The following is a 140,783-nucleotide window of genomic DNA, read 5'->3' on the forward strand; positions in this document are numbered from 1 at the left end:
CAGTTTTAGAGTTGTAAAGAACGGACACTAACAAAAAAAAAACTGATCTGTGTGACACATTTAGAGTCTTGATCTCGAAAGAGTAAATCTGAGAACAGGTTTATCTGAACATTACTTCACCCCGCTCGATGTAAACAGTAATTGTCTTGTTTTTTTTAATGTGTTTTTCTGTCATATTAGAGAGCAATAACTAAATTGATAAATCTTTTGAAGTGGCCCTCATAGATTCAACCGTTTGTTTTGGAAGAGCTGTGATTGAACATTTACTGATCAGCAGGGAAATGAGCTCATTTTATGTGTGACTGAAGCATTTTCCACCGTGCAATATAAACGGAAAGGGTTAATCATTTTATGGTGATCTATAGTGTGAATACTGTGCTTTCCTGCTAGATGTGTATTTGTATCTAAAGTATTTGAATGAGGAATCTCAAATTAAAGCTTACCGATCGATCTAAAAGTAAAGCTATTTTACATAATTTCTGGAAAAATATATACTTTCAGCCTATATAAGATTTTCCACTGACGGTAGCAGCACGTTCACTTCCATCTTGTCAGAAGGCACAGGCGCAGACCACAGCCACCACCACTATGTTGCCAATGGTTGCCAGCACAGCGATCCACAGCCAAATGGTGTCACTGGACACTTTGCCATCATCCTCCGCTTCCGAGGGTCGAGCGTAGCCGGCGTTGAGGTTGGAGGTTGACGTCTGCAAGGACGTGTTGCCGTTGTAGGGGGAATCCATGAAGGCTCCACTCACGGCCGGGAAATGCTGTCAAGAGAGAAGAAGAGGGCTTATTTTTGTTGTAGAAAGTTTGGAGAAACTTTAAGATCATTCCCGCATCAGGTAAACCCCACAGCTGTGCCCAATCGCAAGGCAGCTGTACAGTACAATGAGGAAGAATCGGGATCTCAATGGGATTAAATGTCAGATGGATTAGGAACATCTGACAAATCCATCACATGTACTGAAAGAATGAAGCATACGCTTATAAAGTACGGAAGAGAAGGACAAAACAAGTAAATGAGATAGTGAATCTGTATTTCTATCTCAGCTGGACATGCTGTGTCCCTGGGGGGCTTCCGTAGCGCCCAGTGGAACACAGGAAGGAGATTCACTGATCCAGAATTATAATTACCTAGAATATCTGTAGGAGAAACAAACAACCGCCTTCATTTCTTTTCTGTCGCAAACAAACACACACTTTTACACACCTCAATTAGCTCTACTTTTAGGTGCTTGTTCTGCTGCCTGCCCAGAGGTGTGATGCTCATGTGTGCAGATGGTAAAGTCAGAATGCACTTAATCCACTGTAACTATTCACACACACATACAAACACACAGCAATAAAAAAGCAAGAACACAAGCAGGAAGCGCAAAAGTTGTCTCAGACTGACGTACAAACTATTGCCTTGACATGCTGATGGGAACAGGCAGCTCAGTGACCAGGAATAATTGCAGCTTTCACTTTAACAGATTAAAGTCTGACTTCACTGCTCGAGGCAGTTCGAGCATGTAAAAGCCTTATTCTGCTTCTCACCTGACCGTGCTGGAAAAGTTTTGTCTGGTTGTTTAACTTTTTCTGGTGCGAACAAAGTATTTTTTGCATGGTTTTTTTTTGCATTTAGTGGAACGTTTGAAAAAAAATATCCATTTATTCATGTGGGTGGGGAATAAACCAAAATAAATATAAGTCTGTTATTCCTCAGCCACATTAATAGTTCCATTAAGTTTGTACTAGAAGAAAGCTGTCATAGATGTCAGCATGTCAGACTTAACAATAGTTATTGATATATATTGATTTATGTATAAGAATGACGTCACAGAGACCTAGAACATACCTGAAAAAGATGGAAATATGTATTGAAGACTATGAATCATAACGAAGCGGATGACTAAATGTTTGTGTGTCTGTGATGATAAATAGGTTTGGCCTCTGCCGTGACTCCGCGATGCTTCTCTCCTATCCTCATCCATCCGTCTTACAAGTTGTGAGTGACTTCAGGGTAATTTTTCCAAGAGAAAACCCATCGTACTGAGGGGGATGGGGAAAAAAAACAAATGCTTTTCTTTTTCCTGTCACTGACTATTACAAGGGAAACCCATTACAATGCATCGTGTGCAAAAGCTCAGTAAGTGCGTATTGCTGTCATTAGATACTAACGTCTTCAGAGATGGGATGGAGGTCTAAAATAGTTTCCTTCTTGCAATATGAACAATGTGAGTAGAGCGTTGAGTGATGCCTTTGCTAGCGCTCAATCACCCAGTTTAAGGAGGGTCAACGTGGGATCAGAGGGAGCATCTGACTCTGTTTTCTCTGGGATTAGGTGTGTGTCATATACCGCTGGCATTGTGAAGTGTTTCAAATCTAAATGGACAAGATTAGATGTCGCTTTTCCAGAATCCCACAACAACACACAGCTCTACGCAATTCCTGCGCATTGTAAGAGCAACAGAAGCTTGAATAAAAGAGATTAAAACAGATACAAATAAATGTTCTCATGACATTTCCCAACCTCCTTGCATGGCATGCACTGAATCTGATGGAGAGGATGATCATCTTCCCGTACAGCATGCATCATTATTCATGCACCGCTGTCTCATCTCATCACTGTAACGCAGACAGCTGTTATCTGCTCGTGTGTGTCCAGCCCTCGGAAAGGAAAACAGCACCTAAATGTGGCAGCATAATTTATGAGTAAAACTGTCAGAACGTTTGCATCGTCAACTTAATTTATATTTTATTAAAACGTCTTCTCGTAGGGAATTGTTCACATTTCTCTTGTGTGTTTCAGGACAATTAAAAGCATCCAACTGTCCTGCAACAGACTATGAAATCCTCAAACACAATACGTTGCAACGGGAGCACTTAATTTGTCACCTCTCCAACTGAACATGGGTGTTCAAGCAAACGCGTTGTAATTTCATCTTTTATTTACGTTTTGTTAACAAGCCAAGTTCACTTCTTTCATGTGTGAGATTTTCTTTTTTCTTTTGGTGGATTATTTTTTAAATAATCCCAATATAGATTTTCGGGGACTAACACATCTGTTTACGCATAATAAATAAAACTTATTTCTTATGAATCTCCTCATAGTGCCCGTAGAATTCACTTTATTATTCATCTCAACTGTAATTTGTAATTTGTGTCTGAAAGAGATGTCACAACAGTTCAGCAATGAATGAATGGCTCATAAAGGACTAAATCTAACTGGTTCTGATGAATTAATACTATATTTAGATGTTACACAGCCTGCAAATCTAGACATTAACTTTCTATGTATTCCATCACAGAGATGTATACCCCAAAAAGAAAAACCAAATCAAAATGTGAAGTAAGGTGATGCCTGTGCACTGTCAAATGCAATAAATAAGTGTTAACACATGTTACTCCTGTGGCTCTGAGACTATTGTGTGTGCAAACAGGATGCAGCATGACAACAATTCACGTTAAAAGAGAAAGCTAAGAGAGCACGTGATGACAAAAGAACAACTTCTGGGAACAAAACCAGTTTAAAAAAATTCAAATCCAGTCTCAAATAGCACAACTTTACCCCAAAAAATAAATAGTTATGTTGTATTTGCAAGAATTTGTCTTGAAGTTGTCAGGAGGAACCGGTTCTGAAACACAAGACATTCAGATCTTTCTAAATGAATTCATTCTACTGTTGAAACTAAGAAAGCTGCCTCTAAAACACGCCGTATAAAAGCTGGCATTATTCCTGATTGTTTCAGTTCTGATAATGATGATGAATATATTTATTCGATAGAATGTTAGAATACAAGTACAGTCAAACAGTAGCATGTATTACAGTACAAGTACAGTCAAACATCCTGTCTAAGAGGTGCATTTCAAAAAAGCCCTTGCGGTCTTGTTTCCGTTGAAAGTCCTTAGTACATAAATCATCGACATTTAACAATACCAATAAAACTAATATTAAATTACTCACTTGATGCAAAATAACAATAGAATAAAAACAAATCACACCAGAGATGCAAAATAACAATAAATGGTTCTCTGCTTCTTCACGTTGTTATAATCTACACTCAGATCAACAGAAGCGTCCACCGTGAGAAAGACTTGTACCTGCTGCCGGCTGTGTGTGCAGAAAGGGATCAGTGATAGAGTTCCTGCCGGTCCCGTCCCAAGCTCAGACTTGCACTGAGAGCTTCCACGGAATGAGAGAATAAACTCAATATGGGAGACACAGAGTGAGAGAGAGAGAGAGAGAGAGAGAGAGAGGGAGAGAAATCCCTCCCAGTGAAAAATAGAGCTGGATGCACACTGTGAGAGCTTGTGTGTGTGTGTGCGTGTGTGTGTGTGTGTGAGACAGATTACACATCCCATTGTGATCACTGTTGTGTAAAGAATTGCTTGTAATATAGACAAAGAGAAAGAGAACGCAGCATAATTTGTTTTGTGTGTATTGTGTGTATTGTGTGTTAGAGTCACAGAGAAGAGTTTTCACCCATAAATCAGCTGACCGGGGCGTTTGTAGCCTCGAGCCGGCGTGCATCTCACTGCTGGGATAATGCTGGAGCATTAAAGCAGCCAAACCAGCCAAACTCAGAACAATACAGAACCACACGTCTTTGTTAATTAAAGAGAAATGTGAACATTTCTGCACGCCACATCGCAGGAGGCAGAAAGCACGGCGCCTACATTCATGGAGAAATGTAACACAAACCCTACTGCACATCAGATCTGTATCAAAACAGCATGTGAGACAGAAATGAGGATTCCTCTGTGTATTTGTGTGTTTTACACGCATGGAGACTTGTACATATGGCATGCACCTGCGTTTATGTGTGTGTGCGTTACCACAGTAACAGTATGGCTATGTGTGCATGGGTTGATGCATGTGCACAGGTTAGAAAACGTGCCTTTGTATTTCATGTTCTGTGCGCATCAATGCAAAAAACATTTAACTCCGGATTTATTTTAAGTCCAGAATTCATGCAATGGGTGCAAGAACATCGCTGACATGCATTGCGTCACATTTTCTATTTCAGAAACTCATCATTTAGAACATTTCCCAATGGGGCAAATGGTTTGAATTCTGTTATGGGGAAAAAATAAAAAGTCCTTCAGCTGTGTTTCCCCTTTTAATTCCAAGAGTAAAGTGTCCTCGCTGCCACTGTTATCTGCCCTATCGCTACCTTGCATCTCCCTTTGTCATCATAAATTCATTGTTTTGCTCGTGCACTCTCTTTCCTCACCTCTGCTGATCTTCATCACACATCTCACCTCCCTCCCAACCCTGTCAGCCTCCAAATCGTTGCATGGCGTAGAACTCACAGCTGGAATATACATTACGATTTAGACTTTAAAAAACCTTACATATATATATATTTCCAGGGCCAGAATTTTGGTTCTCCATCTGTGACCGCATCAAAAATAAAAAAAATAAGGATGAAAGAAAAGAGTGAGAGGACAGAAGATGAAGAAGGGGTGAATAAACAGCCCCATAGCAGCCAGCTGTTCCTCTTCTTTATGAAACATCTGTCAAAGAGAAAGACAGAAAGAGATCAAGTGAAGACTGAAAGAAATTACTGAGGAGGTGAATAGAAGCAGAGGACAGGGCCAGAAAGGATGAAGAGATTTGTGTTTGTATTCGGCACACATGCATCTTCCTGCTCACGTATGTATCTTCTAGGGTATAATATACATAAAAATGTCCTAAGTGTCCAGAGTCACGACAGCAGTTCTGTGAAGAACATTCCTCTCTCTCTCACTTGAGAGAGAGAAATGTGGAATTGGAGAGAGAGGGAGAGAGAGAGAGAGAGGTCTATTTCTCATGGCTGGTTGAATCTGTGCTAAATTTTCCTGGAGGGCTTCAGAGCCTGACAGACGAGCAAAGAGCAGCATTCACTGACATCATTAAGTGACCTTATTCAGCTTTCATAAGACCCTTCACGCTTCAAACACACACACACACACACAGTCATTGATATCCGTGCGCATTCACAATTAGATGACCATAAAATTACTTTTGGAATTCTAACACCCAAGTACTAAAGCAATCAGTCAATATTTCCCATTTACAACCTTGTTCAGTGATTACTATTGTAACCATGGTGATAAACATCTTTATAGTAGAACACAATCTGCACTGTTCCGTTCTGGATCATCATCGTTCGAGCCGCTACGGGCCTCCGTCTACACATTCATGTAGGATTAATGATGCACCGTCCAGAACAACGAGGTGAATCTGCAACCACGTCACACCAAAGCAAACGAGCACACAACGTGCACACAAAGGCACTACACATCCCATATGTACTGTCTCACTCTACAGAAATAGATGCCAGCTCTGTTTTATTATCACTGTGTGTTTCCTGAACAGACACAAGAGCCTCTTCATGCACTGGGATGTTGAGTTTACTAAGTGCATGTCGTAAAAGCAGGCAAACTTGTTCAAGAACTAAGTCCTGTCAAAGCCGTCACAAGAATTCAGGCAGGAGACTGAGAGGAGTAACATGTTGCCGTGTTCAGCCTATTTAAGACGACGCTTCCTGGTTGGGGTTCTCCTCGTGGGTTTCTCCTGGGTGCTCTGATCGCCTCGCTGACCCCAAAAAACACGGAGTTTAAATAAAAACAGCCCTGAGACCTGGATGGATGAGAATCTACGCTGACTCGTCCCCTCCAGAGTTTCTCATGAACTGTGGGGTCAAAGTTGACCTCAGTGTGAACACTCCCCACAGACAGCAGACTGTTGTCTCTGGGCCCCCCTCCACACCTGAACCCTGTCCAGCTGAGGTGGGGCTTGATGGAAAGCCTCATCTGAGAGCCATCTGTTCTAGGAGAGTGAATCGGGTGTGCGTGATTTGTGGTCCTTAATCACGCCATGCTGTCTCTAAACGCTGAAGTCAACTCGTCCATGCGCTTGTAAACAAAATCATGACACGACAACCAGGTACTGCAAAAGGTTTGTTGTTTGTCTGCCTGTTTGCTCGTTTTACCGAGCTCTCTAAATCACTGAAATGCATCATGGGGTTAACAGTTAGTGGTTCAAAGAGATAAATCTGGTCAACTTTAATGTTTTGAAGCCATTTGCTATAATTCTACTTCAGGTCGATCATCATGCGTCCTGCTTGCATCCTGTTTGAACTGATGCTGCTTTTTTTTTTTTTGCTCATTGTGTCCTTGAACACAACACGTGGCTCAGGTAGGGACCAGATCGGGTGTTGGTGACTGGATCGCAGTCCCTGTGTGTGACAAACCAACCCTGCAGTGAAGGCTAATTATTAATCTTAATTGAGTCACATCAATCAGAGTATGTGCCTCATGAAGAGTTAGGTCAGCTTGCCATCTGATCAAAGGTTTATCAGATACTTCACGCAGCGTCATCCTCATCCATCCGAAATAGAAACACATCCAAGAGGTATGGAAACCTCACGTGGAACAAAAAAAAAAAAGCAGTAGAAATCCACTTGCCTTCTGTTCCAGCCCATAGAATAATTTTTTTTTCTGCCTTTGCTTCGGTGAATCTGAAGATTTGCTGATGTAAGTTGGGCAGATGGTTATCATGGGAGGCTTTCCATCACATTGTCACAGAAAGGTCGGGTCCACTGCAGGAGATTAACTCAGCTGCACAGGCAGATTGCTGCACACGTCGTGAAATAAAACACCATCTAAGTTTGTGTTTGTTAAAAGTCGATGTCTTATTCATGTGTTGAAGTTGTGACTGTTGTTTTAATGCTCCGATATATTAAATACAATTGCAAGAGAAAATGCATCTCATGCACAAACGCATTGAACATTTTCTTTATTAAATCTTAATTTGATGCACGTAAACTCCTCACTATGCTTTCAGCAAAAACAATTCTGATAAAGGAAAAAGTATTTTCTTTCCTCCTGTGAACTGAGCAGCAACGTTGCATCAACTCAATGTAGTGAAAATGGGCTGTCTGTGTACTTGCACTTGAAAAGCACATCACAATGCATGCTTTCAAAATCCACCCACGGGCTGCTTAGGTCTACACATCATAAATGGACCTTTATTGTGCCGCCGTGGTCTTTCCTCAGGCTACTCTTAGCTCTACATCGTAATTCAGAGAAGACAGAGAGAGAGAGAAAGAGCAGAAACCTTACACACCAGAAAAGCACAAAACAAAGTCATTTTTTTTTTTTTTTTTTTTTTGCTCCTTTGTATAAAATTAACAATTCTTGGAAACAAATTTCCCAAATTTTTTAAAGCCTTAGCCCTGAAACTTAAACCCAAGTAAGCTAAAAACAGAAGAGGAAATTTCTGATACATTCTTTTACAAAAGTGCTTCCATTTATTTGCTTTTGTTACACTTCTTTGATTGACTGGTTGGTATCTTTGTTTAATATTGAAAACTGGAACAGAGTTTTTTCTCAGCTCAATGCAGCAGCTCTTTGTGTGTTTATCGATCGTGGACGCTCCACTCATTTTAAAGTTTCAAATTCCCAGTAAGATTGCAAGAAAGCTCCATATGGTGACTCAGCTGTTTAAATGAAATGCGAGTATTTTGGTGTTCAATACATTATTTTTGATTTGACATGATTTCCAGATGATTGTGGGTTATAAACACTGACAGTAGGCAGCAAAAAATATTACAACTTAATATATATTTAAATCAAAAACAAACACGAAAATAAAATAAAATCACAAATTATATTAAAGAGCTTTGCCAATTGGATCTACAGTATTTGCTCTACTTACATTGGTAAGAGAAGTTTGTCACAGTAAAGGTGTCTCCCAAAAAGTAACCAGCAGAATAAGACATTACATTATTCTTAAGGGGGGGGGGGTTAACAAAAATATTTTTTATTGCCTGAGAATCTTTAATGTACGGTAATAACTAAAATTCAGTTTAGTTCTGTTCCCTTACCTGTGCTGCCATCATCGGAAAATCCATTATCCCTTGATCCATGGTTGGGCGTGTGAGGAAAAATAGATTATTGGGAAAATGAGAAAAATAAGAAAGTTGAGAGCAAAGAAATGACCAGAAATATTTACATCAGAAATGTTACGAGGAAGGTCTGTAAAACTGATGAGCGCAGGTGCAGATGAGCTAGACAAAGCTTTCATGCCTGATGGGAGAGTTTTACTCCAGCTCTCTCTCTCTCTCTCTTGCTCTCTCTCTTTCCCTCTCTCTCTCATAATCCCAAAGATATACTCTCTCTCTCTCTCTCTCTCTCTCTCTTATACCCCTCTCATCTCATAAAGTTTTTTTAAAAAAAGAGGCAGTGAATCAATGAACGAAATGTTTCTACTCTCATGAAGCTTTATGTTGAAAGTTTATCCGGACAAATGATCCTCGCTCGGCTGTGGGGTCCTGCACTTGAATCCAAGTTTTAATGTTAAAGACGCAGACCAGGCTGATATATTTAAATTCACTAGCTCAATTTGCACAATGTGAAAAAATTCACAAGCAGGTGGTAGAAAATGCACTTTTATAGTGCAGGGTTTAAACCACACTGAAGCTGTTTCACGTCATTGTTGTGAAACCCATGTGAGAAGAAACACACACACACACACACAGATACTGCTTGCCCTTGTCTTTGAATTGGACTTTGTTGAATTTAATTGCCAAAGACAGTTTCACCCGGAGCCACTTTCATGTCTTAAAGGTCACAGCACACCAAGCTGTTAGCTGTAGACCTCCATTGTAGTGTGTGACCTTTGGAGCAGTGGTGATGACATAAAATGCCTTAAAATAGTCTCATCTTCTGGCTTTTGTGTTTGTGTTACAAGCAAAATGACTGCATGTGTACGTGTGTGCTCCACATGTGACTATGGGGGTGTATGCGTGCGAGGAGAGAAGATCGGGGGAAAATTCCAAGTCTTTCCGAGCAGCACCATTTGGATTTACATGTGGCTCCAAAGTTACAAAAGAATACGGGAGGTGAAGAGTTCTCCGCAGAACCTTTCACTACAGTTTTCTGCTTCTCCTCAATCCATCTAAAATTATGAAGACAGTAATGATTCTGGATCTGTTTACATTATCCAGTTTACATTTGTGTGTGTGTGTGGCAGTTTTAACTGTAATATGTGGATGTAACAACAAACTATGTTCACAGACAGGAGCTATTGGAACTGTTCCAATTCCAAGCAGTGACGACAGAATCGCATCTTTTAAAAATGCAGCTCCATCTGCGGCAGAAAGTAAAATGTCAACTTACATATATACAAAGCAGAATATGGAATGTAGTTCAAAAAGAGACAATAAAACAATATAACATACTTTAAAAATGATTGAATATATGTCTGTAAATCCACATTAATCAGCCTTTGCCTCACAGAATATCTAAATTACAGCAACCTTTGTGATATACTGTCAAATCAGTGAATTACTCATCCTTAATCAGTTGTTTTTCATGAACTGTCACCCTAAGAGTTTTGTGGTTTTAATCGACCACAATGGACCCTTTCATACAGTAGGGGGCAGTGTTTGCCTAGTTTGAGCACCATTACAACTAAAGAAGAAGAGAAAGCACCGGTTCACTTCCGTGTAAAATGTATGAACGATCTCACGCAGTGTATCTTGCTAGCAAGTCGTAGCTACGTCTCAGTAGAGTTAATGAACTGACGGCTGCTGCAGACAACAAATGGATTACACCGCAAAACAAGGTGGTTTCCGGCAGCGTAAGTTACGTACGTAGTTTCTAATCAATCAACAAGGTGTTTCAGTCGCCGACTCGCATTAGCTTGCTAGCTCCCCGAGGCTAGCAACTAGCTTCAAACAACCCAACTTCTAAAAACACACACCGAAACTGTTAGAATTATTTAGGTCTTAAATTCTGACGGATTTGGGTACCAGCGTCGCTTTATTAGAGCGGTACGTTTGTCCACGACGTAATAATAAACGCCAATTGTTAGGAAAATAATGCTAACTTGTGTAACGTTGCATAAAGACCGTTATACAATAGCATCTAACAAATGTCTGCGTATCATCCAAGTGTACGGAAACTGGTGAGAACGACACCCAATGGATTATAAAAAAAAAAAACAAGGATTAAAATCCAGCGTCAGTATTTTATTATATATTATGCTGCAGTCACTAGAGGAAACCCTCAAGAAAAATAAAGTACTGTTGGTTAAAGATTGGTTGAAGTTTATCTGCATTTCTGGAGCAACAATGGAACGCACACACACACACACACACTGCAATGACATGCTTTACTCGTTTTAATGCTTGCTTTAAACTACCTGAGATTAGAAGTGATTTCTCAGGTTGGTATCGATCCCTTTCTTGACGTATCGATCCATCCCTTTCCTGCAGATCCTAACATGCGTCTCAGGAATGCCTCTCCGGATAATCCAGGAGGCAGCCGGCTGTTCGAGGATACGAGCGCTGCAGCTGCTGGATCTCATTCAGGGCACAGGTGAGGGATATAAAGCTATTAGCCAATCACACGATTGCTCCTGCAGTTTGTATTTCTAGAATTGGCGTGTTCTGAATATATCTTCAGATATACACTAAACAAAACTAAAAACAATGAGTGTCTGTGCGTCGCGTTGGCAGCAACCGACCGGGGCCTCCAGCAGCAGGATACCCTCAGCAGCCCGCCCTGTCGGGCCCCGTGTCCGACCTGGCCATGGCGTACGGCAGCTCCTTGGCTTCCCAGGGAAGAGAGATCATGGACAAGAATGTAAGCGTCTACATTCTAAGGCTGGCCAGTGCATGAAGTGAAGGCCACAGACTCCCATTTTCAGATAATCCTGTTCATCCACGTTCCAGCTGGACCGGTTCATTCCCATTTCCAAGCTGAAGTACTACTTTGCAGTGGACACGCTGTACGTGGGGAAGAAGCTGGGGCTGCTCGTCTTCCCTTACATGCACGAGGTAAGCCCATTCCTCACCCACGGAATCTAAACGAATCCGAGCTTCCTGCTGCGTTTGAAGCTCTTCGTCTTCGTCTTCCTCGCTGGCTGAGTTGTTTGAGTCGGGGCAGACGTTGCTGTAAACTGAATCTTAACTGAATTGATGGAAGCAGGAACGCGGCGCTCTGTAATTCTCATGCGACGATGTAAAGAGGCTGATGACGTTTTCAGGACTTATCGGCTGCGTATTCTCAGCCCGGTCATGAATAACTCCCTAAAATGTCTGCCGGTCGTAGAGCTGGGAGGTGAACTACCAGCAGGACACGCCTGTGGCGCCGCGCTTCGATGTAAACGCTCCCGACCTCTACATCCCCGCCATGGGCTTCATCACGTACATCCTGGTGGCCGGACTGGCCCTCGGCACACAAAACAGGTGCCGCGCTTTTATTATAGTGGAATTTGCCATAACCTCTGGTTAAAGAGTGAAGTCTAGCGTCCCTCAGCTTGGTTACAGACGGGACGTCACGCCGATTGGCCACGCTTTAGTGTTCACGGCGTCCTTTCCTGCAGGTTTTCCCCAGAGCTGCTGGGAGTTCAGGCCAGCTCGGCGTTTGTTTGGCTGATCATGGAAGTCCTGGCGGTCCTGCTCTCGCTCTACCTCGTGACGGTGAAGACGGACCTCACCACCGTGGACCTGCTGGCCTTCTCTGGCTACAAATACGTCGGGTGCGTCTCCAGCGGGAGGAAGCGCAGAGCATTTCTCAGATTTGGCTTTTGTGTGAAGTTCTGCTAATGTTTTTGCCTTTCCCTCTCTCGACTCTGTTTGTTCAGGATGATCATCGGGGTGGTCGCCGGCCTGCTGTTTGGGAGGCTGGCTTACTATCTGTCTCTTCTGTGGTGCTGCGTCGCCATCTTTGTCTTTACTGTGAGTAGTAACCAACAGACGTTCTGTTTTACGGTGCCACAAAAGCAGTGCGTTGGGTCTGTCGCCTCTGGGGGACTGATCCCTCCTGTTTCCATGGAAACCCGTTCGGCCTCAAACGTTACAAAATTCCTGCTTCTGTCCTTTTTTTCCTTCCATACGCCTCTCACTCTTTATTCATTAACTTTGGTTGTACTCGTTTACAAACATGTCAGGGAGGTCTGACTTCGCATCTAAAACACATTTAAAACAGATTTTGGTATTGAATTTAGTTACGTATTTAGTTAAAGTAGTGCCTTCGCGCCGTCTCTCCCCCAGATCCGCACGCTTCGTCTGAAGCTGTTATCCGAGTCGGCGGCGGCGGGGAGGCTGGTGAGGGGAACCAGAAACCAGCTGAGGATGTACCTCACCATGTCCATAGCGGCGGCGCAGCCCGTCTTCATGTACTGGTTCACCTACCAGCTGGTCAGATAGAACCCGGACACGGTGCCAATGCAGCGTCGCTCCCGGGAAACACGTCACGGATATGAAGACAGAACTACATTTCCCAGGACTCGCTGCTTTTATAGCCGGAGCAAAACTAGCTGCAGGACGAGTGGAAATGTGAGGCGTTGCTTTTTTTGGCCTTTATGTCGTGTCCTCAAAACGTCACGTTGCAAGAAAGAGGATCTTTGAGTCGTTTTTCTGCGCGGTGCAAGTATTTGGTTTGTAATTGTTTTTTTTAGGAATATTTAAGCAAGTTTGTTTCGCTAACAGTATTATTGCGTTTGTCTTGTATCTCATGTTTTGTCTGAGCCAACAGAAAGGAACGTTTGGAAGCTGTCTCAAAAGATTCGGGTTTAAAATCAATGAAAGGGCTTCAACTTCCAAGCTTGTTAAATTTTCCCTGAAGCCGTTCTGTCAGGTTGTCTAGCTGGTGTGTGTGGGTGTAGCGCCGCCTCCGTTTAGTCTATTTGACCTTTTTCTATGAACTTTGATAGATGGATGAAAGTCACTGCGGGACAACTTTTGAATTCAAGCCCTTTTAAAGCCGTTCACCTCCAGATGACCACTTCAGTAGCCTTTTTTAAAAAAACACAGTAATTTATTTTCTGCTTTTCATATTGAAAGTGGGATGAAATGAAGAAAGGGGTGGGATGAGACGATCTATGACAAATAGTTTTTGTGATACTAGAAATGTTTAAATGTCTGATGCTTAAACGTCAGCACGACCTGCGTCGTCTCTGCTTTCTGCGTAAACCTTCGTTAGCGCGAAGCAGAACGGGCCTCGCATGAACCGAGATTCATTCAGCTCCGTTTGTCCTCATCTGGATTCCACGGATAAATGCTGAAACTGAAGTGCCAATAAAAATAAATTAAAAAAACCTTCTGGCTTCCAGCTGCTCATTAATAGAATCCTGAAGTTGTGAACTTCTTTGTAGCAGGTTAATTTAAACCTGCTTGTTGTAATAATTAATCAGACACTAACCCCGACTATAATGTGAAGCAGAACTATTGGAATGTCGTGGAGAAATAAAATTAAGTCTGATGGAGTTGATGTGCTCAAACCTGTCCGAAGGTGAAGCTCCATCCTCCTACTGATAGTCCCTGTCCCTCCTCTGGACATGTCCAAACTATCTAAGTGTCCTCTCTGACTTTGTCTCCAAAACGTCTAACCTTCACGGTCCCTCTTATTGCCTCATCTCTGATCCTGTCCCACCTGGTCACTCCCAAGGAGAACCTCAGCATCTTCAAAAAGGTGAGAAATGTTATTTTTGAACTACATTTTATTAAAGTGAAAGGTTATATAACATGAACCAAAAACAAAAGCGTGTCATCTCTCTGCGGTCGCCGGTCGTGTCCCGTCCACGTGACCTGGAGACACGCCATCAGTGCTCCTCCGGTGTTCCTGCTGCGTTTCATCACAAACGTAATGCTCTTGATTATATGGTAATAATTGTGGACCTATTGGTCCTAATGCAATGTAAATATCTAGATGCTAGGTTACACTGCATCAACACAAGATTATAGTTGTCAATCAAAAATCATCAAGACTACCGAACATCGATGCAGTTGACATTAACATGTCCTACATGTGATTGATTAATAGAGAGACAAAACAGCTCAAACCCAACAGGAGTGTTTCTGCAGAAGCCTTCTTATTGTCTGCCTCTGATATCATCTCTCCAAAAGCCTCCTTTGTTATTAATAGCTTTAAGAAGCCTGTTCTTCATCGTCCTCTTCGCTGGGTATCTCAGGTACATGGGCAGCAGCAACAGAAAATAGCAGGTGAAGCATTCAGGCAAGTGCTGCTCGGTGGCCAAAGGCAAGACGTCGATCGTCATCTGGATGATCTTCATACCCTGGATGGGTACGCGGTCGCAGCCTGTGAGGAACACTGACGACGAAGACGAAGACGAGGTAGAGATAAGAGCACAAAGGAAGATCTGTCATTCAGGACCTCCATCAATGGTTGAGTTTAGCACTTTTTCCTACATAAATAGGGTTGACCGATTTGGCCCGTCACCACCATACCGTCCCTGTATTTGTAGACATGTAATGACGCAGACTTGCCGCCAGGGGGAGACAAAGCCTTCACATTCCACACAATTGAAATGTAAAATGATTTTACTTACAGAAGAATTTTCTCTTTTCCTCTTCCGTCAGAGCCTCAAACACCTCCCAAAACGTCTCGATGGTTGGATGCTCGGCATGGTACTCTCCATTATAGCATGTGTTCTGATTGGAAAATTATACAAGTGGAAATGTACACATCTAATGGGTATTCCAAAGCTTTATTTTTTTGTCATTTACTGCAAAACTACACACAGTATATTTAATTACATAATGTATCTAAGCGTGACTTTGTTATTAACTGAAGTTCATAGATATGTAATATATCAAAATAGAATGTTTCTCCATTTTATTTAATTTGGATTTTGTATGCTTTCGTCTCCAGTAAAGTATTTTCAGAATGTTCTATTTGACTATTTTGTTTTGCACAAATACTCCAGCATAAATTGTTTAACCTTCCAGCCGTGTGTGTTAAACTGAAATTCGTTTTACTGTGTATATTCTTTACATAGAATATATGTAGAGTATGCATTAAATATTTCAGATTCAAGGCTTTTCCTTAAGCAGACCTGCTTAAAGAGCTCCCAGTCGAAGTCCTGCTGTCCCACCATCACTGCTTGTAGCTCCTCCGGCTGGAAGAAGTTCACGACGTCCACGTCACACACCTTGAAGAAGCCTCTCTTGAACTCCTCAAACACGGCTTCCACCGATTTATTAAAGGCAAAGTCGACGAAGGCGTCCACAAACTCTTTCCTGTCGAAGCAAAAATGGTAAAAGCGACACCCTTACCGCCACAATTCTCTTTCAAAGATGCATCGATGTAAAAATGGAAATCTGAACAAAATAAGGACGATTTCGAGCACAGGCTCGCCACGCTGCCGCGCAGATTGTCCGACGCAGTCATCAAAGCATAAACGTACTTGTTGGACGCCGTCACAGCTTTTCCCTTTTCCGCTGGATCAAGCTCGACCGTTTCGCCAGCCCAGGTCGCCTGTAACGAACGATTCCCGAGAGTCAGACCGGAGTCAAAGCAAGAAATAAAACCGTCAGTCAGCGCGTAAACCCACAGTGAAGGTGAGCTCCAGACTTTCCACGTCTTCTGGGCTGTAGTCCTCCAGCATGCTCTTCCAACACCTGGCGACAAAAAAAGGTGAATGTCATTGATCATTTATCATCTGCCAGAGATAGGACAGCATGTCGGAAGCTCACTCTGCCAGCACAGGTTCAAACTCCTTCATGTCATCCAGGGAGGGTTTGAGTCCCAGCAGCTTCTTGAAGAGAACCAGCGGCAGCGGCATGTAGACGATGTTGTGGTTGTAGAGAGCCATGCCGCACAGCACACCAAACAGGAAGTAGGTCTTCTGCCCCATTTTTGGCTGTTTGGTTGAAGACAAACCCGGAATATCGAGACACCTTAATGTTTTTACAGGCATTGTGAAGACAGATCATCATGTCGACATCCACTTTCCGGCTTTTAGGAGGATACAGACGCGTCTTTAATCTCAGATGATTTCTCTTTGATTATCTGCTCTTACTTTTGGAGGGAACCAGGCCAGCGTTTCGCTCTTGTTGAAGACGATCATCTCAGACTCAGGAGCCATCAACTCCTCGAACACATGCAGGAAGAGGTCCCTTATGTTGACATGTGTCATGTCCCTGTCATCCACAAATTGTACCTAGGAAGGATAGAACAATGCCTCATTGTCCTTCATGGAACTGCTGCGCTGAATCGCCAGGTGAGCGATCACGACACCAAACGAGTCGCATTCACCCGAAGGTCCCTCTTGAAGTAGTCGTGATCAGCGGCGGCGAGCTGCCTGAAGGCGTCCTCCACCAGGTGAGTTCGTCTCAGAGTCAGCGTGAAGACCAGATCCAGCGGAGGGACTGGATGTTCCTTCCTGTACTTAGCCAGCTGTTCCACACTCAATCTATCACATAAAGGCTCCACCTTCTGGTGAAGCAACGTTTTAACAGAATTACACGTTACATTAAAGAAATGAAAGGAAATTAATTTTGTGAAATGATCCACTTTTAGGAAATACCGTACCTGCATTACTGCAAAGACGTTAAAGATTCCTATCTTGCAAATCAGTGGGTACAGGAATGGATAGTGGCAAAAGGTGACGGGTGAGTCGGCGTCATTCTTAAGAAAAAAAAAAGAAAAAAACATCACATGACACATCTTTATATCGAGAGAGAAAAAAACCCCAAAAGAAAGTTGTGGTTGAAACCATTGATTGCAAATGTTCATGTGGATGCTGGTGAAATGCTGCAGCGCCGCATCCTGTATCGGAACATCCTTACCTTTGCCTCCCCTTTCATATATTCCCACCAAATAGCCACGTCCATTATCGGATGCACGTTGCCCATTTCCTTGACGTAAAAGGTGTTTAGTGGGACTTTGTAAGACTTTCCAGCTTTGTTTGCCTGTCAAAAAATAGAGCCGTACTCAAGATTAAAAAAAGTTTAAAAAGTATTTCATCACGTCAGGATTAAGGTCCCATCAGCGAGACGTCTTTCTGTCCTACGGTTGAGCTTCCTCTTATCATACCTTGAATTCACAATCTAATAACTCAAAATGAAATGGAGCCCAGCACTGACTTTGTAGAGCAGCTTGAGGGCCTGCAGCAGGTATTTCACTCCTGGCTGGTGGGTTTCCAGGAGGCCAGCTTTCAGCATGAAGCCCAGGGCCTTTCTGAACACCAATATGTGCTTCAGCAATATGGCGGGTGAGACGGCCGTCCACCATTCTCCTGCAGAACAAACAAACAGCAAAGATCAGTGACAATAAAGACGGCACAAAGGAAAGCGTTTTCTGTAGTTGTGTACTTAGAGTTTTCAGGCTCCTCTCATTTAGATCTGCAATAACTATGGCCAGGGGCAACACGGTCGTCATGACGCCAACGTCTTCTTGGAAAACGGGGCACGTCAGGAGGAGCAGGAGGATCTCTGGAGATTTCAGGACTTTTCGTGACGCCCCAAGCAACTCCATCAGATTTTCAAGGTTTATCTGGACAGAGAAAAGATCTACGAGGTGACAATCGTCGACGCACATCTAGTCGTGAATCTTCGTGAATCGTGTCGGTAAAGAATGTATCAACCGTTTCCTTGATCCACGGCGTCGCCAGCAGCCGGTCGAACGCTTGGCTCGCAGCCTCCAGGTCCACAGTCATCGCTCCTGCGTCCAACGGCGGCCCGCTGGTGCCAAATGGAAAGCGTTTAAAGACTAGCAGCTCGCTAAATGCCATCAGAAGCAGATCTTTTCCGTCTGCGCTGTGAAGGACTCACGGCGTCTTGGTGAAACTTCCAACCAGACTTGAACTCGTCAGAAACATCGCAACTATTTCTCTGTCGGATAGAGAAACGGAGATGGCCGTTAGAGACATGGGGATGTCCCACCGGACCCGTAACGCAGGCGTTACCGTTTCGCCTCGCCGTCGCCTTGACGCATCGCCTGCCATTTCTTTAGTTTCGCCTCATCCAGCCGCCCAGCGATTTGCCCTCGGTCCAAGCCCTTAGAAGACAAATATTTCACGAGGAAATGGTCTTCTCGTCTTTTAAACTGTACTGAATACAAATATGAGCGCTTATACTGTTCTCCAATGGCGTTTACCTGCACAGGCGAGGTGTACGCGAAGCTTGCATTCCACCCAGCCAGTATTTTTAAGTCTGCATAAAATAAACAAATACATAAAAGCACTTTTTTTTACCCTGCAAGTCTCAGAGCGCTGATATTCATTTGATTTTATCTCATCAACTCAAAACTTTATTCAACAGGATTTTACTGTTCTCTCGTTGGATAATCAACACTTCCCATGCTCACATGCGAGAGCTTTTGGTTTGGCTGCGGCGCCGGCGCCCCTCGGAAGCTGAACCGGAGCAGGAACCAGACTGTCCTCTGGTTGTCCGGTCCCGGTTTGGCCCTTTGCCCCATTTCCAAAAGCCCAGAGTTGGCCAGAGGAGCCCAAAACCAGAGTGTGACTCCTGAGAAAAAAAGATTGAAGCGAGATCTTATGATTCCGTCACCCCCCGTTCTGAAGTTAAAACTAAGCGGACGCGTTCACCGAGCTTGTACCTGCCACATGAAATCTGCGAGGCCGCCCCGCCCAGGCCTTCGACCAATCTGGGTCTCAGCTGGTCGGCTGTAGAGCCGTGGCCGAGCTGGCCGTGGCGACCCGCTCCGAAAGTGAAAACCTCGCCATCCTAGAAATCACAAGTCATTCATGTCCGATTCCGCGACTCAAAGCGTGCAGCAGGAAACCGGGCCGGCAGCTGTGCGAGGTTTCGTACCTTCGTTAACGCAGCAGAGTGCGCCTCCCCGCAGCTTAAGGAGGAGACCCCCAGAGGTCTGAGGGCAGGAACCACACAGACGTTGAACCTGCCTGTCAGCGAGGAAATAAGCTGCTCATTAAACGCTGCCGTGGCAACCGTGACTTCTGAAACCAACCAAGTCAAGTTAAAGTCAGTCGTCTGTACCGTTCTCATCCACCCTGTTGAGCCCCAGCTGGCCGGATCCGTTGGCCCCGCAGCAGTACACCAGGCCGGGGAGCGTCAGGAACAGAGAGTGGGCCCCCCCGGCTGAAATCTGAGTCACCGCCACCCCGCTCAGAGCGCACAGCAACAAAGGCATGGACTGCTTTAACGCCTTCTTGCCCAGGCCGAGCTGGCCGTGACTGTTCAGACCCCACGAGAGGACGTCTCCTCCTAATAAAGACACAACATGCAGACTGACAATGACTTTCTTGAACATCAAGATGGGGCGTTTTTTAACACAGTGGCCCCCAACCACCGGGCCGCGGCCCGGTACCGGTCTGTGAGGCATTTGTTACTGGGCCGCACAGAAATAACTAATTTATAACATTTCTGTTGTATCGATTATTAGCGTCTAAAAGGTTTTCCCCAACGTAACATTCGCCTGTGAATTTTCTTGGTCACGTGATACGTTACTAAAAGCCGTAAACTAGTAAAAGTTAATAAAAACAAACAAACAAACAAAACGTCTTTGGAGAACTTCTTTGCGAAGAGGAAAAGTCGAACTGCGGAGGAAGAAGAAAAGAAAGCTTCTTTTAACAGACAAACCGGGAGTCAGACTTAAAACCCGGGTTTATCTACAACAGCTGATTAGCTTCGTTAACGAGGTAATGAAGGGGTCAAAACGGCTTCGGCACAAAGACCAGAACCCTGAAGGAAAAGACAAGAATGTGGAATTTATGAAACAAAAAACGTGACCATGAAGGACAGAAGCAATTATTGAGACCACAACTAATGGAGAGTAGATATTGGTGTAATACTTGCTTAATAGATATTGAAAGTGCGTAATATAAAGTTTATTGGTAAGATTATATTCCTCTTTTTTTTTTTATTACCCCCCCGGTCGGCGAAAAACTTGCCCGGCATGAAACCGGTCCGTGGCAGGAAAACGGTTGGAGACCGCTGTTTTAACATGCAGAGCCCTCGATGAAAAATCAGCCATGATTACGAACGTAATACTTTATTACACTCGTATTGTCGTTTCTTGACTCATTTATGAATTTCTTTTTTTTTATTTTTTATGTCCCCTTTTAATTGTCGTGTACCTTTAGTCAGAATCAGCGAGTGGGAGTTTCCACAAGCAACCTGGATCACTTTGAGCGGCAGCGGAATGGGAACCTGCCTGCAAGTCGATGCGGAGAGAACGAGTCAGAGCGTAGAAGCAGACTTCTTATAGCAAACATTTATACTGAAGACTGGCCGGGATCTTGCCTCTGATGTGGCGGCCTGCCAAGCTGTCCGTCTTCGCTCGCCCCCCAGGAGAAAACCTTCCCGCTGCCACACAGAGCCAGGCTGTGGTCCTGACCGCAAGCCAGCCGCACCACATCGCTGACTCCAGTCACACGACCTTACAGAGAATCACAAAAAACACACTCAGGTGTGAGGAGTCATGGAAAGTTACCTTTAGTAATACGGGGGCGATGGTGGCGCAGGTGGTTGAGAGGTTGGTGGTTCGATTCCCGGCTCAGGCACATGTGTACGCTGTCGTTGTGTCCTTAGGCAAGACACTTCACACCCAATTGCCTGCCCTCCGAGGGACAAAATCAATAAATAGTATTTAGTATTAATAATCAATCAGGATAACATCTTATATCTTCCTTCCCCCCCCCCCCCCCCCCCTTGTAAAATATGCATTCAATTCACTCACCAAAAGTCATAAATCAAAATCCCATAAAGGGGTCTGATATGAACCATCACGCAAAATGTCTTCTGAATCTGATCCAGAAAGAGGTCAGAAAAAATATTAGATTTTAACATTGAAAACTCCATTTATGGATTCAAAAGTTAGTTAAAAATACTGATTCACAAAACCATACACACATAGATATAAATAAATGTTAAAATGAGGGTTGTTGTTTTGGTTTTTACTGTAAATTGTGCCACAAACTGAAGAGGCACATTTTAAAATGTCTCTAGATAGAATAACTTTAGCTTTACCGGGTTGCTTTTAAATTAACATGATACCTAAACTAAGCATAACTTAATCCATCAATCAACAAAGCCGATCAAATCAGACTCGCATGAATAACTATTGATTATATCACTATCTGATCAGCACGCTCCATCTGCGGCTGCGCTTTGGCTGCGTGAACTCTTTACAAGGAAATGAAACTGAAACTCAAGTTGATTTTCAGACAAAATAAATGTCGGCCAGATCGGCATTAAATTAGACTCAAGAGACAAAATAAAATCTGTCATCTAATCTCAGCCTAAAAAAAGAATAAACTTTAGTATCAGAATTAAGTAACACAAATATTGAATATTTTTTTTATATTATCTTCCTTATTGTGCGCCTATTTACATACACATGATTTTTTAATTACCTGTCGTCTTTTCGTCTATTCGTCCCAGTTGCCCCAGCGCGTTGCCCCCGCACGATAAAACGCTCCCACCCTCCGTGAGGAATAAAACGTGCTGGTCTCCGCAGCAGACGTCGGTGACGACCCCCGGGAGAGTCCACGGAACCGGACTGAGGGCTGTCTGTGGACCGGCGGGTCCACCGGAGATGTCCCCCCAGCAGTGTATCTGTGACATTTCCCACACCTGTCCCGGACAGGACTGTTGATGATGATGATGACGACGATGATCTCTCGCCTCCGGCCGTCGATATGTAGGCACTGGTGCTGCCTTCAAGTGTCGTCGGACGTATTGCCACTCCCCTCGCAGACATGTCCTTGAACCTCTCATTTGACGAGTAAAGAGTCTCACCAACAAGTTGTTGTTTTAATGAAACAAAAACAAAAACAAGGACAGTCACTCTCTTCCAGTGGCAATAAAGCATTTATGTATTCATATCTCGATAGATACAGTATATATATATATATATTCACATATACATTCAACATTCTCTCTTAAAAGAACCGGAATTTCCATCACTACAGACACCTCCATCTGGGTGGGTGGGTTGGGGGCTCGGCTTGCCCCATATCGATGTCCTATCAGCGCCTGCAGCGCCGCCACGTGGACACAGAAGGAACCGCAGCTCAGGAGGTTTTTGGTCCCAGCGTGCACTGACGAGTACTGTATTTCAACGATGTCGCGACTTTATGACGCCTCGGAAGCAAAATCCTGTTTTTTCTTTTAAAAATGATGTCCAGCAAGCTGATAGAGATCTTAGAGGCTTTTATTTAATTTATCCATTTTGTCTTGTATGGCTTTGTATATAGGATTTAAACAACCTTGCATGAGATCAATAATTAATTTATAGTGAGGCTGCATCCAAAAAAAACCAGTATTGGTCCCATTTTGAGGAAAAAAAATAATGAAACAGGTAGGTGTCTGTTATTTTGTTTACTACTACTACTACTACTACTACAATACGACTTACTCCTACTACTACTTACCCTCTGGATTGGACACAAAGGACAATCCGTGGGTGGACTCAGGAGGCCAATCCATTTGTTTTCCCACTGATCACTGATTAGTAATTGTTAAAACAAGGGTTTGGAACCATAAAGCTTTTAGCATGAGCAAATTCAACCCTAACCCTCAACAAAAAATTAAAAGCAGAGAAATAAAGGAATGAGACAAGCAAATTTTCAAAACTTTTTTTTATTAATTAACATTTGTACACAATAAATACAAACGTAGTTTTTTTTTGTACAGCGAATAATAACATGCAGAACGACTTTGCACCTGTTCTCATTACCGACGCCGTCGCAGACCGAAGAGACCGAAGAAGCTTTGTTGTTCCACCTCCGCATTGAAAATAGCAGCAGCTCCAGATCGAAGGATGAAAAATTAAATTATTGTAATTTATATATATTTATAAAAAGTCCCTTTTCAATTAATTAAACACTGTGGGGGGCTGGGGGTCATGGTCAAAGTGGCAACAGAAGCCATATTTGACCAATATTCATGGTGTGACTGCTGTAACTGTTATAAATAAGAGGCGAGGCTGCTGCCGTCTCTCAACATGAGCCCGTAAACACAACACAAAATGTGACAAACTAAAAAGGATTTCTTCGTGCCGGATTCATTTCTCGCATCACAATATTAAGCGGAATCCAAACTGCTTGAGTCCAGACCAGGACTTGTGCCCAACCCCCATACTACATATTAATACTATATACTATGTGCTCAATAGTTCTCTTAATACTCTGCTTACATACAGGAAATGAATATACTGTTGTGAAAGAAAGCGGCACAGATTGAGTGCTTTATTCATGGATCTGTCACAGATGGTTTGAATTGTTTCCTGCATGTGTTGCATTTCAAACACCCAACTCAAATCAAGATGATTTAGAATCCGCTGTAACCTTTTCTTTCTTACTTTGAAATGTATTCAGACTGGACATGACAAAATAAAAGCCTACTTGAAATAAAACAGGTAGGAATGAATTGGGACACAACTTCAGAGTCTCTCTTCTCAAGTCACACTCATAAACAGCCAGACCCATCCCATGACCAAACATACTTTCTCTCCAAGTCTTCACTCAAAACATTACTTTCAATAATTCTGTTTTTGTTGAATATGTTAAGGAAAAAACACCAAATTACATTGTCTACAATTTTCTCCGCCCATCTCTTTGGAAGAGTGGAGAATAATAATAATAAAATGAAAATGAAAAAAAATCAGTCACACTGAAATTAAATAGGATCCACCACCGAACCAGAATGAAAAGGTTCTCGATCCATCCCGATTCAGTGTTAAGGTTCTGCTACTTTTCAGGGAACATACAAATAAATAAAAGTGCTACGCTGCCCTTAGGCGAGAAGTTTTCCAAGGCTTGAAGGGTATTAGACGGGGATGATTTATTTACTTTGAGTTTAAAAAAATAATAATAATTGTACTTAGCTCCATTAGAATGTTGTTCTGTCCATTTAGCAAGGTTTCTTAGATAGAACATAGGACGCAAGGAAAACAAAAACGATTATGTCCAACTGGAAACGTGAAGGGTTCATTTGTTTGTGAATGTTTTCCCTTTGCACTCATGGAGTAAAAGTGGAACGCACACCCACCAAATGTGCTGCACGTTGAATTAGCCACGCCGTAATTCTAAAATCAACACGAGAAGTTATGATCTGTAAGAATAAAGTGTGATTCATGAAAACCCCCGACCCCCCGGATATGACCAGTGTCGACTTCATTTCAAAGATAAACATACAACACTTCCAGGTGCCTCTGAAAGCACCACCAGCCTCCTCCTGAATACAAACGCACAGCATGATTGACGAGTGTAATGTGTGTGTGTGTGTGTGTGTGTGTGTGCCACTGACTGCCAATGGACAGAGCAGACATTAGAGAAAAGAGGGCGAGAAAGAAAGGAACGATTGAAGAGAGATGGAGAAAAGGGGATCCAGCCTCCTTTCTCTCTCTTATTCTTTCATCCCCCTCCTTCCCTCTCCTCTTTGATCTCTCCTTCATACGGTATTTACAATGCCCTTTCAGAATAAGATGCAGATAAAACTTCCACTACATATTAGACAGCTGAGTTAGTCTATATGAAACGCTGTGCATAACATTCCTATGAAAACAGTAATGTACTGTACTATTACACATTGAATACATATGATATAAGCACTATATAAGGTGAGGGAAGGGCTGGTGAGCGGACACTGTGTCCACACTACCAACCAAATTATCCGCCCATTTGCTCAACCCCAACACAAATTGTAATTATGACATGTTTGGCGAGTAAACTTACATTTCGCTGGGCCAAGACACAGAAATCCAAACTAAACTCTTTCAATGGCTCGTTTTAGTTTTAGTTTGACTCATTTATTCAGATCTCTCACCACGTGATGAGCTAGCCTAACTGAAACCTAATGGCGGCTAAAGACACTTAGCATTGTTTGTCTAGGCCAGGGGTGGGCAAACCTTTTGACTTGCGGGCCAACAACGGGTTCTAAAATTTGCCAGAGGGTTTTATTATACTAAGATTTAATGTAATGATATAATTTGGACAAATTCGGCGGGCCGGATTAAAAAGCCCAACGGGCCGTAGTTTGCCCATGCCTGGTCTCGGCTAACTCAGCACCCTGCTGTTCCACTGGTTCAAACGTAAGCAATTTTCCTGATTGTTTTGTTAGCATAAGGAACACCGGACAATCGAGTCTGAGTAGCAAATGTTGCATGGAGGGTGTAAATAAATGAGAACATTTATTTTTCCTCCCAATTTAAATATGTCTATCTCTATTATTAGGTATGTATATTCAATCGTATTTTTTTTTTAATCTGGTTTTACAACCACTAACTAAATTATTTTCCAACTTCTAACATCTTCTTTAGATTTTTTAGCAAGTGAAAAAAAAAGGTGAATTTATTAGATTATCTTTCTACAGAATCTGTAACTTAGCTCAACAAGACGCAAGAAAATTTGCCAAGCACGTCATTAATTTGACCTCATGCTTCACCTTTAATGAACCTTCTTCCTCTTCTTTCTGTGCTTGGGTTCGCTCCCGATTGAAGTTTTAAGGCAAGAATGGAAGGACGGATGCGGTCAGAGAGGGACGTGGGGGTGGCTACTGCTGCACTTCACCAGGACGCTAATACAGATTATTTCATTATGTATTCTACTTTTGTCCTCCTCCTGAACATGAAGATGGGGAGGGGGGAGGTGGGGGGGTGGGGTCCCAGTTCAGCTCCCCAACCCAGATGATAAGTTTGTCTGTCATCCTTTTTAATGTCCGTCTGTCACACCAACGTTATCTCCACCTCCTCTGTCTTGTCGTTCTTCTCCTGCTGTCGGCGTGGATGCTGTTTGGGTGGGGGAGGAGCAGCTCGTACCTACGAGAAAACATAATAAATAGACTAAATGAATGATGAAGACTCTGATAAAGGTGATAACCGAGACACTCCACCTTTCCTCATCATATTTATTTCCAGCGTCACAGACATAAATAATTTATCTAAAAAAATAAAGCGTATTTATTCTCTAGTTTCAGAGCTGTTCAAATAAACAAAGAGAAAGTAGAGGGCAGTAGACAAGATCCAACAGTCTATAAAAGAAAAGAAAATTGAGACAAATGGCTGCTACAATCTCTTAAAGCCCACATAAAGCACGGGTTAGGAGGGTTATGGTTGAAAACAGAAGCACACAAAATACTCTTCTAAAATAACTTTCATACTAACAGGTCTTAGTTTGCCTGGTCCTCCTCCTTCGGGGGTGAATCTCAGCGTCTGAGGAAACCCTGGAGACACGGGACTCCTGCCAGAGCTTTGATCTACGCAGAGACACACGGAGACATCGGTGAGGCTACAGGAAAAAAAAAGCCACAGAGGGATGTTCTCTCTGTGTGTGTGTGTGTGTGTGTGCGTGCATGACTTACTGTGGGTGGGTAGCGATCCCTTGTGAGACGATGTGGGCGGTAGAGACTTGTGCTCCCCGTTGAGTGCGCTGGAGGGGGAGCGTGGGAGGGGAGGTGGGGTGGAGGTCTCCGGACTGGTGAAAGGGCTGATGGGAGGTTGGTCGTAGAGCGGAAGAGGAGGCAGGGAGGGCGGTAACTTTAGAGATGGAGAAATCTAGGGGAAGGAATACAAATAGACAAATTGGTCAATCTGCTGCGCCCCCCCATGATGCTGGTGTAAGAACTCCTCAAGTCTTTATTGCATCGCAGAATTTATGGAATGGATAATGTTGATGAGAGCATCAGCTCACTGAAATGTTCAATAAATAATAGAGAAACAAAAGTCTCAGGAGAACCTGAAAACCTTGATCCATAAAGACTCTGTTATTGGCCAACTGGGGGCAGTACTCGAGTTATAAACCCATAATAGTCACATTCTGATATTAAATAGGGATTGGAGCAGGTTCGGGATTTAGAAATTGATGCATGGAATACCCTGGATTCACCAGGCATGCAGTAGTTCCAGTCCTCACCATACATACTTCTAAAGACTTCGGTTATTATATCTGCAGGGTCCTAGGAAGGGAGCGGCTCTATCCTTCCTCTGTGCCACCCCATTAGAGGAAGACATCTTTCTGTGATTGCAGTGCTGGGTTATTATCAGAGGACTGTGGGATCTGTCAGTCCTGATCCACTGTTTGTGAACTCTGCCCTGCTGTTAGAACCCCTGGAAGACAGCCAAGAAGCGAGCGGAAAGGGGCGGGGAGTGGCTTACCCACTCTCCTCAGGAACAACTGATAAGACGTAATTCCCAGCTCCTCAAGATTGAAGTACCGAATGTCCGTGTGTTAAATTGGAGCATGTTTCCTTTTAAATCTGCTGTCGGACATTTTGCTGAGTCTGCATTACCTGTATCTCACCCAACCCTCCTCCGCTGGTCTCGCCATTCTCAGTCAAGTCTTCTACCAGCACAGAGGGGAAGACGCCCACCCGTCCGTTGAGCTCCCCCTCCCAGAAGCCGTCGTCCGTCTGAGTGTCGCGGCTCAACAGGCGGATCACCGCTCCCTCGGGAAAGGAGAGCTCCTCGTCCGCCTGGCCCTCGTAATCATAAAGCGCGCGGACGTACGTCACTGCAGACAGATGGGAGGACAAAAAGAAAGAGAAACCAATAAGAGACACAACAGTAAACATGCGATAAACCCAATATTATTCTTTGCTCCCTTTGGTTCTGATCCTCTGAGGCAAGTTAGGGACAAACGTTTGTCTTTAGATGAGAGGACGAATGTTTACAGGTGGATTCTGAGCATCTCCAGTAGCGCAGTAAAGGTGCCACATAATAATCTCACCGTGTTAAGAAGACTCCTTTATTTATGCTGGTACGAATGGAAATAGCTTGCTCAACTCAAGCGCCGGGGGTGCAGCGTCATTCCTTCCGGCTACTTACTGTTCACGTCTCCGTTGATGCAGTTGGAGTGCAGCTCCGGCTCGGTGGAATTGGACGAGCTGTGCGATCGAGCATCGAGTGTGGCCAGAGACTGGAGCATGCTCAAGAGGCTGTTGGAGGTGGGAAATTGCAGGTATTTCTCGGGGACATAGCCCACCTTGCCTGTCTTATTGCGAGCCTTAAAAGAGAAAAACACACACATACCGGTATGTACGTAGAAGAGCAATTACTATGGCAACCTGAAAAAAGGAATGATGATCAAACATCCACAGGACAGAACACACACAGAGCCCATGATGTGTATCTGTGCACCTTGACCCAGTCCTCCATGTCTCCATCCTCAATGACCTCCAACATCTCCTGCTCATCAATAGTTAACTCATCCGGCTGAGAAGCCTGCAGGACAGACATGCCAGGGGAGTTAAACCAGGAGGAGAGAAACAGTGAGAGCATGCGTGTGTGTGATTGTGTAATATTGCATGCTGTTGCAGACATGTGAAATCAGCTTCTGTTGGTGCATACCTTGTACGAGTAGAGGACTTTGCAGGTCAGAGGGTAATTACGGAGGGTTCCCGACGGACTGGAGCTGCTGTCGTCGAAAACTTCCATATTCTCTTCGCTCTCTTCTCCCTCCTCACGCTCCAAGTCCACTGTGCCCTTTAACACATGAACATCAAAGTCAAAATCTCCGATAACACAAGGTCAGGGGAGAAACTCCCCTCTGCGACAAAACAAACACTCCAGATGTCCAGATCAAACAAGCAAAAACTCGTACAAATACAAAAACCATTGATACCGTCAATGGGAATGAATATTTAATATATAAACCAAGGACAGACAGAATACTATCTGTGAAGCGGGCCTCGATACATCCACCGACCTCACCATGTGCCTTCCACATGCTTTGTTCTTACCCCAAACTATACTTCCACGACCTCAATCACAGGACAACGCTCTCGCCACATAACAAGCACACACCTTTTATCGTCACCATTTCCTCCTCCTCCCGTATTTTACACTGTCGGTGTCACAGGAGAAGCTGCAGCAACGCTTACCTTCACCTGCTGTCTGTCCCACTCAGTGTGAATAGAACAGCTAATGGAAACAGGTGAACTACAGCGTCAAGGTCCTGATCTGGCCCCTCCTTCTTTTGTTCTGTGAGAATCTCATTGGCTTAAATGAAGGTCATGTGATATAGGTGGTAGAAAGATCCATCACGCAGCAAGCACGAACTGGCCACAACAACAGGATGAGGTGGGGGGGCGGGGGCAGAGTGTGTGTTTCCTCTGTCATTGTGCTTGGTCATCATATTTCTGTTGACACAGTAAACTCTATGGCGGCGCAGAACAAACCAGCTGTAGCGTCTCGCACACGTCGCAATCCAAAAGTCGCACTTTCAGAAATAGGGATCTACGCTCTGTGGGAATAAAAACTTCCAGGTGTGGTTTTCCCATGAAAATGAACACAGTTTTATGAACGCTCTCCAGGAGGAAGACGATTGTTGCTGATCTGCAAACACTCCACGTGTAATTCTAGTTTTCTAATTTAAAATGATAAACTATGGCCTCCGCCCAACGAGTTCTCACAATGCTGACTAAGCCCCAAGTCACCAGATAAATCTGTGTTTAACAACAAACAAGGGCTTAGATCTGGAGTCCGTGGAGACGCTCCAGCGCTGACGCACCAGAAGCGACGTGCTTTACACCAACCAGCAGCATTAAGGGGATAGCCAAAATAATAATGGAGTGGACCTCAGCCAATAGGAGTTTAGAGAAGCCTGTGGCTTCAAAAACATGTTTACAGACAAAGATAATGCAAAGTCGTTTTAAGTACTAACATTAGTACTGCGTTAATTACCCTCCTGGGCAGAGATGGAGAACAGCCTGTTGCACAGAAACATAATTGAAGCTTGGCTGTAAGGTCATATTTGTGATGTTCCATCTCCCACCTATTCTCAACAGCCTCTTACAGTCCACCCCCAAAAGTAAAACAACACATATCTGAGTAATAACCAAATCAAGTATCCTCAAAATCAAATCTCAGCACGTGGGCCAGCAGCACAGCAGAGATGTAGACTGACGGCTGATTCTGGAGCTAATATCTGTGACAGTGATATTGTAATGACGGCCTGTGAGACTTACTGGTTTCAGGACTAACATTAATTCAGAGTAGAAATAATAAAGTTGAACAGAACGACATGGCCGCTTTGTGTGCTCGCTGTATCTGCGTGGCTTCCTCTCTGATTATAACTCACAAGCTGTTATGTTTTGTTCTGTCCGACTAACACCCCCCTCCTAACTGCCACCTCATCAGCAAACCTCTAACAATCTCTTAAAGAGTTGCCTTTTCCTTCTGAACTTCCATTGCAGCAAATCACTATCGACAGTTTATTATCACCAAGTACACTTAAAAACAAAACAAAACAAAAACGCTGTTTAACTGCTGTAAAACATCTAAATACGCAATGTGCCCCTTGGTCTGTTTGTTTCATCATGGCCAGCCTTAAACGGATTTATGTTATTAACAGGAAAGGAGATAAAAAAGAACTTTGGAAAAACACGTTGATTAAAAGGAAAAATTTAATCTACCGACTGCTTGCAGGTATTTATGGATTTTGGAGTAAATTATTCAGACCGTAGAATCATTTGGCTTGAATCAAATCTAAATCTTTGTCTTTGTCAGTTTTGGCTGTGGAAAAAAGGAAATAAAGTATTTTTACTTCATAAAGGAGCTTTTTAATATATTCATCCAGGTTTTCACAGCGGCTCCAGCTCTCTCACCTCTGCATCCATTTCTACTTCAACAATGTCATTCCTGATGCCACTCTCTCCTCACCTCTCTCTCTCTCTTTTACACCATCTCTCCATTTTCTCAGCTCATTCTCCTCCTCTCATCTTTTAGTCTCCCTCTTTCACCGCATGACTCCTCCTACCGTCCCTCCATCTCCGCATTAATCTCTCATTCTAAAGTGCTCTCTCCCTCAACCTTGGCTGCGGACTGCAATATCATGTGAGCAGAGTGTCAGACGTAGTCCCGTGGAGCGGGACGGCCATGTTTGGTCTTGTGACATGCTGAGAGACAGGCTTGGTGGCACAAAGACTTTAGATAATCTGACTACATTCAGAAGTTATGAAACCCGCCTACAAAAATCTAGAAATGTTACAGGTTGAAGCCGAATTTAGAACAAATCGTCCCATTATTCTGAACGTGGGTTGTACATTCTGGCTGCAGCACTGAGGGTTTAGCGGTTGATTAAATGCCTTCAAAAATAAGAATGATAAGCTAATAATGAGCTGATAAGGGCGAGGGGAGTGGAACTGCCTGGGGTGAAATAAAACTGCATGACGTGTGAGGACTCCGTCAGTATTCCTGTTAGGAAGTAAGGGTATTTTAAAAGGCTGTAAATGGCTTTTCAGATGATTAACCAAAAGGCTGAGGTCAATTGTCTTGCAACTTACATCATTCAGGAAGTGATTTTTCAGGAGAACTGTTCTCGCCAGGTGGTTTTCACGCAGAATAAAATCTTAAAGGACGAAAGGTCTATCACCGTAAGCCTTAGAGTCTGAAATAAAATTTCTGAGTGTGTCGATACTACGTCTTGTCAAATCATGAACCACAAAATTGTAGGATTTCATTTTAAGTGAGGAAAAGGGGCCATCATGCACACACAATGAAGATCAGCTACAATGTGTTGGGTGCGAGTGTTGACAACGGGGGGGCATCTCACCGACAGTGAGGGATCGTGAGAGGTGTAGTTAGCCCAACGCTCATTCTCCAGTTCCTCCATCACCTACAGCATGCAGAGAAAGAGTGGGGGGGGGGGGGGGGTTACACGTATCTTTAACAGGCAAACTCTCACAGACACACCAAGTGCACAGTGTGAAGAACAATTCATGCAGTACAATATTTACACTGCCAGGACTGCGTGTATGAATGCATTCACGAACAAGTCTCTACAGGCAAAGAGGAGTAGAGACACACACACACACACACATCATGTATGACATTCACTGGCAGAACACACCTGGTTCATGGCACTCTTCAGCCAGGTATCCACAGCAACCCCGACCTGTCGGAGGAGGTCCAACCGAGCCTCGGCTTTTAGCTTTATTGTCTTTGGAGAGAGAGGAGGGTCACGCATGTTGTCAAGTCAAATACGTGACCGCCATGACAAGTTTGATTTAAAACAGGAAGCTGCTTGAGAGCTGGTTGACTGTCCTGTTAATGGGCATTGGCACGCACTGTACCTTTATCACTGATTGAACCTGCTGAGTGAAAGGTCATCAGGACCGAGAACACTTTGTTTTTGTGCACATTATATAATTATTGTTTTTAGTTGTGATTGTGTCTTCAATGCACTGAGTTTGTCATATTCTCAAATTAAAGCAGGTTTACTGGCAGAAATTCAAAATAATATTGTTAATAATTTTTCATATGTGTAGAATCACCTGAAATTAAAATATTTGAGGATTTTGATGCATTGAAGGAGCAATGTTATGTTAACACTGTCATGTTACTACAGGTACCCAAAATGAACAAACTAAACTTCTGAGATATAAGCATTTTCCAAAAAATGCAATTCAACATTTCCCCACAACAATGTGAAAACTGCTCCAGCCCACCAAAAAAAAAGGCGAAAGCCTAACCTGGCTTTTTGGCATATTCTTACAATTACCATAAACCTTACATGAGCAGCTTGCATGTCAAATAAAAGATCTCCAAGCTCCTGGAATGTATACATGATTCAGGGCATCGATATTAACGCCTCCTGCAGTGTTTCTTATAAAGAGGATACCTGCTGACATTGAGCCCACCTATTAAGCATATTAAGCTGGAGTAAACTTGAACCATGTCACAGATACTCCTGCATAACAGAAAAGAAGGTTACAACTTCAGCACAGACAGGACACTGACTCTACATCTTACTCGACTACCGCGAGATTCTTGACGGGATGAAGAAGAGATTCCACGTTAAAGGAAAGAATGGCACAACCGCTATCAGGATAATGCTGCAAACAAATCCGGATGTCTTTTGTCCTGCTCTCGTTCTCTTTATAACTGTGAGAAAAGAGCTCTGTGATGAGGCCGTTTGTAACAAGCAAGCTCATCAATTATTAATGGTTTTGCTCAAACTAGTGCCGGCTCCGAGCAGCAAAGAATAGGAGACACAGGAGCAGAGAGGAAAACGGCAGAGTGGTCACATAATTTCCGGTACTTTACAGAAAAGGGGATCACAAGATTCTCACAGTCTGAGAGGTGGGCGTAAATAGCAGCACAGTTATCAATGGGTAAAGTGACACTCGCTGTGAGGAACAACTTAAAAATCATAAAAGATATAGGAAAATATAGTGGACAGTCATCACACGAGGGCTCAGCCTCCACGGAAGAGTGTATTTGACAGCAGAGGGTGCCAAATACGTGAAAACATGATTCAACTAGAAAGACAATCAGAGATTGCAGACCCTCGCCTCTTGTGAGACAGTAAACAGGGCTTCCGGATCAGAGGGGCCAAACCTGCGCTAGCTTGCTGCTCTGGAACAAAAATGTATTATTCATTATTTGAGACTGGATAATTAAGGTCAAATAAAGATCAGGATTAAATAAATAAACTGAAACAGCAAGAAATTCAAGAACAAATCACAGCATTATATATTATGCATCACACCTCTTAATTATTTAGCTGTTCTTCTGATACCTGTGCTCTGTTATGTTGAGTTATCGAGACACATATAAGTGTTTTTAAATGTTTCCGGCTGAACAAAGGGAAACACATCCATGTGTGTGTGTGGGGGGGGGGGGGGGGTTATTTTGGGTTTTGTGGATGAGAACGTCTGAGTGAGATCTGACGTCTCCTGTGAAGTGAGAAATGTGTATCGATTAATCTGGCGCTATGTTTGCTAATTTCACTGTGCTTTGTTGGCTAAACAGATCAGCAGATTGAATGTGTATTATCGCTATTTGTATTTCAAAAATGTACCCGATAATTAGTCGATGAGCCCCGCAGGGCTGCGCTGAAAGGGATAATTATTTCTGTTTGCATTGTGTGTCACAGAAGGAATTGAATCTGTGACAATATGGGACATTTAATCTAACAGACATTACAGTATATGATGAGGGGAAACATCTCCCCATCCCTTCTCTGTACCAGCCTGCGCTAGGGCGAACCGTAGCTCGGGAGAACGTCCGAACCTCAAACGCAAAGAGTTCTATTACGATGCAGACAGAGAGGCAATGCAGGAGGAAAATACCCTTTGATTTACAGCCTCTGTTAAATATTTCTTTTGATCATGAATAAATGTCAGCAGACCTCAGCTTTGCGTATGTTTTCTTTGGTGTCGTCTATCTTGATCTCCAGGTCTAGCCTGCCCTGCTCTGTGGCGGACAAGCCGTGGCTGTCACACTCCTCCAGACACTGAAACACATCAGACAGTAAGAGTCGGTTTGTTTTAATATGATTCTCACTTATATTATAGTCACATTCAGCGTGTGTGTGTGCGTGAGTGTGTGTGTGTGCAGCTTACTCTCTTGTAATGGATGATATTCTTGTGTTCTCTGGCTACTCTGGTCGCCCATTTCCTGGCTTCCTTGTTCAGGCTGTGCTCCTCTGTCGTCCCCGTCTCCGACTCCAGCTGACGACTCTGATATAGACAAGTACACATGCACACCAGACGGGCACGGGTAAACACACACCCAGTGCCCCCCAAGCACACACACACACACACACACACACACACACAAGCACCAGTATGACAGCAAAGCACACACATAAATACAAACGTAAGTGCACTGGTGGTGATATCAGCACAAAAGTGTTCATTAAGATAATGTTTTGTACTGCTAGACTGTGATCCTCTCGGGGTAAACTCCCAGATATAGAGGCCACGCATGGATGTCAGCAGGTTTTTTGTTCACTTTTGCATAACAAAAGGCCTGTCAAAGAATTTACGTGATTTTTCCACTGCAGATAAACCACTTTTTTTACTTTACAGAGATTAGTCTCATATAGTTGTCACTATTCCAGAACTGTAAGTAAAATCATCAACGTTACCATTACTATTTTTATTAGGTGTTTTATACGCTATAAATAACTGCTGGATAAATGTGTAAAGATCTCTGATCAGTCCAATATTTTAGCAGTATATAGCACATGTATCATTCATCTGTACGTTATTTAAAATCAAACGACGTTGTTGTATTTAGTGTGTTCCGTTCTGCTGTTGTTTATGTATTTCTAAAACGGTGCTGATACTAAATGATACCAGCCGATGTTTTTTCTTCACTTGCGTACAAACGATGATCTGCCATAGATCTGTCATCCCAGTCGCTTCGTTTCCTTCAATCTGTGACAGGATGTTCATGCATTCAGTGTTTACAGGCCTCAGGATGGTGCCTGCTCGATCTCAAAATAAAGGTGTGTTAAACAGACTAAAATACCCCATGTTTTAGTTGCAGGTGTGAACGCACATCATATTTATTAATTGTGTGCTGCTTCAGTAACAAGAGGGCTGCTTCAGTAACAGTACAGGTGTGGAATGAAGACTATTACAGGGGAGATTTGCAGCTTGATTATGTTCAGGCATTGGGGCATGGATGAGAGTTACAGAAGTGAGGCCCCAAAAAAACAACAACACACACATCTGAAAAGTGGCTTTAACCTGATATGTTTCAGAGGCAGTAAGGGTGATTTAAACTTTGACAGTTTGGATACAATTGTTGATCTCACATTAATGGTATCAATGAGAGTTATTTTTCAGATGGCCTTTTATAAACTACATGTTACCGGATGCAAGCAAAATACTTTTGATTCCTCATTCTATTATATTTACGAGAAGCCTCCCGACCATTGTGCTAGTATAAAACAGCTAATTCTTTTTAACAATCTACATTCCTGATTCCCAAAAAGCTGAGAAAGTGTCTGCAGACATGCTGTCAGCTCACCTGCAGCGTTCAAGAAGAAGGTAGAAAGATTCAAAGCTCTGCACTACAATACTAAATATTGGCACATCCTAAATGACAACTGAACCATCACTTCATTAAATGTATGAATAAAGAAAGATACAGTTGAATGACCGAAGTACAGGATATTACTGGATAAGATATTACACCTGTTGTTTTTCACTATCCTCTCTAAATATCTACACTTGACATTGGTTGAATACAACCTTAGTTCACGTGAAGCTGAAGATTGGTTGCATTTCATCAACTGACTGTCGTGTTATTGTGAGACCCAACCCACTCTAAAAAGTTACAGCATACCGGTAAATTAAAATTATCTTACTGTGCAGCTTGCAGAAATGTACCAGTTTCTTAACTAAAACTTCACAACCTCCTGACCAGCATCACTTTAAACTTCAGTTGAAGCACCGTTTCTATGAGAATTGTTTCAATAGATTTTTTAAAAGCAGTCTGAACAACCTGCAGCAGGACAGACAGCAGTGCCTTCAATTTCTGAAAGTGACAAATACATTGCTATGATTAGCACACATGTCACCAGTACAGTCAGAAGATGGAGAACATGGTCCATGGTTAGCGTCGGGAATGAAGATGGGAATGCTAACAACAGATAAGACTACCTGTGCCAGGGTCATTCTCATGGCACTGACTGGCGACGGCTCAATGTCCACCAACTGCTGCACCGAGCTCAGAGTCTGGCACACACACACGTACACACAGCACAACACAGGCACCCACACACACCCGCACGCACGCACACACACACACACACACACACACAGTGGCAGCAGTGCGAGCACGCAGACACACAAATACAAGGAGGGAGTTAATGAAAGGAAAGTGTTAGCAAGGTTGAACAGGATCAAGCCGTGCTCACACTACAGGAGCTATAGCTAACAGTAGCCTAAAAGGCTAAGATTTCAATTGATGCTTAGCAACAACATCAGCTTCTCAGGGGTATTTTGAGTAGAATAATGAAAGAAGTTTTATTTAAAAATGGCCCCAATGAGGAGATCAGGAGGCATGAGACTGGATCTCATGATGCCTCACGGACTAGATAAGCTGGAACAAACATTGGAATCGACCAAAATTCCTCACCAGATTCCGTTCCCCATTGATGGGAGGGGTGAACTTGGGTGTAATTTTTAACTGTTTCTCCTGTAGTGCTAGCTCAGATTAAGGAAAACACAGGGAAGGAACAGCACATTGTTAAGTTAGAATCATTTTGGAGCACCAGTTTAGTGTTGAGAGAAGAAGAGCAGAGAGAAAAATTGGCAAAACACATAAACAAACAGAAGAGAGAGACTGAAAGCAGCTGAGAAACAAGAGAGGAAAGGATGGCTGCAGAAGAAGTCAGACCAGCATCCACTGGGAAACATCTCCTTTATTTTAAGCAATGCTTAAGACCCTGGGAGGGGTAAAACATGATTGACATCACTGCACCATTATTGCGCAGACAATGATGGATTTGCAAATGAAATTTATCTTACGAGGAAAATAATTACCTGCAAAGAAAAGTTCCCAGTGGTCTCATAACACTGGCTTCAAAATAATGAATATTAAAACAACAGTAGATCCATGCTTGTCTTTCTCTCTGTCACCAGAATGTAGTTAACTGGACAACTTCTCTTCCACATCAACGAATCTCCAAAGGCTGGAAACAAAAGGGCCCATGATCTCTCTTGAGAATAAAAATGATCCGAGCCTCAGTTCTCTCATTTCTAGCTTGGCAAGCCTCTCGGTCCCAGATGAATTAACGGGAACCTCTAAAATATTAAAAAATAGACTCAACACATATTTGGTTTCAGTCATTCAATTGCTTGAGATGAGCTACAGACTTCAGCGACAAAATATAAAACACAATATCTGAGGGGGCGAAAAGGGAAGATGAAGAAACACGTGGTAGCACAAGAGGATGATTGGTATTTGTGTGCCTGAGTCTGAACCCGATGAAGATAGAAGTAATTTGGTCTTTGTGCTTCGTGTGGAAAGGTTCATATAAATAAAATAAAACAAGTAATGCTCAAAAATGTATTTACTGCTCACCGTGTCAGATTCGCTGGGCTGGAACTGAAAGTCGTGTGCTTTGTGAAACACAGGGTTCTCCTGCATGTACAGCTGCTGGTTGAACTCTGGCATTATCTGAAGAGAAAGAATGTGGAGAGAATTCAACCAGATCTGGTGGTGGGTAATCTGAATCGCAAAAATTTCAGATTCACAAATTGATTTTGGGGTTAAAATTTTGAGTGTCGTCCGTGTTGTACTAGGAGCAAAGCTCCTTGGGAGTAGAAGAAACAAAATACGGAATGTAAGGATGCATGAGTCCCCTAAAATAAATTATATAACATGCATTTCAATTAAAAAACTGCATGCAAACAATGCTTCCAAATTGTAATCCCAAGCACATTTTCCCTGTAAGAAGAGTCTTCTTCTTCCTCTTCCGGCTTGTCCCCGTCAGCGGTCGCCACAGCAAATCAGCCTTTCTCGTCGATTGCATGCTTGATTCTGGCAAAGTTTTACGCCGGATGCCATTCCTGCCGCAACTCTCTGCATTTATCCGGGCTTGCGACCGGCTCAAGGGAGACACGGCTAGTGCTACCGCTGAAGCTGCATTAGAACATCTCCGGTGGATTTCAACATCAGTGTCTCTTGTGTATTCCAAAAAGATTTACAAAGGAGTGTGGAGGGTCTGACTCACCCTGGTGGATTTGTCTAACAGGAATTGGAAGGTGTTGTGTGTGGCTTGAGAGGCGTCTAGCTCTGTGCGACACAGCGCTACCAGGTAATCTTTGACATGCTCATAGATCCTGCCATCCAACGCCTAGAGGAGACAGAGAGAGAGAGAGAGAGAGACCTATGGGTTACACTGAATTATGTATTGCATTCAGTGTAATTCCATAATCCTTCGGGAGGAGAAAGAGGGTCAAACAGTAAGTGATAATTACAAAGCTTTAGCAATAGACTTTATACATATACCGTATTTCTGGGACTATAAATCGCAGGACCAGCCAAACTATGAAAAAAAGTGTGACTTATAGTCCAGAACTTACTGTTTGTTTGTTTGTAGTTTGTGTACTTCATACACAAACTACAAATAGGAGCAGGACAAAACGAGTGTACTTTTTGTCCCTGTAGTTTTCACTCTGCAGGACAAACATCCATTCAAGCATGAGCGGTTGTACGTTACACTGGCTTGCTTCAACATTGCTTCTGCTGCAGGCTTTGGATGAGGAAACCCTTCATAAAACGTGCTGTATGTCTCAACAGCTTCAAGAACATGTAATCTGCAAATGCGTCTGAGTAGCAATGAAAACACACAAGTACTACTGTAATTTGTCAGATATGTTGTATCTGCCCTGAGGTCAGGATATGATAAAAACTGAAACCACAGAGCAATTTCCACTTATGGTTTCTGATTAGAACCCTCGTCGAGTCTGTGTGGGCTCGACTGACAACTCGTTCACGCTTCTGTTTCAAGTCAGAGAAACAACTCATAAGATTTGTAATGACTCGCGAAGCTCCCTCCGTCTTTAACGTAACCATTGTTACTATCAGCCAGACTGATTCAGACCGTTTTCATTTAAAAAAACATGTCCCAGAAATTATATTTAACAATAAAGAAGCAACAAGAAACAACAGAAGGTGTTTCCATCTGACAGCTCTTACGATTCTGATGCCCTGAAATAAAGACATTTTTACAAATGAATAGTGTTTCTCTGGGGAGGCTGGGGTAGTGCAGCCAAGCTGGAGGACACATTGCCAAACAGACAGATCGAGAGAGAGAGAGAGAGAGAGAGAGAGAGTTTCTTTGGATAGTGTTCTAACAGCTGCAGGGCAAGGTGAAGGGGTTCAGAGTCCAATTCAACAACACAGAGACTGTAGACACACACACACACACACGCACACACACAGACACTCTCTTCTGGCCAGAGTTCTTCACAAAAAGCTCACAGTCTCAGAACCCCCCCCCCCCCTCCCTGGAAGCCAGAGGATGTTTCAAGCCAAGTCTACAACCTCCACTGGAGCTCTGACTTCTCTCACACACACACACATTGTAGACTTACAATACATGTTTTTAAATACACACAGAAATACATTCGCACACACGAACACACTAAAACAATGGGAAATTGTCAAGGAAATGACATCATTAAGGGTGTGCTCACTTTAAATGTTCCCTCATCATTTTGCTCATTTCCTCCTCCTCCCCCTCCTCTTCATTCTCTCCCTCCCCTCCTACTGTAGTACATTTACAGCAGCATCGCTCCAGAGTGAATCAGCGTCCAGAAAAAGCCCTGATGTTAAATGGCTGCTCAGTGAGTGTGTGAGTTTGTGTCGCCTTAAGTACGGCTCAGTTGAGGAGGAAGGACAGCAGAGGTGTTGAGTGTGAGAGTCGAGTAGATGGAAAAGCATCGCCTGCCAACAGCAGAGGGCGCTGCGGAACGCACAAGACTGTTCAAGTGCAGCATGTCTGGATTCAATGCATCCAGCCTGATTAATGCATATTAAAGACAAAATGTACATTCACTCAGGTACAAGTACTTTTTTTGTTTCATGCCACTTTCTACTTCGAGGCAGAGTTCAAGGACCTTTCCATTAATAAGCGGAGCCCATAAAAACTGGATTGTTGTGGGTTCTGGTTAGACTCCGCATATTACCGATTTGACTACTAGCGTTTTGATGCAAATTGCATCTTCTAACTTATTTGGGTTATCCTCCTTCAATTGGCTTAAAACCAAACGATGCTCATGGTGGTTTTGTAGTGTTCAGCTTTGCCACTAAATGATACCTGATGTTTAAGTCACAACAAATCTGTCAAAAAAAGCCGAACGCCTCGAGAGTAAAACAGCAATTTGTCCCGAGTACCAATCATCGAGCAGTCGACAATGAAGCGAAAATTAAGATGGAAATCTGACATTTCCAGTTATGCATATTGATTGCGATCATCTCCAATGAGCAGATATGTCATATGCTTTGAATATGCCATGGCTGCCATTGTCCTTTTGGTTGCTGCTGATCCAGATGTCTGGAAAGTGTCTCTCAACATGCATCTGTGGAAATGCCTGGACTGGAGAAAAGAACTCCACTTCCTTACGATGCAGATGCTGGTCCACCCATTGGAGCATCATTACCAGTGTCTTGCAGGTGAGGACCTGCAATCAACATGTACAAAACTGCAGAGGACAGAGAGGGGGTGAGCAGATTGCTTCCCTTTGACAATGTCCTTCATTCTCTGTGGGTATAAGCACGCATGTATTTGTGTATGATCATATTCCCCGACAGTCTTGTCCTTCTGTCACAAGAAACTAATGATCTATTATTCAGAACGGCCTCACAGTATCTATGCTCAAACGTGCCAGGGGGCAAAGTAAGTGAGAGTCAGGGAGAAGGGGATGGAGAAAAAAGGAGAGTGGAGAGTATCTGAAGAAATTGCATAATGAAGAAAAAGCAAAGAAATTATTAGGAAGTCAAATAAATGACAAGAAAAGAGAAATCCAGAAAAAATACTGAGGCTATTATCATGATTCTGAATAAACCGCATCAATCTTATTTCATGGTTTAATCAGACCGGAAAGAAACGAAGTCACCCAGTTAATCAAATGTGCATGTCCTCCGGCGCGCGTCTCACAACGGTGAAAACAGAGTCACGTCTGGGACCGGTGATCGGTGGGACAAAGAAAGCATCCCACATGTGACGACTGTGTGCAAATGTGTGTCAGACATGTTTGGGCAGTATTTAAAAGTATGACATCACTGTCTCTCAGCTGTTTAACTAAACACAGTTGGTGAGGTGTGCACAGGACAAACTGTAATTCTGTGTGTCGATGTCTGTTGTGTTTGCATAAACACAAATCAGGGCAATACAGAAATACACATTGTTTAACAGACCTGGATTTACTGTCATTAAACTGCATGCAAATATTGGAGCCATTCAAGTTGGATTTCTTCCTGTGATTTGACTATGTGCATGTCCCAGAAAGCTTACGTACAATAGTACCAGATGAAACTCAGATCCGCTGCCAACTGATGGAAAATGTGATGAGTGACAGCAAAATAGTCTTCCAGGCCACAACGTGTATAGGTGATAGCTAAGATGATTCACAGTTAAATAACTAAAGATTAATGCCTAAAATGTTTTTTTTTTTTTTTAATATCCCCCTCCAACTCGCTACCTCTTCTGTATATACAAATCTTAAATTGCTACATGCAGCAAAATAAAATATTAAAGTCAATTCCAACATTTCAGGTAATGTCGACAGTCACGAGAAAAGATGAGGATTCTGTCTCTCTCATCCTTCTTTTCCTTGTTCATGTCTGCGTAAATACCTGTATGCAGTGCAGTAGATCTGTATGGTAGTACCGGTCGTGGTGAGCATTGGAGGCAGCTAGCGTTAGCAGGTAATCGTTTCTGGCCTGTGTCGCCTTGGAGTTGCAGTCACTTCTTTTTGCTTTTAACTAGAATGAAAGAGAGACAGATGACATCACAGTAACACAGTAACAGATTGTTGCTGAAAGCCTTAGCGGAACACATCATTCTCTCTTTAGGTTCTGGGGTAAAGGATGTTTAGCTTTCTTTCATGGCTGAAAAGAGACTTCAGGATAGCGCTGAGGGAATGGCGGCGTGTGCATTTGTGAGTGAGCCCTCTTACCTTTACACTTGCTCTCTGTAAACTAATTCTGGACTGAAAAAGACCCAGTTTAGACCTGGAAAAAAAAAACAGCGAAACATGGCAAATAAACTTCTACATGTCTCCTTTTAGTTCAACAAACAGACATGAGGTTATGACCCCTGCATACTTCACAATTCTGAAAGAGACACATTCATAGAGACATTTTTGACCCTAACGTGTTATTCAAACAAATATTAACAAGGCAAAGCACAAAGTAGGAAATAAGGCCGGCATTTCTATAATATCACACCTCTGACCTCTAACCCCTGATCCAGTGAGTACTGGAGTGTGACAGCAATAAACAGCAATACACATCAGTATTATATATGGATGTGGACATCAGAAAGACCTGCCTTGTATCATGACATTGTGAGGCTGTGTGCAGGCATGGATTTTTTTTGTGTCTGTGTATTCCATTACCTCTCACACATACCGTCGCCTCATGTGTTTCTACTTATATTACCTGCCACATGTGCCAAGTGCTAAAAATATAACGTGAACATGGTGTCGCTACATTTGTGTTTCTGACTAACGTCTAAGCATTTCACTGTACAGAAATGAACACACACACACACACACACACACACTCATACACAGAGGCAATGCACTAATTTATATGGCTGTGTCTTTCTCCTGAGTGATGGGGAGAAGAAACGTGTTGACTGGCCAATCGATGCAGGCACTAACTGAAGAAGTTCAATGAAGTGAAAATGTCATTATAGGGTTGGAGGGAAACAGTGCTGGGGATGGTAATTTTATTCTTCAGATAATAACTGATTATTTGTTTTGTTAACAGAGCTCAGCTTTCAGACCTTCCAACCCTGGGAAAATAATTCAAGCAGCATAACAGAGCATTTAAATGCACACGCTGGAACACCAAAGATTCACCGTGTATGTTTGCAAACTAGACAACTTAAGTGAACTCCATTCACCTATTTAACTTAAAATGAATTTATCACGTAAAATGTCAAATATATTAATGTATTATCAATAGGACACAATTTCCATGATTGGTGGCTGAAGCAAAAATAATTGTACTAAATGCAAAAGACATGACACCAACAGAGATGATTATGAATACAGTCTTGCTGATTTAAATGCAAGGTGAATAAGCAAGCTAACCTTCAAATTACACAAGTTTACATCAACGCTATTATATTTTCCAAAGGTTATCAGGTCTGCATTAACAACTTCATTCCTAATTAACTCACAATAACAGATTAATCTTTCCTCGTCCACCTTATCTTACTTTGCGAAGGCGTTACAGGGCTTATCAGTCTAACAAAGCGATAAAACTGAATTCATGTTGCTATGGATATCTTGAAATGATGGGAAATTACGCATTCATCAGTGACCGCCGTTTGAACCTGGAGCCAAGACTGGTCAAAGTCTTCTTCTGTTGCCTTTTGCCAGGCTAATCACTGCTGCCTTGTGTGTTTAGACTTAAGTCTAAAGTTGCTTTCGTCCTAGCATTTTCATTTGTCCACACATCATGTGAAAAACAAACTGTCACATCGAACTCACTTGGCCTCGATGTCAGCCTTTTCCCGTACAGCGTGGGCAACCTGCTCACAGTCGTAGTATTTTTTCTTGGCTTTCGCCAACTCTTTCACTGACTCCAAAAGCTCTGCTTGAATGCCACCCAACTGATCTATAGACTGTGGAGAGAAAAACAATGGAGCATGTTAGAGAAACAGGCCGACATGAGTCATGTTAGCTACCATTTAATGACAGGATGCTGCAGAGAAAGAGAAAGAACAAACACAGCTTCAGGAAACTATGACTAACTCATAAATGTGCTCACTTTTTTGAGTTGCTGCTCCTTGTACAGTCGAACAGTCTTTGCAGACTCCGAAACTTGGCTTTTGTAGTTGTCACATACATTGAGCCTGGACTGGCTAACTTGCACTGTACCTTCTAAGTAGGACCTCCACACTGCATAGACATTCCTAGAAGGAGAAAAAGAGTCAAATTACTCAATGGTGGCTGTCTTGTAATTTGAAAGCATGAGATTTAGAAGAGCGAATGGCAACATTTTTCAAATCCTCACACCACCGAGTCGTTTTTATTGTGAGCCTGACAAACCGCGTGTTCTAGAAGAAATGCCGCAAGAACCAAACAAAAACCAAACTAGCACTTTCAAAATGAATGTTAATGTAACACTTGGCTTGATAAATTCCCAGGATTTAGAGTTTTGTTTTGTTTTATTACCTACGTAAATAATGACATACATGTTGTATTATACATGTACCGGTAGTAAAAGCAATGGTATGTTTTTTGGAGCAACCACGCAGGGTGTAAGATTTGGCTTTCTTTATGATAAATGTGGCTGCGTACCTCTATATATCATATATATACATGTACACACACACACCTGTAGTCTGTTCTCTGGTCATCAGCGTTAATTCCGGGCCAGTCTCTCTTCAGGTATTGGCTCGCTAACTTCTGTAGAGCCTAAAAGCACAAGTGTAGAAATGAGACACTGATCATCGTCTGTCGAAGTTTGTACTTTGTCAACATTTAAGCAAGGAAATCACAAGAATATATTACCGGTACATGAAGTTCTGTTTTGTCAAAAAATGTCTTTATCATTATACCATAGTATGAATAATTGCACTTACCGGTATACTATGACTCCATATCAGATGGAATATTGTAATCCTAACATTTTACGATGACGATAGTTGCTCAATGAAAGCGCAACGCATGTGCAATGCAGTTCACATGTGCCCTGATTTAGAGCAGAAGATAAACGGTTTCCACGGCACTTTGCTCTCAGCGTTTGATGTGCAGCGCTCTTAAGAGAATGCTGTAGTTCTGCTAAAAGGTCATCCTTACATAACAAACTTTCTTGACACACATAAGGCTACCAAATGTTACGAACTATTTTATTTTTGAAAAGCTACATGTTTGGGTGACCGGAGCCCAAATGCTGTTCGTTTTCACGATAAAATGGAACAGCTGCAATAGTAAAAATGAATCACTCTTGTGAGTGTGAGCAGAAAGCAGACGGCTGTAAGGACGGGTAACCTAAATCCTCTGGACTGGGTCACTGTGTCAGTAGTGGGAACTACTCTGCCCCTGTGAGTCTTTGGTTGAGAGTGTTTATTTATCAAATACTGCATTAAAAAGTCAAATATTTCCCTCTAATCTGTAGTAGAGTGAAAGAATAAAGTTGACAGTGGATGCTCTCAACTGTCAGGAAACTGGACACACACTCTTTACAGTCCACACCTCAGCTGCTCGTCCTCAGACACACACTCACTGACCAGCGATATAAGATCAGAGCTTTTTCCGGAAGCCGATTCACTCTGAACGCTGCTAGTGGGAGTTATGCTTGAGTCGATGGTGACATCATACGACATTGTTGGGAAACACAAAAGCGCTCAATGTGATGCTACATTATTGTTTTACTTTCCATCCCTGTGTCCCCCGCTCCTCTCTAACACTTCCCAGCTCCAGTCTTTTTATAGGACATCTCATCCCTCCATCCTCCTTTCTTTGCTGTCATCGCTTGACAGCCACCTGAACGGCACATTGCTATGGCAACCTCTCAGCCCTTCCTGTGTGGTCTGGGTAAAATGGGGCTGGTCCCTAAGATGCATAAACAGCAAAACAAGACACATGCGCATGCATACATCCTGTTTTGATGACTTGTATGGCAAACAGAAAGCCCAGACAGCAATATCCGGATTTAAATGTGTGTGTGTGTGTGTGTGTGTGTGTGTGCGTGTAAGAGAGAGTGAGAGAGAAATGGAAATAAATGCTAAATAGCATGAATTTGAAGCATTTCGGTTAATAAGCTCACAGTCTAGGATTATTTCCATCATTTTTAAATCTCTTTGGTGACAACTACATCCTGGTATTTTTGAATTGCATATGTCCATGGGATATACTACAAATAAAGTTTAAGTTTAAGCTGGAACATTGCTGTTTATAAGCCTGAAAGGTAACTTCTGTGGCATGGCATTCACTGTCGACCTGCTGTTTCAATTTGCACAACCATAATTTGTCCAGGCATGTCTCAGCGGTCTAAACAATAGCAACCAATTATTATTGAGTCAAATCAAAATCCTAATTTACAATTCTTCATGCCGCCTCCACCTATTCATTCATGACCGTTCTCTACCTGCAACAGCTCCACAGTCACCTTGATTCATCAGCTTCCTGTTTACTCTCAGTCTTCCACTCACTCACGTTGTCCGACCTCCAGTCACATTCCATCTTCTGTCTCTTTCTCATGACTACATGCCATGTAGCTTCCTTTTCAACCAGCTTATGGCCTCCTCAATCAATGCTTTCTCCCACTATCTCTCTATCTACCTCCGTCCCGTTTTTGCACTTCTCTGTCTCAAGCATCTGCCTTGTTTGTACATGTGTGTTGTGTTCAGACTGGGTTACAGGGAATAAACACCGAGGCTGATCCACACGTGAGAGTGCATGAGAGGCGTGCAGAAGAGCACCGACGCACAACCGCGATGGGTCGGCCTTTTTGGGCAGCACAGCAAAGTGTGACCCCAGCCTGAAACTATTTCAGTAATGCTCGCTGTGGGAGGGAAAAGGCAAATAGCGAACTCTGGCAAACTCGCAAGCATACAGAAAATCTTTGCGCTTTTGACTGACAGTTGGGAAATTCTTAAAAGTTTGGATATCTGGACTGAGAGAGAGAGAGAGAAAGGAAATGACAAGAGTTCCACCTCTCCACTAGCTGTGTTGCTCTTTCTCTGTCAGCCCGCTGCAATATCTCTCAGGCTCAGTTTCTATTTTGTTCGCTAGCCCTCCTCTCACTTTCTCCTCATCTGTCCCTCTGTGTGACTTGCTGGATTTCTGTCTGCATCTCTGAGAGGGGCCACCGAGTGAGCGTCACATGACGAGCTGCGTGTCTCTTGGAAACGGAGACCAGTGGCGAGGCCGAATGAGCTGTCATAAAATGTTTTCAGGATACGAGTCAAGAATTAAATACTGAAGATGCTGCAACACACAAACATACACACACACACACACACACACGTGTGAATGACACCTAAAAATTATGAGGGGGATGCATTGGGTGGGGGTGGGGGGTTGCTAAGCAACCTGTATTTCTAAGGTGAACATGACAACACAGAGGAAGAATGGTAAGCAAGACAAGGGAGATAGCGAGTATCTGAAACCAGAGGAGTTGACCGCAGGAAACTAGCTTTTAATTATTCAAACCACACGCATTTGCTTTTCATTAAATTGAGAAATTGTGGTGCTGAGAGAATTTCTCATCGCGTCTACATGGCCATGGGAGATGTGCATGAGAATAAAGCTTAAGATGAGCAATACAACAAAAATGAGACACTATGAGTAAACATTCGTCAGTCGGTCTCACCTGTGCATAGTCCCTCTCCAGCTGTCCCTTCTTCATACTGTAGCTCCTACAGAGAAAGAAAGACACAGAGATGGGTTACATTTCTTGAATAATGTTATGCAAATTAAAGAGAGCAAGAAGAATAGCAACAATAAAAATAAATTAAAAACATATTTTTATTCATAGTTTCTGTAGTTAGAGTGCGTGAAACAATGTTAGGGCTGCACAGACACCTCCAGGGTGAACTCTATGACCTCAGCATAACGCAATTTAAGAAATTACGCTGTATTTCTGTCTTTTAATTGACCAATCGTTCTTTCTAAAAATGAAAATAAAACAATTCCCAGCTGTGACCCACAAAACACGCAAACATCTGTGAACTTTCCCCTCGCCCACTCTGCATCACACAACATCCTGACAACAGAGACAGAGGAAGGCTCTTATCACAGCTCAGGAATGTGCAGATTGAAAAACATAACATTAAGCATAAAGTTGCACACAGAGATGAATGTATTTGCACCGTTTGCTACATGAACAAAGCGGTATGCGCACTAGGAATAACCGCACCAAGGAACAAAAGGTTTACGCTCATAAACATACATATACTGTCCATAAATCTACTATTCAACAAGCTGTTTATGAATGACTCCTACTAAAGCTGTGTCGGAACGCTAAGAAACGTCTCTTCTGAAATTAAATGTATTGTTACTCAGCCTGTTTGCTGATACTTATACGACACGATTACTGTAACACTTGAATGACGAGATGACTGTGACTGTTTCTGATGCTATTTATGACAACGCATTATTGAATGGGGGAGGTTTTTTTTATGTCCCCTCTCAGTCACAGACACTGGTCCCAATGAGATTACACAAAGGACAGCGGTTGAAATGAAAAAAAAATGAAAGTCAGAACAACCATGCAATGCCCGTTGAGGGTTAAAGATATCCTTTTTGTTCGTATTTGTTCACACTGCGGATGATATCATGCCACTTTTACCTCGTTGTCCCACACACACATTGAGGTGTTACCAGTTGAGCGGTGACGAGTCGACATGTTAACACTGTGCAAAACGGTGCACCAGAAGAAATGACAGCTTTATGAACACTGACAGTAGAAAGAGGAAAAATATGTGTGTATGTAAATATAAAGAGCAAAGTGGCGGCTGAGAGAAAATAGTTAACATTTGTTTGGACTATTTAAGTTGTCTAAATGTAAAAAGAAACCTGCAATTAATATATATATATACCACAAAATGAAAACAAAGAAAAGTAATGTTGAAGCTGGGTGTTAAATTATCTTATCTTTCCTCAGGATAGTTTGACTTTTTATTAAGTTAAAATGATATATTACTGTAAAACCACATGTAAGATGCTTGCCCCATGGCCTAAGGGTATATCTGCATGCAATCGTTACTTTCATGCTTTTTTTTTTTGATTATAGAACTAACCTTAATTTTTATATTCCATGTGAGGAAACAGTGACAATACAGCCGCAGGAAACAGTGTGGGAAGACACAGAAAGGAGGATAGCACTTAATGTAAGTGTAGATAGCATAATTACTGGCAAATCTCTCAATGCTAATTACTGCCCAGAAAAGTAAGGCAGTCCTTCTGTTTTTCTTGTGTGTGTTAAACCTGCTGTGGTTGATCTGTTTTCTAAAACAGAGTCTCCCTTAGACATGTGGATTTGGTAACTAAAACAAAAATCCTAGTGGAAAAGGTGCGTGCAAAATGCAATGCACTAACTGCAGTGGCCAACAGCCTGCTGCAAGTGACTAAAGCATGTGCTTTACTCCACCCCCCCCCTGACTGTAAGTACTCGTGCCGTCCCTCCAAACAGTTTGCATCGCGGGCCTCGTTGGCGCAGTAGGCAGCGCGTCAGTCTCATAATCTGAAGGTCGTGAGTTCGAGCCTCACACGGGGCAGGTGTTTTGTTCTGCTGTTTTACAGCGGAGGGTGAGTTCGAAGGTTTGTTGCTCCAAGAGCCGGGAAACAGCATTCTGTTAATGCAGGAAGTAAATATATACCGTATTGGAATTCGGGCCTCACACGGGGCAGCAGTTTTAGAATGTCTTGGAAAATCAATATGGTCATAAAACAAAGGATCCATTGACTAAAAACGACTGCACATTCTATCTAGGTAGTGACCCTAACTCTAATCTCTGACCATTAAAGCTCTCCTTTCTCGTGTTGATTGGCTGATTTGTGCTCTGTGACAAACTAACTTGGAGCAGTGACAGTTTGCATTCTTCATGTCGGAATGCAGTACAATTCCCTGACCAACGCAGCGCTCTTAAACACGGAATATCCATCCATCTGGAGCCAATCTCAGCTAGCTACGAGAGGCGGGGTATAATCCATGCACACTAACACGCACAGACAATCGACAGACAATTTGGTGTTACCTATTCACCAAAGCTGCATTATTTCATAGGTGGGAGGAAGCCAGAGAACCCAGAGAGAACAAACGCAGACAAGGGGAGAACATACTCCAAACAGAGAAGGAATCAAGCCCGTACCTTTTTGCTGTGTGGCAACAGCGCTATACACTGCATCATGTGCCGCCCAGCATGGAATAAATAGTGATCAATTTGTTTCATAGGATAATTATAATTTATACATATACAAAGATTGTCTAAACTAATCCCCTGCACATTCTTTCAATTTTGAAGAGATCATTTAAACCACAGGGCCGCATCTTGGGTGAGATAGTGGGAAAGCATTATGCTGGAAACCACTGTGAGATGATGCATCAGGTAGAGTTTATTTCATTACGTCATTTTTAAAAAGCATTTACTGTAAATATTTACCATTATCTCTGCCAGGAAAGCTGAAGATGCCCTGAGTTTTAGTTGAACCGGCATTTTTCATGGGAAAGCTTATGAACTTATGACAATTATTCCACATATAGGTTGGATAAGGAGCATGCGAGTTCATGGAATCCTCCGAGTTTATCCCAGTGACAGGGTTCAAAATTCGTCCCTCGGCCTCCTTATCTGCCCTCTCCACTATAAAGGCGCTGCTGGGATTTGAACCCAGGATCTCCTGTTTACTAGACAGGTGCTTTAACCAGCTAAGCCACAGCACCTGCCATGGCAGAGCACACCATAGATCAAACTACACCCAGTATGTTAACTGTGTTTCTGCAACTGTTTCGTTATTCATTGGTTTCTTCGGTGAAAAAAGGGATGCTTAAAATGTATTTCTTTTATCGTACCTTTATCCTTCAGGTTTTCTTAATTTGCACTTTATACAAAAAATAAAGTAGTCTATCTCCAAAATGAATTTCTGCAAAGGTAGAGAATGGCTTGATGAAAGGTAAGATACTTATTTTTCCTTGGTGGATATATACACAATTCACTCTTAAGAGTTGGAGCTCTCGTCACGAGAAGAGGCACTGCTGGGACTCGAACCCAGGATCTCCTGTTTACTAGACAGGCGCTTTAACCAACTAAGCCGCAGTGCCTGAGGCAAGACGCAACACCTGACACAAGGCCCTGACAATGGATGTGGGTCCAAAGAATATGAACCAATTCCTAGCGATCGATCGGATCTTACGCTCACTCAAGACACAAATTTCCCGGTGGGATCAATAAAGTATTCTGATATACGTGCTCTCTTGAGTACAACTTGATTCACAAATATCAGAAGTGGTTCATTTTCACCCTTACATTGCAATGCAGAAAAGGCACTGCTGGGATTTGAACCCAGGATCCCGTTTACTTCACAAACGCTTCAACCAACTAAACCCCAGCACCCCTAAGGATCCTGCAAGAATCGCCGTCACCCGACATCAACCAGCATGTGACAATTTGGATGAAGTCACTCAGCAGCCAGTCGATCCCACTGCCGTCAGCCTGCATGATAATCAGGACGATATCTCTGCAGGAAACCGGAAAGCACACAGTGCATGCAAAGAAGGGCTGAAATAATGAGGGAAGCCAATAGACGGATCATAAACTGATTGCTTGAAGCATTGACATTCTGCTTGTTAATGTCTTTCATTTGTTTTGCTGAGCTTCTCTGGTTACAATATAAATCCTCTGATGTAGAGATCTTGAGCATTCCAACCAAATCAAATACGAAATCCCAACCAAGTCCTTCCCAGTGATTTCAGTGTGCTCAGTGTGTTTTAAATTACCGTAAGTTGAAGTTGAGTGTGTAGGGTGACAAGTTCTCTGTGAAACAGATACTACCATTTACCATATATGCCGCATGGGGCAGAGATATTGGCTTCATGCTGTTTGCACATGGACAAAGCCCATCTGTAAGACTTGCCTACAAACTGGAAGTATCCAACAAAAACAGAAGAAGCTGTTGAATCTACAAACATAACCATGAATGACTGTTGCTTTGGTCAGAAAGAGTTCTTCATACGAACTTTCTGCAGTCTAAAAAAACCCACTGGAGATTCACTCTTAAGAGTTGGAGCTCTGATCACAAGAAAAGGCACTGCTGGGATTTGAACCCAGGATCTCCTGTTTACGAGACAGGCGCTTTAACCAACTAAGCCACAGCACCTGACTGAAGGCCGACAAATTACGGATGGAGGTCGAAAGAATCTGAACTAATTCTGAACAAAAGAATCACATCTACAGACATTATTTTCCTTTCTGTTCCAGAAGGATGGCGTTACATAATGGCCAGAACCTTCTTTCTAGTGTCTGTCTGTGTGTGTGAGTGTGCGTGTGTGCGTGCACGTCGGTATAGAGCTTGCTTCCGTATGGCTGTGCATTTCTGTCATTGGTTGGATTACAAAGTAAAGGCTGCGGAAGCAGATATAAGAGTATGAGGGATTTAGCTGGATTGAGGACACAAAGTTTACTCTCTGGGTTCACCAACTCATCAACAATCCTCTCCCCAAAAGACTAGTCCAACTACAATGCTCTTCTGAAAGATGAGTTAGGCTGGCCTCTCTCTTTTTATTCCTTTCCTCCAGTCGCATAGGTTAATATGCTACAGCTGCCAACTTGTGTATGTGAATGTGTGTTCGAGGCAGTGCATTAATTAAAGCCACCCGGTGGATTAAAATGTAAAAAATTGACTGTAAGCTCTTTGCAGGCAAATGCATATCAGTAAATAGCTTGCATGTTTCATTAGATAGGTGCGCGGCTTGCCGCTCCTGAATTGTGCAGCTGTTTTCAAGGTCTGCAAGTCAAGAATGGTAGGGCTTAGTTTCAGTTTTGTTAGCGTATTTTGATGTAGCATTGCTGTTAACCAACTAGCAAGCTTATGACTGTGCTCCATATGTTTTCTGGCAAACTGTAGTTGAAAATATTTGCATTCTGACCTGAATCGAAAGGGGTCAATAATTGCATTGCGTTGCTAACAATGGAGCTAGGCCAGTTAGAAACACACTTGTTACACGGGCCAGAGTAAAGCGTATCAATAAATGTATTGGTGATACTGAGGGCTGGATCAAAAAGATAAGAACACACACACACACACACACACACACACACACACACATATACTATGCATACATCATTCACTTGTATAGGCAGTAGTGAAATCCGTTGTCAGGTTAGCCAGCTGCTGCCAATTAGCACCTGAGTTACAGCTCTGCTGAGAAGCTTTAGACATCAGCAGCGGTGAAAGTTAAAGTTGCTCTGAACAGCCATCCTGCCTCTGATGAGAATTATAGAGAACCCCAACTGTTCTGATCTTTTACGACAAACTGAGAAAAAAAAAAAGTCTGAGCCACATCACAGACAAAAACACCCGGTGTCTTGCTCAAGGACACATCTATGTGGCAGAGCCCTTACAGCCTCTGATGCTTGAGCGCAAGCCTTCCAATAAAAAATAAAAACCTGCCCCCATAATCACTGCACCTCCCTGCTGCTTGTGCTTTTACCACCACCGGAATACCTCATCAAAAGTAATCACAGAATATTAAGAGGCTGGTGGAGCACACAAGAAAACAGTGCAGGAAGCAACCTTCAAAAAATTAGGATGACACAGACAATGCAAGTGTCTTTAGCTGGTCATGTGTAGCTCCATCACTAACTGACTGAAAGGACAAGCAGGGGGTGGGGTTGCATATGTCGAAGTGGTTCTCTCTTTACTTTCTATGAACTTTGCTTAATGTCCAAGACCCAGAAGCAACAAGGCACTCTGTTCTTAAATAACTGGTGCTGCCCACGGGATTGAGAGGGGGGGGGGGGGGGGGGGCAGGATTGAGAGGGAAGTATCGGTGAGAGAAGGGTGAAGCAGTGAAATTATAAACCCAGATTAAGACAGGGATGGAGGCAGGGAAGCCAAAAGTATTATGGAGTTTGCTCTCATAAATAATCAATGCTTAGCCAACACAGAAAATAAGCGCATGTAAAGGAAGTGGGGTCAAATCCAAAAGGATTTGCCAGACTCGCACATGACACGAGTAAACAAGAGAGAGAGAGAGAGAGAGAGAGAGAGAGGAAGACAGAAACGGTCGTTGAGCAAGAGGACTGGAGCAGGAAATTCCTTTGTCATATTTCGACCCTTTGTCCTTGCCAAAATACTGGAATATGACAATATTCCGCCTCCTCATTTCCTTTCACATGCTACTCCGCCTCTCATTAGTTGAATCCTTTTTTTTCTCCTTCCTGTGCACAGCAGTGTCCATCTGTGTGCAGTGTGCACATTACAGTCAGCAATGATGACAGTTGGTGAATGTACTATTCGGTTCTTTTGCAGTGGATGGGCGTTTGTAGCACGTGTGTGATGCAGACGTGTTCATACCTCATGTCTTCCAGCAGGTCGCATTCGGTCTGATGTTTAAAGTGCAGTCTTGTCAACTGCTCTGTGTGCGTGTTTTTCAGCTCCTGTGCCACTTTGACCTGGAGAAAATATAAAGAAATGTTTTTCATCCATCTGTTGTGCACAGATTTCTTTTTGTTATCCTTTCATATCGAGAACACAAACTAGATACCACTGGAGAGTTAGTTTTATAGTGGAGCTAAAATATTTACTTTAAATACCTCTACCTGTCTCTCAGACATGGACATAAATGGCCACCACTTGTTAAGCCAAGTGCAGAATGAAAATATTAGAAATAAGACATCAATATGATAAAGTAATATTGTTTTGTTGGACTTCCTCTAAAATGTGTTTTCTTAGAAAATGTGAGTGGGCGTAGGGCTGAAGGATATTAGGACATTTAACCAGCCACATGCAGGGCGTTATTCATGTGCAGTTTCACAAAGTTTCAAAACATCTCTCCTCTCTTCCTTCCTACTTCTGCCACCGTTGGTTCAGTCCTCTGCCACCACTCCCAATTTCTGTTTTCAATGTGTGACTCAGACGCAGAAAAAAACACTTGTGTTAACAAATTATGTGCCGCTGCCATTTCTGACAACGTTAAAATGCATTCTCAATCTATCCGGTGAAAGATAAACAGACTTTTCCTGTCAAGTGTTTTTGGGAAGAAAAGCTTTTTCTTTTCTGGCCAAGAAACAAAAAAGCATTGGAAAAACTCTTCTTTTTCTCATTTTGTATGATACATTTACACGACAGGTCTACTGTGACTTAAAGAACTCTAGGTTTATTACAGCAATCGCATTTTTGAACATTTTTATACGTCAGATATGCCTCTGACCAGCATCCCTAATGATTTAACAGTGCCCATCCTGCTGCAATTTCTAAACTACCGGTAACTCTTTCTAAACAGAGCTATTCATGTCTCCCGGGAAAATTTATACATTTTGTAAGATTGTACCATTGAAAATACCAAGGGAGATTTGAAAAAGGTGGTTTCACTACATTTGCCAGTAACATTACACAACTGGTGACCTATGTCCATGAGGAATGGGCAAAGCTTCCACAGGAGCACCGCCAGAAGCCGGTGTCTGGGATGCATCATGTCTGCAGCAGGGGAAAAACAGCAAAAGGGTTTCTTCAAGAAATTATTCACCCCGTTTGCACGGGGTGAATAATTTGGGATTGTAATAGTCAATAAAAGTATATCATTTTGTGTTATATTTAGGAGGGATAGTCCCTGTTAAATTGAAACCTGTAAACTGTTTTCATTTGATTTGGTTAGTTAAAACAGCTGATCAATAGTGTATTTTGCCAATACACCTTACAATGCAATGGAAATAATTTCACGTCTAATTGCAACTGTGTTCTTTAAACGTTGTTAGCAGCCGATTTTGGGTTTATGCGAGCCAAAACGAGATCAGTCTGTGAGCAGATGTGCTGAGACAGAAAAAAAAAAAAAAACACTGAATGTGACACTGAGAGAAAAATCCTGAGTATCTAACAGCCAAGTTACAAACACTGAGGCTGTGTGGCTGGAGGTTGAGTGTGCCAGCCGCACCGGCAAGTGGGCAACACATCCAGCATCTCACAAACTCCGTTTCATTTGTGAAAGTGCTTTCACAGGAACTGACAGCAGACAAATGTACTCTTATAACATTAATACAGTCATAATGGTGGGTTTGATGACACGACCAGACTTCACTGATGAAAAAAAAAATACCTGTTCTAGTGTGTTTCTCTTTGTGTTCTACAGACGTGACACGACACGTTCAGGGCCAGCCTGCGTGTGTGGAAAGCCACAGCAGAAATGGCACTGTGGGAAGATGTGCTAATTAAGAGAAAACTGTGCAGAGGTTCACAGCAGGCTAATTGGCTCTCATGCATCTATTTCAGGACAACACGCACGCACACACACACGCACACACAGCCACAGGGATCTGTGGTCCTTTTCTCAGCCCTTTGCTGAATCAATGATAAGCCTGTATCGGACCAGGCTCTGCCAGCATGTCTCTCCTCGCCGTGAGAGTTGAGCTTCTGTGGGCTCAGGCTGATGTGAGCAGCCGTGGGCAGACCGGATTCACCGGAAGGTCTTCCCTTCATACGTGAAGCTTCGCAGCGACCACCGTCACATATTTACGGTTTATCAATTAGCAACACGACACCGGTGCTAATTCTGCCGACGTTTTTATTTTTCAGGCTAAAAATGTTGCTGCCATAACTTAACAAATAATATCCTATATCGCTTGTGTTTAAGTTGGAGTTAAAGGTATTATTGGATAATGTCTCATGTTAGCACACCTAGCATCTTGGAGCTAACGCTGTTTGACGTCTGACGGCTCGCCCATGTAAGGCTGGACAGATGCGTTAATGTCAATAGGTTACTCACTAACCGAGCTAGCAAGTGTTGCTAGCGTTAGCTAGCGAAGGGCTTTTCTTTTTTTTCACAATTCATTTTCGTGAGGCTCAGCAATAGACTCGCTGCGTTCGGCTGGTAAATCCACTGCTACGGTTATAACATTGTTCTCCGCCTGTCATTGTTAGTACAGTCCGACTAAAACATAACGGACCCTGGGAATCACTCACCTTCCTCGGCGGCGGCTGCATTTTGGAGTATTGACATGAATGGTATTCCCCTTGTGATAAAAAAAAAAAAAAATAGGAAATCCGAATCAGCCTGGGACTATTAGTTTTGTTTCCTCAAAAAAAAAAAAAAAAAAATCCTCCCCTCAAGACGGACAGGGAGGAAAGACGAGAGTTAAATTTGTACTCCGGCGGCCATGACTGATGATAAATGGCCGGTTTACACAGCGGAAAGTGAAGCTACGGTGAGACTGAGCGCTGTTGTGTTTGTGTGCTGTTGAAGCAGGAGAGCAGACGGACGGAGGTAAACGCAGAGGGAGGGGGGGCGCGGGGGGGGGGGGGGGGGTATGAACGGGGAACCCCTTCAGCAACGAAGCTCATTGGCTCCCCCAAGTGTTGAAGAAGAGAACAGCAGGGAAAACGAGGCGCAGAACCTTTTCTCTCTCCAGCATGTCCTAGTCGAGTGTCGACCGTAATCTCGAACTACACCTCTGCAAAGGTGTTTCAAACACGGCTCGGGCGGATGGAAGCTCCAAATAGGAGTGTTTATTCCTGGAGTATCAGGTTTATCCGAGCTCCTCCAGCTCGCTCGAAGAGAAACGCCTCACGCCGACAGGAGGCTGCGTCCTGCAGACCTGCATAGCAACAAGAAACCGCAGTCGATCAAGGAAAAGTCGATCGCGTGCAAAGACTGAAAGCAGCATGCTTTTTATATAAGAAAGAAAGAACGAATGAATTAACGCATTTCATTCAATTAATCACACATGCCTATCTAAACATTGTCAAGACAAACACCTCCAACTTCACACACGTTTTGTGTCACTCTCTCTCTCTTTTAAAGGGACCTTCAAAGAGGAGTTCTACATGATTAGTGATCGATTATCTTTAGATACATTTTTCTGAACCAAAATTTGACTGTCCCACCTCAGAGTCAGTAAATCAACTCCAAACTGTTTGTTTAAGTGTGTCCCTTTCTCCATTGTGATAAGTTCTTCTCCTTTTGGCTGTATATGGTGAAGATACGTGGACGTCGTGAGGGAGGACACGAGGGTGGCTGGTGTTGGGGAGGACGATGCAAAGGACATGGTGAAGTGGAGAAGGCTGATTTGCTGCTGCGACCCCTGACGGGTCAAGCTGATCGTATACAGTAGTAGCAGACCCGTGGAGCTCTGACCCTCTTCCTCTCCTCGAGTGTGATGGCGTATTTCAGAATGTTGCTCTTTTTTTTCTTACTCATGTGGATGGTCAAAATAATCAGCTTTGATTGTTGCTGTCATGATCAGCAGCCACTAATAAGAATAAACCAAAATGGAAGGAAGTGTAGCAGCGATGCAATGAGCAGCACATCCTGTCCTTTCTAGGAAATAATCAGGAGCACAGGACGGCCTCCCATGGTTTATGAAATGGGCTCAGTTTCTTTAAACCAACCTTAAAACCTCAGCAGCTTTTAGACTAAAACTATTCCTATCCAACATCTGAATTATGCAAATACCATGTATTCTCAGAGGAGAGGGGCAAGGCACTGGTTATAACGCAGAGTTATAGTTTATTATATGGAAGGAGCAACTGTTTTATTTCAGGTAAGATTAGCACAGCAAGTGTCGCTAAAACACCTGGTAACTTTGCTGGCTTTGACAATATTTGATTTTTTTTTTTATTCTATGCAATGAACCAGGACAACCACTAGGGGGCTCTATTGCGTCACACACAAGACACATTTGAAAGACCTTCAAATTCAATTGTTAACAAGAAGCACGGCAAGAAAGACAATATTTTAATTGCACGTTTACTTTATTTTAAGAATAAAAAGGTTACACAGAAAAAAATACACAATATAGATGCAATCTGAAAACTTGATGAGATGAAATTATTGCTTCTGTTTCCTTGAGAATGTGATAAAATAATGTCAATAACAGTAAAAAAAAGAAAAGAAAATGAATTAGAAAACACAAATCAAATGAAAGCATTTGCCTGAGGCAGTCAATAAATATCCAGATCTCCAGGCATGATGTCATATTCCATGAAACAATGTACAAGAACATAGGAAATGAGGAGCTGAATATAACCATCTATAACTAAAGTGCACTCTTAAAACCAACAGGGATATAAACAAAAGCCAAATGACCTGCATGACTTTGAAGCGTCGCAACCACTAAGCCTCCACAGCTACGGCTTTATTTAATTAAATAGTACAAAATGAGCTTGTGTGTGTGTGGTCAGGATTTAAACGTTTATGGTCAAAATAACAAATCTCGGACAGTAGAAATGAAAGAAATTACTGAAATGTTGCTCTAAATTGTAGAAAACCATGTAGGCCACTAAGATGTTGATTTGAACTCCGCATGTTGGTGTGACAGAGCCTACAGGTTTTAGATTGACGGATGGCAAATGCCACTCAATGATCCTGTGTCTTCATCCTGCCCTGAATCAGTCTGTCTTTCATACTAGATGCTCCTATTATAAAACGCAAGTGTGGTCCATTTGTGTACCAATATTTACATATTTACATTTATTTACATGTTTTATTCTACAAAAGTGTTCTACATGTTCCCTTCGGGACCCAAATGACAGTTGTAGCCTCTAACAGCCACTGGGATGCAGTGCTGCAATGCCCTGGGGATGCATTTTGGCCCCTGATCAAATACTTGGCCCAAGACTAATTGCAATTTATTTCCAAAAGTGTTGCCTATTCTTTTTGTGGGTTGGTACATATCACTGATGCTGAATGAATGATTCCCAAAAGAACTTCTTCTGTTAAAACTAAATGTAACAGCTCACTTTGAGATCTATATGTGAGCGGAAGAAGCACAGCTAGATCAGTAAAGTTGAGAAACAACTTTAAAAGGTTTGCTAATATGTTGCGCCATAATACTTAATGTAGAGTTAAACTTCTATTATGGCGCATCTAATACATTTCAATCACAATTTTCATGAATAAAAAAGTTCTAATCCTCCTTATCACCTCAACAGGAGCTACTTCTTCCTGCAGGAGATGGCTCGTGTGGTAAGTCGCCCAGAAATGCCGACTGTCACGCTGTCAGTTAATGATGAGGTCATCGTCAGCGAGGTAACGTTATTGTACACCATCTCTTCACCTGAAAGAGGGAGTCAAAATGTCAGGGAGGTGACTGTGCATGTTCGTCATTAACTTAACAATGAACCCAACAGATGCTTCTGACAATAGCAAAGGACCTTGTGACGACTATAATGCTGAGTCAGAGTTTTGTCCCATGTGTATTAGTAGACTAGAGGAAAAAGAAGATTCTCAAGTCCTAATTCCTTTCAGAGGAACTCATCCCATTGACCAATCGTACCGTTTCCCAGAGAAACACACTATGTCATTTACGGTTTGGTAGAAATATGCTAAAATATATCTACAGTGAGAGGAGGCATGCCTGAGACTGGTTGTACCTCCTGATGCCAGGTGATGAAGAGGAGTAGAAGGGTTTCCCCCCAAACAGGGAGTGTCGTTTCTCCTGAGATGATGTCTTGGTCTCTCGAATGATGGGCTTCTGCTCTGGGATCTGAGCGACTTGAAATCTGACAGATGTACAAGAGATATGATTACTGTAACGTACAGACAAGATGACGGTTATATCGCTGCCGCTGTTACACGTATGTTACAAAAAAGGTCTTTGAGAAATGATTGATCAGTTAATGAGCAATGCCTGAAGTTTAACTTGTAACCATGGAAATAAAATAAGCGAAATTAGAAATTAGAAATCCGAAAATAGCAGAAGGGACTATTTAAATCTGAACTGAAACTCAAATAAATTAAGGAGAAATAGCAGAGATATGAAATGTGGTGGAACAGAAGTAAAAAAAACCCAAAAAAAAACCTTACAATTCTGCCAAAAAGCAATAAAAAAGTAATAATGAGTTTTAGTCTGTCTGTCAGCGGCCACAATGACTCACCGTCCGACAGACAACACCGTCAGCTCTCCCTCCTTCCCCTCCTTCGCTTCACTCTCGCCTCCTTTTTCAGGTACAGTATTTGGCACAGCCTCTTGTGAACGGTCGTCGTCGACAAACACCCGTCCCAGCAGAGGTCGCTTCTGCAGGTCGGGGGATGTGTCCAGCGAGGGCAGGATGAAGGGCTGGGGGGGCTTCTTCAGGGGGTCTTTCAGGGCGTCCAGGGGAGGTATGAGGACAGGGGGCCACTTTCTCTGGGCGCAGCGGGTGCAGCGGTAGCCGTGTTTGGGGGCCAGGCCGGACAGGCCGGAGATAGTGTGGAGGTGGGACTGATGGGGGCACATCCTGGGGAGGGAGCGGAATGTGGAGAGAGGAGACAGCATCGGGAACCTGGTCGGAAGAGAAGGGGAAGAAACAGATGCTTGTTTTAAAAGTCAAGAAATGGAATTTTCCTGAAAATATAAGCACTGAAAACTCTGATAACTTCCACATCACTGGAACAAATAAATGAATGTTTCCTGGCAGCTGCATAAAATGTAAGGTCTGCACTCTCTGCCCGGGGCTCTTTGCTGATTTTTCTTTCCATTGTTCTTCTGTGCAGCGGAAGGCAGAACAAAAGCGCTGAATGCAGCGGTGCCCCTGTGTTTAACTGCTCCGTGGGCGACCTGCAGGAACCCCTGAACGCCCCATCACACATGCACGATTCCAGATTTCTGAGCGCATCAAGCGTGTGTGAGAATGTTTCGTGAATCTAGAGCTCATGTTGCCAGAGGCCCCTGATGCATGCAGGATTACAGTACATCCTATTACTGTCACGCCAAATTGTATGAAAAGATAAACTTGAGTGATTCTGTGGGGGGGGGGGGGGGGGGGGAAGCTGGGTGAGTAATTCGACGTGTAAAGATGACAAATGACTTTCCCCATGCCACTGGAGCTCAGGACACCGTTGAGAGCCGGCCGGCCGAGCAACGGTTGACGACAGGATGCATAAAGCAGGACGTTTCTGGATTTGGTAGATTAACATGAGACTGCTCAAGCGATCCTATTGGCCACAAGCTTGCAACCACAGTTAAACCGCAACTACATTCGTATGACTTCAAGCGGTGCGACAGCCAGTGATCTTAGGAACAAACAGAGTGTTTCAGCCTCGTGACCGAAGAGGCAGCGGCCACCAGTGTGTCAGACATTCACCTCAAGCCTGTGGGAGTGAGTCACTCCAGAGAGGAAACAGCCTGAAGTGATCTGACAAAGCGATCTAATCTCTTTGTTTCAAATGTGTGTGAAAAAATTGTCAGTCACATTTTGGTAAATGTCAAATTTAACACAAGTTATAAAATAATTGAATGCTATTTTAATTTGTGTAGTTTTTGTGTGTGTGTGTGTTTGTGACATATTCGTACTTGATTGACGACCTTTTGCTGACGGCCATCTGTTTGCTCTCGTACTCCAACAGCAGTTCCTCTAGTGCAGCAGCATTTTCTGAAACACACACACACACACACACACACGATTAATATTGACCGACAGAGATATTTGGTATGGTTTGATATTTCTCGACCGCATGAGAATCTGCCAGAGAACATATCACTGTTGCTCAACACCCACCTTTCTTCTCAGATATGAGACGAACCAGAACGCTGATGGTGTCTTCATTCAGGTCCTCAGATATGTAGGGACAGCTGTTACCTGAGGTAGAGGACAGAAAGGGACTCTTTATCAGCTACGTTTGTATTTGCATACATATACTGTATAACACAAATACAAAATGACACCACTTGCATAAGGTATGTGTAATCCAAATATATAATAGCAAACACCTATCATATAATACTGATTATTAATATTTGAATATTGTGACAAGGTCGCATAATGACAACTCAGCCGTTTCCATGACAACTAAGACCAATGAAGTGCATATGTCCTTCAATCGAGTATAAATAAAGCGTCGGCACTATCAGCAGATTGGATTCGTTATAAATATCCATTGCGACGGCTTCGATGGCCGCTGTCAGACAAAGGCCAGAGGGAGCACGGCTCACACGCTCCATGTCACTGCTAGGATATCGTGCCCCAGTGCATGATGGGACTGATAAGGATGGACGCGGATGACTGAACAGCAAAGAATAGATATGCCTCCATGGCAACACTTTGGCCATCCCATAATAGCACAGCACAGTGTTCAAGAGTGAAATTGTGAAATGTGACGGTGCATATGTCTGCCCTTCTTACACAAGTAGTGTCCGGCTGTCGTAAAGGCCGTGGCAATAGCTCTGTCTCCTCAGCGACTGTTGCTAAGCAATGAAAACGTCATTCATTTCACCGTGTTTCACAATGTTCATCTGCTTGCATGTGTTCTGCGTTCCAGACTCGGACACTTGAACACGCCAGACGTTCATTTTGCCGTCAGAGGACTCTCACTTGGTCCCGCTTGACTTGACTTTGGAGCTGTGGAGTTGAACAACCCAAATGCAGCAGTCCTCCAGAGGTACCGTGGGTGAAACCAGCTCTGTCCTCATGACAGAATGAGCTTCATGCTGCATAAACACAACGTTGAAGACTTGACTCCAACGCAAAACGTTTTTTTTCCCCTTTCCCTCTCTGTTTACCCCTCCGGTTTCTCTGCTTCTTTACTCCATGATAAGTCAAACGCTTCTCCGTTTGCAGCTCTGAACAGTCAACCCTCAGGGTTTGATTTTTTATTTTTTTGCCTTGCCATGCTAACCTTGGCCTTGCTGCAATGCAATCCCTGTGGGTGTTTTCCCCTGAACGGAGATGATGAGAGAACGGCTGGGGTAAGAAGAACTTCAGCAGAGACACTGCTGTATTAATAGTTCAGCAACACGAGGGTGAACGAGCCGGTTAGATACATTTTCCTTCTTTACTTCACAATCTTTCTGACCGGCGGTGCCCAAGACTTTTCTCCCAAAGAAAACCCAGAAGATAAGAGAAGAGACAAAGAAGGAGAAAGACAGACAAGGCCAGGCGTAAACCTTGAGCTGATGGCCTGATTGAATTATTGAATTGGCTGGGAAAGGAGAGATAGATGCATGGCGTCATGTTCAGGTCAGGAGCGCCGGGGTGGATATCAGATGAACAGAGAGCTAAAGAGGCCGGGCTGGAGTGCTGGGAGTTTCCCTTTCCGTGCCGAGACGTCTTAAGTGTCACAACAAAATGCTCAGAGAGGAAGAGAGCCGAGGCAACGCTGCAAACGAAACAAAATGACCACTGACGGCAATGCTGCTGCTTTGGCTTTGAAAGTGAAATAGATGAGTAGGACAGGAAAAGTTTCAATTGTTGTCGTATTGCAAGGCCTTTCATATTGAAACGGCATTTTCTCCTCATGAAACAGAGGCAACGGTGCCGTCTTTCATGACGTCCACGGAGCCTTTCAGCGGATCTGCTAGTCCGGGACCCCTCTGGCCATCTCTAAATCCACTCCACGGGCTTCGCGACCGCGCCTGGGTGACGCAACAGAAACCCTTCGTCTTTTGCTAAGCAAAAGGATATTTCCGCTTTTCACAAACTAAAAATGTTTTTCTCTTCTCCTACCTTCTTTCCGAGGTGTGGCGGTCTCTTCATCCCCTCCTTCCTTGTCAGCAGAGCAACGGTATCCCTTTTTCTTCAAGATGTTGCAGATGAGGATACCCAACAACCCCATCACGCAGAAAATGGGCACCAAAGCGAACACGGCATACTCCGCCGTCTTCTCCTCGCCGCTGCGTACCGCCGTGCCATTGGCGGGCCGGACTGCACCATCGGATGGACCGTTAGCCACAGAACGCACCGCTCTGGAATGCACAGATTCTGCAAGTATGGAGAAGGAGGAGAATGAACATGAACAAAAAGTGTTTGTCAGTTCATTGGTGGGCAAAAAAGCATGTTAAGTGAAACACACGTTCAGAAACTCTCTGCAGGATCAGGCTTACTTTTAACACATGGACTTTGGGTGGCAGATTCGTGATTGGCAGTGGAGAGAAAGCTGCAAATGGAAAAAAGAAGGAGGAGAAACAACCATCATTAAAGTGACGGAGGGAGAGAGAAAAAAAGAGACCATAGAATGAAAGAATGAATCCGTATTTTCTAGCCTGGGGGTTATTTCCTTGGTTGTTTGATCTTGGTTGGTTGTGGTACATGATATCATGCCTCTGTGTGTGCAAATATCAGGGAGTCGTTTAGAACAAATAAAGGTGTATCACAAGGTATACAGGGAAGCCCTCTGGGTGTCAAGCCAACGGTTTCATCCTGTAGAGAGCCGTTACGTCGGTCAATGACAAATACAACTAGAAAAGCAGATTATTTCCCCACTACATCAGATCAAGGGTTACCCTAAAAGGCACTGCTGGGATTTGAACCCAGGATCTCCTGTTTACTAGACAGGCGCTTTTACCAACTGAGCCACAGCGCCTGATACTGCGTGGACCAACAGGCCACTGGAATCTAACAGTGTAGCCCTGCATGTCCAGCTAAATTAAGGATTTAAAAAACGGGACAGACTTCATACCTGTGCCAATGGATGTGAGTGAAGTTAGAATCCGGTAGTGACTAGCTGGTACACTAGTATCACCACGACACGGGTAACAGTACACTATGTATAACAGGAAGGTTATCAGATATTTTTACCAAAAGTTATACAAAACCAGCATTTCCCCTTCTTTTTATGCCAAAGCTGGTGAATTTAAGACACTTTTTCCACATATAGGTTGGATAAGGAGCATGTGAGTATATGGAATCCTCCGAGTTTATTCCAGTTACAAGGGTCAAAATCCATCCCTCAGCCTCCTTATCTCCTCTCTCCACTAGAAAGGCACTGCTGGGATTTGAACCCAGGATCTCCTGTTTACTAGACAGGCGCCTTAACCAGCTAAGCCACAGCACCTCCTACAGCAGAGCACACCATAGATCAAACTACACCCAGTATGTTAACTGTGTTGCTGCAACTGTTCTGTGAAAATAGTGATGTTTAAAATTGATTACATTTGTCCTACATCAGTCCAAAATACAGACTCTTAACTTATTATAAAAAGCAATAACCTGCAAATATTTGGAGATCATCAAGATCCGTTCGTAACTCTTTGAGTTGTCTTGCTGAAAGACAGACAAATAAACCAATGCCGGCAGAAACATAACCTCATCGCGGAGAAAAATATATAAAGGGAGTGTCAAGATGCTCCTCCTTACCCAGGCAGACACTCCCCACAGACGGCATCAGAGGTGGCAGTACCGGGGGTCGCGACCCCACGACTGAGGTTCTGACAGGAGGCATGTGGATGACAAAGTTCAGCGTCAAAAGCCTCTGAAAAGCTCCCAGCTGGACACGATCTGCATTGCACTCCCTCTGTTGGATTTGGGCTCTTCCCACATGCCTGGGAATAAAGACAACATTTCCAAACTCAGTGAAGAGAATAAATAGTAGTAATGTCTGAATTATTTTTGCATCAAAATCAATCTATGAGTGACAGCTTATTGTCTGACCGTCGAGGGCTCCTGGCCAGCAGGACATTGTAGACACACACACCCCTCTCTGCTCGGACACTGAACTGCTGCAGTCCAACCACAGGCTAGCATCTGGAAAACACACACACACACACACACACAAGTGCATGAAACAGGGGAAATCTGCAATAAATTAGATTCATGATGATGTAGTGGAACACAAACACACACATTTACCATGAGAAGGATGAGAGCTGTGCAGCAAAGGTGGTTCCTCATCTTCCTCAATGTATTCTTCTATGTACATATGATCTAAAGGAGAGCAGAGCCAAAGGGTTTCAAAATTCATTTTGAATCAACCTTCAAAATGTGATGTGTTTTAAAGCGCACGAAAATCACCCTCATCAACTCAGCTCAGTACAGTTGTCACAAAACCGACAGATCATTTAAGTGCGAGGAACTTTTCCCAGTCGGCGCTGGATGACATATCAAGAGTGACACGACAAAACCAAAGATGCTGAAACAGCAAAAACACCCGAGTCATTTTCCTGACTTATCCAGAGCAGAGTGGCCCAGGTGTCAATGCCGTAAATAACATTTAAAGTGAATCAGGTCCTTTTTATAGAGCGGGCTGAATCAACCAGGGATCCTCTCAGGCTATATTTGTGTCATTGTCACACACGCACACACGCACACACACACACACACACATACACACTCACAAACACAACAACAACAACAACATGACACCCTTAATCTCCAGCTTCAAACTCATCAGTCTATCCGACACTCGATTCACCTCTAGAACACTCTGCACAAACTCTTCCTTCAAGATAACCCCTCCTTTCCACTCCTCTTTCCATCTCCTCTGTTATAAAAGGATGACAATAAAGGAGGTGCGGGGGAAAGAAGACATGATCGAAAGCAATAAAAATGGAAGATGGAGGCAGACATTATGAGGCAAGACAGTGAAAGAAAAAAGGAACACGAGAGAGAACGTGACAGGAGAAAGATAGAATATTTACCCCAGACTTGCAGCTGACTGACCCTGTTGCCTTGGCAACTCAATGTGGATGCTGCGCAAACAGCGACAAATGCTGACTCAAGATGAAACTGCTCTAACTTTCTGACAGCCTTTTGAAATAAAATAAACCACTGATAAAAGTTTGTATTCAGCGCTCCTGTGGGAAGCTACCAAAAAAAAAAGAATGAAAAGACCTCACAGAGAAGCAAAGTCAAGTCTGGACTGCAACTGAAGGAAGAAGAGGAACTCAAAACTCAAAGGAGTCTGCTGAATGCAGATTTCAGGGCACCTGCCAGCATCTTATATGGTCGGCCTGACCACAGACACACCCCTGATATCCTTAACACATGCCCTACCTATCAGAACTACATGTGCATGTCTGTGTGTGCGTGGATGCACCATCTTCACTTTTTACAGCGCAGCAAAACATGTTTTGAACAATAGTTGAGACCCAAATCAACACTTCTCTGATCTAGAGCAATTTGTTCTACACACACACATAAATATATGTTACTGTCACTAACATTTGCTCTTCCTTGAATATCTAAGGCAGTACAATGCAATATTTTGATTAATGCAGCTCAATTATTAATGATTCTAATAAATAATAAAAAGCATCACAAATAATAAAAACTAAATCTTAAGCGCTAATGTATCATATTTTCTGGAGGGGATGCTGTAATGATATTTATTTTTCATTATATACTTTCTCTTACATAAAACTTTAGGTACATGCTCATTTGAAGTCTTTTTACAGTGTAGATTTAATACTTACTTACACATTAAGTTATAGAGCAAGACAAGACACGCTTCGTAAGGAGAGAATGTTAATTTGAGGACAATAAAAACTACTAATTTGGACAAAATGTTTCAAGAAGCTTTTGTTAAGGAGAGCAGAGCAAGATGGTAATTACATGATGGTGGCCAATAAAATGACAATGACAGCATGAGTAAAACAAAAACATGACCGTAGCGATCTGATCTGCTGGCTTTCTACAGGTAATGAGCAGAAAGCACATGCAACAGTGCAGATAGGCTTGAATGTGCTTGAAATACAAAATGCATGTAACAACATGTCCAAAAGTGCTGCTCAAAACGTGTCGCCTCTCTGACAACATCTCTCAGACATTCGTACCCAGGCCATCTGTCTATGGGTCATGTCTTTAATCTATTTAAAACCACTTTGTCTGAGGCAAATCCACTGCAAATGTTACCACACATGTTTACCTTTGTGTCCAATAGGCACCATTAACGCCCACCCTTCTCCTCTATCTGTGTGTTCACGATGAAGCACGGCTGATGTAAGTCTCTTGCTTTCAGAAATGTTTCACACCTTATTGATCTACTTTTACATTCTTAGCTTCTAACATCAATTCATTTCATTTATCATGACTGTTTCTAAATGTTTGCTGCAAGTCAGTTAGGGTTGATTTTGTTTTTTTTCCCCAAATATATTTCAAAACCTTTGAAGTCACTTATTATTAATCATTATTTGTGATGTTTTAAGTTTCACAATTAGTCTTTCCTCTCAAAAACAAAAATTTTGAGTTCCTTGTCTGTCTTCCTTCAAGTTTACGTTCACACCTTTTGACTCGTTCACTTTTCCTGCACATGCTCCTTCTACAACCATCAGCTGCCAATCCTTTAATTGCCCTTCATTGTCTGCATGCTTCCCTTGGCATAAACGTGTGTTTGGATAGAGGCTGCAGTTTGATGGATGTGTGTTGGGGGAAGATGAAGCAACGAGGGAGGAAAAGGCAAGAACAGTACAACAGAAAAAGGGAATTCAACCGGAAATCACCGACCTCAGAGTATTTCAGGAGGGAAGCCATAAAGCACTGGCACAATCCGTACCTTTGTCATTTTGTGTGAGTGGATGAAAACAACAAAACATGATAACTCTACACAAACACCTCAAAGGAGAGGCAGAATAGTGTGATGACCCCCCCTAAGTGTAAAACAGTAATTACCCAAAACCCTCGGTCCGTTTGACACATTCAAACAACAAGTCGCGACGCTATCGGATGACTAGTCACATTTTCTGTTTTGTCCAGGGGACCTAAAAATAGCGAGAATAAAGTAAGAACCAAGTCCTGACAAAAACACTGTGGCGGTTTTTAGGGTGAGGACAGAAGTCGCTGTTAATGAGTTCAAGAGCCTTTTCTGTCTGCTTGATGTCATGCATGAGACATCATGAGAAATCCTACTGGACAAGGCTGCGAAGGAAGGAACCACAAAAGAGGAAATACAAGAAGGAGTGGAACTCCTCGCCTTGCAGTGAGGGTCAGTGCGCCGCATGAGAAATCAAGGTTAGCGCTGGCTCACGCTGTTGGCTTCCAAACAATGAGTCGTCTTTATGAAGCACACGGGATTCAGGTCTAGAAACATTTCAGCTGTTTGTTTTAGTCATCTAACTGAACTTCAGAAAAATGTCTCAGATTTATACTTTAAAATCGTTTCTGCTACATTCATGAATTTAAAGAGATTATTGTCCTTAATTTCTGGATTTCTTTATCCGAACAAAAATGTAATGCTCATCCATTGGTTCAACTAAATTGCACATAGGCGTGGGTGTGTGCGTGAATGATTGTCTGTCTATGTGTGGCCCTGCAATGAACTGGCGGCTTGTCCAGGGTGTCCCCCGCCTCTCGCCCGTAGACTGCTGGGATAGGATCCAGCAACACCTGCAACCCGGTTACGAGCTCAGGCAGCGATCATCTTCAGATTTCTGTTATTTGTTCTTTAGGTTCAGCGACGCATCGCAGCACAGATCAGTCCAGAGGGCTGTTTTCTCCATCACATGCTGAGAAGTCTTTTGAAGCATTCTAGATTTTTCCTTTTTTTTCCAGGCATGGATTTGCATTTCTGTCACAAGGTAGAAAAGCCTGACAAAAGATCTCAATAGCCAAGCTTCCATACCAATAATTGGTAGCTATTGAACCAGCTCGGGCACGAAGCGCGTCCAGCGTCGGAGAAGACCGCGTTGTGATGCACATGAGAATTATCTTACGGCCCTCAGAGCGCAATATAATCGGAAAAAAACTGAGCCGGCAAGAATAGGTTTAAGGTAATTACACTCCATTATCCATCAGACATTCCGTGGACCGAGGGATAATGAGCACATGTACGGCAACGACGTGATCAGGGCAACCATACCCTCTCTTTGACTGAGTGGAGGTGCACATTATCGACCAATGAAAGGCTGATTTACGCCAACACTTTCTGCATTAGTGCTTAGACAATGTCTCATTATGGTCTGATAACCGGCCAGGTGCCGACGCGCCACGCCTGTAGATGCGTCTTCCTCGCTGTCTCTTCGCAGGTCATTACTCCTCTATGTCCTTGGGCTGCTGAAATGTCAGTCGTCATGTTTTCCAGTGGAACTGTACACCAGCAGAAACTGAACAGGGGCCTCTCTTCTGTTGCACGCCGCCTGTCCGATATCGCCAACTCGGAAGGAGAGAGGTTCAGTTGACCAGAGCAAGTAGGGAATGGGGGGGGGGGGGGGGTGGCAGGAAGCCGAGAATAGAGATACTGATGCAGTTCGGCTGGGATGCTACCAGATAGATACTCCTGCATCAACAGAGATGCCAAGAGTGATGAAATGTGTCCGAATTTCCCTTCATGAAAACTTATTCTTTGATGACAACTGAAATGATCCCTTTGCCATCAGAAACGGAATTTTAAATTAATATCAATCCCAAGAAATCAACCACCACGTCCTTCCTTTCACCCTAAAAAGTCAAATGGAAGCCGCAATCCTAAATTGGTTTTGGAAACATTTCTAATGTCTGATATCTGCATTACAAAGAAAACATTCATTAATTAATTTCCCAGGGCAACACAGAGACAGACAATCAGCCACACATATAAACACACAACAGGCAATTTTAGCGTCACCAATCGGCCTAAGCTGCACGTTTTTGGTGAGAGGAAGCCGGAGAACCCAGAGGGAACCCACGCAGACACGGGGAGAACAACTCCTCACAGAAAGGCCACAAGTCAGATTTGAACCCATGACCTCCTTGCTGTGAGGCAACAGCGCTTACCACTGCGCCACCGGGCCACCGACAGGAAGAAAGCAATCTTTTCTCGAGGATTCAAGGATGGCGCTACTTTCAACGAATCCAAGGACGATCTGATTGTCTCTGTTTTCAGGTTTTTGGGTGACAAAAGCAGAATAAGATGCTGTCGGAGCTGGAAAACTGTGTACGAGAGTTTGCAATTCTGACGGGTATTTTCCGTGACATCACCAGCATTAGTGACTGCAAATCAATTCCTTATGTTCCAATGCCCGAAGCTATAATTCACAAAACCTGAACACAAACTGGCTCTGTGCAAAAAGTCAGCGCGCAGGACAATGCTTATTTTCCACACACAAACACACGGGTTCTGTGTAACATGTTATCTATTTGTCAAACAAATAGAGGATTTGGTTAATTATTGTTTTAGTCGGTGTAAAACGCTACTCTAGTATTTGATGAGCTGAGCACCAGTAGAGAAAATATGCTCGTTGCCCATGCAGTCAGATTTTACATGCAGCCATTTTAAATGGAATGGTGCAGCATGAAAAGAGATGCTTGATTTAAAACTTATTACAAACGACTTATTCAGGTCTTTTGTCTTCGGACTGTGTCAGAGATTAACCAACAACTTTGGAAACAGTTGGCCAAGCCCCCTGCAAAATAAGAACTGATGTGAATCCAGTAAAAGCTCACCACAACCCCGACTGCTGTGAGACTTACAACTGCAGGCTGCAGACGTCCGTGTAGTTTCGGTCATATAAGACATATAACATGTGATTTATTGAACATCAGACGATCAGAGCAGCTGATAGGATTCTTTGACTTTGAGAAAGCCACAGGCTGACTGCTTCGCTTTGTGCAAAGCTATAATTTTCTTCGTTTTTTTTACATACCCGAAATGAAAAGACCTACATGCATGCGCAAAAAAATAATTTAATTGTCTTAAGTGAATCAATTACCCAGTGATGATGCTCCAGAACATTCTATGGAGCTGTTAGAGAGAGAGAGAGAGACCAGAGTCAGTGAACAATAGGAACCTCAACGCAACCTCTGGGAATACTAAAGGTGTTATACAACTCCATCTGTGTGCTGATTGGACTGTAATTGTGTCAACGTGTGGTTCACAACTTTCTATGTGCAAAGGTAAAAATAAATAAATAAATAAGCAAAGTCAGCAAATGACCCAGATTTTGCAACCTTGCAGTTTTCCTCAAACATGAAAACCTGACTAGAGACATGCAAAATGACATCCAGTTCTAGCTCTGAATCCAATACAGCCAACAACTGTACAAATATCCTGCTTGGATATTACTCAGCGGTGAACGAGGCACGGCTATTGTGCGCCTTTACATGAGGGAATGTGTCGACTCTCCAAAAGCGTGAGACACACAAAACTCAAGTGTGTGTAGACTATCATTCATCCAGATCCACAGCACACCTGAATGGTTGAATCAGAAGCAGCTGGACTTTTATGCAAGGTCTGTAAGTTTGCCATCGCTATTCCAAGAGGCTTCTGGGTAGTTTTGGGCGTTCCGGCTCCTGTGAGGTTGGTAACACACCGAGAGCTGTTAAGGTCACACGTTTAAAGCTGAGCCATCCATCTCTTTTATCGGCCGTTAAAGTCTCCGAGGGCTCAAGAGGCTTGTTTGCCTACTGGGGCATGATGTGACTCTGGGGCGGGATGGTAAGACTGCATTGTGTGTGGGTGATGGGTGGTGCCTAGAGACCCCCCCACCCCCCCATCCCTGTCCAGAGATGGATGCTCCAGTTGGACATTTATGGTTTTCTTCACTCCTCTTTCTAACCATCTGTTATTTCTGTCCAGACTGTGGACATTGTTCCCTTCAGAGCGTTTCCCTACCCTGGATACACGATTATTGCGAAACTCCGGTTTCAAAAGAGCTCACGTATGCAGGAAGTGACTCTTTTCCACTTCCTGAACCTGCATGACTTGGTTAATTATGAAGAAATTATCTCTCTCGTTTCGTCCTCTCTTCCGGTCTGATGTCTTCCTCTTCTGAAACGATGAGTGTATTCGTCTTACAGCAAACGTTGGGCGGGGTGGAATGTAAAAAGGAGGTCAAATATGGCTCAAAGGAAATCCACAGCTCCACACACCACCTCCTAATTAAGATGTGTGTACGTGGAATAATTACAGCTGCCATCATTTGACAGCATAATGAGACTAAATGTGACTTCTAGCAAAATATATATATATATTTTTGTCAGAGGTTTAAAATGTGCTTCTTGGGACAACTCAAAAAACGGTCCTTAGAGTTTAGATCTTTACATTTGAGAGTCTGGATAAAGTGGATAAACGGACCCCTCCCAAACATCGACAGGAGGATAAACACATTCAGCTGAACACTTGGCTGTCCAGCGGACTGCGTTTTATCAACAACTTTAATACATTCTGGCAGCGTGAGGACTTGTTTAAAGGAAAAGGTCCACACAACAGAACAGAAGTGGAGTGAGACGACTGACGGCTAACTTCCTTGGTGCGCCTGCTGGTCTCGGGGCAACACGCCTCGGCTGTTCTCGTGCGTAATTTTATTGTATAGAATTTGCGTTCCTGCGTTCAGCGGAAACAACGCAGCGTCGCAGCGGCAGCATCACTTCATGAGACGTGAAGGAGAGGGCCACGCTGACGGTGAGGTCATCACGCAGGCACCGCGTCATTACGCGTCCCTCCAGGGTGCCTTCCGTTGATTACGGAACGCTTCTCCACCGTGGTTATACAAAGTGTATCAAAGTACACAGGTTGCGAGTTGTGTTTTAAATAACAGATTTTACGCACCAGCGCGTCGTGGATGCTGTAAATCCCAAAGATGCTGAATCTTCGCTTTCAAGTCTTCCACGAGAATATTGTTCAAACAATCACTCATAAAGCCGGCAGGTGCCTCGATGTGCCACACCATGACCCCCCACGCCGTGCGTAATAGTGGTCGCGGCGGTCCGTCAGGCTTTGTGGGAAGGAAAGCCTCACGCGCTCCGGGAATGACGGCATCCATTCAGACTGTTAAGAGTTGTTGTTGTTGTTGTTATTTTTATGTCTGACTTACCGGTTTGGTGGATAAACAGAGTTGAAACTAGTTTGGAGAGATGGACTCCATCCGCTGGAGAGGGAAGGGTCGACGTGTGGCTGAAAGGCGGCTGATAAAAACCACAAAGCCGGTCAGCGAGCTCCTCGGGTCCCCCCTCCTGTCTGGCTGTGTTTCAATACGATGCGTTAACACTGAACTGGCTCAGTGACGCACAGTGCGTCACCGCTGCGAGCGAGAACTCCCCTCAGTGTGCGTGTGTGTGTGCGTGCGTGTGCGTGCGTGCGTGTGTGTCCTTCTCCTCTTGCAAGAGCAGCAGATCTCAACCGGATGGTTGAAACTCGTCATGACTGTCAATCCTCTTCTATCCTTCTTGAGTCAAGAACTAATAATGAAGGAGAGTCCAAAAGTAAATAAACATTAAAAATATATTTTACTTTAAGAATCAATCTCATTCCAAATTATAATTAAAAAAAATTACTGAAATGAATTTATTTATTTATATTTGGATCCCGGCTGGATACAGTTCTGTGGCCGTTGGCTCTGATGATCTCACACAGCAACACTTGTCAGAAATACAATATTTAAGAATAAATACAATATATATTAAATATTGTCTCATTGGTGTTCTCCATACGAATGCGGTTAAATTTCCAGTTTTTAATTTCCTTTCACACTATCTATAGTTCTGTTTGGAGCTGAAATGTGAAGCCTGTAATCAGGAAAATATTGAATAAATAATAATAATAGCTATAAAATATATATCTGTTACCAGTGAATGAAGTAAATCTCCTCTCGCCCTCATTAATCCACTGGGATGAACGAGTGACTCATGAATGTGTCATTCATTCACCAGACAGTATTCACTGTTTAGTGCATCGTTTGAATGCTGTGTGTGGATGTAAGAGGGCACTGTGTGTGTGTGTGCGTGTTCATGAGGGGGGGGGGCATTTGTACTCGTGTGTTCGTTTCCTGAATGGATAACATTCATGCTGCTATCACAAGGCACTTCGTTGTGGGTTACAATCAGATGAATGGTGGGGCGACACTGTAGCACACTCATAGAGACACAGTGGTGACTCTAGTTCACGAAAGTAATAGTAGATCAATAAGCCCTGATGCTCTTTATTGGTATATAATATTTATATATGTATATATATATTCATCACCTGAAGAACAGACTCTTTTTAGAGGGAGTGCGTCCTCTTCGACAGCCCATGTCCCATTGGTTCCTCTACTATGCATGACTCTTTAGGAATCGCGTATACATGAAGTTGTATCGCAAGCAATAAAGTGTTTGAAGAGTGGTCTTTCGACTAAAACGCCGGAATAAGCTCCGCTATCAATCAGTAACTAAGTGGATTAAGCAACTACACAGCAAGAGTGAAAAACACTCAACAAAATGTCAGTAAAATAACATTTTAACCAAAGGGTCCAAATTTGAAATTATTCACGCTCCAGTGCAAGTTTTGACAAACCTATATGCTATAGTAAATGCGTGCCATATATTAACCTCAAATCCTAGTGAAAAAATTGAAAAATACTGCTCATGTTAACTTATTTAATAAATTATTCTGATTCTGATTCCATTGTTTTGTTCTGGGACCCACATCTCAGCAGGTTAAGAAGTAAAGAGACCCAAGTGGCATCAGTGAACTGATTTAATTACAAAGAGGGCGCCACAGTGACAAAAACAACAGCTTACAGACAGGAAATAAGTCTGATTGAACCATGAAAAGTGACACATGTAAACCAAAGCCGGGGATTTAGCGGATTTACGGCAAAAACCCGCCTGTTTTAGCATCAGAAATGAGCACAAAATACATTTTGGAGCTAGCATGGTCACGAATGAATGAATGAATGAATGAATTAATCAAAGCTACCTTTAGGTCACTCAGCTAATAATATAATTATCTTCTTTTTGGGAAGTTTTAGATAAAACGTCACTGACAGCACATGCCAGGGAGGAAGGAATGGGTGGGAAACAAACCTGAAACAAATATATAAAAATATGCCATTAGATTCATATCAACAATTGTGGACCATGGGTGCTATTATTTACAGAAAAAAGGCAATATATACCAATATTTACAACATTAAAGACTTGTTTCACATATGGTCGTGAGGTTACTTACAGGCAGCTGAGTTACAGAGAAGATGAGTTGGATGCGAAAACTGTCTAAAAGGTTTTGTTCTCATACATTTATTTTTACTTCATAATCAAAGAAGTTTGTGTGCATGCTTAAATTGCTGTAAAAAAAAAAAGTAACATAAAATCTGATGATTCATTAATTTTAAGGCATATTATTTAGCTGATTTATAAAGTAAAATCTACAACCTTTCTGAATCAGCTGTTTTAAAGAGGTGTTTACTCTGTGATGGTGTTTCTAGAAATTCGTACATGAAGATAACAGTTATGCAAATTGAATTTTAGCACAGGAAATGAAGTATGTTGTACCCAGAAAGAGTTTGGCAATTATTGCACTAAATTAATTGCACTGTGGAACCAAGATCAAAGGGCCGTGACAAGGGTCTTGTATTTTCCTGATGTGTCCTGAACGCAGCATTGGAGCATTTACAAATTTCTGTACGAGTGCCAGGCTAGCTGTTCCGCCTGTTTCAGGCCGTTATGCTAAGATATGCTGGAGTCGTATCAGGCTTTTAGCATATCTCTTGACAATAAATGGAATGAGTGCAAACCAAAATCTCTTAACATTCCTCAGCCCTTCTCCTCGCAGGCCTCCAAAGGCTAACTGGACTTCAGGCCAGCACTAGCCAGCTCCTTGTCGGCATCACATACACAGAACCTTTTAACCCAGAGGCAAAGACCTCCCTCACATCTTAGGGGCTATCACAACAACCATCAAATCCTCTAGCCATTAGCCCCCCCTCTCGCAGATGTGGGAGAGTGAACCAAATGTGTGTGGAGGCATCTGAGGTGAGGTGACCAGATGGCTAGCAAGGCGTAAGGTTTTCTAGTCTTGGGAGGGATCAAAGAAAATCAATGCTTAACCCCAAACCCATCAGAATTTTCACTGTGCGTGTAATGGCTTAGCTTTCAGCCTTCTATAGACACGACCTTCCAACCTTCTCTGTCTCACAAACAAACCACATGCATCTCATTCACCCACGATCCATACTGGAACCAGTGTTTGGGTGTAAAATACATCTTGGTGCGGTTTTCCCTCTACAAAATTGCACACGGTGAAGAAATATTTAGCACGTGGCAGAGTGACGGTAAATTCTGGATCAGTTTGCCAACAGACAATAGGTGAGTAGAAATGATTGACACCCTGACCGAGTGCGTCTGCCTGCCCCAAACCAGCTATAAGGCCTTCTAGCTGGCTTTGTCATAAAGTCAGGGGCCTCCTCCTCCGACTCAAAGAGAAAAAAGTGAAAGCTACATTGTCTATAAATTAAGTGCTGTAAAAGAAGGCCTTAAAAATAAAACCCATAAATACTGTACAAATCTATCATCATCTGCTACCACAGCTTAGTGTCATCTTAATAGAAGTCAGCAAGACCAATGCCCGATTTTCCGCGCACACACACACACACACATAAGAGATGGCTTTGGCATGGTCTCTTTCAACAGGATTGTCTCCCCTTCACTTTTTCCTGCCGCTCATCTCCAGCAGGTGGCATCGTCTGCGTTCATGTCAGTGAAACCAGCGTCCAAAGACACAAAAGGAAATCAGGTAGTTACCTGTTTGTTTTTTTTACACCTGTGAATCCTGTGCATTAATGTGTGTGTATATGCTTAAATATCCTGACCTCTTGTACTTCCATGATGCGGCCGTTCACTCTCCCATTTAGATGATAGAACCACAAATAGGGACCACAGAATACTTTGACGACAGACATCATGAGGAAATCAGTGCTAATTCAAACATGAGAATCGTGAATTACTCGATGCCACTTGTAGATATTTATGTATTTTTACATGACATTTACTGTTGATCACCGGGAGCCACTTTGCCAGCGGTTCAGGCTAAGCTGACGTGATGTTGGAGTTCAAGGTCAATGTTGAAGTCCATAAAAGCAGACAGCAAAAAAGTGTACGTGCTCCACCTATGTCAAAGTTACCCTTAATGTCCTCTTCTCGGTCTAAATGTTCATGCGACTGTAAAAAAAAAAAAAAAAAAAAAGAAAATCCTTCTTTCCTTCGCAGTCACCTTCTGTGTCCTTCAGTGAAGAGATTAAAGACATTTTAAAACACACTCGATGCCCAAAACCTGAAGAATACACATGCAAAAGAGAGCTCTCTGTGACAGCAATGCACGTTAACACGGGAAAACGGAGCCTGAAGCGATCTTATTCATTAGTAAGTATAGGTTGGAGCGGACAGCCATGTTACGCACATAGAAACCGGTGCACTGAGCAGAAGATCAAAACAACGAGGCCAAAAGGTGCGGAGTCTGGTTCTGGGAAAGGACGGTTCTCAATTCGAGGGATGTTGGGATGGGTTGCTAAATCGGCTCAGACTCTCCAAAGCAAAAGATGGTTCGTACTGTCGTCCCGTCCAACTGTTTCACTGCTACTTGTCAGTCTGAAGTCCTCATAGCCATCCCCGCCAGAAATGACTAAGTGGTTGGTTTTTTGAGGGAGGTGGGCAGAGGCTCGGCGGCGCGAGGAGCCACGCCTCTGGAGGTTCCCTTCAACCGTGCTGCCGCTCTGGGATTGGTTACCTAGAAAACAGACGGGAGGGTTTAAATTTGACGGAGATAAAACATAATACTTATATAATAATAATATATATAATTTAAAAAATCCTGCACGCAAAGATTTTAGGGACTACCGGCGGAGTCAGTTGTTGGAGGGAAGTTCATGTCGAAGCCTTCCGGGAGTTCGATGGACGTGAGGAAACGAACGTGTCCCGTGTGTCCGTGAGCTGAGCCCATCGGGACCAGTGGGGATTTCAGCGTCCATTCCCCGGTTCCTGAACTCACCGCCGGGATCGTCAACGTCAGGACCACGCCTGCAGAACAACAACAAAACAGACAGTAAATAATCCTTGAATGTTATGATTTGAAAGAAGAATCTGAATCACAGGTTAGCATGATGTTGGGTTAATCGTCCACGGCAGATTTAAAATGGAATCGTGTTGATTTTTGATTTCTCTGACGGAAGGATCTGTATTTACCTGCGCTGGTGCCGATCCACAGCAGATCCTTACAGGCCAGCAGCGCTGTGATTCGCAGACAGGCGGCCTTGTGCTGTCTGATGATTGCATCAGCGCCTGAATTGAGAGAATGAGGTAAATGAGAAAAAAATATAAAAGCCGTGATGAGACCCGACTTTTAAGTTTAATTGGGTCAAATCTTAAAACTAATGAGGCATGCCCACATTACCCGCAAGCATCTTATGCACAGCGGGCGCCACGTCCACCTCCGTCAGGCTCTCCCAGCTCTGAGCGTGATACAACCTGACCTGCGCGCTGCCTTGCAACGCCAACCACACGCCCTGACCGTACGCCACCATGCACGTCACGCACCGGCTGCTGTCTGTTCCCACCTGGAACCAGTGCTGACAAGACGGGAGAAGGGTTTAACACTCGCCGTTATTCATCCATCTGCACACACACATGTCCGCCGGACCGCCCACCTCTTGCACCAGCGTAGCCGTGTTGATGATCAGGACTCGATTTTGTGAGCCGCACCAGAGTTTTCCTCCCACTGGAACCATTTTGGTGACAGGGCTACTGGGCGTGCCCAGAACTAACGTCTGGGAGGACTGAGGGTCCCAGAAACTACCTGGAGATTTAGGATAAGAGGTGGTTAAACGGGAGCGTGCAAGAAAAGACAGATGCAAAGTGCATGCAAGCGTAAAGAAAACTCCCGGCTCACCTGCTTCCCTCTGATAGACGATCACCTCGCCATTGGCCAAAGACACAAACACTTTATTGTCCAAATACCTGAAGGAGTAAAAAAACGAGAGACGACAATTAAAAAGATCTTCAGGTATGCAGTGAATATATTAAAGCATGGCAATAACAGAGATCAGCAAACCTGGCAGATATTTTTGTGTTATTTGTGGATTCATTTATTTATTTATTTTTAACTAAAAGGGTGGTAAAGGAGAGAACTCACAGGACACAGAGGATGGACGCCGAATGTTGCATCTTCATGCTGTTCTTACGGTTTCGGATGTTGTCGGAGGACTGGTACACGTGGATGCTGACAGTAAAACGAGGCATCACAGGACGTTAGGTGAGGAAGTCGGTGAATCGGCATTGGAATGAGGCGGTGTCTGGTTGGTCATACCATCCGTCCTCAGTCCCCAGCCACACCGAGCTCTGGTAGGCCTCCGGGTCGATGCTGAGCAGGTCTTCCAGGCTCGCTCTGGTGAACGAGCCCCGTGAGGAGCGGCGCATGGCGCGTCCGTCCATGGGGCTCTCCGCCAGGCCGCGGCCTCCTCCGCTGATCCCCAACATGCCCGGCGCTGTGTAAGAAGTCGCCACGGGGAACTCCTGCTCTTCCTCGCTGCTGGTGGTCTCTGTAGCCATGTCTTTGGAGCCTGGACCCTCGTCATCTTACACGGGGAGAGGAGAGCGAGCGTAAGTATCTGATGTGTTTAAGTACGCGACGGTGTGTACGAGTGCTCGTACGCACTGCCGTAGTTGGATGATATGGTGGAGTGGCTGGCCTGACTCTGCAGGGTGGAGGAAGGGCTGGGTGAATCTTCATCATCGGTGTCATCACTGTCAAAAGGAACAAGCTCCGCCCCCGGGCCTGGGAATGGTCGACGGATCAGGAAAGGATTATTATTATTTCATCGGGAAGAATGTCTACAACCCAGTTAGCGTTTGAAGTCGGAGCTCCTGCTGCTTGTCATTTAAAAACCTTCACGGACCCACCTGGGGGTTGCTCCGGCAGCTCCACAGACGAATGAGAGATGGATATATGGAGCTGCTGCTGGGTGTGAGCGGGCGGGGCCGAGGTCGGGGTGAGGGTGGGCTCTGATCCACGCTCCCTAAGAGGGGGGGAGAGGGGTACAGAGTGAAGATGAAGATGAGGAGCCAGCATTTTCCAAGGCTAACTGCTAACACACACACACACACACACACACCTCCCCTTGAGTCCTGGCACGGCAGCGATGCATATGATCCTGGCCGAGCAGACGGCGATACAGGCCTCCACCATGGGCTCATCTTTAATGTTCAACAGACACACCTGGAGAGGAGGAAAATCATCATCATCAGCTGAGAAGTTGGAGAAGGAGCGATCGCCCCCTCCAGTTGATTTTACTGCCCACCGGAAAAGCCCCCGATTGGTCGGTAGAGCGGCAGATTCCCTCACCTGCCCCACGTATCCGTCGCTGTTACACACCCACACCTCGCAGCCGCTGTCGGGACAGCTGTGGCTGGGCGAGGCGCACGAGAACTGGAGAGGGACACCAACGCAAGTGGAGCCGATGTTTATGCACGCATGTAAATGGGGACGAGACACAGAAGACGCTGCCCTCACCTGCATTCCACTACGAGTCTTCATTATCGGAATGGCCTTCAGGAACTCGGGGTCCCATTGGTCCTTATTCATAGCTTAACATGATGACATATGATGCCATTAATAAAATAACAGTAAGCCTATTTTTATCATTGGAAAATTTTAGAAAAGAATGAGAAAAACATTTTCAATGATCAGCGTACGCAAAAGAGCTTTTTCACTGACCCAACTTCTTCTTGGCTTCTTCGAACGCCTGTTCGAAGCTGCAGCGGGTGTCTGGAGAGGTGAACTCGAAGACAAAGCTGCTCTCGGCGGACGCGGTGGTAAACTCCAGCTTTGTGGGCAGGAAGGTCATGCTGAAGGCCTGAGACTGCTTCTCCGAGAGCTCCTTGTGCACCGATGCCATCAGATCCTTTATGACCTCATCCAGGGACTGAGGGAACAGGAAGACGGCCACATCAAGGGACAGAAGGCCATAAAGGAGACTCAAAATGCACAATAAAGACCTGACACAGAGCAGGAGGGAGGGTTAGGTAAAGACTTTGTAAAATACGTACTTGGTGTGGGAAGCTGAGGGTCTCGGACAGTTTGCTGATCTGCCCCAGGGTGCTGAGATCCTCGTCTAATCGACTAATCATCTTCTGGATGCTTTCTTTGTTTGTGGCCTGGGTGGAGCCTGAGAGAAAAAAGAAAGCTTAGTATCTATAATCGACTTGATAAATTAGGAAACAGTGGGAATAAGCTCATGTTGCAGAAGGACAAGAGATTCATTTAACGCTAGAGGCCAGTGAAGATGCCGTCATAGTTTGTTATCTGAAAATACAGCCTTACTTTTCACCACTTCCACTTCCTCTAATGGAAGCTTCCACAGGAACTTGTATTTGCTGGAGGTGTCAATCATACTTGCAGCAGAATACCTGGGAGGACAGGACAGGAGAGGAAAGACCAAATTAAAAAAAGAAAGGTGAAATGAAGAAATACAGGCTGTGTGCCTGTTGTTGAACACCAGGGGGCAGTGTGGCTGGGAAACTGCACCAGATAATAAACCCATGGATACAAACTCCACAAAGCAAAGATCATACCATAACAGACCGAAAAGTTAAATCAAGGCAAGCACAAAATTCATCCATGACCACCTTAAAAATATAATAAATAAAGGACGTATGTCTTAACAAAGGGAAACATGTTCTTTCATGTTAGTGCATACATTAAGCTTTACATTTATTTATTAATTCCAGCTATTCTTTCTATCGTTGTAAAGCACTTTGGATTGCATTGCTCCTTATGCTCATACATCTCCAGGGAGAGATGCAGGATTTATCACGTACAGGCTCATGGAGCTGCGCCTTAATGAGCCGGACTTCCTCTTGAGCGTAGTACAGATGATCAGATCACTGAAGAGGAAGAGAGAGCGGTCCTTCTTCCCCCCCACCGTCTTCTACAGAAAGACAAAGAGGCCAGAATATCTGAACGTGTGCTGGGTTCATCCACGTGGCTTTGGACTTTACTGTGGACTATGCTTCTTACCGCTTCCATCACCATCTCCTGTCTTAAGAACTTCCTCTGGGGGTTCAGGATCTAGAACGCAGAGGGAGAAGCGGCTTTCACTTCATATTTACCAAATGACTGTTTACCATTGCCAACCTATGGAGGAATGGAATCAAACAGATGCACAAAACCCATAATAATAATCTTTGATCTATAATGAAATGAGAATGACCCTCAGCAGAGTGGATTCCTCTGTCAAGACCAAATCCCCTTCCACAACTTATTTTGCTTGTCTAATCCAACCCCCCCCCCCCTCTCACTAAAACTTCATGGATCCAGGTATTATTATTATTTTTTCCTTGCCAATAAATCTTTGTTCCACCAAAAGTTGTTGAATTCTGTTTGGCAGTTTTTGCATAATCCTGCTGGCAAACAAGAAGCCAAGTGAATCCATATAGTGCAACAAGTTTATCACCTGCAATCATACCTTAAGGCTTATTTCAAGATGTATGAGTTGACATTATCTAGCAAAAAAAAAAAAGCCATTTCACTTTGAATGGTGCTAAATATCCTCCACTCCACCGACATGGGCTCAAAATGAGATGGTCAATTCAGAAAATGGTCACCAGAATAAAAACAATGCAGCTGCCGCTCTGGTATTTTTACTGCGTGCACGTAAAATCTCACATGTTCAACCCCTTCTATGTGTGCCTCAATCTCCTGTATGACCCTGGCCTCCCTCTCCGCCTCCTCAGCAGAGCGACGGCCCTTGTTGATCTTCTCAGCCAATCGCTTGATGTCCCTCTGGGCCTCCAGTAAGTACGGGTGATCCGGGTGATCCTCCGAGGTGTGTTTGAGCAGGTCCTACAGCAAAATAACGCAGACACATTAAGCTTCCTTCACACGAGCTTCTTGTCACTGAGAGAGGACGACGGAAACGAAACACAAATCGGGCTGATGTGTTTTGAAATGATTCACCTTAACCAGGAGCTCATATCGAGGAATCCTCTGGACTGGTTTGATCATTAAATCACCCAGACCTTGTTTTTCCTTGTTCTCACGCATGCATTGCTAAAAAAAAAAAAGAAAAGAAAAAGACACAAGGATGGATGTAAATGAGAGGACGGATAAATCATGAGAAAATCAGATCGTGTACTTCACAGCTCAACCACCAGATGGCAGAGTGTCTCCGCAGTAAATCCCTGTTTGAACAGGAAGCTCTCTGATAGGACAAGGACGTGACAGGATTCTGTCTCTATGAGGACAAAAGAGAGGGACCCCCCCCCCCCACGCACACTCACACACCAAAAACAAAAGGGCATCCTATGACTCCACCAAACCTCACCTCCAGAAACTTGTGAAACGCCGCTTTGGCCTCCTTGGCGATCCTCACGGCGTCTTTGGCGTTGAGAAAGTTGTCGATGTAAGCTGAATACATGTTGGCCAGGCTTTCTTTGGAGAACTGGAGAAAAGAAGAAGAGGATGAAGAGCGCTTTGCTACTGTGCACACACCAGTTCATTTAAAGAAAAGTATTTGTTGTGGAACGACAAAGTACCCTTATAAATCAAGGTAATTCATTGATTGCTTTAGGTTTAAAAAAAAAGAAAGCAGTGGAGACAGGAGACGAGTGTGAACAGACGGAGCACAAGCTGACACCAGAGAGTAGCAGTGCCTTCCAGCCTGATAGGAAATGGCCTGACCCTCTCTTCAGAGAGCATCCGTCTCCGTGTGTCCTGCTGTCTTTCTGTTCTCTCCACGAGGAACATTAACGTCTGAAGAGTCTGAGAGGATTTATGCACAGCAAAGAACAGAGATGTCTTTGAGCTCAATGCACGCTGTCCCTTCTTTATATAAACGGGGAGATGGAATTTTCTGCTCCCACAGCTCAGCTGAAGATGTTTCTCTGCAGTTGTTCACCACAGCAAAGCAACGTTCTCCACTTCACCGTGTCCTTTGCATCGTCCTCCCCAACACCAGCCACTCTCATGTCCTCCCTCACTACGTCCATGTATCTTCTCCTGGGTCGTCCTCTAGCCCTGTTCCCTGGCAGCTCCATCCTCAGCATCCTTCTACCGATATAGTCCCCGTCTCTCCTCTGGACAAAGTCTGGTCTCTCTGACCTTGTCTCCAAACCGTCTAACCTTCACTGTCCCTCTTATTGTCTCATCCTATCTAACCTGGTCACTCCCAAGGAGAACCTCAGCATCTTCATCTCCTCCACTTCTAGCTCCGCCTCCTGTCTTTTCCTCAGAGACACTGTCTCTAAGCCGTCCATCACGGCTGTCCTCACCACTGTCTCTAAGCCGTCCATCACGGCTGTCCTCACCACTGTCTCTAAGCCGTCCATCATGGCTGTCCTCACCACTGTCTCTAAGCCGTCCATCATGGCTGTCCTCACCACTACCTTGTAGACCTTTCCCTTCATCCTCGCTGACACTCTCCGATCAGAGAGCACACCTGATACTTTCCTCCACCCGTTCCAGCCTGCCTGCACACGATTCTTCACTTCCTTTTCACATTCTCTCCATCACTCCGCAAATTTAGTAATGTCACTGTTGCTGCATCTACATTTATATATTACATAACCTAAAAATGTCTATATCATATACATGTATAGGTTACATATTATATAATATATAATGTATAGTTGCTTTCCATGAAAAAGATAAAGATTCCAGTAGAGTATATATTTACTCTTCAATGTTTACTTCCTGCATTAACACAATACCGTTTCTCAACTTTGGAGGCAACAAAGCTTCGAATTCACAGTCCGCTGTAAAACAGAGCAACAAAACGTCTGCCCCGTGTGAGGCTCGAACTCACGACCTTCAGATTATGAGACTGACGCGCTGCCTACTGCGCCAACGAGGCCCGAATTAATCGCGGGCCGTTGCAGCTTTAAGAGCTTCAGCTGGACAGCCGGGGGGGGGGGGGGGGGGGGGGGTGCATGGAGGAGTGGGGGGAGGAGGCGCATTGCGACTCTTGCGAGCAGAGCCGAGGATCTGCAGCAGCATTATTAACCAACCAGACTTATAATATAATAATTGCTTTGGCATTTCTCACAGGTATGCAAACTTGTAAAATCAGGTAATTTAATCATTTGCATATTTTCCCCGTCGCATTTCTTCCACTTTCCTGCATTTTCCACATTGTGGCGTCTCCAGTGAGGGGCTTGTGAAACAGTTTCATTCATGCTGTGAGGGTCTGAGAATAAGAACAATAACATTAACATAGCAAGAGAGTGAGTTTTTACCCCCCCCCCCCCCCCCCCACACTCAACAACAAACAAAGCCTGTCGCCACACAGAAGTCTGGTCGAGAGAAGAAGGGGGAAAATGGATCCGTGCTTTTTCCAAAAAGAATTTTTAACTCAGTGTTTGCTCAAAGTCGTCGTAAAAACAGCCTGAAGGAAAAACGTCCTGACTGGAACCTGACATTTATCCCAACACGGATGTTTTAGAGGACTGTTTTTCAAAGCCTACTTTTAGAGGCACCCGTGGGTCATGGGAAGTTTTAAATGGGCCATCAAGAGGTCAGCGAGAAAACAAAATATTAAAGGACTATTTCCAACTATAGACCGTCTCATAATAAAATCGCTTCCCTCCTGTCTGCTGGCAATACTTCTTTTTAAGGGCTGGTAATTATTCCAAGCGCCGTTCTGCAGTGAAGAACAATTTATCATCACCCAATTATGAAAAAGGCATTTTGGAAACAAAGTCAACTAATTTCTAATGAAATGAAAATAAAAACTTTACTTGATTTGAAAGGATAAGTTATTAAATTTTGAATGTATGACCTCCCAAAGTCAAAAGCAGTTGTTTCTGACCCCTGACCTTCCCCCTCTATTACCAAATATAGCTGGAGAGGACAGATTACATCGCCGTCTCTACTTACTGATTGGATAAGGATGTGTCCAACGGTCTGCCTGTCGTGCCATTGGCTGACGCAGCCGGCAACTTGTTCCAGGAATTGCTCGTGGTGCTCCAGGATCTCCGGGATCTGGAAGAACATCTCGTCCACCAGCAGAGGGTCCACTATGGGGGCGCTGTCTGGCTGTTTGAGAGGACGCAGGTAGCCCTAAGGGAACGAGTCACACTTAAGTTTATTTTTATTCACGCCAGTGGGTTGGTTGGATTTTCAGCAGGATAACACAATAGCTGCTGAACGGACTTCCATGGAACTCGGTGGAAAGATGTGCCTTGGGCCAGAGGACACCCCGTTGGAATGTTGTGGACTTGGATAAAAAGCTACATCTGTTGCACCTTGGTGAACTCGTGCACGCTAGTGCTTTCTAGTAATGCTGCATTTACGCAGCATCTGCAGGAAGGCTTCCTGTAATTACTCCCAGACGGGGACTCCAATTATCGGTTGGTTACAGTTAGTTAGCGGATAAATTACCGTAATTTTGTCAAATGGATTGGATGAGCATGTTTGGTGATTAAGTAAGCCCAGATGCAGAGCGCTGGCGCAGCTTTGTTTCACTTGGCAATCATCTTTCATGTTGTGATTGGATTTTAGTGTCAGACACTTAGTGCTGTTCTGTGTTGGAATCGGCATCGGATGCTCACGTACTGAACAGAAGAAGCAACAAGCTGCTGCAGAACAATTTAGTCTGCATTTGATTACATGGTCCTTTATCTTTCTTATCCTCTTCTCCAAGATTCCTGTCCCCAATCTTTCTCAAGGTTACGACACACGTACAATGAAATACTGTTGTGTAGCTTTACAGTAGTCATCATCAGCGTCTCAACATGAATGACACACACACACACACATACACACACAAAAGCAATCCAATGAAGCTAGGATGATGGAAATGGACCTTGAAAATGGACCCAAGCAGACGTGACCCCGGGGCTGCAGAAGCAGTAAAGTCCAGTGTGCTGTGAGAAGCTCGCCGGACTTCATGAGGCGTTTGATGACCAATCAACTGATTCAGAACGGTGCGACACAGAGCAACGGTGATTCACCTTTTTCTATCTTCAACAAATACTTGTGTGCAATGCAAAATGTGACAAGTAATGAGCTTTAATAATAATAATAATAATAATAATATTAATACTAGAAAAGCACTCAGAGCGCAGACCAAGCAGCTCATTCCCCTCATAATTAGATTTAAACCGTCCACATGGTGATCTGGATCATCACCAAAAGGTTCTAAATTGTTCTTGGTATCTTTATACACCAACCATGAAAAGCAAAATTGAATCAGCGTTGAACTGATTTTTGAATCCTTAAATGGGGTTTTCAATGTTAAGATTTGATATACTTTCCTGACCTCATTCTGGATCCGATCCGGATGAAATTCGGTGATGCGATAGAGGCTCCCACCCTACATGACTGCGTCAAATTCAATATGCTTAATAATCAACCAAGATATTGAGGTACAAATTTTGAAGCGCCATTGTCTGCAATGTTAATGAAAATTTCAAAGTGATCCAGAATCCATTAGGCTCTCTTCTGGATCATCAGTTCTGTTGCTAAACAAACCAACACCGGCAAAAACATAACCTCCTCCTAATACTAATAATTACAACAACCCTTCTCTGTAGGTGCACAACTAGTGTCGTACAACTCTGGACGTTCACATCCGGCTAAGACAACCTCGTCCTCCATTACCACATCAGTGTCGCTCCGTTGCATCCTCGATTGCATCATCGAGTCTACTTGTGGCTCATTGCAACGTACGAAGAAAAAAAACTTGCTTCAAGGTCTGTGTGAGAAAGTGTTCATTTAAAACATGAACGTCGCTCCCTCGGATGAAACACATCTTTGAACAACCTCCGCTGTAGTCACTGTGGTAACACTTTCACTGCGTCACCATGGGAACACTGCCCAGGATTATTCACTTTATGCCCCCCCCCCCCACACACACACACACACACACACACACACACACTAGGGGAAGCACAGAAAATCCAGTGTGTATAAAAACAAAAACCGCCACACTCATTTCACAAAAAATGGCACACACACTGTTCGCCCACACATAGCTGGTGACAGGTTATACAACAGAGCGCTCATCGGTAGGGGCGGAAAGTGTGTGTCAACGTGACAGACAGGGATATGGGGGGAGATTTGGGTGAAAGGTCAGCTAGCTGTTGGAATAGAAGATCGGTCTGAGACGGGGTGAGGTCGTGTGAGAGTGTGTGTGTGTGTGTGTGTGTGTGTGTGTCGGAGGAGAATGCTGAGGATGGCGGAAAAAAGGGGTAGGAAGATTAACCTGACAGGATCAATGAGAATAACTGGATTACACGACGCTGTGTTTACCTACATGTGTTATTCATGCTCAGCAATGGGTGAACCCACGATGGTGAGTTTGATTCTCTGTGTGTGTGTGTGTGGGGGGGGGGGTGACATAACACGCAGTGTTTGTTAGTGGACGCTACTCATTAGAGCCGAGAGGTCAGAAGTGTGTGTGTGTTTTGTCTTTAACACAGAAAATAAATGAACTTCCTTCCTGTCTGTGTGTGTTACCTGAATGAGAGTGCGTAATGATTCCACGTAGGACTGCTCCGTATCCAAGAGGGTCATCATCACATGCTTCCTCATATCCTGCAAAGACAAGGAAAGAAGTTTGGCATCCCTGCATTCAGATTTATCTCACGTGTTCCCCCCCCCCCACCCCCCACACACACACACAGTCCTCGCTTCCTGTACGCTTTACTCTAAAGCTGTGCATTTAAAACAAGGTTTTAAAACAAAATTTTAATTGGAAACATTCGTTCGTTCAGGCTTCGTCTGCAGTCCTTTTCAAGGGATTTAGCATCCGACCAGCATCCGACCAGCATCCAATCAGCCGCTGCTGTGGTGCCAACTTCGCTTTAAGGAATTAGATTCAAGACGCTGTAAAAACTTTATAGCAATCTCGCGGTCTACTTGGCGAGAACAGTCAAATCGTTTCGTCCGAGACCAGATGGAAAAGACGTATTCCCGTTATTTGACTTGTAAAACCTCCGTGTTCTGTCACTGAGAGACTCAACTGGCAGCTTTACATGCATAACTTCATACAACTCCTACATGCTGCACATGAATTCAACACAAATGAATAAAGTCTTGGGTAAAATGTGAATAAGATCTTTGCTATACCCCGTGTGTTGCTTGAGGAAGGGCAACCTTCAGGGTTAAACGTTTCAATAGCCGCAGTCGTGATTCCCTATTCATTGTATCTCATGGCTGCTTTACTGGGATGTATAATAAAGGTAAAGTGAAAGCCTTGAGGGGAAACAAAAGAAACACAGAGAGTCAGCCTGGTTCTACGGATGACATCAGTTATACTCTTTAATCCAATTTTCTGACCTCAAAATAAAAAAAAGAAAAGCATTTTGACTAAGTATGGAAATGTCCTCTAATGATGATGTTAAGACAAGATTCCCAGCAGTCTAGTAAAGCAAGTTAACGACCCAGTGGGATGGAGAGAGGGCGTTTTTCTGAACCTTAACATAACCCTAATCAAGAACATTAGCAACCTTTACGTGGTTATTTTGGACCGTAGACACGGTGACGCATGGCGTCTTTAAAAACAGTCAGCGGTCTGTGCAATTTTCCAGGTTGATTTTTCACCTAATGGATCTTTTACAACACCACCTACAAGAAAAAGGCCGGATTAGAGGTCACGGAGGCCAGCAAGGAAATAGAGGTAAAAAAAATGACTCATCACTAGTTCAACACATAAATACACAAACAAATTCACACCAACAATCAATTTAGTCACTAATTATAATTACAACGTAATCAAGTTTGCTGTGTCACCGTTTTGTGCTGACATCAGTGGAGATCGGACGGCGGCAAATTGACATTATATTAGCAAAGCAAAGCCGGCAGGACAGGAACGGAAGGGTTTGATTTACCAGACATGTCATTTTGGCCATTTGTTAAAAGTACAAGGACATGAACACAAACAGCAAACAGACAACAGGGGCAGGTCTGTGTATCTTTGTTAGATACCCTCCCGAGTACAAAGGTGCCTTATAAATAACTGAAACAATGACTTCCCATAAAAACTATCTTTAGTGTCTGGCTCCTGAAGAGGTCCCAGGGCGCTGTGGGGTAAATTTGACATCTACATCATGATTAAAGACAAATTAACAGAATTAAATCTAAAAAGACGTGAATAATTTAGATGGAATACATTTGAATCTGGCCTTGGAAGAATGGAATGGACCCCTCTGATAATTATTATTTTTTATATCTTATGAATGAAATCATTTTGCCAAACTAATCACTGTTGGACCCCAGGGCTACACCCACAAACTGCCTGTTTTTGTAGCCATTAGCCCCCCAAAAACCTTTTATATACAAGTACTGAGAGAAATTATTCTTCTATTGCTCATTATTATAAATACTTATCACACCTACCCACAGTGCAGTGTTGCATGTACTTGGCTCTGCAGTAGTACGGTCTAAGAAATACTACATCAGATGGTCAGATTATTCCTTGTTCCCTCTGCATTATTAATGTGTGGTGTAGAGCGGATACACACACACACGCACACACACACAGCTGGCTCTGCATGCATGAATGTTTCCTCCTAATGAATGTTTCCTCCTAATTAATGTTGCCTCTTCATCCTCATTATCGTGATCAAAATTAATGAACGTACATCAACACACTTTCTTGTGACGAACCGATTTGTAAATTATCTGACAAAAACAAGCATCTACTGTTTTGATTTTACTCCAGGTGGTTTAGCACATTCTAGGATCCTTGGAAAAGCTTCGCAATCAGGAACGACTCGGGGCCGAGCTCATTCAAAGGATAAACGGTCGGAGGAAAAGGACGGATGGATGCTTGTGTTTTATCTCCCTAACGAGCCACCGATACGTCAGAGCTGCACGTCTCGAGTAAACCGCTCCAGATTTGTAATCTCATATCTTTGATCCACTTAGTGACCCACATTCTCAGGAATGATGCAGCCTCAGGCGCAAGAATGTGTTTGTGTCACCGAATGAACTCAAAACAACCAGTTGAGACACATAAATGTGAAATTTAAGACGACATGAATAATCGTTCATGCCCGCTGAAAAAAAAAAAATTGTAGTCCATGGATCAAAGTCCAGAATTCTACATTTATATATATATAAATGTATTGCACTTTGTGCACATGCAAGTATCACACATCCCCATGGTCATTTTTTTAAATCTTTCAAAAATGTTCTCATTAGGATTGCCTGGTAGCCATGGTTACAGCCCATGAACTGAAGGAGGAGAGGCGGCTCACTGGATATCGGTCCGTCAGCTAAAACACCAGAGGAGATCCAAGTGTGTGAAAGACAGAAATGTCTGCCCAAGTGTGTGTGTGTGTGTGTGTGTGTGTGTGCACAGAGTGCCCTCGTATCCTGGTGTGTGTTTTGGTGCCGGGTGATGATGCTGTGGCCACAGGAGGTCCGTGGGAGTTATTCCTCACAACTGCATGCATGCATGGAGCAAAAACCGTAAAGCCAGCCTCGACGCGCGTCGGGGCAGTTTGTCAAATGTCTGCTTGGCTCGATGTTATTTTAGCTTCACGTATCATTATCCAACTATGGACTGTGTATCTGTCTCTGTTTGCAGCACTATGACTGCAAAACACTCACCTGTTCTTCAGTCCAGAGCAAACACTCGTTTTTTATGTGATAATGTAATACAGGTCGTAATGCTGCTTATTCTTTGGTTGTATAAAAAAAACTATTTTGTAATTATGTTCTCTGTAGTTTTGCATGGCCTCAATTTAAAATTATAGAGCAGCAAAATTAGGGAAAATGAAATTTAATACAAGCCACCCCCCCTCCCCCCACTGTACAATGTCATGCGGTCATTGTCTCACATTGTCTGTGAACGATCTGCAGCTGCTTTTTAAGGACACTTTCTTACTCTCTGAGCCGAGCGGCCAACAAAAAGACGGGAGCGCCGCTGTAAGCGTGCGTCACTTGCAGCTTCCTACAGCATGCTGGTGAATAGCGACATTGCTTTTCTGTGGCGCTCATTTCCACTGGTTTGGTAGAAGTTGGGCTCTTTGTCCAAAGGATTTTGCATCTCATTATCATTCTCATGATAATAATGTTAATGTTTGAGCCCATGAAAAAAACAAATGTTTTATCTATGGTAAAAATGTATTCTGTGCTAATTCTCAACGTATCCATCGTGTTTGCTGGAGATGAGCGACATAAACGCACCTCCTCATCTCATCAATGCCGTCACGCTTCTCCTCCCTCCCCCTCCCCACAGCGAGGACCGACTCCCCTGGCAACAGCCTGGCGGAAGCAGCAACAGGCTGAGCCCGAGGAGAAAGCGCCCTCATCCCTTCTTCTATTCATCCAATGGCCTCTGCAAAAACATCCACATGTTTTCTCATCATTCTTCGCAACTTCTTCTTCTACATTTCAGCGAGTTAACATTATAAAGAACATGTCTGCATTTATTTTTGCTCCCTAATTGTCATTTCTATTCCAAGTACTCCTCTGATCTACTGTATAGTGTTTCAGACGCTCACTATCGATCCACCTCATCATCGTCTCTTCCGTTCCTTTCCTTGCCAAACTCCCTTCAATCAGTTTATTTACGTTTTGAAAAAAAAAAAAGACCGACTATAACCCGTTGATTTATAATAAATAAATAAAAGTTTGTAAGAATTTTGCAGATTGACAGATGGGACATGGCAAACGTTTTCAAGATCTTAATTAGCTCCCTACATGGAAAAACAACCGACTCCCTTATGATTTGTGCAGCAGAGACATGCCACCCCTGCCTCTACATAAACGCATCTCCCGCAGGCTTGGCCTGGATCAACAGATTAACAGAACTAAACTGTCTACACTGCAGCATCTGTTGCGCTTGCGTGGATGCCATTCAAAGCATGTTTGTTGATTTCACTCCCACTAAAACATGCACAAAGCAGGAACCTCTGGGAGGTCGTCGGCGCGGATGGAGAGCGACCCGACAGAGGGTTTGTGACGGTACTGTTTGTAGCTCTGCTCTAATTCAATCAGAGAGATATTATCCAAGGACGACAGACAGAAAAGGAAGAAGCAAGAGGGAAGAGAAAACGCTCGTCTACCTCTCCATTGGGGCTTCCGGCGAAATGTCCGTTCCCATTCAAATTTCCGCCGGAGTTCCCGTTTCTGTTGTGATCCACTTCTCCCTCTCCTCCGCCGCCTTCGTCTCCCCCATTCTCATTCATTTCCTCCAGAGCGATGCTGAACTGGGCCAGGGTTCGAACCATCTGAAGCATGCGGAACGGTCCGTGTGCCAGAACGCACTCTGGCACAGAGACACGCCAAACGTGCCGTTTGTTTATCACACAAACAGCATCTTCATGTCCGCAGAGCAACAACAAGCACGAGATGAACGCCTCAGGGTTGCAGGAATCGACACCTTCCCTCTTAGTCGCAGCAGAAAATAACCACCTTCATCCCAGTTGGTTTTCCTCGTCTCTTCTGCCGGGGGAAAATATCAATAATTCAGTCCCTTTAGAAAGAAACCTTCCCCAAAAATACAGCCTGACGTCTTCACTATGTGTGAAAGTGTGCGCCTTGTGGGAAGCGGGCTCGGATGCACGGCGTGTGTCACTCCATGTGTGTCACTCCACACGCACCGTTCTGCAAGAGGAGACGGAGGACACTTCAGCATCTCTGCGCTCTCATCTGTTTGCACTGCGTGGATGATGTAGGCGAGATCGTCGCGCATGTGGAGGTGTGCGATTGGAGATGAAGAGAGTGTGTGTGTGTGTGTGTGTGTGGGAAGGTCGACGGCTTGTGTGTCACAGCCCTCCCCCTTCCAGAACGTGTAGAGAGAGACAGCAGGCAGGAGAGACAGACGGAACAATCCCTGCCATTCCTAATCGACTGAGGGATGACGAGGAGGAAGGTGACAGCTGACCGTTCGTCTCCCCAAGAGACAGTTAAATGTCCCGCTGAGACATACAGATCTGCATTTCTGCCTCTTCTACTTCTATGCAAGGCAGCAGCCCACAGATAACCATGACAACAGTGAGGAAGTGTGTCCAACACACACACACACACACACACACTGGAGAAAAGAAAAGTCATGTGACCATCATATGAAGATGCCAGAACGATAAGGTGCATGTGTAGAAAAGAAGTTAAAAAAGTCAGAAATCATTACTAGTGTTGAGCCCCAATAAGTAACGAGCCGTTTGAAATCAAGCAGCTCAGTCCAGATTATTTCGCCGCAGTCGGTTTAGCGACTCACTGAAGTGTGTTGCGTCTTTTTGAAGTTGTAGTTTAGCGGTTCTGTGAGGTGCCTTTGTCTTTGTCATTCATCAGAAGTCTTTCTCTCCAACAGAGATCGGATGGCGACGACAGAAAAAAGGTCACAAAAGGACATTTAAAGGTCAAATTCAGCTGGAAATTGGCCTTTAATCCTTGTTTGCCGCAGAAACAATAGATGGTGACAGATGACAATCTGTAAAGCATGTTCAGATTAGGGAGTATATTCCTGGTTCTTGTGGCATGGATGGATTCTTTGTGTGTGTGTGTTTTACATGAAGGGAATATCATAGTAACCGCTAACCATCAAAATCTAAATTCCTCGGTTTGATAATGAATGGGTAAATGTTTCCTTCTTTCTTCATCTCCGTGTTTTCATCATTCCTAATCCTCTCACCACACAGACACTCGTGCCAAAACCGCTAATTCTTCCATTTTTTATGTTAATATATATTTGGTTGTTTTTCAAAAACTATCCGACACAACTTCTTCGGCCTTCTGCACCGCACTCAAATGCACAAACACAACAACAACAACAGTCCAAATAGAAGCCCTCCTGCCGTCTGTTCTTATTTTATGTGGAAAGAAGGAGCGATGTGACCGAGCGGGAAGCTACCGGTACTCTTTTTGCTATTTGTCAGAAAGAACATTTAATTACTGCTTTTCTTGTCGTGTTTGACTTTGTCCTGACAGCAGCACACGGGTCACACTCATCTGAGCGGTTACATCATCGGCCACAGCATCCCGTTTCCACAGAATTTCCAGAGCGCTCACATCCTCAGCATTTCCTGTTTAGGTTGGGACTAATGCAGTTGCGAGGAAGTAGTGAAGGAAAGAAAAGCCATAAGAGCTCTTCCTGAATGAGTTAGAGCTGACCCAGATTTCCAAGTACTGTGCAATTACACACACACACACACACTTGCTCTAACCACATAGTCAGCTGGAGATCTCTGCCTGTGAATCGGGGTGCTGTCGGAAGAAAATCTATCAAGTTCAAAAAAAACATTTTTTTATCCTTTTGGATGTAAAATCAACTGAAATCAGTACAAAGGCAGAATATTTAAATGTCAGCTGCACCAACGGCCTGATCCTGGTCATGCTGCCCCGGCCGTAACATTCTGGCAGATGTCATTTTCACCCCAATTGCTGTACCTTTTTACGGCAGTCGTTAGTTTAAAAAGGGAGCAGTCATTTGACATGAGTGGGTTAAAGGCTTTGTGGCTTTTTCAGAGTTAAGAACACACACAAACATCTGTGCAGAACCTTCTCACACTGGGCCCCTATAGTGTCCCGCATCTTTAAAGACATTCATGTATATTACTACACGGCCTCAGCAACGATATCCAAACCATTGCCTGCTAAAACTTAATTCCTAAATGCAAACTTTGTGTCGTACAGATGTTTGCATGTTTGGAGTTGAGCCATCATTCATGAGAATCCTTCGGCAGCATTCATAAATGCACATGCCAGATTCACGTGGGATGAATTTCCAGCTGTGGTTGAATTAGTCCATTTCCTCCTCATTTGTATTTCAACCCACAGCAAAGTGTGGGGGGGGTTCATGACACCTGTCAACAGACCCGCTGGGGCACAGGTGTTCCTTCGCTTGAGTCACCTGAGTAGGCATGGATGCCTGACTGCACAACCAGAGCGAAACCCGCCTCAGAGCGCACCTGTGCACGCAGTTGTTCCGTCCGTGTGTTTAGGCACTGCAGCAATGGGTTTTATCACGCCATTCAAGCAGTTGCACAAACACAGAAACTAAAAGATTAAAGGAAGTAGGTTTTATGCACCAATGTCATTTCATTCATACGAATGGGCTTTTTGCGCAGCAGGTGAACGGAGAGCTCAGTCACAGGATCAGACACGGGGACGCCGGGAAGGTCGGAACAGGATAAGAAGAATCTCCTCATAAGTTTCACTGCGTTTTGCTGATTCTCTTCTCTGCTCCTGATAATGTGGTGTCCACTGAATAAATGCGGCCTTTCTGCACTGTGGAGAGGGAAAATCAATATATTCACAAAGGCCGTGATGACTGACAGGATGCTTATTCATGCTGAATAAATCTGGGGTTTACTGTTTCTGTGAAGCTGCTCGTGGCACGAGCCTGTCTGAATGTTGGAACAGGGGCAACAAAGACGGTAACGTTGTGAGATGTCCATCGGTAGCAGGTGATAGTATCACGATTGAGACGTTTGCCAAGTTGTGAGGACAGTTTAAGAACATTTCTCAATGCACAGTTGAGAAGAATTTGAAGATCTGTCCATCTACTGTCCATCATAGTGTCAAACGTGGCAGCGCATTAAGAAGGGAAGCAGGAAACCAGAATCTGTGACGGTATGGTTTGCTCCTGCTGGTGGCATGGGTGGCTTCAATATTTACCCAGAAAAAAGAGGCCATGCAACGTATGTACGTAACAACGTCTAATATCCAGATCATGCCCTGCTTATTTGAGTAAAACAAGGCCAGGACAGATTCTGCAAGTGTGTGCACAAGACTGGCTTGTGCACTCCAGCATATGGTGCCCTCTCTCTCCAAATGCTTGCAAAGTGGCATTAAAAGAAGAGATGATGTAACGCAATTGAAAACGTGACCTTGGTCTTTGAAAAGTGGAAAAAGTGTTGCAGAAATCCTTTATAAAAAAAACAATGGGCTTTCAGATTGAACATTAAATATCTGTTCTTGCCTTTACTTACATTTTACATCCACGTCCCAGATCTTTTTGAAGGAGCAGATAATCACACTTTAAAGGTCTCCACAAGGGGGCAGTAGTCCTACTGATAAATAAATACAGAGAAGTTCTTCCTGCCTTTCCCAACAGTTAACTATTTCTGATTGGCTAAGAATTGCCGTTGTCACATAAAAGCCACCTGCATCTTAGCACAAGTTAAAATCATCACATAAAACGACTTCATTGCTGATGTTATCAAAGGATTTCAGATCAAACATTCCAACTTTATTAAGCAAAGTAAACAACACACAGTATCTCACAGAGCTGAAAGTGTATTGTGTTTGTGAGAGAGAATGAACAGGTAATCAGAGCTACACTCCAAATACGCCCTTATGGGATGTGTGTGTGTGTGTGAGAGAGAGAGAGAGAGAGAGAGAGAGAGAATGATATGTGTGCTGTGAAAAGAGCCTTTGTCCCTGAGAGGTGAGGCTGAGGCAAGGACATGATTGGTGCTTGGACTAAAATACATGCTCATACACACACACACACACACACACACATCAAATCACCAGGCCAATGCTTCAAAGAAGATTGCAGTTTTAAAAAATATGCATGAAAAATATTCATGTCATTCGTTGTAGTTGCTATAAGGATCTGATATAGTTGGTCTTGAAGACTCAGATTCAGTTTTAACGACTTCTAAATGTCGATCGATGCATTTGAAGCCTCAAAAATATAAATATACACAAGACATGTTTCAAAGAACGCCTACGACCGGTAAAACAGTAAACACAAAACTAACTTTTACAGGTAAAGAAAAAAATCTTCCTTTTATCTTCAACAAAACTTCATCTTCAGTCCAAACAGGAGAAGACTTCCGCCCATCTCCTCGACATCCAGGGCCTCTGCATCCCCTGAGTCACATCCACTTCCTGTCCAGCAACCTTTCCCCACAATGCACAATGCACAGAGACAGCCATCCAGCACAGAGACTCCAATACAACTCCAGAAATTCTCTCTCTCTCTCTCGCTCTCTCTCAGAACATTTTTTAAAAAAGGAAGAAGAAGGTTTGATCAAAATGTGAAGGCGAAGACCAGTAAGTGAGGAATCCAACATGGTGTCTATTTGTGCTGTTACAATGCTACACATTAGAAAAGTATGAACAATATACCGTGGATTACAATCTCTGATCTTCTCACATTGACTCTTTGTCTATTTACCCCCCCCCCCCGGCCTTTTCTCTCCATTTCGCCTCTTTATCCTTCTTTCCTTGACATTCCTGACCCCTCGCAGCTTTAAATCCTCACATATATGGGGTTTTTTGTTGTTGTGTGTGTGTGTGTGTGTGCGTGCACATAGGTCAGTTGGCTAGCAAAGTTGCAGTAAATGAAGCGTCTTATTGTAGCTTCAAGCAATCCAAACTAAACCTTTCCAGTGGCGTTGCATCAGAAAAACATAGAGCAGCTTTGCAATAATGAACATGAGGAACTCCTGCTGTACCGGCGCGCTGCAGGCGACAAAGAAAGGCAGCCTGGACCGAATCAACGACGCGCTGACAGCAGAGCGACGCAACAATCCACCGAAGCAAAGGCTGATCTCAGCAAAGGGCGGCGAAGAGGTCGAGAAAATGATTGTGGTTTGAATGCGATGCTGCTTTGACATTCAGACCTTCCTCTGCTTCAGCACAGCTGTGCTGGCTGTGTGTGTGTGTGTGTGTGTGTGGGGGGGGCATGTTGTCATCACACGTTGGCATGGCAACACAGGATTATTATTAACCTGGGTGGAGTTTCTGTTAATAATCCCATGAGCTGGTTGCAGGCAGGAGGGGCGTTTGTTTCTTTGTCATGGAGTATGAACAGTTTCAAAAAAGATGCAGCGCAAAATGGACGGCGGCCAGCAGAACGGATACAGAAGCTCGACGTGTCCCAAAACCAACGAGCGCCGGATATAAATAACTTATCTAGTCACAAACTGCAGCAGCAACAAACGTTCCCAAGCCGCATTCAGCGCGAGCGTCATCTGGAAACGCTTCACGCCATCTCCCTCTGCGCTCGCAGCGGTTTCCTGTTATGTCCTGCGTGTATCTGACGCACGGTCGTGTGTTTGGTTGTGTCGCGTGCATTTGCGCCGTCTGTCTTAAATTCTGAACATGTGCTGCCAAACGGACGCAGGTTTCTTGCGCTTTGCATGTTTGACGTTGTCTGATTGGGCTTGCGATTTATTGTCCTCATTGGATTAAAGGCAGGTAAAGTAAATGCAAAAACGTCCTCTGGGAGACAGAATCCAGGGTTTCCTTCAGGACGCTGGGGTTTTTTCTGAGCCTATCTGTCTCGCTCTTTGTCTGAGGCCTCGCACAACGAATCACAGCTCGACCCCCGCACATCTGGAGGCTTTGCAGCACAGCGGCTGCTCGCCGAGTGTCTACCGTGGGAGAACGCAGCGATTGAAGGAGCTCACGTGGATTTCCTGGGCTACTTCAGGAACTCAGCCCTTTCATAAAGCTGCTCCCCCAAATTGTTTTTTTTTTTCCACTCGTGTGGCTCCTGTGCAACGACAGACCGATGAGAGGAAAGAGGAAGCAGAGAAGGAAAGAGAGGCGATAAAAGCAGGGAGATCAAACCGTTATTGGCTCGTCAGTTGCTACGTAACGCTGGTTACCACAGAAACATCTCGATGGAGAAAAAAAAAAAGCCAACGCAGTGGAGGAAAAGGACAAATACATACATTCCCCCCCCCCCCCCCCCCTCTGCTTCCCAAACGCAGTAATAACATCTGGAACCATCTCGGTTCCGGTCTAGGCCGTAGAAGCATTGGAGTAACGTCGAGGTGACCGAATGATTAATGTGGTTCGTTAATGAGGTGATTAAACACGAGGACCGCGTGTAGCCAAGACACTTCTCTTCTTCATGCTCGTCTTCCCCGTGAACGGAGGAGGAACCTTCCACAAGTCCCAGTGGGACAGAGCTAAAAAAGGGAAAAGTGTTCTTAATCTCAGCCACGCACACACGCACACACACACGCACACACGCACACACACATACATGAACACACACGCACACTCATGTTCTCCATCAGCTTTGCTTTACACTTGAACTTCCCCGTCAGCGTCACACTGCTGGACCGTCTCACTTATAAACGAATGCTGGTCTGACACAGATCATCAAAGCTAAAGTAAAAGACGACACGACCTCGTACGACCGATGATTCACGTCAGCAGCCGAGATGTCCAACTCACGGGTCAAGCCGGACCGCGGGAGACACACGATGAACTGTCGAATAAACCGAGGCGCCTGCAGGGCTGAGATGAGAGAAAACTATTTGAAGCATGATGTGTCTGCAGAAAAAAGAAAACCTTCAATAAGCACAAAGTGTGAGCGGACAGCCAGAGAGAAAATAATGGCCTGTGTCACAACTTATCAGCGGCGGTGGAAGAGCTCCTTTGTTTGCTGATACTCGAGATTAAAACCAACTTGTTTCCTAATGGCCTCCGGTTCCTCCGAACCGAGTGTTTGGACTGGGCTAATATGAACGCTCTATTTGCACTCGGGCTGAGAGCAGGGAGACGTTTAGTTCATGTGTACTCATGAGTGAACCTGGAGAGAGAGCCCCAAAGACCCGGGTGGAAGGGTGGAAGTGGAGGGATAAGAGGGCAAACTGAAACGGAAGATATTAACATGAATGAAGAAAGAGACGGCTGCCAATGAACTCTGGGATAGCAGGAGAAAGAGAGAGAGAGAGAGAGGAAAAGAGGCGCAGGTGCCAAGATTCCCTCTCGCTCTCTCCTTATATGGCAGTGTTGTGTGTGTGTGTGTGTGTGTGTGTGTGTGTGATATGGGCTCAGTCCCAGTGTTGCTCTCAGACGCCGTCGATTAGATCAGACCGGTCCAAACCAAAGGGTCCAGAGCCGCTGCCAGCGAACGTCCACTGGATAAAAACACACAAGTTAACACAAGTGTGAGCGACACACAAGTTGATTTCATAAAGCAAAAACTCTATTGAAGCCTCTTCGGGAACATAGAAGAGGAGCTCTGAGAGGGAGGTGAAAAGTGAGAAGGAAGCGAGAAGAGAATATGAGAAGGAGAAGGTGCGATTAGGTCACGACCAGACCGTCGATGGCCACGGCTCGCCGGTGGGGACGAAAATAACCCCTAAGCCTCAGGATGGAAGGAATCATAAGGAGACAGAATCCTCGCATTCTTTCTGTTCCTCCCTCTCTCTCTCTTTTTTTATTTTATTTCATCTTTCCCTCCCTCCTCGCTGCACCGGTATGCTTCCCAGAACATTCTGGCCTGGGTCCAAATGGCTGGAATGCAGGATCCATCCACACACAGAGCGCAAGGAGGAATGAGCCGTATATGTAAATAGACACATTAGTGCAGTGGCCCCCAACCACCGGGCCGCGGCCCCGGTACCGGTCCGTGAGGCATTTGTTACCGGGCCGCACAGAAAGAATAACTAATGTATACAATTTCCGTTGTATCGATTATTCGCGTCTAAAAGTTGTTTTATTTTGAAAAACGAGCGGATTTTCTCCAACGTAAGATTCGAGAGGCAATGAAGGGTTAATTTGTCCCCTCTGGGCTACTGTAGAAAAATGGGGATGCATCATGGCTCACTCTGTGGACAGGGGCAGACTCTAAGGTCACAAAGACAAAAATATTAGTAGTTTTAGATGAGATGAGATGATGCAGACGTTATTTACTTCACAGCCTCTGTGAAGGCTACAGTTTCAGCCCCCCCCCCCCCCCCCCTCCTCATCCTCCTCCTCTCATCTCCTCTCATACCAAATTCCTGCCGCTTCCACTTATCTTGGCATTTTCTTTCCCTTCTCATCATGTTTGTCCTATCTGCCATGGAGAGACGGAGAAAGGGGATGAAGGGTTGGGGGGGGGGGGCTTGTTTTTCCGGAGAGGACAACATTCCCAAGCCTGTATCATTCCTCTTTCTATGAATAGAACATGAACGCAGAGGCAAACACACACACACACACACACACACACACACACACAAATCCGACCCAAAGACAAGCTCTTTGATCGCTATGGTTACTGCGGAAAACACAAGTCTCACATGTTCGTGTCTTTACGCAGCTGCTTGCATGTTGTGAACTACGACTTCCCATAAGATGACAGAGAGGAACATGAAAGGGTTTCAGCGTGATTCACGCTGAGCCGAGCCTCGGCTCCGCTTCCCTTCATCCCCGTCGTTCATTATCAGCATTAACTCCGGCCTCTGATTTATTTGGACCATTTGGCTTACACATGTCGACAGCTTCACGCCGACAGTCGACTCAAATGAGTTCCCAGTTCACCAGTTCGCTGGCAGAGACGCCCAAAAAGGTCGGCGTGCCGGCCTGAAGCCTCGCTCCTCCTCTGCTGCCAAGGATCCTTCTCTCAACTTCAGCCTGTCATTAGGGAGATAAGACGCTGTCGTGTAAACTTGCTGCTAACTGGCTGATGGGTTCAGCTGCGGTGCGAGTCCTGGACGCTATAGGCATCGAGGAACGCTTTTCAGCGGATTTATGGTGCGTGACTAGAAGAACCGATCGATCACAGCCAGGAGCAACAGTCTCTGATAAATCCAGGCAGCTGCAGATGAAACCTGAAGGTGCTTTTTAACATCGACAGATCACGATGATGATGATGATGATGATAAACAAAGAGAAGACGCAGCGCTTTCACTTCCAGACAGCCGTCAACACAATGTTGACGGCCCTAACACGACCAGCGGGAGGGAAATGTTTAGCGTTACATGTGAAGCGTGAAAAGCATAACTCCTGCTCGAGCATTGATTTGATCGGAAAACCGCTGATTCCTGTGTGCAATTAGGACAGTAATAACAACTACCGGTATTCTCTCACGACATGCAAGATCGGGATCTGACGTCCTCCTCAGAGCGGTGGAAAACCAAAACGGAAAAAAAAAAAACAGTTTACAGTTCTATTCTTTGAAAATTCTCACGATCTATTTAGAGGTTATTAAAAGAGGCAGATTATGTGTATTTATTCAGTCATCAGATTCATGTCGGATTACATCTTTACAGTGCGGTCTGTAATCTCTCATGCCGTGTTAAATCATCACACACAGTTTAAATTATGGTGAGAAAGAACTGAACGTGACGTAAGAATGACGAGGGTCTGTATTTAGAATTGGCCAGGGAGCAAGAAATGCACCCCTCAATGAAGTAAATGTGGCCCTGCGATGAGCTGGCGTCTCATCCAGGGTTTACCCCCGACCTTTCGCCCATAGGGGTCGAAACCGGAACCTGCGCCACCATGCCACCCTGAAGTAGAAGTCAAATATGCATTATTCAAACATTTGGATACATTTCCGCATCAGAAATCAAAACCACAGAAGAAGAAGAAATGGGTTAGTGCTTCACAAATCCCTGCATTGTTGCGGCTGCAGCTGAAATAGAGCGCAGGAACGTTTCAGAGAAAACTTCTAATAAAGATGTGTTTACATCTACAATGTCTTTCCAGACATACACAAGCAAACCTATGCACGCCATACCCAAACACACACACACACACACACAGAGAGAGAGAGAGACAGAGAGAGAGAGAGAGACTTTTATGGCTGTTCATTGAGTCAATAAGATCCAGATGTGAGCACAGTTGGATAAGAGGTAAAAATAGAAGGAAAGAGGTGAGGAGGACAAAAAGAGAAGGATAGGGACACGGCCAGAAAGAAAGAGATAGATGGGGGGGGGGGGGGGGGGGGGGAGTTGGGACAGACAGAGAAGGCTGACGCACCGATGCGACATGCCTGTTTCATTTTTCCTTCCTTCCTCTCTTCTCTCAAACACAAACTCTGACCTCTCTGATGTCACCGCATTCCTTCGGCCACCTGCATGCACACACAACCGTCCCTCATGCACACACTCACACACTGCCAAAAAGAAGACCCAAAAAAAGTTTGTCCTCCCACGTAGGGAGGACAAACATCTTCGTCGTGCATCCTAAATGTCAGCTGCTGTAGGAAGCGTTCTGGACTTCCCAAGCAGCGGAGCTCATGCGCTCTGTTCTGTCATAACTCTGTGAAGCACATTAAAGGCGTGTGTGACTGTGTGTGTGTGTGTGTGTGCGTGTGATAGTCCAAAATGCCCCCCCCCCCCCAAACCCACTTCCTGCCCTGCCCTCTCAATGAAGACAATTATGGTTCCTGCAAGGAGAACGCAGAAGATTTAGCTCCTTAAAAGGCAGGATCTGTGTTATTTTCACCGCTGCACACGTTTTTCAAATTAAAAGTCAATACCACGGCTTCCTCAAACATAAAGAATATATTTATATATATATTTTTTCCCTTCTGTTGAGGTCATTTATTATCTTCACGCCACTTTGTCTCTGTGGGGAAGCGGACAGCGACAGGATGGCAACGACACAGAGCGAGTTTCCACTTTCGAACCGGAGTGATTGGGATTGATGAACATTATTATTAGACAGACAGAATTAACCGTAACCCCGGTGAGCCGGCGAGGCAGCGGGGCGGGATCGGTCGTCAAGCTTTGATGATGTAGCAGCTAGCAATAGCTAGTCAGGAAATGTAAATGTCTCCAAACCGGCGGAGACAACAGGATGTCGATTGTGCTGCGTAATATGTTGCCAGTGTTCTCTCTAAAAATCACACGATGGGGCAGAGCAGTGGGACGAAGGGGGGGGGGGGGGGGGGGTTGTTGCACCGCCGGACCTTCTCGCCTGCTTCATCATTCTAATCTGCCGATCTGCCAATCCACCGCCGCGTCTGTCAGCCCCTACTTTTCTGTCATTCCGTCCAATACAGGCACGCACGCTTTCTCGATTGAAGTATCGCAAACATATTTCCAGAACGACTCACAGTTTTGTGGAGACTCTATTATTTTGGTCTTGCACACGCGAGTCTAATAAAGATTAATAATTCAGAAATATCTAAAGCAGCATAATAAGAGGCCTCGCTGGACCCCATGTATTATGCATCGTGCTAATTAGAACTGCTCCTCATTCGGCTCCCCAGACGGTGTTCCGCTGCTCCTCAGACATCGGTTAAACGCACGGTAAGAATTTCCCTCGAGGGACAATAAAATCATATCATAACTTCATCTCAAAACAAAAGCAGGCTCATTCATAATCGATGGCACTCCCCAAAACGCTCCTCAGACTGGCCTTGACAATCAAGGCGGCAACATGCTTTACCCATTCATCTCTGGTTTTCACACAGATGGGACCACCCGCTTCAGACAGTGTAAATATGGAATGCATCTGGTAATAATATATCAATCAACCTGCCTGGGAGGCTGCTTTGTCCTTAACTCCTCCCGTCTCTCCTCTCCCATCGTCCTCCTCCTCTCCCTGCGCCTTTATCCGAGATCCCACCAGCCACTCAGGAGCAACGCTCCGACACCTCCACTTTCTCCCATTCCCGCTTTGACGAGAGTTCCTCGACTGGCAGCTAGAGCATGATCCAAAGCGGCGAACTGATGCCATAAGATGGGAAGCGAAGAGGGCGAGAGGAAGACGAGGCCAGAGGGGGACGAGGGTAGAGGCTGGCAGTGCTTTTCTACCGTCATGTTTCTCAGGATGACAAAAGATGAGTGAAACCCTAAGACTGAACGCCCGAGTCGACCCACAGTCAGAACAAAGCCTGGACCTGTGTGTGTGTGTCCGACCACGCTATAAGCTATGCAACGCTACGTGTGCAGGACATACAGTCGCACCATTGTCTGACTGACTGTTGATGACGCACATCGCTGAGAGACATGCACATATGTGCAAAACCCATGCTAACGTTTTGACACGCGTGCTATAACACAAGGCCGTCTACATTCTCTGCCGTTCTTCTTTGATTTCTCAAGGAATAAAGGACTTTTAAGAAAATTTTAAAATACGTATCCAAGAATGGAGACGCACATTCCAAAGCTATTCCAAACATGTAAATCAGAACACTTTGTAACGTTGTTTAAGTAATCCCAATAATATAGAATTTAAGTTATTATCAATAAATAAATCAAAAACAGGAACGATAAAAGCACTCAGAGAGCTTTTATCATTCCTCGATAATATCTGCAGTCCGGATCCGATCCGGATTAAATTTGGTGGTGAGATAGAGATCCCCGCCCTACATGACTGTGTCAAATTCTATAAGCATCGGTCAATAATCAACCGAGATATTAAGGAACACATTTTGAAGCTCTATTCACTGCAATGTTACCGAAGTGATCCAGAATCCAGGATCTCTTCTGGGTCATCCTAAACATTAAATCATCTGTTCCTGGCAACATTCCCAACATTTCCTGAATATTTCATCAGGATCCGTCTGTAACCTTTTGAGTTTCTAACAGACAGACAAACCAACGACGGCAAAACCAAAACCAATGGATTGCATTAGTCCTATTTGTAGCCGAAACTACAAGGCAGCCAGACAGACACGCTCGACGTGCCATACTATATAATCACGGCACACACACCACCTCTAACGGATGATCTCATTTACAAAGCAGAGTAAGAATCAGGTTAAACTGTTGTCCATTATTTATGTCATTTCCAACCTCCCTCAGAGCCATACTTAGAAATTTGCCTGTAGACACAGAAAAAAAGCTGAAATAGCAGCTCTGCTAGAAAGTGCTGTTTCAGAGGAGGCTTTCCTTACATAAGCAAACCGCTCTGTAATTACGCTGGGTGGATCCACACGGACCCGGAGGAGAGGGTTAGAAAGAGACAGCGAGGAGGGGATCAGCTGGGACAAGAAGAAAAAAATGCAAGTAGACACACTGCAAAAGATGTTGGATTCCGGCAGCCCGGGATAAACGGCCAATGCATTCGGGCCGTTTGGCCAATCAGAGGAAGCCAGGTCCTCAGATTCTCGCTCTGCAGCCTGTTCCACGTTGGACTGTCTTTCCTTGGCCTCAGAGATCAGTCCTCCACCTGACAGAGGCATAATGAGGGGTTAACGTTACTCCTTCTCTGAGCTGGCAGGAGAGGCACTGACAGCGGCCAAATCATCGTCTGAAGAGGAGGAGGGAGCTGGCGAGACGGGAACAGAGGTTTAGGGATGTCCCACTCACAAGCAGGAAACTTTAAAAGCATCTGGATGCTGTTAGGTGCGAAATGAAAATTAACCCAGAGTGGAATCACTTGGCAGCAACGTTTGAATCAATGCTAACTACTGCCAGCTGCTTTTTACATTTCCCAGTTGTCGCTCGCACACAACAGCACGATTATCGAACGCCCCCCCCCCCCGGCCGTCGCTTTTGTTGCCTCGCGGCTTTTACACAGACTTCCACTCACTCCATCCATGCTCCTAGATAAAAGCATTGAGGAATGCTTCTCTACCTGCACTGGCAAAAAGCGAAATCAAGCTGTCTGTCATCAGACGCTGCCAAAATACCACTGAGCCCCACAGATATCTGAAGCGTGGCCTCTTTTGATCCTACGATTCATCCCACCTATTCCGTCTCATCCGCCAAGTCCTGGAGCGCTTCAAGTAGCGCAAACTGCATCCTTATCCTTTTATCTCTCGTTCACCTTTAACTCACTCAGCATCACTCACTTGACAGATCTCACAAACCTGCATTGACCTTTGCATGTTAAAGGAAGAACCCCGGGCCGCACACACACATTCTGCTCTTTGCGTGTGTGTGTGTGTGTGTGTGTGACCTTCAATGTTAGATTTTAAAACCTGCTTGAAACGGAGCGAGACGTCGATCAGGAGAGTTCCTGCCTCTCCATCAACGACATGATAAGAGTTTAACTGTAATATATAATATTCATTCACTTTATTATCTGCAGCAGCAAGACGTTGAGGGTGGTTTTATGTAATCAACCACGTTGTTTTGTCTGCCTGTTTGTCTGAAAGAAATCTCGAAAAGCTGTAAAAAATAAATAAGAAAGACGTTTGATGAGGGGTTGCAAGATAAAGGCGAAGTTGAGAGCGGCGTCTTTCTCTCACGAGACCCGGCAACAGTGAACGGCCGCTGTCGGGCGCTCGAGCGTTCACTATCTTACAGCGACGTCTTCTCTGTGACGTATCGGTCCTTTGACTCTTCACATGATTAGAGGATGGATGACGAAAGGCCCAATAATAATCAATACTTTCGGTATCTACCAATCGACACCTTCCCCAGAAACAAGGGAGTGAAAGAAAATAAAAGCCAGCAGAGGGAAAACTATTTGAATCCACGTGGGTGGTTCGATAAAACAAAGACAGTCGTAGAGCTCTAAGATGCAGCGAGAGGAGGAGAAAAGCTGGGCCACATCCCCCTCCTCTTAAAGCAAAAAACGACTCGATACGTACGGGAAACTTACGATGAATCATCATCATCATTATGGTTTCCATTTGTCTGAACAGGTCTTCATTGCTGCTCGGAAGGAGGAGCTGGTCTGAATCCGAGAAATGCTCGTTTTAAAAAGGGAATCCACAAAATGTGCTTGTGTTTAACACGTTCCGTGGACTACCTGAAGGAAAATACGTAATAAACCATAAATTGTGTCAGCTTTTATTCTAAGGTTTACGGTTATCTGTTAACGCCGCTCTATATAATTACATTTTTAATCTGTCTTCTACACTGACATTGGAATCAAATGTCTCCTTGGCAAACATCTGTCCTCAAAATGAAAGGATTTCTTTCAAGTGATAAATCCGTACGTCTTCTGAATCCATCTGAATAGTTTGATAATCGCAGACTCCAGAACTGATCTCTGGTTGACTCTTCATCCATTACCTCCCATTCCCTCGCTCTACCTCACCCCATCACCGTTTCATTCTTCAGCTTGACCTCAGTTCTATTTTTGAAGCGGCTTCTTTTTTTTTTTAAACCAGCGAACGTTTTCTTCCAACTCCTGTCTTTTTTTTTTTGTCCCCGTTTTTCTTTCCCTTTCCTTCTTTTCCCTAAATTGACATTTGGCTCAAAACCCTGCCTCACACCAAGACAAAATGTTATGACCTCACTGCGCTGAAATGTTCCTGAGAAACACAGAGACAGCAAAGAGAAGAACAAGAAATCACCAGGACGAAAAACTGAAAAGGACTTTGATCCAGCATCTGTATGAGTAATGAAAGAGAAGAGGAAGAAGAGAAAATGGTTAAAAGGCACAGGAAGAGAACCAAGAGAGCCAGACAGTGGGCTCGGTTCTGTCCCCTTGCTTTTGTCCTCTCTAGCCGTACACACATGCTGGACATCATCAAAAACTTCAGCGACCACAACAACTTCCTATTGCCCTTAAGTGATTTCCTGCCCCCTGCCAGGTCACTCGCCAACTACTTCTATCGTCGCTACGGCAACAAGTGAGGACAATGGGCCAAGGAAATAAAACCGTCAGCGACAGATCAGGCAGCGTTTAGAGCGGAGCAGAAGGGAAGCCGGGCCGGCGAAATAGTCGCCAGACTAAAAAAGAGCAAGTCTGTCATGATGTCACGAGAGCGCCAGATGATGGATCGGCAACCGTCTGCCCTGAACGCAGACAGATGGTAATCCTCGTGTTGATTTTACTTTCTCCACACCCATTCAGAGTCACAACCGTGACTGCATAATAACACCGAGTGCAGGTAAAGGCCTCCAGGCGTGCGTCTGTGTGTGTGTGTGTGTGTGTACGTGGGCTCCTACACGCTTTGATATACATAACATTCGATGCTTGTTCTACAAAGCGGTGATCAATCAGCCTTTTGTGTTGCTAGGCTACAACAAGCCAGAAGGCTCCAACTGTTGAGAAACCGGCGAGTAAATGCAGCATCACACACGAACACACCCAAATCTGTGTTTGGGCGCGCTGTTAATTAGAGCTCCTCTCTCTGACTCTCTCACTAGTGGCACAAACACAATCAATATTGGATGAAAACATCCCTCCGTCTGCTGTTTCGTACCCTTTGTCTGAGATTTGTTTAGTCGAACTAACAACATCCTCTGATGTTTGTTTAACACCGCTCAGCCTTTAATGGCTCCCCGGATCGCAGCACCGCTCCCAACATGCGCTCCGAAAGGAACCGGACGAGTCCTGATTCCAAAAACGAGGCGCAAAACGCCATGCGTCTTTAGTTACGCCGTGAAACAGAAGAACAAGCCATCAGGCCGCATCAAACGATGCTGTGGGTCGTTTCATCCGGCCGAAAACAAAACCAATTTATTTTCCATTACTGCACCAAAATGTAATTTAAATCATCACTGAGACATCTGGAAAATGTAAATCAGTTAAGAGTCTCTGACTCACTAAAAGACAAAGCAAATTCAACATGGCGTAAACCCAAACTGCATGAAGACAGGACTTGGCACAGCAGATTTGCACACACTCAAACATGGCGCTGGAAGTGAACAGTGCGACTCACCACTCTGGGCTTGGTCCTTTGTGGTGCGGCGGTGGATGCTGCGCCTTCCGTGTTCTTCTTCAGTGGTCCGGCTTCTGTAATCCCACTAGGCCCCTCTGAAGCAGACACTAAAGTCCCATCTCTGGGGGCTACAGGGGGGCCGGGGCCATCAGTATTCCTCTCAGCGGCGGTTAGCTCCAGAGCGTAACTCTGGGTCGCATCCTCCAGACATGGGGCTTCATCCCCGGCAGCCCCGCTTAAGGATGTAGACCTTCCTGAGGCGCGGACAGCGAGGGGGTCTAGTTCTTTAGGTGGACGGAGGCGTGCGGGAGGCGAGATGGGGATAAAAGTCGTCGGCTCGCTGGTATGGCGTACGTGTTTCTGTTTGCTCTTGGTTTTGGATGGCAGTTGTGGAAGAGGAAGAGAAGAGGTGAGATGGCTTTGATCTCTGTGATCCTCCTGCACCTCTGAACCAAGTTCCGGGGTCTCGAACGGGTCCTCGTGAGGAAAGAAGTGAGCAAGCCTGTTGGGGCGTTTTCTACAGGGCCGACGGACCATCCTAGGCGACAGACTGCCGGCTAACTTAAGATCAAAGTTGAACTTCTGCAGCTCCTTCTCTTGGTCGTCTTGATCCGATACGTCGTCGTCGTCGTGGTTTCCAGAGTGGATGGTGCTTTCTGACTGAGATCGAACCTTCTTGATTTTATTACTGCTTTTTGGACGATGCAATCGTGTCGGCGAAGCCTGCTTAGGCCTCACTTCTGGCTCCCACAGTTCCACTACCTGCTCACTCAGAATTGGCTCGCTGCTGGAAGGCGGGATCTGGGCAGGCTTATCCAGTTCATTGATTGGCTGGGTGCTTCTTGTCTGACCTTTGATCAGTGGGTAATTCTGAGAGAATAACGGGGCATCGCCCCGGCGACCGGGGTCGCTGAACGACTTCTTCTTGGGCGCTTTGCCATTGCGTTGGTCGTCTGTCATCAGCCTGTCCGTTACGCCTGGCTCTGCTACGATGCTCCGGATCACCCCGCTGTAGTCGTGAACGCCGTCATCACGGAGCCCGCCATCGCTGCACATTGACAGGTCACTCGCCACACTGCCCTTGTCTTCTGACAAAGTGGCCCCGGCCGAGGCCTCTGGCGAGTCTCTCCCTCCTCCTTTGACGGACAGAGATCCTAATAGGTTGCTGTCTACAGAGAAAAAACTGCTTTTACCTTCCTCCGCCGCGGAACAGCGCCGCTGGGGCATGGGATCGCTTAGAGAGCGGTAAACTGTGGACTCCCCATTCCCACCAGCTGCTACTGCTGACTCTACATTACTGCCCTGACAGGAATCAGAGCCTGCGTTGCCGTTGCTGTGAGGGGAGAACTTACGCCTCCGTCGGGCAGCACTTGGGGTTCCAGGGGCTTCCAATCCACCGCCGCCTCCTCCTCCTGCTGACCTTTGTGACACAACGCTGTTGGTTTTTATCTGCTCGCTGGCGGTGTTGACATTGCTGATGCCAGGGGTGCTGCTCAGCTCCACGATGAGGCCGTCCCTCTCAGCCAGCCGAGCAGGAAGAAGCAAGGAGGGAGGCCCGCCGACTTCATTCAGGCGGTTTGCACAATTCACACTGTTCTCCGTAATCACTTCTCTCTCCTGCTCAAAGCCTTCCACCTCATGCAGAGCTGACTGTTTCCACACGGTGACAGGCTGCCCTAAAACATCTCTGGCAATTTGTGATCCTAAATGAACCCCCGCCGGTCCCAGAAACGGCCTCTTGGGGGGTTCAGTTGGGCCCATCTCTGGCTCTGTGACAATCCCTTCATCCGTTAGGCTGGACTCGTGGCCTGAAAGTTCATCTCCAGACTGGTCGTAGAACATGCTTTCCCCCAAATCACCCCTCGGTTCGCCTCCCTCCGTCTCGCTGCTCTGTCTATTTGCCTTCTCTCTGTACTCTGCTCCCCTGCTGTTTAGCTTCCCCAACGTTGCACTTTGTCCATCCCTCTCGCTCCTCTCCCTCTCCCCGTTCTCGCTCTCCCTCTCGTGTTTACCCCAGTCTTTTGTATTTTTAAACTCACCCTCTTGATATTTCTTCGTCTCATCCGTTATGCTCAATGGGGCATTCTCCTTCTCCTCAATTGCGTCCTTGACCTGGAAACATTCATTCTCCAAATCAGCATCGGCTCTCCTTTCATCATCATCATCATCATCATCTTGCCTTGTACTCATCTGGCAGATATCTCGAATGACCTGCCTGGCTTCCAGTACGTACCTCTCATGCATTGGAGCAGTCACTTCGTCATTATCATCAAACCCATAATTCAGCATTCTCTGTCTTCTCCCAAGCATAGAATCGCCCCCGTCGCTTTCTACTTCCCTATCGGACACCGACACCCTCCCTCCATCAATCTCTCCATCCAAGTCAAGCTGCTGCTCAGATGAGCTCCTTTTGGCGTTGTCACATCTCAAGTGAGACCTGCCGGCAGCTGGCTTGTCTGAATAAGTGAAGGACTTCGTACGCCGTAGGGTGGCAGTCAGGTCTTTCAGGGACGGGCGAAAACCGGGCGGTAGAGGGGTGCCACCAGAAATCCGTGAGCCCATCCTGTACACCGATGACCCTTCTGCGGCCGCTGATTTGTCTCCGATTATTTTTCGAACCTTGAGCTCCGACAGGTCAGATTTCAGAAAGTTTAAGAGCGTCAGTGTTCCTGAAGTGATATCAGGGTTGGACGTGGATATTCGGTTTTCATCATTAATGGCTACCCTACCCACACCTGTTGCCCTCCTTGCCTCGGCCTCACTACTTCCAACCCTTGCACATACCCCACCTTCTCTGGACAACACAGCCGGTGAGGGGGCAACCACAGGAATGGCCTTTGGACACACCCGCAAATGAGTACGGGAGAAGTTATCCCCATGGCCGAAGCTTGGGGAGCGATACATGGTGAAATTCCCATGGTAAGTTTTACTCAGCATAGATAACGATGCACTTCTGCTACTTGCATCACGGCCGGCACCGGACTGGTCCTCCTCCTTCTCCTTCAGCGTCTCAGTGCTGGAGTATCGACTGCTGCAGCGTGAGCCACTAGGACTGGAAGCAAATGGAGGGATGTTGACCTTCGACACTCGCGACACACCAGGAAGTGTCGCGGAGAGCGCCGGCGAGGCGATGCGCTCCCATTGCTGGACCCTGGCCCGGTTACTGTGACTGCTGTGCTCTCTTGCCGAGTGGCTCCGCGATGCTGCCCCCACAGGTTTTCCTCTGCTTTGCTGGTGGTGCCGATCTAAGTGCTCCATTGTCAAGGGCCTGTTGGTGTCACTGTCTTCTGATTCGCTGTCATGACCAACATAGTCAGCACGGCCTGTTGCTAGAGCGGCTCCACTGGATTTCTTCTTCTTCCTCACTGAGCGGCGGCGGACTGCCTCTCGACCGTGGGAGCCTAGAGCGCCCGGGCTGTCCTCCTCACTGCCCGAATACCTGCCAATTCCCTTCGTGCCCAACCAGCCATTTTTACTGCGGGATAAATAGCTGCCGCCTCGCTCTGTGGTGCCTCTTTCTCCTGCTCTGCAGGAGATGGTGGGAGCTTGGCTGGCAGGAACACTGCAACTGCCTCCTCCAAACCCTTTTCTTGTCCTGGTGTGCTCCTCCTCTTCGTTTCCAGAGCTAAACATCCAGCAGGAGCTAAGGGGAGAGGCAACTCTTGCCGGGGCACTTAGTTCATTGGAGGGAGCTATGGTAGAGGAGGAGGAGGAGGAGGCAATGGCTTTATCTGGAGCTGCGGCGGTGGAGGGGGGGGAGGAGGAGGAGGTAGGGGCTGCAGCTCTAGAGCTATGCAAGGAATGTAAACTATCCCTGGGCAGCCCGACCCCCTGTCTATCCCTTTTCTCCCTCACTGTCGGCTGCTGAAGATAGGAGGAGCAGGAGGAGGTGTCCAAGCGCTCCGATCGATTCCAAGACAAAGTAGAAGGAGGTTGAAGGTCAGAGGCGAGGTCACATGTCAAGCTCGTCACAATGGGGGTCTTATGGGTCGCCCCTACCTCAGAGCTGGAACAATGAGATCTGCATGGAGATGGGTTAATCCTACGGTCGTGACCCCCCCCACTGCAAGCGCGACTGATGCTGCCGCCGCCTTCTAAAGTATTCGCATCACAAACTTTGCTGGCGGGACTTCGTGCATCTACACCCGCCTCATCGTTCGAGTGCAGCCGGTGGTGAGCTTCGGGATCAAAGTCCAGATCATAGCAACACTTCTCCTTGGCTGCACCGCTTCCTTGGCTTTGCGCTTCCAGAGACGGGCTCCTGGAATCGGCGGCAGACAGGAGTTTGTCACTTTGTCTATCTGAGATAGGAGCGCTGTCGCCGGGACAGAGCTCTAGCAGGCGGCCTCTGTCAGTCTTGTGCAGCTGCGCCGCCGCTTGACTTTGTTTTTCACCAAAAATCTCTCTGATCTTAGTCACACTGGGCCACTTGTCTGAGTGCGAGGGAATAAAGTCGCCCTGGTGTGTGGTGAAATAACTTCTGTGAGCTGTGCAGGGGGGAGAAGCCCCTCTTCTACTGAGAGCGTCCTCTTCCTCGTCTGGGGTCAAATAAGCCTTTCTGGGATCGGGAGGAGGGCATGCATTATTGATCTGTGAAACATCTCTCTTACCAGAGTGGTCGGCTGATGAGGTAAAAATCCGCCTCTCCGAATCCGAGCCCCCAGAGTGACACTTTTGCAGTTTGTTTTTTGTGAGAGGCTCTGTAGTAGTAGTAGTAGTAGTAGTAGTACTAGTAGTCGTAGTAGTAGTATCCTGTAAATGTCCAGCACCGCTATCCTTGTGTAAAGATTTACGAGACAGAGACCGGTCTCTCCTGGCGCACTTCGCCCGCGGAAGAGCGCCGTCCCCCCGCGTCACTGCTGCCGGATCTCCCGGTGCGGCTGTGCGCGTCCCGGCGGAGCTGCAGCTGCTGAATTTCTCTGTGAGCTGGCGGATGGATGGAGAAATGGCGAGAGGCGCAGAGGAGCCTCTCCTTGAGTCTGCGGTTAGGAGGCCGGCTGTGGCGGCGGCAGAGAGTTTGGAAACTTTTCTCGACACGCTGACATTACGCGCCGCCGAGGATTGTTCCGCCTTGCTGGGCTCCGGGAGGGGGGCGACGCCGGTCGCCTTTAAATCCCCCGCTTTGTGTTGCGGGTCTTCTCTCCTCTTGGCGCCCCAGGACTGTAACTTTTTGAAAGAGACGCTGCGGTACACAGCCGCATTCTTCCGCTCTCCTTCTGCCATTGTTCGCGTCTCCCCCCCCCCGCCTCAGACTTCACACACAGACATAATGACTCCACGAATATCCAAAACGCTGTGGTCCATTTCCATCCTCTTTAAATCGCTTCAATCTTGCACTGAAAAAAAAAATTTAATAGAAAAAATCCGCTGCGTAAAAAGGCGACTTTTCGGTCCTAATTTACATCCGTGCCAGAAAGAAAAAGCGCAACAAATTTCTGCAAGCAAACTTTCCTGACCTGTTCACAAAACAAACTTTTCCATTGTTGCCCCCCCCCCACTGCTCGTAAACCTCCACCTCCTACCGGGTTGGCGCAGCCCGGACGGGCCCGACGCATCACTCACTGAACATTCCCAAACGGTTGATCCCTTATTTTGGCATGATTTGTTTTTTTTGCATGTTAATGCCTGAGATAGGGCAGAGGGGATGGGCGGGACTGTCATAGCCCCCCTCGGGGACTGAGAGGAAAGGCTCTTTTTTTTTTGATAGCAGGAACAGATACTCGGAATCACAGCCCCTTCCATTGCGATAAAGAACAGTGGCACAGAAGGAATGAAGGAACAATCACACATTTTAGAGGAGAACATTCCTTTATTAATGTCTGGAAGTCATTATAAAGGAATATCTGCAAACACACAATTACGTTTCTGGATTCTGTATCCATTGATAGTTTTTCTGTTAAAGGCTCGGAGGCCAGAGATCCGGATCCCTTTTAGCAGCTCGGGCTGAAGTAGAGACTCCACAGGGTTTCACTCGTGCACAATAACCCCTCTGTGACGCTTCCCATGGACGTCTGCTGCTTACCGGTCCTTTTGTTCCAAGGCAGGACTTGTATTCCCTAAAGGAGGACTGCAGCGCCCCCTTCAGCTCATCGACGGTAGATCACATGGACTCATCTGTGATCCAAGGATTCTGTTTTTTTTTTTTTAGGGTTTGATTTGTACGTTTACAACCACATTTATCGACGTCAAACCGATTCCAACGACACATTCATCAACTTATTTTTATTGTTTTATCTCAAGGAAAGGCTAAATGATACAAACGTAGTTTTTGGTAATTAATATGAATGTGATAAAATATAGTCTTTTATTTCCAATACAATACTGCGTTACAGTAATTTATAAAGAATAAAAAAAAAACATTAAAAAAATAATAATACTGAGTGGCACAAACTTGTTGGCACAGTGCATAAAGACGTCTCCAAACACCAGATTTTGCAATTGGGGAAAATAAAAATGAACCAGACATAATTATTTGGCCACTCATTTGTTCAAAATCAACACGCAGTCTCTCCATTCATTGCTGAATGACAATGCTTTACAGACACAAATACATCAAGAAAGTCTTAAAATGTGAAAATGTATTTTTCTCCAAATGTACGTTACCGGTACATTTAATTAATACATGTTCAGATCAAATCATTCCAGTAAAGTTAATCTGTTACAGTGGTTTCAGGACAATAAACTTCATGTGTTATGCACAGTGCAGGTAGAATACTACTTTGATTCCAAGTCTCTGAAATCGTCCTCCGAGTTTGTCTTCAGTCTATATTTACTTTTCATATCATGAGATGAATCATTTCACGCCACATTTTAGAGGCTTCTTGTTGAGTCATCTGTTTTAGACGCTCATTACTGAGTGGTAGGTTCAAGCACAGAGGACGTGCGCGTTAGATCAATGACTTTATGACTTTGGAGCCTCCTAGGATCGACACAGGTCAAAGAACACTCTTCAGCTTTAGGGTCCACCGCTGCCCTTGTCTTTGAGGGTGGTGACCTTGAGCAGAAACCTTTTGGTGTTGTGGCGGTAGCGCGGCTGGGTGAAGTAGAACAAAATCGGGTCCAGAATGCTGTTCATGCTGGCGAACGGCCTGGTGCTCTTATAGATGATTGAGAACAGGTTCCTCGTCTCACAGGGCGCAGCGGGCAGCGCACGCACCACCAGGTACACGGTCTTAGTGAGGTGAAACGGCAGGAAGCTTACGCAGAACACCACCACAACCACAATGATCATCCGCACCGCCTTGTCCCGTTTCTCCCCGGTTGCCATGGAGACGCCCCGGTAGGACACCGGGCGGCAGAGGATCTGGGCCATCCGACAGTAGCACACCATCACGCCGATAAAAGGCAATAAGAATCCGAGGCAGGTCAGGGCCATGCCGTAAGGATAGTAGTCCACCGAACGCCTCGGCGTGCTCAAATCGTAACACACCGTGCGGTTCCGCTGAATTCCCGTCGCGGCGAAGAGAAACGTCGGCGCGCACAGGACGACGACGACCAGCCACACGCCTCCACAGATGCACCACGCCGTCCTGCGACCGGCTTGCTTGTGCCAGATCGCAAGAGGGTGGCAAATGCCCATGTAGCGCAGCCCACTGATGCAGGTGAGGAAGAAAATGCTGCCGTGCAGATTACTAAGAAGAAAGGAAAAGAGGCTGTCAGATCAAACAGATGAAGGAACGTTCATCTCGGACTAGTGTCACTCTCAAAAAGGAGAAGCCTGCCAGCTGTTTGCAGCGGCAGGCTTCCCACATCTATTAATGCTGTTTCACTTCTGAAACTTTCTGAAACATCATGAATTCAGTCCAAACATTTGTATTTATTTTTGGGGGGGGGGGGGGGGTATCGTATCTCTCCCTTCCCAATGCCGGATGAAACTTAACCGTGCCTTCCTGGCTTCTATCAAAGACCAAACAGGCTCAGAAAGGCTGGACCTGGATCAGGTAAACTTCTCACCTGTAGAACTGAAACCTGACCAGTTTACAGGCGAGCTCCCCAAAGGGCCAGTAGTCACGACTGCCGTAGTTGTAGATGAGCAAGGGAAGCGACATCACGTAGAGAAAGTCGGCTATGGCCAAGTTCAGCATGTAGATGTTGTTTTTGGACAGATTGGGCCGAGTTCTCCAGATCTTCAGTATGACGGCGGCGTTGAGGGGAAGGCCGAGCAGAAAGACGAAGCTGTAAACAGCTGGGAGTAAGACGCGTTTAAAGTCTTCCTTGTAGGTGCAGCGGGGGCCGCCTGACGCGCCGGCGGTGGCGATGTTGCCCATGAAGTTGCCCGTGAAGTTGCCCGTGAAGTTGCCGGTGAAGAGGTCAACAGGATGCAGCATCTTCACATTCTGGAAGAGAAACACAGGTGAACGTGATATTGTTATTTTGATAACTTTTCTTTTTACGTGGATATAAATGAGATTTCCCTTATTGTGAAGTTAACAGGACATTTTCCAATATCAGCTAACAAATAATGCTTTTTGATCCCTTCGTGGCTTGTGCCATGATTGTGAATGATTCCAGTGCTAATAAGCCTCTCCACTAGAGGGCGCAAGAGATCTATGCCATCAACATCAGCGTCACAGGAAGGCTCTGTGTCTGATTACATTTTGAATGCTACAGATTAGGACGGAATTTCTCAGTTTGGTATCTGGGAGAAGGTCAACGCTAGTTGATGTTAATCGATTACTTCTATTGAAGTATCAGAAGTAAAAGTTGTAATACCACTAGAGAAGAATACTTCATCACAAGACTGAAATGAAAGTACCGAGGATAAATCAAAGGCCTAGCGACGCTGATTAAAGTTCTCTTTGTGTAATAAATCCGGATGTGCTTTCACACCAGCCCAAACGGAGCGGATTATCCGAGGAAAGGAACTCTGGTCAGTTTAAAGGGGAGCAAACAGCGGCAGTGTGAATCCCATCAGGTTACAACAAAAACAGATCTGTACATTTGGAAATGAAGACTTTTCTTCACTGCCTGCTGGCTGAGACCAACCAACAACCTTAATTACTGCCCCCAGAATGAGGGCAGTAGGGGGGGGGGGGGGGGTAGACAGTGACTCATGGCGTTTCACAACCAGCCCCCTCCATCTGAAAAGTGTGTGTCAGAGCAGAGAGCGTGTTTGATCCGCATCTCGTTACTGCCTTAATTATTGCCTTTATGGGCCTTTTTAGGAACATGTTTTGTGTTTTAGAGTTTCTCCTCATGTATGTGCGCTTCGCGGAAGTAGGAGTCACTAAGTTTCAGACAGGGATTAACTAGTCGGGGTTCGTCATGTCCGTCATGGCTGCTATCCATTGGGGTAACTTCCCATCAGTCCATTCCGAGGTGAAGTCGCACGACTTTTGTGCTCGTTGGTATTCATAACACAAGCCAATGCATGAAAAATATTGGGTTTCTGAAACAATAACGGAAAGAAATCATTGCGTCTTCACTATTTTTAGTTGAGATTCTCATGGCATTAAAAACGAGAGCTGCGTGTGGAATGAAGTCCACAACAAGCCACTTGTTTGCTCCAGCCAGACACCAACAGCAAACAACAATTAAAGCATTGCTCATTGGCATCTGCAGACATTTAACAGTCTGTGTCACTGCAGTCCTGAAAGAATCATCTGCTTGTTCCCAATGACTCGGTGCAACTCCTTCTGCCCACAAACTGGTACTTTTGGCAGCTTTGCGTGAAACACGTTAAACCTTCTGATCAAAGACTTTCTGGAGGAAAACAGCGGAGTCCGCGCCAAAAACTGAAAGCTGCTAAATTCCACTTTCCCTATCATCCTGACGTTGCGCTACTCGTAATAAAACACTCGTTTATTTAACAGTGTTAACAGAGATCATGCCTTCAAATTAAATTAACTCCAGGAAGCTACATTTACACCTTTTAAGGTGTTTCTGGCAAACAGATGTCTTATTATTGTGGATTCAATATTTCGGTCTCGATACTAAACTCAGGAGAGGAGAAGGAATGAAGAAAGTGCATGTTGCAGAAAGTAATACTGAAATCAGAATAATGGTCGCCACATTAAGGGAAACGGAGGCACTGATTCCTGCGTGTCGTTCTGTCCAGAATGATCATAAGGCTACATTTCCTTATTCCACTTCCTTCAGAAAGCAGATGCTGAACTCTTGTCTGGCGTGTGATCAGGAGCGTGTGCAATTTAACCTTGACATCAAATAGGCCATTCTGTACCAACGCTGCGGAGGTCTTAAGCTGCGAGGAGCAGCTGACTTCCTGCGCCACTGTCGTGGAATCTACTGTAACCTCCTTTACATCTGAGTAAGGCCAAAAAAACAATCCTCACTGAAACCTCACTTAAACTCCTGACTGGCAACTGTTAATGATTCTATTTATACTAAAGTTGCTGGAGAAATAGCCGCGGTAAGTTTCTATAACGGCTTGATTGTTAACCTCTGCTGAGGTACAGTCATCAAATGCTTGACAGAGCAGTAAGTAGCAGTTAGCCGGACCCTGCGGCGGCTGTTGCCGTGGGCGTTGCAGCGCTGAGGGGAAGTGAATGCACCTTTTGGTAAAAGCAGGAGGAGGTGAAGTAAAATATTAGACAAAAAGAAATGAAGATTGTCAGAGTTATTCCAGAGTGCATTTGACATTCCTGGATAGTCATGTGGTCTTTTTTTTGCCGTTAGCTTTGGTTATTACGGTTCCAATTTGAGATGGGACGTAGGAGTGTTTCCTCTAATCCCACCCGGATCAGAGAATTAAGATTTAAACTATCCATTTAATAGCGCTTCTCGTCTGGCGTGTTTGTGGCCTGTGGATTATTTACTCACTCAGATAATGAACGTTCGTTTAACTTTGTCCCGGTAACAGCCTGTTGGGTTTCGCTCTCGATCACCTCTCCGTCCTTGAGCGTCTCCACTCTGGTGCTACATTAATCTATTCCCAGTCAGAGAGACAAAAACACCACAGAGGCCGGACTGACCGGAATTTTCAATAAAAACACAGCAAGTGGCAAGTGTCCCAGTTCTTCACACATGCCCACGCAAAATATTCCTGATGTTACGGCCAGGATGTTAAAACTAGAACCAATCGGGGAAGACCCAGGACAAGACGGAGACCACGTGTCTCATCTTGCAGGAGAACGCCTCGGTATCCTCCCAGAAGAGCCCCCCCCCCCCCTATGACACGGACCCAGGTAAGCAGATGAAGAGGAAGACAAATAGGCTTTGGGGTTCTTTGATGTGAAAATGTTGGGGAACCACAGACCGACACTATAAAGATTTACGAGCCTGCAAAGAAGCCACTGGGTCAAGATTCCAGTCTTTAATAGGAAATAATCTAATTAAGGGAAAACAAATCTGGCAGGTGGAGAGAGAGAGAGAAACAGAGTTCCTAAAAGACAAGTGAGCAGGATTGATCCACAGCTAATGAGCGCAAATAAACAGTCCAGATCCAAAAGCAAGGACTTACCTTAATGACAACAATATTTATGAGGTAGCGTCAACACGAGGGGGGCCCAGCAGCCATGGTTGAAGTCAGGCTCCTTCTCAGGCCAGTCCAAGGAGGAGGAGGAGGAGGACCGTTAAGTGTGAAGGAGGAACACGCTCGGAGCTGTTTTATGTGGAACTAAACTCCGCCCGGGCCTACACTGTTAACGCGCTGCTCAAAGGGAAAAAGAAAAAAGAAAACGAGCTGCTCATTTTTCTCAGTCTGTTTAAATTTTGATAATGATTAAAATATAATGAGGAACAGAATAAATCAGGTTGTTATTTCCTCATTCACATCAGCGCATATGAACCGGTTGTCTTGTGTCTCATTGGATTTTGTAACTCTTGTTACTTCCTGCTCAGAATATATCTGATCAAATGCAGCTGCAGAAAATTTTCAGAAATCAAAATTACATGAAATATGCTGTCAACAGAAGTAATAGTCGTGTTTTCAAACTAAAGTCTATTTAGTCTTTGTCATTCATGGAAAATGTGTCTTTCTGGATGATAAATATAAAATGAACTGATAAGAGAGCATACAGACCAAGTGCAGCATACAGACAGATCACAATACAGCCATGGGAATAAATACTTCTGCTTGAGAAGGAAAATGATCTACAAACCGAAGGTCAAGTGACTGAAATGATTAACAGCACAGGAGCAGACGTCTCCTTCCGGACAAACCTCCTCTGTCATGTTGAAACTGGGACGTGTGCAGACGAGGAAGTGAAGTTCAACAAGGCTAATCTGCAGATTTCGTAAGGTCTGTCTAGATTAGAATGTTCTTATCTTTAAATCTGCTCTTTCAGTCGTGTTTTTAAGTTATCTCTGTGTCTGCTGCTGTCATTTCACTTGGAGCAGCGGATCATGTGTCCATTCGCAGCATGTCTGTCCATTAATGCATGTTAAAGAGTTATTTGCAAACACATATAATTAGACCCGATTCCTTCTGGAGCTGCGTATTTATTTATTTTTACTGTGAAAGGCTTCTACATCCAAATTTGGTTGGTTTGAGTGTTTGGACCAGCCGATGCGTATAAAGTCAAAGCTGCAGGCAGGCGAGGACATCAACCTGGATAACGTGTCCAACCGTTGGAGACGTGAGAAGGACACAGGACAAAGTTGGTTATATACTGTATTTTGCAGACAAGTAGTTCCAGGACTCTCTCCTGACCACAGTGCACACATGAATGAATGAATGAATGAATCAATTAATTTTATTTTCAAACATGTAGAAAAATATGTAAGTATTTGTACATACAAAAGAAAGAAATACAGATTAAAAAAAAGACATAACAAAATGCAGCACATAGTTCGAAAAAGGAGTAGGAATAAGTGGAATACTTATTTTAAAAAGATTCTGTTAGAATAATTTAAGAATATTTCCATTTCCTCTAAACTGTTATTGAGAGCAACAGCCCCATCGGGTGGGCAGAGAAAATGTATGCAACCAGCTAAGCCCCACCCCTCGACCTTTGTCAATAAAAGCGACCCGGAACCGGAACTCAAGCAGAACAAAAGTATTATGTATGTGGATGTGTGAATCTGCTTGGTGCCGAAGAACGCTCACGTTGTTGTGAAAACAGGACTCTTTTTTTTGTGTGTGTGTTTGCCTTAGATCCGAGGAAGGTTCTTTCTAATTATTATTCAGTTTATAGAAACATATTCAACATAAATACTTGAATTAATAAACCATAAAATATATAATAATAAATAAATATATATACTCCTCATCCACAGTTAACACCCTTCCTCTTCTGTATACTTGTTTAGAAAAACACATTCGTACCTCCTTTGCTTGTTAACTTTGTCTGATTTATTTGTTGATTCTATCTCCTTTTAATGTTTTTTATACTCTTGTGCACTTTGAGGTTTGCGTACAACATAAAATGTATTGTTACGATGCTGCTCACATTTGTCCAAGGGTCTGCTCAGAGAGTTCGTGTGTTTGCTCAGACACGTGAATAATTAGAGGGAACGTTGCTCTCGAGCCCCACCCGCATCCTTCCATCCTTCCGTGACCATTACTCTGCTATAGCTTGGTGCTACTCATTGTAAAGAAAATGCTGCGTAATGGCGGTTTCAGACAGGCCTGGTCCGCCATTTTGAAAATAGATAGCGTGAGCTGATTAAAGTATAAATCAGTTTTAAACAGGGGTTTGCCCTTTGTCGAGAGACAAAATGTTACAATAAGACCGCTTGTCATAAGTGTTGGCTATTTTTAAATGCCAGCAGGCCTCATAGTGGACTCATGTCTAAAAAGAGTCAACTCATTGTGATCGATTTTAAAGCTCCTTGAGACAAATCGCACCACGATCCGGTACTGATGCTGCCTTCATCTGACATCCTGCCACGACGCAGCATCAATAAAATGTGTCTCCAGTTCATACAAAACGTCAGGAGTAGCTTGAGATCTCATTTCTGTTTGATTCGTTCTGTTTTTGATGCTTCATAATTTTTGCTCCTTCATGTAATTTGTCAAACATTTTCCATTTCATTTTGTTCACATGTGATTTTATTTCAAGTTTTCTCATCACCGTTTCAGTCTGAGCGAGATAAAAGAGGTCAAACTTCACCCTCGCAGAAGAGGGACAGGCTGAGGGACAGACGCCCACCCCCCCCCCTCCATCCTCCAAGGATTTAACGGTTGCCTGGATACAGCCTAGAATCCTCACAGACCTGCTTTATCTCCAAGTCACATGACCCATTTTACAGGGTCGGAGTAGCCTCCCGTGTGCTGAGCTTCTGCCGTTTCTTTTCCCAGATCTTCCACCTCGACGTCCAGTCTGCCCTCTTACGACACCAATGTTAAAAAAAAATAAAAAAACATGTCGGGGTGACGGGCCGGGGACTCTGGGGCCCCAGAGGGCTCCATGGCAACACAATACACCTCAGCAGTTGTTCACATGGCAGCTCATCCATTGTGCCACAGAAACGCGAGGCGGTTACGTTGCTGGATGTGATTTCGGTGTCTGTCTTAAAAGTTCAATAAGAAAGACCATAAATTGTGCTTTAGTGGTCCCAGAGAGGAGCCCGGCAAACCCACAGGCCGCAAAGCAACCCGGTTGCTAACAACAGAGGGGACGCCATGACAGCACTTGGTCCCAGTGGAAGGAATATTTACCTCGGTGAATGTGGAGCAGCTGGGAATAACCCAGATTAAGATGAGTTCCACGGAGCAGCTTCTGAATCCGTGAAAGCGGTTCTTAGCTTGAAAACATTGGTTTTTTTTATGTTAATGTCTCCCTTTATTTCCCGTCTTGCCTTTTCTCTCTGCTTGAATCTGGATGTTATCGAGCTTTTGCTCATGTTGTCATGTTCCCTGTTTGCAGGAGGCAGTGCGGTCGCTTTCGAGCCATGATGGACCGCTCCCATCTCTCTAGCATTCCCATTCTCCCTCTCAGCTGCTCAGACACTCCCTGTCTGGCAGCTGCTGCAAGAGAGGCGGAAGAGGAGGAGGAGGAGGAGGAGGAGCAGTTCGTTTGAATGCTGAAGCCAGAGTGTGATTTTCAAATCCTTCATTTCCAAACATTTTGTCATATGAAATGCAATTGAGGCAATTTCCATTCCTCAAACTGGCCAGAAGCAGAGTCCATCTTGAACAGCAGAGACAGGCAGGACAGAAGTCACGTGATCAACCCACACAGAATGACATCACTGCAGAGGAACAATGGATGCATGCAGATGCATAATACATGAGATCCAGTTATTTATTTTGTCGTTAAATGATTTATTTCATATTTGTAGACAACTTTGCGCATCCTCAAGGCCCAGATTCACCGCCACACTAAAGCTTTATTCTCCTCCAAAGATCCGGGATAACGAGAATGAACGGTTCATCCCGCCGCCGCACCGGGCGCCCCCCCCCCCCCCCCGCCTATAAAACGCGGGCGCCGCCGCCTTCCCGTTCAGCAGTAGTTGCATCGTCCCCGTTGGGCACGCCACGCGACGCACGGACACACCGGCTTTCACGGCCATTTTCTTCCAATCTTCTAGTTTTCCACTTGATCATTAACCTTTAAAGGAAGCCATGGTAAGTTGTTTTTGATCTCTGGTCATTCTGAGCGGTAGAAATGAACGCGGAGCAGCCGGTGTCTCCAGTCGGTGCGCGGCGGCGCGGAGGGTTTCTGTCCCCAGATTAAGCCCCATAGACGCGCACATGGGCTTTTAGAGGCTACAAACGGGCTGCTCATGATTGACAGGAGGAGGGATGGTAGAGATGGAACCTGTTTCATGGCGGGGGGGGGGGGGGGGGGGGGCAGACTGGGTGGGGATGGAGATCATTATCAATTTATTGGATGCAGCAGCAAACAATGCCTGAAATAATATGGTAAAATAATCCCGCTCTTTACATGGCAAGTGAAAACGTTCTCTACATGAACAACCATTTGACCCCTTTGGACGTGATTATTATTATTCTGTTATTCATAATGAATAATCACACAGCTGTGATTTGAGTGATCTTTTCTTTACTTGCTGCCACATCCGATGTGATTTTGGATCCACAGCCGGTGGGATATTCCACACAGGATTTGTATTTGTGCTCGTTTTGCAAAATGGGGAGAGTGAGGGATGAAAAGAGGAAGGGGGGGGGGGGCGCTGGAGCAGGGAGGTGCCTCTCCTCCTGCACCGACTCCTCATCTCCGATAGGGGGCGGATCCGGCTCCAGCTAAATGAAGCCGTAACGTTTTGTTTTCTCCTGCCACAGCGTGAGTGCATCTCCATCCACGTTGGTCAGGCTGGCGTCCAGATCGGAAACGCCTGCTGGGAGCTCTACTGTCTGGAGCACGGGATCCAGCCGAACGGACAGATGCCCAGCGATAAGACCATTGGAGGAGGAGACGATTCGTTCAACACCTTCTTCAGTGAGACCGGGGCTGGGAAGCACGTCCCTCGGGCGGTTTTTGTGGACCTGGAGCCCACCGTCATCGGTAAATGTTCTTTCCATCAGCCATTGATTGTTGTGAACTGCAGTTGTTGCAGTGTGTGCTCCCCTCCTCTTAGACGAGGTGCGCACTGGGACCTACCGCCAGCTTTTCCACCCAGAACAGTTGATTACAGGCAAGGAGGACGCCGCCAACAACTACGCCCGCGGACACTACACCATCGGCAAGGAGATCATCGACATCGTCTTGGACAGGATCCGTAAACTGGTGGGCGTTTGGTCAGCAGAAACAAATGCAGTGACCATATCTCATGCGTGATCTTTGCCCCCCCCTCCGTCCTCAGGCTGACCAGTGCACGGGCCTTCAGGGCTTCCTGGTGTTCCACAGCTTCGGAGGCGGCACCGGCTCCGGTTTCACCTCCCTGCTGATGGAGCGTCTCTCCGTGGACTACGGCAAGAAGTCCAAGCTGGAGTTCTCCATCTACCCGGCCCCCCAGGTGTCCACCGCCGTGGTGGAGCCCTACAACGCCATCCTGACCACCCACACCACCCTGGAGCACTCCGACTGCGCCTTCATGGTGGATAACGAGGCCATCTACGACATCTGCCGCAGGAACCTCGACATCGACCGCCCCAGCTACACCAACCTGAACAGGCTGATCGGTCAGATCGTGTCCTCCATCACCGCCTCCCTTCGTTTCGACGGCGCCCTCAACGTTGATCTGACGGAGTTCCAGACCAACCTGGTGCCGTATCCTCGCATCCACTTCCCTCTGGCCACCTACGCCCCCGTCATCTCTGCCGAGAAGGCCTACCATGAGCAGCTGTCAGTGGCAGAGATCACCAACGCCTGCTTCGAGCCGGCCAATCAGATGGTGAAGTGTGACCCTCGCCACGGCAAATACATGGCCTGCTGCCTGCTGTATCGCGGCGACGTGGTGCCCAAAGATGTCAACGCTGCCATTGCAACCATCAAGACCAAGCGCACCATCCAGTTTGTGGACTGGTGCCCCACTGGCTTTAAGGTGGGGATCAACTACCAGCCGCCCACGGTGGTCCCCGGCGGAGACCTGGCCAAGGTCCAGAGGGCCGTGTGCATGCTCAGCAACACCACCGCCATCGCAGAGGCCTGGGCTCGCCTCGACCACAAGTTCGACCTGATGTACGCCAAGCGTGCCTTCGTCCACTGGTATGTGGGCGAGGGGATGGAGGAGGGGGAGTTCTCGGAGGCCAGGGAGGATATGGCGGCTCTGGAGAAGGATTATGAGGAGGTTGGAGTCGATAGCATCGAGGGTGAGGGAGATGAGGAAGGAGAGGAGTATTAAGTTTAACACGAAGGCGTTAGAGAAACAGAAGCCGTTCCAAATAATCTGTGACGTGCAGATTTTGTTGTCTTGTTAATTATTAACATTTTCCTGTTAATGGATTTCAATTGAGTGTTCATTTTTGTTCAAGCATTACAAAGAAAATTCCTGTTTTGAAATGCCTCGTTTGAATAAATGATAAACGTTCCTGAAGTTCCAAATAAAACACATCAAACCAAATGAACATGTGTTCATTTGTTAATGGACTAATCGATCTAAAGTTTAGCCAAAGTGACTTTCACCATCGACCTGGAGTTCCCACATCGCCAAAGAGAGCGTCCCGATGGAGACGTTGTTTGGCCTGAAGACTGCGTGATCACTGGTAGCACAACATGTGCAGACAGACACACACCCTTCACAATAGTTGTGCAATGCTTGTGCAATAGTTCAACATAAGATAACTTTTTAATCTCTTCTCGCATCCACTCAACCTTTTAATGTAATAAAAACCATCCTTGAAATATAGTCTAAGGGTCTCATTAGGACTTTAAATTGGCATTGTCACTCAATGATTTACTCAGAATAATCATTTAATGGTGTTTTATCTGACGAACATTAATTTAAGACGTGTTTATTTTTAAAATAATCTAAATTACAACAGTTGATAGCTGGGGCTGCAGGGGGCGCCGTTACATTTCATCTTGCCTGAACTGTTAACATTTACGCCTGTAAATAATGAAAGGGAGTTTCTATTTAAGCATCAAATTAAGAATTAATCACGTGATATTTTTCCTTGTGTTTTGGTTGTTTAGAAACTTGCAGGAGGGATATATATATATATATATACATATTGTGTTACTGGCAACTAACATCCTCTCTCGTCACAGTGCAGCAAGTCTCCCTCCTTCCTGTAACATTTACAAAACCACAGAGAAGTTTGACTTGTTCAAAGTCATCTTTCACGCTGCCTTGTCCCTTAAAGTTCATTCCTGGCCCATAAAGCAGCCGTTGGTCCACAAATCGAGGATGTTGTCCGTTGATCTGACACATTATCACGAATAAAATAATGGCTTAAAGAAAGATCTCACAAGACAAGCTTCCTTTTATAGGAAAATTTTAATAGTTATTCAATGTTCTACATTTTACAGTAAATATACAATTACAAACTTGGCTTAGTTATAGTACTAAGATCACTAACTGATCTTTAAGGAAAAAAAACCCTCAACGACAAAAAAAATAAAGAAAAAAAAGGGTAAGAAAACAGAATTCAAACAGATTTACACTTCATATCACAAGCCTGACGCTGGTCACTCTGGACCATATATCTAACATACAATTCACTTCTCTCAACGCTGAACAGACGTTGGGCTTCTGTTTCGAACACAACCTTACGGTAACAGATATACCATAGCATGTGCAAACTGGGTACCAAAATAAAATTTCCAAAGATGGGGTTGTTCCTAATACCCGATCCGGTGGGGTGGGGGGGCGGTGGATACAAATATCCTCTTTACTTGTTTTTTTTTGGAAGACAAGGAATTTCCACTTTTTGCATCACATTTAGTGTCAAATTAAACTTAGAGATACCTCTGACAAATTGAAATTAAAAAGCTGCAGCGGAACATCAAAGACATTTAAGAACCTACCATTCAGTGTGATAGTAGTGTTTTAGTATATACTCATGAGAACTAAGACTTAACAAGGCAAAAAAAAAGAAAAAAAGACGATGCAAGAAGAGGAGGCGTAATGAATGGTTCTGCAGAAATAACAGGAGAGTAATTATTTAAGTTACCATTTAGAAATGTCACCAAGAACTGAAGGATGGACAACAAAAATCTGGTAAAACTGAAGACAACTTTGCATTTCCCCACATAAACACAAGTGTTAAACTGTCCATTTCCACTGAAGTGCAAATTGAAATAAATGAAAGGGGGAGGAATGGAGGGGAATGAAGAAGCAGTTTCACCATCTTGTTTGAAGAAACCCACTAAAGATTTCCCAAATGATCCATCAGTCTCCACCTTGAAAAAAAAAAAGAGTTCCAAAAGTTGAATAGCAATGGACCACAGCCCAAAAAGAAACGCATTCTTACTTATGAGATAAAACCAAATATGAATCTGTCATCAGGTTTTTGGATGTAGTCCAAAATTAGGATTTTTGAAATGTGTAAAGAAAAAAGAAACCTTGGAGGACAACCCTCAAATAACTTCCACGGCGTCAGTGGAGACATCTAGTGGCCGTTTTAAGGAATAACAAAAATACAATGCAAGATGCTCTACAGTTCAATGTGACAAGTTAGACTGAAAGCAAATAAAAGGCCAGAAAGAGGGTTAAAAGAGCAAAAACAACAAAATAATTGTGCATCTTTGGGATAAACCTAAATGCTTGAATGGTTGCAGGGATGCAAAATGGCTTCTGAGGGGAGACGTGGCAGAGAATGAGAGGGACAACGCAGAACATACGGCACTAAAGATAAAGGAGAATCAGGCGATATGCATTAATAACAACGCAACACACAGAATAGCATTAGGAAAATACATCTACAGGAAGCAGCACGTAACAAACTCAGAATACGCCGGAAAAAAAGGAACACACTGACAAACGGTTGGGAGAAATATGGCACAGAACGAAGGCGTGGCGGCTGAGGGTTTCTAAGATGTCACTCAGTTCATCTGTCCACTCGCAGAACTGAAATGGACAGCAAAGACGTCTCCCAAAAGCATCCTGGTAACCCCTATTTCAGTCGACCAATAAAAATGCTCGTCATTTCAGATCTGCTGCGAATTCTTCCTCAAGATCTGTCAAACCAGGAGATAATTACACAAAGTGAGGAATTGGCCTCGACAATTTCCACTAGACCTTGGTCTTAACTTCTCTCCTCAGCGACTGATATGTGGACAGAAATGAGCACGAAAAAAGAAAATAAAAAAACTTCTTAAAACAAACAGTAGCTGCCACACTGATGCAACCATGCTTAGCTAGAAATACATTACTGTACCACTTGCTGTATAAATATACTGCATTTTATTTTTTAAACAGCTCCAATGCTATAGTGAAATACGCCTGAATAATATGCATACCCATAATGTTTACTTGACCTAAGGGGGAAAAAAAAAAAAAACAACTCAAGATTTAACTGAGGAATACCGACGGAGTAGTGGTTGTTTAAATAAATCCAAGTTACATTACTAATTAATAAAACAAGTTACATTACTGCTGTCGCAAGAAAATCCAGTCGCTCGTTTCAGTTTTATCGGCTTGAATTTAAATGTACGAGAACATTGTATAATCCTCGTGTTGAAAACATCTGCTTGATATTTCCAGAAATACAAGTGTTGGAGTTTTCGTCCGACAGCAGCAGCGCGATGTAATATTGTCTTGAGAATTAGCCTATTAGCGTATAAACATCGACCTTATCGTTTTATTCTTAATTACAATATAAATTGCTTTATCCTCCCTCCTGCACTACAAATCCTAGGTACCTGCTACTTGGCATTAAATTACAGCCATCAAGTTTGTTTGTTTTTGTCTTGTACTGTGCAATTGTTTTCCTCACAAACTCATTCAAAACCCAAATTTTTGACATGCTCGACACTTCTTAGCAGTAACTGTATTTATTATTTCATGGTCGCTGCATACGGAGCCTGTAATCCACATTTCAGGGATTACGACAAGAAAAAATAATAAAGAATCAATTCAAAATAGTTACTGTACGTTAATAGTTGGAGGCATTCCCTCTTATTTTATTGCATTATAAAACCACTTCCATCAACATACCTGCACATTAAATGCTTTTTGTTACACCAATCTGTATTCTACAAATTACAAAGTTGTGATTTCAATCTCCTTTTTATTTTGAATCCTGAAAAATACCACAGGCCTCAGGTTAAATATCAAACCCCACCACACAGTGTGTTTGTAGTGTTTGTTTACGATGCATCATCAATGCCTTTCCGTGTACGTACAGTTTATGCCATGCGAAGCATAAAGGTGACACAAAATGGCTGTGCGTGGTCCATGTCTCTTCGGCTCCATTATTATCCTCAGCAATCAAAAATAATCATAAAATGAGGCTCCATGCTGGACTTTATATAAAATGGAGAATATACTTTAATGTAGATTTCAGTATCTCTGGGGGGGGAGCAAATCTTCCATAGAAATTACTGAAAATCTAAAAAGTCTCCGAGAAGCTAGGAAAGGTCACACAGGATTAATTGTGTGAGCTGACCCCCCCCCCCACCCCACTTGACAGAACCGGTTTAACCGGTGGTACTGCAGCACAGATCCAAACTCTCGGTTTTATTTCTTAATATTCTTTCTGGCCATAAAATCTGAACAATTCCAATTCGAAAGAGAAAACACATAAAAAGTGGACCAAATTCTGAGAATAAAATAATCTCCAAGACATGGACCAGGTGTGTGGACTCGTTACAGCCTTCTGACTGGACTCAATCTCTTCCTCAAGTGGTGCAACCACCACGCATGTCGTTGGTTTGGTCACTTCAGCACTAACGGCACAGTGGAATGGACCCGTGGACTGAATCCCATCAGTCAATCAGCACATGCATCGGACTGGACTACATGTAAAGAGTTTGGGATTCGATCTATGGAGCGTTTGACGTTTCCATCTGGAAGACGGGAGGAGGAAGAGATGGCAGCGTCACGTGTTGGAACCACCAAGTCAGACGTGTTTTGTGTTTGTGCATTCAAATGCAGCGACCGAACGCTTCTACGCTTCACCGTCTCGTCCTGCTCTCCTCTTTCTGAATCCCTTAAACTCCTCCTCTGCCACGCACACGTTATTGTACGGCCGGTGCCACTAAGTCAGCATATGTTCCGCGATACACCACAGGAGCCCCCGCGTGCGTGTGTGTGTGTGTGTGTGGCAATTACTGTATATGTTAATTATAAATATCTGTACACTTTCTAAATGGACCAACCTACATTAAGGTTAAGATTTTGAGTGCCACAAAATACCAGTCTGCATAGCATGTAGCATTCAGAGGGTCTCGTCTTCCAACTCTGACCTGGTTACTAAATGCCAACGGGAACACAACAGGAAGGGGAATGACCAGTAAGCTCGCTGCTCATGACGACATCACACGCGCGAGAACATGGAACGGGACATATGATGGCCTGACGACTGCCGGACAGACCGCGACGTGCTGGAAGACAACTGAGATTAAAATAAAGTGGATGAAACAGAGGAAGAACGAAGGCAGGAAAAGAAAACCCGCCAATAAAAAAAACGAAGGAGCGATATAAAATGAATCTAATAACCTGACGAAAGGAAAGTCCTGCTCGTGTTAAAACCCTGTGCTGATAGTTTGTCATTAGAAAATTTGGCAGCATAAGTCAATAAGTCTTTGATGTGACGGATGAAGACGATGAGGGATAAGTGCCTAATAACTTTCCAGCTAACCGAGCAGCGGTAGGAAGGACCAGACGCACACCAGCACGACACGGAAACGGGAACAGATGACACCTGTGATTGGCCGAGAGTCCTTCTGGAGTTCCAAATGGACGCAGCAAAAGAAAGCGATTAAAAAAAAAAGGAAAGAAAATAAAAAAATAAGGTAATGACTGGTTGGCAAATGAACGGTGTGAAAAACAAAAAGCAGCTTTTGGAAAAATGTTAGAGAATTTTGAACAATAATAATAGTAAAGTGGCTGTTGCACTTTAGTTGTTGTTTTTGTTCTTGCAGACAGGTGCCGAGTTCCTGTGGTTACCGGTGGGAGCCCGTGTGAGATTGAGAAGTTGCATACGATGATGGACTCCAGATCTGTTGGGGAAGAAGAGCAGAGGCTCACATTGGTGACGGATTCAAAAGGCCGCCAGGGATCGGCGTCTGCGAAGAAGACCGGTGGATGGAAAGGTCAGACGACGACAGTTTGTCCGAGAGCGAAGAGGAGGAGAAGATGGGGCTGTGGGAAGCAGACGGAGGACGGAATCACTCACGCGACAGGCGGGCTCTACCAGTGAGGCGGTACGTAGCTGTACCCAGGTGTCCCTTGGGGCCTGTAGGTTGGCACGGTTACTGGGTGTCCTCCAATCTGGGCGTGCTGGGGCGTTGTCAGCAGGGTGCCTGCAGGATAGCGGCGTTAACACACTGACCAAGGAAGGCTTGCTGGTCCCGCGTCCCGCGCCATTAAGTGCCGGTACACATTTACTTTACACAGAATTTACTCTAGTTCTAAACACGACAGAAAGCATCAACATAACTCGATCACACACATTCAGTGAGCGAGAGCTAAAAAAAAAAACGAGTCTGCACGAGTCTGTCTGAGACTCCTCACCGTATCGACAGCGCTTCTGGACCTACCTGCGCTCATGGCCATGGTTGTCCCAGCTACCATCCCCATGGCAGCCATGCCGTTGTTGCGGGGTGCGGTCACGGGGACGGGGGCGGGGTAGAGGGCTGTGGAGGGGATGCTGTTTGGCTGCACCACGGTGGTGTGATGGATGACATGTGGCTGAGCCGCATACACCGGCTGGGTATAGTAGGCTCCCTGCAGGGACAGACACAGGGGATTGGGGGGGGGGGGGGGTTAAGGTTATTAAATGGAGTTTATATATCAAGAATTCTTTCAAGAGTTTAAGAGAATTAGACAGAAAACACTCAGACCGACGCGACTTTCATTTCATTTTTTCCTTCTCACAATTTTGCCCTTAAGATAAAAAAAAAAAAGGTACCAGGGACACGCCGGCTCTTCTGACGCTTTATAACTGAATCTCAGACTAAGACACTGCTTTTTAAATCAATTTCCAAAACCGGCAGGGGTTTTCCAAGGATATGAAAGGACCCTTTTACAACGGATTTCTGATCCTGATATTATTACCGGTAGGCATTAGATTAGATAAATTTGCATTAAACACATTTTGATGCTGCGTAAGAAAAGAAAAAAGGCTGATTACATCACACACACTGCACATTTATTGCCATTTAATAATATCAATAAATAGAAGGAAGACCTTACCTGTGCGTATAAGTTCTGCTGAGGGTAGGCACTGCGGATGGGGTACATTGCTGTTGGGTAGGGGGTGGGGGTCGGGGTGTAGGGAGGGGGCGCTCCATTTGACTGAGTGGGGGACACTTTGTATGGGGTGCCCGCTGAAGTATATCCTAAAAATGAAATGGAAAAATACAAAAATGGAAGGAAGATTTAAAATACTGTTGAGCAATCCACTTCATTCACTGTCAAGACTTTCCTTTCGTAAACATGCAGAAACTGCTAAATTAGCATGTTTGCCCTTCTAGCCCCTGTTCTACGCACCACTGTTAGAATAACTCGGACTGAGGGAGATTTTATCGTCAGCTGCTGAATGCTTAGACGCCACCGTGAGCATACAGAGGCTGCAATGCTCTGGAGAGCTCTGCAGAGGGAAGTTGTTATTCTGAGTCACAACACCCCCTCTCGCAAGCACGAAGACACGTGATGCATTGTTGTTAAAAAAAGAACGAAGGTTTTCTGATTCAGTGCCTCAATACAGGAAAATAATCATCTTGATATGCTTGCTGCATGTTTTAAGAATCATTCTACTCAGACATGAAGGTACCGAAGGTTAGATGCCACTTCACCTTTTTTTTGTTTTTACATTTCCTAAACATTCCACCAGATGGAGAAGTGATGCCATCTTAAAACAGTAGTCAAATGTTGGTGCCTTAAAACGCGAGTCTCACCATGGATACTACCGTATATATATATTTTTTAAACTGGGAAGCAGCTGTGTAGTTTCTATAACATATTTCTGTTTTTACAGCAACAACAACAAAAACTCAACTGCAAAGAAACACGCCACTCTGATTTAAGCACAGACACCTCTTTTTTCCTGGCACTATATTTACTAAAAATCCGAAAAGCACAAGATCAATCGCAGAACAGTGAAGGCCTCTTATTCATGTCTGCTGTTCAGTGGCTCCTCTGTGCGGTGCAGTACACCCGACCGGCCACGAGGAGGAGCCTGAAGGTCAAACATGCTACTAGCTAGGTGCTGTTGTGGAGGCTTATGAAAGCGTTCCTCTTGCACAAGGACAAGGGAACAAAGAGATGCTGGAGCTTCTGTGTGTCTAAACCTGCACGTGTCTGTCTGCATACTGTCGCACACACTCTTTGCCCTCGCGTTGGAGGACAATGGCGCGTGACAATTACCCACAAACCCTGCTGATAGCAAACAGTTTGTCTATTCGAATGGTTTGGAGCAATTCATGCCGTTGACCAAGATGTGTTTCTAATCAACACATCGCAGCTGGCTCTTCTGGAGGAGCTTTCGTCTAGGAAGCAAATCTACTTTCACCACGCGGCGTGGCAGGACGGAGACTAAGATATCGAGAGTTACATTTTTTAAAAAAAAAGGAAATATTTAAACAACAGTCTCAATAATTACGTTCAAGTCTCCTGCCGGAATAAAGCAGGATGAAGCTGCACCAAAGCAAACCTAATATTTTCCTAGACTTCAAAAAGATAAAAAGCAAACTGGGGGAGGGGATAAGCTTCAAAAGCAGCACAAATGAATTCTAGAATTCTGCCACACCAAGATGCATCTAATTCAGAACAAGGGGACCATTAAAGTAGCCATCTGTGTCCACCTGCTTTAAAGAATCCGGTGCTTGCTTTAATAATTGCAGTAAAACTTTTCAATACATTTTTATTCGGTCAACAATCAACATCAAGTATTCTGAAACGAACACTTTTATTCATTTTGAGATATTCCCACAAAACACACAAAAGGTCTTTTTTAACCAGTTTAGCACCTAATCCATCTGCATACTTCTTGGTTTTTAAGATTAAATTATAGAGCACTAATTTGTTTTAACTACTTTATTTCCCTTTTTTTGTCAACCCTTTGCTCAGATTGACTGAATGTTTTCTTCTGTTCCCTTTTCTTTGTTTTGTGTCTCATGCATCCGAGTCTGATCTTGGATTATCTATCTCTACATGATGTTTGTACCAATTAGTTGAGTGATAAATACAAAGCTTGTAGAAGATCTAAAAATAAACAGCATTCACATGGAAAGACAATAATCCTAATTGAGATCTTTATAGATTATCTGGGCTTCTGGAGTGAAAAGCTCAACATCAGACTGAACTACATCCATCCAGACATGCATCGTGAAAGCATTGAGACAACCGTTATTCCCATCGGTCACATGGGGCAGCCACTGAGCCCCAGCAGAGCACCTATCTGCTGCTGTGGGGCCGTTAATGGCCGGCTTCCTATCCCTTTCATCACCGATGCCCTTCAGAGGGGGATCATCACTTTACTGCCTTCACGTCATCACAGCCTCTCTGGAGCTGCAACAACAGTCTTATTGCTGAAAATAGACTGGAGTGAGCCACATGTTGGATTACATCTGGACTGCATTTTCAAATCAACTTAGAATCCCAACAAAACAGAAGCAACTTGGCCTTTAATTAAGAATATGTTACATAAGCAAAGGCAGATTCAGTGCAGCAGCAAATAGCTCGTCTGACTTGTGCGGAATTAATTCAGCACATTAAGTGTCATCTCAGTCTTAACAGACGCGCTGATTTTCATTTCCCACAGAGACGTTCCTCAAAGTGTGAAGGGAGTGGCGACAATGATTACGCCTAAGCAAGATATTTTTTGAATATTGTTCTGGTGGAGCAAACGAACCAGGAACAGACAGCAATTCCATGCTCTCTGAATTATTGGTTTCATCTCAATGGGATCCAAACAACAACAACGTTGGTTCTGCCTGCACGTTTACTGTCACCATGTGACTACAGTGGCTGGCCTTACCTGGTGGATACCCAGGACTGCCTGTTTGATAGAGGTTGGGTGTATAGGTGGGAGCCGTGGCAGGATACCCGCCTGGATAGCCTGCAGGACATCACAGATGTGAGAAAAAGTATCAGACACCAGAGCTCAGCAAACAGTCACAAACACACAACCATTTTTTTTTTTTTTTTAAATGTCTGCACTAATAACACGCTCGGCTAAATGTGGCTTACATACAGATGAGACACACCTGCCAATATGGTGTGGGAGGAGATAAATTCATACACATTAACAATCCAAGCAGACGTGGGGGGGGGGGGGGGGGGTCAAATCGTCAAATGTACATCAAACATGTTACATTTTGAAAAAGCTTCTCCTGATTAGTTGAGTTTGACAGAGCAGCACAAAGAGGGAGGCGGCGAGGAGGAGCAAGTAGAGATAGCAGGATGTGTCGTCGGCCTCAGGGGGCGTCTGCAGCTTTGCACCTTTACTGTATCCAGGTAGAGTTGCCGTCTGCTTCCGAGGAATGCAGAGACGTCCGCCAAAGAACACCTCTAATAAAGATCCAATAACTTCAGTCTGGTTTAAATATCAGTTCAACCCGTGCAACATTCAAAGTGTCTGACCCTGAACCCGACCCCCCGGTACATCGGCTCGGGTCATTGTGGGAATCAAACTCATTAAGGACTCATCACATGAAAAGCTGCCTGCCAACTTGGAAGAACAAAACGATGAGTACCAGCATGCCGTTGTTTTGGATCCATCAGCGTGTAAACACAGAGTTAGTATCTGTCTCTTATTCATTTAGTTTATAAACGTATATAAAGATTCAAATCTTTAACACAGAGAAAACTGAGACCAACTTGAGCCTGCTAAGAGGCCTATTTTTGAAGGTCATTTAGCTTGAATGTAATTTCAAATGTTAACTATGAAATTTAAATATTTGTAGACAATCCTATTCTTTATTTTTTTGCATCAAGTCAAAAGGAGGAGGAACTGTCTGTTTGGGCGCAGTTTCATTCAACGTTATACAAGAAACAGACACAGACATCTTCTCGCTGTAGC

The 140,783-nt window shown here is 44.4% G+C and overlaps 9 protein-coding genes and 7 non-coding genes across 17 annotated transcripts in view; 3 read left to right on the forward strand and 13 right to left on the reverse strand.

The window, feature by feature from the left end:
* Positions 1-551: 551 nt before the first annotated feature.
* LOC137912546 (uncharacterized protein C14orf132-like) lies at positions 552-8,900 on the reverse strand. The gene is made up of 2 exons (XM_068756701.1): positions 8,859-8,900; positions 552-770 (listed from the first exon to the last, which is right to left on the reverse strand). Exons 1-2 carry the CDS (start codon positions 8,898-8,900, stop codon positions 552-554), a joined length of 261 nt encoding a protein of 86 aa, XP_068612802.1.
* Positions 8,901-10,489: 1,589 nt separating this feature from the next.
* Positions 10,490-14,081, forward strand: LOC137912518 (protein YIF1B-like). Of its 2 annotated transcripts, none has more exons than XM_068756670.1 (8): positions 10,490-10,615; positions 11,253-11,355; positions 11,496-11,622; positions 11,712-11,816; positions 12,091-12,227; positions 12,365-12,520; positions 12,626-12,719; positions 13,035-14,081. In XM_068756670.1, exons 1-8 carry the CDS (start codon positions 10,579-10,581, stop codon positions 13,188-13,190), a joined length of 915 nt encoding a protein of 304 aa, XP_068612771.1. In that variant the 5' UTR covers positions 10,490-10,578; the 3' UTR covers positions 13,191-14,081. The 2 variants fall into 2 exon arrangements, with proteins under 2 accessions (XP_068612771.1, XP_068612770.1); XM_068756669.1 differs by having other exon boundaries at positions 10,496-10,624.
* A 451-nt stretch (positions 14,082-14,532) lies between these two features.
* On the reverse strand, positions 14,533-22,334 carry LOC137912534 (probable E3 ubiquitin-protein ligase HERC6). The gene is made up of 23 exons (XM_068756689.1): positions 22,124-22,334; positions 21,013-21,147; positions 20,846-20,944; positions 19,746-19,973; positions 19,560-19,651; positions 19,345-19,472; positions 19,104-19,253; positions 18,883-18,940; positions 18,692-18,783; positions 18,558-18,617; positions 18,371-18,467; positions 18,099-18,279; positions 17,871-18,022; positions 17,574-17,696; positions 17,317-17,412; positions 17,041-17,220; positions 16,805-16,945; positions 16,479-16,645; positions 16,337-16,403; positions 16,190-16,260; positions 15,839-16,022; positions 15,332-15,434; positions 14,533-15,093 (listed from the first exon to the last, which is right to left on the reverse strand). Exons 1-23 carry the CDS (start codon positions 22,332-22,334, stop codon positions 14,855-14,857), a joined length of 3,054 nt encoding a protein of 1,017 aa, XP_068612790.1. The 3' UTR covers positions 14,533-14,854.
* Positions 22,335-26,069: 3,735 nt separating this feature from the next.
* LOC137912516 (F-BAR and double SH3 domains protein 2-like) lies at positions 26,070-58,024 on the reverse strand. The gene is made up of 22 exons (XM_068756667.1): positions 57,816-58,024; positions 55,215-55,312; positions 48,514-48,559; positions 45,532-45,611; positions 44,962-45,106; positions 44,682-44,815; positions 43,137-43,191; positions 42,814-42,942; positions 39,185-39,307; positions 38,533-38,628; positions 37,107-37,181; positions 35,055-35,171; positions 34,841-34,945; positions 32,558-32,647; positions 32,261-32,323; positions 29,056-29,190; positions 28,846-28,929; positions 28,534-28,711; positions 27,999-28,219; positions 27,072-27,264; positions 26,875-26,966; positions 26,070-26,529 (listed from the first exon to the last, which is right to left on the reverse strand). The coding sequence occupies exons 1-22, from the start codon at positions 57,834-57,836 to the stop codon at positions 26,437-26,439; spliced, it is 2,373 nt and encodes a 790-aa protein (XP_068612768.1). The 5' UTR covers positions 57,837-58,024; the 3' UTR covers positions 26,070-26,436.
* Positions 50,347-50,419, forward strand: trnam-cau (transfer RNA methionine (anticodon CAU)). Its single transcript has one exon. It is a non-coding gene; the product is annotated as a tRNA-Met (tRNA).
* On the reverse strand, positions 51,509-51,582 carry trnat-agu (transfer RNA threonine (anticodon AGU)). The gene has a single exon. It is a non-coding gene; the product is annotated as a tRNA-Thr (tRNA).
* trnat-agu (transfer RNA threonine (anticodon AGU)) lies at positions 51,887-51,960 on the reverse strand. The gene has a single exon. It is a non-coding gene; the product is annotated as a tRNA-Thr (tRNA).
* trnat-cgu (transfer RNA threonine (anticodon CGU)) lies at positions 52,942-53,015 on the reverse strand. The gene has a single exon. It is a non-coding gene; the product is annotated as a tRNA-Thr (tRNA).
* A 2,768-nt stretch (positions 58,025-60,792) lies between the features above and the next one.
* LOC137912529 (tumor necrosis factor receptor superfamily member 19L-like) lies at positions 60,793-67,436 on the reverse strand. The gene is made up of 10 exons (XM_068756683.1): positions 67,395-67,436; positions 67,197-67,289; positions 66,903-67,087; positions 65,651-65,703; positions 65,274-65,528; positions 63,330-63,410; positions 63,125-63,203; positions 61,728-62,114; positions 61,224-61,352; positions 60,793-60,907 (listed from the first exon to the last, which is right to left on the reverse strand). The coding sequence occupies exons 1-10, from the start codon at positions 67,434-67,436 to the stop codon at positions 60,904-60,906; spliced, it is 1,308 nt and encodes a 435-aa protein (XP_068612784.1). The 3' UTR covers positions 60,793-60,903.
* trnat-agu (transfer RNA threonine (anticodon AGU)) lies at positions 66,056-66,129 on the reverse strand. The gene has a single exon. It is a non-coding gene; the product is annotated as a tRNA-Thr (tRNA).
* trnat-agu (transfer RNA threonine (anticodon AGU)) lies at positions 66,527-66,600 on the reverse strand. Its single transcript has one exon. It is a non-coding gene; the product is annotated as a tRNA-Thr (tRNA).
* Positions 67,437-79,653: 12,217 nt separating the features above from the next.
* Positions 79,654-117,574, reverse strand: LOC137912511 (rho guanine nucleotide exchange factor 17-like). Its single transcript, XM_068756661.1, has 24 exons — positions 112,352-117,574; positions 90,658-90,735; positions 88,075-88,257; positions 85,526-85,642; positions 85,159-85,251; positions 84,868-85,044; positions 84,220-84,270; positions 84,021-84,130; positions 83,524-83,609; positions 83,250-83,368; positions 82,918-83,125; positions 82,714-82,787; positions 82,546-82,629; positions 82,316-82,419; positions 82,104-82,219; positions 81,859-81,978; positions 81,511-81,778; positions 81,337-81,423; positions 81,094-81,161; positions 80,852-81,000; positions 80,599-80,773; positions 80,391-80,486; positions 80,046-80,225; positions 79,654-79,935 (listed from the first exon to the last, which is right to left on the reverse strand). The coding sequence occupies exons 1-24, from the start codon at positions 117,572-117,574 to the stop codon at positions 79,727-79,729; spliced, it is 8,175 nt and encodes a 2,724-aa protein (XP_068612762.1). The 3' UTR covers positions 79,654-79,726.
* Positions 86,980-87,052, reverse strand: trnam-cau (transfer RNA methionine (anticodon CAU)). The gene has a single exon. It is a non-coding gene; the product is annotated as a tRNA-Met (tRNA).
* Positions 117,575-119,306: 1,732 nt separating the features above from the next.
* On the reverse strand, positions 119,307-120,678 carry LOC137912512 (P2Y purinoceptor 3-like). Its single transcript, XM_068756663.1, has 2 exons — positions 120,305-120,678; positions 119,307-119,982 (listed from the first exon to the last, which is right to left on the reverse strand). The coding sequence occupies exons 1-2, from the start codon at positions 120,676-120,678 to the stop codon at positions 119,307-119,309; spliced, it is 1,050 nt and encodes a 349-aa protein (XP_068612764.1).
* Positions 120,679-128,498: 7,820 nt separating this feature from the next.
* LOC137912525 (tubulin alpha-1A chain) lies at positions 128,499-129,997 on the forward strand. Its single transcript, XM_068756678.1, has 3 exons — positions 128,499-128,718; positions 128,792-128,940; positions 129,017-129,997. Exons 1-3 carry the CDS (start codon positions 128,598-128,600, stop codon positions 129,995-129,997), a joined length of 1,251 nt encoding a protein of 416 aa, XP_068612779.1. The 5' UTR covers positions 128,499-128,597.
* Positions 129,998-135,636: 5,639 nt separating this feature from the next.
* LOC137912531 (protein FAM168A-like) overlaps positions 135,637-140,783 on the reverse strand; it is a 5,714-nt gene continuing 567 nt past the window's right edge. Inside the window, exons 2-6 of the mRNA XM_068756686.1 lie at positions 139,740-139,820; positions 136,955-137,100; positions 136,300-136,486; positions 135,936-136,062; positions 135,637-135,759 (exon numbers count right to left, since the gene is read on the reverse strand). Of these exons, the coding sequence (XP_068612787.1) occupies positions 135,950-136,062; positions 136,300-136,486; positions 136,955-137,100; positions 139,740-139,820 (527 nt within the window). The 3' untranslated portion in view covers positions 135,637-135,759; positions 135,936-135,949. The remainder of the gene's footprint in view (positions 135,760-135,935; positions 136,063-136,299; positions 136,487-136,954; positions 137,101-139,739; positions 139,821-140,783) is intronic.

Source organism: Brachionichthys hirsutus, unplaced genomic scaffold (assembly GCF_040956055.1).
Source record: "Brachionichthys hirsutus isolate HB-005 unplaced genomic scaffold, CSIRO-AGI_Bhir_v1 contig_976, whole genome shotgun sequence".
NCBI lineage: Eukaryota > Metazoa > Chordata > Actinopteri > Lophiiformes > Brachionichthyidae > Brachionichthys > Brachionichthys hirsutus.

What these genes read in the sequence shown, in the direction of transcription:
- LOC137912511 (XM_068756661.1), bottom strand. Translation starts at nt 117,574, where the DNA reads ATGGCAGAAGGAGAGCGGAAGAATGCGGCTGTGTACCGCAGCGTCTCT. An exon ending in CATATCATCCAACTACGGCA is followed by an intron (nt 81,779 to 81,858) that starts GTGCGTACGAGC and finishes TCCCCGTGTAAG; the next exon opens with ATGACGAGGGTCCAGGCTCC. An exon ending in CTGGGGACTGAGGACGGATG is followed by an intron (nt 81,424 to 81,510) that starts GTATGACCAACC and finishes TTTTACTGTCAG; the next exon opens with CATCCACGTGTACCAGTCCT.
- LOC137912525 (XM_068756678.1), top strand. Translation starts at nt 128,598, where the DNA reads ATGCCCAGCGATAAGACCATTGGAGGAGGAGACGATTCGTTCAACACC. An exon ending in CCTGGAGCCCACCGTCATCG is followed by an intron (nt 128,719 to 128,791) that starts GTAAATGTTCTT and finishes CCCTCCTCTTAG; the next exon opens with ACGAGGTGCGCACTGGGACC. An exon ending in TGGACAGGATCCGTAAACTG is followed by an intron (nt 128,941 to 129,016) that starts GTGGGCGTTTGG and finishes CTCCGTCCTCAG; the next exon opens with GCTGACCAGTGCACGGGCCT.
- LOC137912534 (XM_068756689.1), bottom strand. Translation starts at nt 22,334, where the DNA reads ATGTCACAGATACACTGCTGGGGGGACATCTCCGGTGGACCCGCCGGT. An exon ending in GCTGTGACGGCGTCCAACAA is followed by an intron (nt 16,023 to 16,189) that starts GTACGTTTATGC and finishes TTGCTTCGACAG; the next exon opens with GAAAGAGTTTGTGGACGCCT. An exon ending in GGAAAAGAGAAAATTCTTCT is followed by an intron (nt 15,094 to 15,331) that starts GTAAGTAAAATC and finishes CTTCGTCGTCAG; the next exon opens with TGTTCCTCACAGGCTGCGAC.
- LOC137912546 (XM_068756701.1), bottom strand. Translation starts at nt 8,900, where the DNA reads ATGGATCAAGGGATAATGGATTTTCCGATGATGGCAGCACAG. An exon ending in TTCCGATGATGGCAGCACAG is followed by an intron (nt 771 to 8,858) that starts GTAAGGGAACAG and finishes CTCTCTTGACAG; the next exon opens with CATTTCCCGGCCGTGAGTGG.
- LOC137912516 (XM_068756667.1), bottom strand. Translation starts at nt 57,836, where the DNA reads ATGCAGCCGCCGCCGAGGAAG. An exon ending in TGTTAGACAAATCCACCAGG is followed by an intron (nt 38,629 to 39,184) that starts GTGAGTCAGACC and finishes CTTTCTCTTCAG; the next exon opens with ATAATGCCAGAGTTCAACCA. An exon ending in AGCCCAGCGAATCTGACACG is followed by an intron (nt 37,182 to 38,532) that starts GTGAGCAGTAAA and finishes TGTGTGTGCCAG; the next exon opens with ACTCTGAGCTCGGTGCAGCA.
- LOC137912529 (XM_068756683.1), bottom strand. Translation starts at nt 67,436, where the DNA reads ATGAGGAACCACCTTTGCTGCACAGCTCTCATCCTTCTCATG. An exon ending in CTGGCCAGGAGCCCTCGACG is followed by an intron (nt 67,088 to 67,196) that starts GTCAGACAATAA and finishes CTTTATTCCCAG; the next exon opens with GCATGTGGGAAGAGCCCAAA. An exon ending in AGCAAAAGGTCGTCAATCAA is followed by an intron (nt 62,115 to 63,124) that starts GTACGAATATGT and finishes TCTTCCGACCAG; the next exon opens with GTTCCCGATGCTGTCTCCTC.
- LOC137912512 (XM_068756663.1), bottom strand. Translation starts at nt 120,678, where the DNA reads ATGCTGCATCCTGTTGACCTCTTCACCGGCAACTTCACGGGCAACTTC. An exon ending in GTCAGGTTTCAGTTCTACAG is followed by an intron (nt 119,983 to 120,304) that starts GTGAGAAGTTTA and finishes CTTTCTTCTTAG; the next exon opens with TAATCTGCACGGCAGCATTT.
- LOC137912518 (XM_068756669.1), top strand. Translation starts at nt 10,579, where the DNA reads ATGGATTACACCGCAAAACAAGGTGGTTTCCGGCAGCGTAAGTTAC. An exon ending in GGATCTCATTCAGGGCACAG is followed by an intron (nt 11,356 to 11,495) that starts GTGAGGGATATA and finishes TCGCGTTGGCAG; the next exon opens with CAACCGACCGGGGCCTCCAG. An exon ending in GCCCTCGGCACACAAAACAG is followed by an intron (nt 12,228 to 12,364) that starts GTGCCGCGCTTT and finishes CCTTTCCTGCAG; the next exon opens with GTTTTCCCCAGAGCTGCTGG.